Raw genomic sequence first — 144,179 nt, 5'->3', positions numbered from 1 at the left:
TTTTTTTTTAAAGGCATTAAAAAGGGAACATGTTTCCCAAATGTACAATAAAATACTAGCAACCTCCATTTCTTTCTCATGGATTTCTGAGTCATGCAACCAGCTTCCAAGTCTGGGAGAGAGGTAGTGTATTTCACATATTAGTAAGAGCCAATGCTCTTGAAGCAATCTAGAAGCAAAGAACTTGTTTTCTTAGCCAGAGATGAATGGAAAACAAAGAAATACTTAGCACAATCTATTGAACTTCCTTGACTGGGCCAAAATATTCTGGTCTTCAGTTTCCAAGCAACTTATTATGATAGAAATGGTTGAAGAATATGGTAGAAGACAAAGGAATTGACTACCCATTTAATTCATGTAACTTTATTCAGGTATTTACAGAAAAAAAAATACAAGTTAAAAGGGCAGCTGAAGTTGTACATCAGGTTCCTGATTCACAAGCAATAACAATTGGAGATACAGGGCACATCTTCCTCAAATTGTAAGCATTATTCAATATGGTTTAGTTTTACCATCAACTTTTTTAAAATGATTATAGGTTAGAAATATACAACTTTTAACTGCACTAGATATGAAAAATATGGATGAAATTTCATCTGCAAGGAGACATATTACAAAAAAGTAAGAAAAAATAGAGAAAAAAATAACACAAATGAGCTTATTCTTGTGTTTTTGAGGTTACTCAAAATATTCTGAAGATACCTGAATAAAAACCTGAGTTTATTACCAATTTCTTGCAAGCAGGAAAGGAGGGGAAAAAATAGAAATTGAATGCACTATGTCTTGGCACACTGAGATCACTCAAGTCATTCCCTGATGAAAACAGAGATGTGGGCCTGCACAGAATATACTGATAAAGGAATTTTACAAAGTAGTAAAAATTCTACTGTGGCAGTCCAGTTAAAAACCACCCTTTTGGGTAAAGAAATCCTTATCAGTGAACATGAGACAAGCTTTCAGCCTTACTCAGGTAAGATTTTGACTGGCAGCTTATTTACAACCTGGAAGAAAGGGCGGTAGTATCTTTCCCCGTTCATGGGATGAATTAGAGTGTTTCCACCCAACTTGAAGATATGCACTGAGCACTAAAAAGTAAACTCTGCCTTTTATCTCTGCAATCCTTTTTCCTTTATATCACTCGTACTTTGAGTGTCAGGGAATCAGTTGTTTATTTAATGAAAATAACTTGCTTCTAACATGGGCAACAGAGCCAAGCCATTTCTCACATATCTGATTAACTCTTATTTACAGTTGAGAGGAAGGAAGCCCAGGTGATGCTATTTTAAGACTCATAGCAAAGCCCAGATAAATCATCAGTGGGGCCCTACTAATGAAAGCGACTGTAGTTGGAAAATTAAATTAATATTACAGCTGCTAACAAAGCAGACTCACAAAATTTATCTTATTAAGTCTCTCTATAGGACTGAAGACCTAATACATTAACAATTTTCATTTAAGGAATTAGCTACCTGCAAAAAACAAGAGATAAATCTCACTAGCCACAGCTGAAAGGCCAGAAAATTCTGTTATTTCCTCTCATACTCCCTTAGAAAGTAAAGGCCTTAAGTATTTATGTTCACCTATTCCCAGTTGTGAAACAATTATAGAATACATTTCAGCATGAAAGTGTTCCTGCTAGGCTTGCTGAGCCTCAGACACACTATTATTTGATGTGTCCTACACGTACAGTTTTAGTATTACAGGCCTGGTAAGTCTGTGCATCTGGAAGATGGCAAAACGTTGCCAGTTGACTTAGAAAACACATCTTGACTCCATTGCACGCATGTAGTCCGGACTTCCAAAGCTAGATGAAAGCTCCTGCAGTAAGAAAACTCTGTTTAGACATTCACCACCCTCACCCTCCCCACCTCCCCCCCCAAAAAAACAAAGTCAAATTTTTACAGATATACTTCTCTGTTTTATCCCTGTATTGCCAAGTGTAACCTTGAGGAGAGTTCTGGACATATTCCTTTTAAGAATGGGCCAACCAGGAAAAAAAAAAAAAAAAAAAAAAACAAAAACGTTTAGATAGCAATATATTTTCCTAAACTGCTACATGCGTTGCGGGGGGGGAAAAAAAAAAAAGGCAACAGAAAAGTATCAAGTTATCGGCACACAAAGTCTTCCTTCCTTTTCTCAAGTGGTGCCATTTTTAATTAGTTTACTACACGGTGTCAAGAGCAGAAAAATCTCTCATGCTGTTTAGGATGAGCCATAAAGGAATCACTACAACAAGAAGCTTTATAGATTCCAGTCTTCATATAGGTGCCACGTACAATATACATGAAGTAGCAGAAAGAAAAGGGTCTTGAGTATATGCAGAACTGTGAGAGCAGCCTGCCTTTCTCCACAGTTCAGTTCCCAGCCCCTCGGCAGAGCCAGGCAGAGGGCACCCCACAGAACCCCCACACAAGACTCTGCTCCCTCGAGGCCATGGAGGGAGGGCTTTAAGGCAAGGCTACAAGGTACAGTCACCACAGTTACACCTACCTCACGCTGGGCCACATGCAGCCTGCTTCCCCCCTGCAGAATTACCTTGTGGAGAAGAGCCTTCACTCAAGGAATCTCACTTAGCTTGAAAGTTAGTTAGTGTCTTAATTCAAAACTAATATAAGCTTAGATTTCTGAGTCGGGTGTTAATCAACAAAGCAGGCAAAGTCTAGGTGTCCCTGCTTGACTGGAGGAGTTGGACTAGATGATCTAGGATCTTAGACTAGATGATAGATCTCTAGAGGTCCCTTTCCACCTCAACCTTTCTACGAAGCCATGAGACACGTCCTGAAGCACCTTTCTTTTCCTCTCCCACAGGCTTAGTTTTGGCTGTGTATTGCCCCTCCTCTCCACACATCTTCCACATTCACCAAGCCCTCCAATCTCCTGTGTTGCTTACTAATTTTTCCTACTACACTAGGTTCTTTATTTACTTCCTCTGCTCCAGCACCTATGTCCTATAGGCCAAAAACCTCATTGCTACATAAATACTTCCTGTACACTTTCACACCTCGCCTCTGCTTTATTTCCCCCCAGAGCATCTCCTCCCCACCAGCTGTGCTGGGCATGATTAGCTGCCCACTGCTAAAAAGGCCAGGTACGCGATTGTTAGAGTGATACTAGTGCTCTGAGGCTGGAGGTGCCTGAGTGAGTTGCTGCAGGCAGGGTGCAGTATGCACTGAGTTGTCACAGCAGTGTTGCTGCTCCAGCAATGAAATGGTTTGGGTGCAGGCTTGTCATGTGTCCAGCGGGCATGTGGTCATGGTGACTAGAATGCAGTCAGGTGGGTATAACTCCCCACACTCAGTTCAGGAGCTTGGGAAGCTGTTCTGACACGGGGATTAGCAGACAAAAGGCATGGCTGCAGTCAAAAGTTCAGATGTGTTTCTGCATAGCTCTGCATCATGACAGTTTGTGCTTTTAACTTGGTTCTCTTTATTCGCCCAGCTTTTCTGAAAGACATTATGACTTAAATGCAAAAGCTACAGAAGGTATTTTGATATAAAATATTTTTGGATTTCCTTCTGTTATATAAAGACTACTATTTTTGTTTTCTTATTCACACACAGGTGAAAAGAGTTGTATGCTGTTTTTATATTAGCTGGACAGATTTTCAGTGTTATTAAAGAGAAAAATAATTTGGACAGTAGTTGACCTTTAATTTTTATCACTGCTATGGTAAAAATGGTATCTATGTTGTTCATTTTCAAAGCATTTCAGCACAGAAAACCATCTACTTAGAACATTGCTTTTCCTGCATACATGAGTTTACACACTGGTTTAATTTCATAACTTAAAAAAAATATTTTTTATTTATGGGGATTTATTTAACTCCACTCTTAAAATATTTGAATGAGCTGCTAGATGTTGTGCTGGTTGCCTCTTTTTTCCTTACCCCAGGGCAAATGCTGCCACTGGAGAAAATTAACAAAAGCTATAAGTAGCAGTAAATATGGGCAAGCAGAAATAGAAATTGATTTTAAAGAGATTTTCATTAAAAATTTAAGCTAATTCAAGCCTGCTTACAGTCCTCTAAAAGGATAGACAGAATTGCTGTCAACGGTTTCTTAGTTCTCTGTCCATTCACTTGGTATAGAAATATTTATATGTTGCAGTTCACTACCTGAAACTTCTTTTTCAATCTTTAGATGTACTTTACTTGATTACTTCCTGCACTCTATGGGTCCATTTAATAGCTATACATTTTTAAATGAAAGCTCTTGTAATCCCTGTTATAAAGTTTATCATTGTATTTGGTGAGCACAGTAGAAGGACCGTTCATATTTTCACAGACTTCTGGACATAGTCTGGATCAAGAGGAAATTCTGTGCTATCGTCTTCTCTTTTTCTATATAAATATTTGCCAGTGCAGTATTTCTTTGGACAGCAGGTGCTGCCAGTAGTACTAGCACAGCTGAACTTGATCTTTCTTATATGAAGACTATTCAGGCTTTTCCAAACCCAGTCCGGTTGATTTGGATTGCATAACGAGACGGATTTAAGCCTTCTGTAGTGAACAAAAAGTAAGCTGTGTGTGTTTATTCAACAACATGGACATAAAGTGAAAGCAGATGGAGCGTTTTTCAGACATGTCCAGGATCCTGAGTACTTTCAGTTGCTAAAGGGAGTTTTATGAAAGCCCAGTGTGGCTAAGAACAATCATGGAAGGGCTGCCTAGGCTAAAAGTACAAGTGGCCCAGTTTCCATGCCTGCAATGCTAAACCATAGTTTCCTGGGCTTTATTTCTATCAGCAATCAACAATTTGTTAAACAAATGCTTCATTTTGTATGATCCACTGTGCTTTCTATGAAAAGTGCAGATTATGGGCCTAGTTTAAGCTGTTAAGCTTTTAATTGCCCATAAACAAATCTTGGCTAATTTCATTTTTTTGCCACATGAGCAGTCTTTGCTTTACATTAGCCTTTTTTCCTTCCAAGTTTTACTGAAGTTTATAAATGATTCACAACTATTGTTCACAGGATCATTTTTGGTATGGTGGTTCCACAGAAATAACCTTGAGATTTTAAATTCCTATAAAGGACTGCATGAAGAAAATTATCTGAAAGAGTTATAAAGTCACTGAGGTTTGAACATGAGAATAGCTTGAGGAACCTTCAAATGCATAGGCAATGGGACACCAGGCAAAGAAGCCTGGTGACATCACCAAAATTCAGGAACAATCTTTTTTTTTTTTTTTTTTTGGTATAATTTTCATATTGCAGAAAAATAGCTATGGAAAAATACTGGCATCTAGCAGGCCAGCAAGCAGATAAAATGTCAAAAAATGATTCATTTGCTCACCAGACTCAAGGACAAGCTTCAGGTGATGATTTTCTTCATGCTAACAGAAGGACAGTATTTTCTAATCTGTGTAATCAAGAATCTAATCCTTTTTCTTTGCTAGAATAAAATCTGTGGGTTTCACTGTAAACTTGTATAAATGTATAAAACAGCCTAAAATAAAACTGACAGGCAGGAAGTAATCTCCATTTTCCTAGCACTCCAGAATGCAAATATCCATGATCTGGCAACTCAAAACAAATTAGAGGATCTCCAAGGTTGATCTGTCTTTCCAAAAGGGAACACGGGTAATTTTGAAATAAGAGTTCGTAACTAACTTTTATCTCCAACTCACTCATCACTTGGGCAGCATCTTGAAGGGTAAAAACTAGAACTCCTTCAGGATAACAGCTGTTCTTTAAACTGTTTAATTTTCTTTAATTTTTAATTTCAAAACATTTAAATTATGCAGCTTATCAAAGCTTCACCTAAAGGACTGTTCATAGGTGCTAACACTGAACATGCTTGCTTTGTAACTGGGAGCGTGGTTAAAAAACACATGGTGGTTCTTTTCTTGGGTGTCAAAGACTGTTTATGCAACTTGTTTGCTGTAGCTGCAAACTTCAAAACCTGTTCAAAAGGGTGACATTTTAGGATTCAGATTCTTCCATTTTTTAGGATTCAGATTCTTTCATTTTTTTAATGCCATTAGTTTATCTTGTTTGGTTAGTTTTCCACTGAAAGTATTGGGTCCCTATTGAATGAATAGGATGGTTGCTGAGGACTGTGAGCATGCATGAAGGCACAGTTTTATCCAAAATTTGCAGGCAGGGGTTCAGATGTGTTGGGATGGGATGTGTTCTTATTATGTGCTACATATTCAAGGACCATTTATTTAGTGGCTCCATGTTATAGTGTCAAAAACTATTTCCAGTAACTTACTTTCAGCTCTATGGCAATAAGCCTTCCTAGTTCAAGTGTGTTTTTGCTTGGGCTAGTGTATGGGAATTTCTGCTGACACAACAGAAGCTTAAATCTACTGAGAGTGAGAAACAATCTTCCCAACTCTTAACTAATGCCCCACAGGAGAGTGCCTGGAGTCACACAGGGAGCAGCCCAACCACCTAGGTCCACAAAACACTTCACCTTTTTCTACTCCCTAATCTAACAGATTAGTCGGGAGCTTAAATACTTATACACAGATATCACCAAGTAGTGGGTATAACAGGAAAATCCAAAGATGCTCTTCCTCTTGCTGCCACTGAATGCAGAAGAATCAAAGATCTGCTACTGACAGATCTGCCGCTGTCCCCCAGCAGCCTGTTTCACAAGAGCTGCAAAGTAGATGGTTGGAGTAATATCGTACAGTGATTGGAAGGAAACTTGGATATATTCTTAATGTGAAGGCAATAAATGGCATCCATTTTGCTGACTTCATTGGTTATATATTTACAGTAAAACTCCTAAACAGTTCTCACAAGTTAGATTTCAACAATAAGCACAGATTTTTCTTCAGCTCAACGTGGTCTTGAGGAGTCATTCCTGGGAACTTTAACAAGTGGCTTGCAGTCTTAACTGGAAAGTGCTTGCAGTGGGAGCCTTCAAAATAAAAAATAAAGGAGGCGGTTCCTGTGTCTTTAAGAGGAGCTGTAACTTCTGTGTCCTGTTACGTCCTGCTTTTTTCAGCGCAGCAATCATGAGTCTGGTCTATCTTCTGGATTTCCCATTAGGTTTTGCAGCATTTATTTGTGCAACCTTCAAGTTTCCAGCAGAGTTCTACTCAGAGACTCAAGTATCAGCTGTGTTAAGAAAGCTGGAACTGATGCTCTGGTTCTACTGAAGTGTATATTACCTGAGATGGGAGAAAACTTGTATCGTTTGCATACTTTTAAAGTAGGTACATTTTCTTTCCTGTCTATTTTTCAATCACAGAAAGAAAATAATAGCAACATTTCTTTTCCCTGGGACAAATGTTAGTCAATGACATCAACTTACTTTTAAGCCAGAGAGTCAGATGGCAGCACCCTTGGAGATCTCTATAGAATCTCTTCACTATTACATTTCTTGAAGTCATTTTTTTAAAAATACAGACTTTCTAATGGGAAACAGCATGTAGCATTGTTCAGCTTGATTAGACAAATTTAATTGACTATAGTTAATGTATCTGTGTAAAAGAAAAATACCCAGCTTAAGGGTGGTCCTTAATCTTTCAGTAATATAGAGTAATCTGACTAACCATGAAGTCTTTAACTTTTAATGGGCTGTATTGCAAGTCATTTCATCTTTTGTATCTTCATCTGTCTCTTAAATGTCTTACACTTCCATTTCTGACAGTGTGAACCCTGATTTTCATAACTCGGGTAGATATATCACCCATACCTTGGTGATTTAGGCTCCTTTCCTGTGCACTCCAGTATACAGCATATCATTTCTGACTATCAAGCATTCTCTACTTTTGAGTTTTACTATTCTGGATTTCCACTCCCCACTTCTTATTTCCCCCCATGTTGTAATTAGTTTTTCAGCAAACCAGTAGTGCTTCTTTTCCTGTTCATTAAGCAACTACTCGCATAACTGCATCCACAATAAGGGACTGTAGGAGCAGGGCATGTAAAAGAATAAAACCCCTATACCATAGAGCTACATTAGTATAACAGATTTGCTTGAGGAGTAATTTAACCCTTCTAGTCATGCCCTTCCCTCCAGAAGCTTTCCTTTTTCCCAAATTCCCTCTGCTTTTTTTCTAGTTTGGCAATCCTCAGACAGAAATTCAGTGGGACTTTCAACACATAAATAGCGAGCTGCAAGCACCTACCGAATAATAGTGCGAGTAGTGTTTCTTAAAGAAAAAAAAATGCTTCTTGCTTGTTATTTCATACTTCTATCCTAGCTGTTATAGTCACGTCTCAATACATGCTTATTCCAGCTACTTGATTCTAGTTATCATTGCCTTTCAACAAACATCAGTTATACTTTTTCTGTTTGTGGTTCTCCTCTTTTTATCTTACAGGTTTAACTTCTTTCTCATGCAAGAAATGAATTTATCTAAATGCCTTATGATGCCTGTAACTTTGTTTTTCATCTTATTTTATCAAATGAACACTTCAATCAAATCAGCATAAGCTTCATATTGTTTAAAGTATGCTATGTGGATGCCAGAGACCCAACAGCTATTTGAAAAATAGCTTATTCTGTATTTTGGCCCTAATAACATCTTAATTGAATCCAAATATAAACCTTCAGAATTCTTTCTTATTACTATTGAACACTTAGATCTATGCAAATAGCAAGGTGCAACTAACTGTTCTTATATGTAGCTGAAGAAATCAGAGATGTACCTCACCCCCAACTGAGCACAAGCATAACTTAGCCCACTGTGGTAAAAGTCCTCTACATTTCTACTGTTAAAACCAATGCAGTTTTAGCACTGGCCATGGATATTTCTTTTGTGATAAAATACGGCACGAACAGTACCCATATTAGATTTACAGACTGGAGTGGCTCCCAAGATACTAGATCATCTATCAGAAAGAGGCATGAGCCCCATGTCATTATACCACAGAGCATTAAATGGTACAACTCCTTTTTTATTTTATAGTTTTTCACCTAGTAAGTCCTCAGTTATTTCTTCCTAAACAGTGAGCTTAAAGTTTATGAGATTTAAGACAATCTGTTGGGTTATATCTAACTTTAGGACTCTGTATGGCAAAGGTATGTTCACACTGATGATATAGCTCCATTGGCTTTTTCAATGTTGTTCAATTGTTAATCTATAATTAGTTTTAATGTCCTTAAAGTTCTTAAAAGTGCCATTTAATCCCCTAAATTTAGCTGGCTGTGTTCATTTACTGTAAGGTTTATGAACAGGTTATTTTCATGAAGTATAAATTTGCAAATAAATTCAACCAACTGCATGAAAAAGAACTCTTTAGTCTGATGATTATCTGAGCTGAGCAATTAGCATTTAAAATCCTTTCTCTCCCTCGGACTTCTCCAAATGCCCAGTTGGGTGTAGCTTGACACCACCAGCCTGCTTCACTCACAGCCCTCTCCAACTCTATCCCAGGCCTCAAGCTGAGTTCAACGCTTTGCCTCGCAAAAGTTGTTCCAGTTACACAGAAACTTTACAGAGGTTTCGTTCTGGATGACAAGTTGGAGGTTACTTCTTATCACATGGGAATTTTGTCATTGGAATTTTTATCATTATTCCATGAAGTGCATAATATGAAAAGCAAAATACAATACTTAAACTCTCTGACACCTCTTATAGTAAAATGCTACATGTTAAGATATCAGTGTAGTATCATAGATGAAAAGATTGGAAGGTAGAGCCAGGATCTTACAAACAGTTTTCAGTTTTGCTGATGTTATTAACAACTAGTGCAAATGATGCATTCAGACTTGCTATAGTGCTAATTGCAAACGTGCATGCTCAGTTCTTTTAACCGTAACAGTTGTTTTTACAGTTTTTCATACTGTTAGACTCTTTATTCCAATCACAACCTGTGTTTGAGCTAAACTACAGTTCCTCAAGCTACAGTTCACTTACGGAGATGTTTGCAACACCTGTAGGTAAGAAAAAGCTACCAGTCCTTCTCTGTCTTCTATGTCTATGTGTTTTATGTGGTAGATAATGTAACTATAATTATAAAGCTTGTGTTAATAACTAACTGGTTGCAACATTAACTAGTGATATGTTTTGTATGCATCCACTGTTTGCAGTGTTTGCACTGCAACTTGTGTTTTGCAAACGATTGGAAGAGTTTTGCTGTACACTGTGTTCATAAGAGAAACTACAGGCATCAGATTCAGCTTGTGGTGTCACAGACCTCACCAAAAAAAAAAGTTTCTTTAGTCATCTTCAATGCCTGTGAAAATCTCCGTCACTGCAGATCAGCAATATCAAAATCCTTTAAGTGATTTAACATGTTTCCCAAGAGAAATGATGAGCATCCAACAATCTATTTTCAAACAGAGCAAGAAACTCTTTTGTATCCTGTATAGAGAGTTAATAGAAACTTAATAGGTCAATTTAAAACTTCTGATGAGGGTCACTGTTTCAGTCTTCACAGAAGAGTATCCGGAGAAAAAGTCTTACTTTGTATTCCTGTGTGGTGTCATTATGTGACCTGCTGTCTGACACACTTTAATGTTTTCCATCGTCCAAGGCTGTATGAAGGTTACTGCCATAGTATTCTCCACTGTCCTTTTGCTTTGTAATTTTAGTTAAGCAGTAACCCTTGATTTAAGCTATAAAACTAATTCAAATCTTGAGGCCATTTTTAAAGAACTGTTTGTTCTATCAATCATTATGCTTGCTTCACTCCTTGTAAAAAATAAGCTATACTTATAGAATGAAAGTATGTAAGAGAGTACTTTAGTGTATAGTTTCGAAGTTTGCATTTTCTTAAAGAACTGGTATCGGTTGCTTTCTTGTACCAAATACCAGGTATGCATTTCTTCCATACTTTAATTTCCTGTTTAATCCCAAACTGCAGGGTTAAATTAGTCTCTACTAACTGTAATGAAGGCTTATGTATAATTGGTGCATAATAAAGACCTATTCTAGATCTCCCCTATACAAATAGACCTCATTTATATCCTGCGGTAGTCCTTTTTTTAAGCAAAATAGTATTCTGAAAAAATTACCTATTGAAATGTGGCATAATAATCATCCATATGGATAATTACCATTAAGCAAGAGCTGCCACATTTTGCCTTCCTGTAAAAGATTTTAAGTTCATTGTGATTCCATAAATTCAGTTACCATTTTATAAACTCATGCCCACTGAATTGTGACCACCTCTTCAACATTTCCCTTCCTCTCCTCTTATGGTCTCTAAAGGTAATGGAAAATAGCCTACCTTTGAGCAACAAGGTTCTTGTATTTTTCAGGAAACTCACCAACCATGGTTATGTATGAACTCAAAAAAAAAAAAAAAAGTATATTTTCCACAAATCTGCCTGGACTATATATTCAGCATTTTGTATAAAGGATGAATGTGGAGCCACATTTTTCCCAAGAGAAAGCAGGAATCAAAATAAGCAGTTTCCTCCTTGCCCATTTTTACTGAATCCCCAAACACCATTTTGCAGAACTGACTAAACAGCCTTCATCCACTGCCTGCTGCTGTCTTGCCATCTCCTTGGTAGGCTTCAATCCCTACATCATGAGATGAAGGTGGGCTTTGCACCCTGAAAGATTTATAGGTCTTTCTTTACTCTTTGAGGCCACTGGAATTGAGGCTCTGACATCAGCTGCCTTGTGCCTTGGATCAATGCATGACAGTATAGGAACTACCTTTTCACACCTCCTGATGCACTTTGCAGGTGGGACTCCCCTCTTGCAACCCTAGATATCATGCCAGAAAAATAAAACTCACATCCTTTGCCAGGTTCCTTCCTCCTGCCTGGCATGCCATGTTGCTCCATGTACTTTAGAGACAAATACTAAAATTTGAGGTAGATATCTGACTGACTATCATACAGTGATAAAAACACTGAAGTTTTACATTTCAGGATTTTTTGTCCTGCCTGCTCCCAAGATGGTCCTTCTACTCTTTCTCACTTTTCTAAGCTTACAGTGTGCCCTGGAAAACCAGTTTAGCTGGTTTCTCTCTTTCCTGCTTTCATTGATTAGCTTTTTTGCTACTAAACCAGGTTCAAACCTGCTTTCCAGCAGCACTGTTTCTTCATCTTGCTCACTAAACTTTGCGATAGGATAAATCACACTTGAATAATCTGGAGAATAATGCTGGAATAGGCATTATTTTATGATCTGACACGTCATCAAAAGTTCTTTTTTTGTCAAACTCCCTTTACTTTGCCATTAGGATAAATGGCTATAACTCGCTGTAAAACATGGATCTCTAGTTTTTAGTGGAGATCTGAGTGTTTCTTCTTGGAACTTGCCAAGTTAGTAACTTGCCCCCACCCACCACTTTCTGTCCCAGGGAGAACCTGGAGCAATACCTGACAATTGTCACATTCCTACATCCTAAATGGTATAGGATTGTTCCACAGACTCCTCTGTTCCTGTCCACAGAAAGCTTCTATCAACAAGAAACACTGAAAACTAGATGAAGTTAGGATGCTGATGCTCCACAGAAGTGTTCCCATCATCCATACCATGAAACCATAGGATGTGGTAAACTCCATGAACTCTTTTGCCTCTGGATCCCTGGTAGTCATGTCTTCCAGGTGCTCAGATGTCTGAGCTAGTGCTCACACTGGGAGATGTTGGATTTCAATTCTCTCATTTTTTCCATGTTTCCAAAGCTGGTCAGTTGCCTATGTCCATGAAGAGTCAGTCCTCAATCTATTTTCCTCCTTCGTCAAGGTTTATTATCACCTTCTGAATCATGTAAGAGAAAATATTATTCATATGCAACAGTGTTTACTGATAGATTTAATTTTAGTTTAGCTAAATGTCATAAAGGTTAGATTTTTTTTTCCCCTGTAGTGCCTTTTAAGACAGTCACAGTTAGCAACTTCTAAGCATGTATTATTCCAGGGATGTCAATTCTTGGGAGTTAAAATTTGAGAAAAATTCCTCTGTGACCTTCAGTTTAAAATGTTTGTCCTCATCTATTTTTTTCAGTTCTTCACCCTGCTGTTTAATATATGGTCAATTTGTTTCTCTCATATAGTAGTTACATGTACAAAGCTTTTTACGCTTTCCCAGAATTTGCACATACACACAAAAACCCAAGAAGATACATTTAAGATGGAAGACTCCATGGGATGGGAGAGCAGAATATGTTAGTCTTTCAGTTAAAACTATTTTATCGCATTAGGCTGCATTTTTCAAGACATCTTGCTGAGCATTAAAGCATAAGATGTCTTTCTCCTGCTGTAGCAATAGCAATCATCTTTTTGCTCTTGTCAAGTATTAGGGAAGCTAAATGACATGGCTGTTCTGTCACTTCTAGAGATTCAAGAACAGAGGAAAAAAAAAAACATTTTTCCATGTCATACTGTGGGGGAGGGACAGACTAATTTTGCTGAAAATCATTTTGTGGTGGAATTGTGAGTTGTAACTCTCAAAGAAGATTGAATTGCAAAGATCTGCAGGTCAAGGTATGAAAATCATCATGAATGTGCTAATTTGAAGATTTAGATTTTTTTCAGATATCTGATTGGGGAAGTTAACAACAAAACACCAGAATATATGCTAGCATTACTAAAACAGGAATCGCAAGTTTCAACATTTTGTATATTTACTTATTTACAAAAAATCTATTATTTCTACTAATCATTCATTACAGCACAACACTGGGATTTTTAATATATTTTGAATATATACCAACACATCTAGTTAATCTTTAATAGAATACAGTATTAACAAGAAGAAGAAATCCTTCTTGAACAAGGCTGATGTGCAAGAAGATCATAGTATTTCTGAAATTGCGGTGGTTATGTCCTGTAGCATCTCATTTCACATGGAATTACAAAATATTTGAAATGCTAGCCATTTACAAGAACAAAATTTTCCACAGTACAGCTACTGCAAAGCATTTCTGTATCCTTTTTAATATTATAGGCTTTGGACATAGTGTTAAAACATATTAGAGGATTAAACATCCTCGCTGTAATTCTCTTATTTTCTAAAGCAAATGTATTAATTTCACCACAAGGTGACAAAAAAAACAAGAGACAATGTCTCTTGGGCTTCACCGAAGACAAGTAAGTTGAAATGACTGTCTCTAAGGCCACCCACTTATGAAGATGAAATATTGGGCTTATTAGCAGTTGCTTTTCCTCACAGTGGTATCATCTACTTACAATCAGACACTTTTTTTTCAGAATCACTGCTGTTTTAGTTATTAAAATGAAAAGAGCAACTCATCTCTTAAAGCTATCGTTAGGGGTTTTATTGGCTCAGGTGTTTTGCCACATGACGCGTTCCTCATTTTTAACTTGCTTTGCTAACAGATGGTAGTGCTCCAAGATGCCAGCTTCAAGGACAAGATGGCATTTACGGACTGGTGACTCCTTTGCTTCTTTGTGCCAACCCTAGAAAGGTCTATAAGCAATGGAGAGCTGACCGATGATCCTTCAACTTATAGCAAAATTAGATTTCATCAGATCCAGGAGGAGACCTGTAACTGGTCGTAGTTCGTCAGGGCTTGCATTTTAGCCTGAATACATGTTTGAAGGGTCTGCTTTATGCTAAGATGCAATGTAATGTGCTATTTTCTATGCTTGTTTTATTTCATGACTTTGAAGAGATCTTAGCCAACCACTATCTCTTTCCCTTTTGAGCCTCAGGGTTTGTTATCTGTGAACAATGAGCCTCTGTCTCTGAGAATGAAGAGAAGCTAATGCTTCCTAAGTACATTATTGCCTATTCATTTGCCCCTAAAATCATTTGGCTGCATTTCATCTGTTCTTCCATCTGTGAAATCATTATTTAACTGGCTGCTGATTATGCAGAGTTGCTTTTCAGTTCTTCCTTACAGTTTAATATCTGTATTATCTTTAAAAGATTATCCTATTTATATTGTAGTGCAAGTACTTGAGTCAACTTTGGCAACATTTATGATGAACAATCTTCTTTTCCCATCGTTGAGTTGCGCTGATGGGAGATCTAATATAGTTCTAGTACTGGAAAATACTGATGGCTTTTTTTGTCTCCTTAGATTCAGACCTGGAACACGCACATTGAAGTTACCTTGTGTAAACCAAAGCCACCACCAGGTGACTGCTGAACTAGAAATGAATCTGAGCCTGAGCTGTAATATATCTGACAGTTATTAAACCTGGCATTATTTCCATGTAATTTGATCATCATTTCAACTCTTCCTGGTCACAGTGACCTTGTCTGGCCACAGAAAGCCTTAGATAAAATGAAATAAACGTGAGTTTATATACAGTGCTATGTTTTAATTCTTGTAGAATTATCTAAGCCACACTGTAAAGTATGTTTCTTTAACTGCTTGTATTAAAAAATTATCTGCACCAAATATTTTGCTGTGGCCAAACTTGGGATGTATGATATTACCAGACTTCTGTATTCTGCCAATGGTACCCTTAACTGGTAGTATTTTTTTTTCTAAAATTAGCTTTTTGGCAAGGAATTGCATTCTTCTATTAATAGAACTAAGCTGTCTTGCAGCTGATTTCAAAGCAAGACTAAAACTAAAAAAGCAGGTGAGAACTGTACTGCCCTAGTAGTCCTAGAATGGACAATATCAGATTATTAGCTGTTAACCATTACCAGCTTTCAGTAGGTACATGGCACCCCTAAGCCACAACCCAACCGGAGCCAACAATAATCCCTTTTATTTGATAACCACTTTGTCTCATGGCTCATTTCCATCAGTAGCTTCAGGATATTCATTCTGCATGGATGGAGATGAATACCATCTTCCAAAGCTTTTTTGGCCACTAAGGATTTAAATTGACTGGCAGTGTTTTTTCCCACGTGTATGCTATCAATAATTAAGAAAGAAAAAAGTCAGTAAAGAGTTAGGTAAAGATGCATATCATTTATGCTTCATCTCCCCACAATTTACACTCACATTTGGGAAGCATGATATGAAATCAACCACTTGCCATCTCATTCAAACAAATGAGCCACTGTTCTCAGCTGGGAGGGTAAAGGGAATCTCTGTTCCAGGAGGAAGAAATCGTCACTTCTTCCCTGCTACAAACTCTCCTACCTAAATTGGTTTTAGGTTGATTCACTAAAAATAAGCAAAATGTAACTGCAGAAAAGTTAAGCCCAGCACTGCTAGATGTGGCGTTTCAGGCTTATTATTCAGCTTGGATTCCATGTCCTCTATGGGAACAGGCGCAGGCCTCTGGCTGTTTCTGCTGTAACCACAGTGAAATCACCATAAGGCTGTCATAGTGAGATGTATCCATATGACCATAATCTTTCATTCTGCTGTTCAGGATACCATTAGGTCTTTTCTTTGAAAAGCTATAAATACAGACATTAACTCTAAGTTCTCTTTAAACCTCATAGTTAGAAGATTATTAAGTTTTTGGTAGAGAATGAGGAGACCTTTGCCCTTAGGTCACTGGCAGGTTATCCCAGAATAATCTTGTAATGTTAATATAACATGGATATTCATAAAACAATCCCGAGTTATGCCATGTTTGGAAAGTTGTCCTTGAATTTCGGACAGTCATGTCATTGGTCAACTATAATTCATCTAATCATATTTACATATGTTTTATATTACAGGTCTGAGAAAATGAAAGATTTGCTTTCTTTTTCCACAGTCCATAGCAGGCCTATGCAAGGTTGTTTCTTTTTTAAACACAAGCCATACTGGTCGCAACAATTCGTGACTACTGAGATATGAGACAAAATTAGGATGATGATTTTAAGGGGAAATACTAAGGTACTTTACAGGCTTTCTGACAGAAGCTCTTCTCTACTGCCTCCTGATAATACTCCTAGGATGTGTACAGATGCTAGCAAGCCCTGTAGCTTACAGTGGTATGAGGTTATATTTTCACATGTATAGCCATTTTGTGCTGACCTCCATTTGGCCAGGTTTCTTAGACACTTGTTGTGCTATCTCAGCAACATGAGACCAAACAGGTAACGTATACATTTTATCTTTATCACATGCTAGGAGAATTGCCACCCCATTCTACTTTACTTCTGCCCAGAAAGGGAATACGAAAAATTGAATGTGGTAAAACTGCATGTCTACTAATCACTCACAGGAAGATCACTCAGCGCCAGTGGGACCACAAGGCTCATCTTTGTATTCCTGGTGCCAACTTGGTGAGATCAAACTGTAATTTTAACTCCACAACATACTTTTCCCTTCCCTTATCTCCATTAAAAAGCATGATAAAGCTTCTCTTGAGTATATAACCCTGCTTTTCTCTACATAGAGAAGTGTGGTTACTTAAGTCAGCAGGCAGAAGTCCCTGTCTTTTATTAAAGTGTGCTTCCGATAAAAACAGTGGTACTATCCATAGATCTGCAAGTTCAGTTCTGTTTTTCCTGTCTCCCTTTACTACTTCTGATGAACATCCAGCTGTCCCTGCTAACTATCCCTTTAATCACATAGCTATCAACATTATGTATGCTCCAGATGAACAGTGAAAGCTAAAAGTGAGCACTGAAAACATCCATTTACATTTAATTAATCAACTGTATCTGGGCCAATTGATGGCAATGCTTAAAACACGTGTCACCATTCACACGAAAAGAACGTAACTAATAAAAATTTCGCTCCCATCACTGAAAAGCATCTTAAATAGATGTAATATCTTGTTTTGTCTTTCTGGCATCTTGGTTAAGCCCTCAGCAGGAGGGCTAGTGGGAAGCCAATTAGCTACCTGTGTTGGTTCAGAAAGTGTTTGCTGCATTGTTACCTTCTAGCTGCAGATGCTCTTTAACAATTCCAATAGTGTATCTGTAGTACCAGCATTTGTTATCCCAGGACTCAATTCAGTAGCACAGCTACTTCCAGTCCAGTCAACAGTCTTCCAAGTGAGCTTTGTAACTTAGGATATCCTAATGACTAGTTGCTGCGTGACCCCTTTACCTTTTCATTTCTTTTTTTTTTTTTCCTTTTTTTGCGGTGGGGGTGTATTCATATTTAGGACCCTTATCGCACTCACTAGTGAGAGCCTGAAAAAATCTAACCTTCAGGATTTGGACAAAGCCTCTCTTCACCTTTTAAGATTTTTTCTTTTAAGAAGGGAATTATATTTAATTTCAGAATTACTAAGGTAATTATGGATTGGAAAAATACCTGGATTTATAAGAGTCATGTGTATAATGTATCACACTGTGGAGCATTGTGGTGCAGATTAGTATTTTTTTAAGAGTTAGTATTACAAGCAGAGGAAAGAGATCTATTGCTAAGAACTTTCTTCCTCTAGGATTTGTTAACCTAATAATTTGCTGAAGCCTTATTGTGGTTATTAGCTTTAGCTCACACTCTTCATCAGTAAGTAAAAAAAACAATTTATTACCGGATGATTATGCATTATCATATATCTGTGATGTGCTTTTGCAAGTAGGAAGCCTAAGAAATCCTGGGAGTTTCAACCCAAAATCTCTGGTATTCAGTTAAATGTAATCTGTTGTATAAAGTAAGATAAGCAACATTCAGTTTTATCAAGAATAGGATTTGCAGTGTTTATTTACAGTCATTAATGGATGAAAGTATTAAAGTTTCTGGTATTACATCATTGCTTGTAAAACAACTAGCAATTAAATGACAACACACAATACCCTTTAAAACATAGGGGAAAAAAAAGGGGGAGAGGGACAAAAATTCACCTCTGTCTTTCTTTTTTCCTTCTTTGTCTTAGAGATCTACTTTTTATTTTTATCCCCTTGCCTCTGCATAGATAATACAACTAACTGTAAGTCTAGCTCAGTAACTCCCTAGCATTTTAATGGGCTGCTTGGGTGACAAAACCTCCTGATGAGTATCCTAATATACTGGATATATTAGGAGCTGGATTTTAAGACGAAAATAAGCATCATTTTCCCTTTAGCCAGATGCAGCTGTATTACTACCAGGGTATTCATACAGCCAGTGTCAGCACATTTAAGTTCTCAGAAGAACTTCATCTGTAAGCTTAAACATGAGGAACTGCTTGAAGACTTTAGGAAACTTCTAGAACTAGAACTAGGGAACTAATGGCAATATTCTTCCTGGTATCTCAACAGGGTTCTGAGGAATGCATATAATACGTCTAACCTCTCATTCCAAAGTAGCAGAAACACTTTTTTTTTATTTAATTAACACTTGCTTACATGCTACAATAAAAATTAACAGATAATTTATTTCTTCTTTTCCTAGTACAACTATTTCCAGTTCATTGAACATTATAAGAAGAAAGAAGTTCTAAGAAGTTTTGGATTGCCTGCCACTCCAGAAAAAAAGAGAAAATAAGAGAAAAGTGTATGCCCTAACAGGAGAAGAAACCAATACTATTTAATTAGAGAAGTCTGCAAGCATGTTTTCTGCACTTTGTGCAGTATTCAAAGTCAAAAATTAAGATTTGAGGAGTGGGTTACCAAACTTAATGCATGTTAATTTACAGTAAAAAGAATGATAACAAAAATAAATTTAAAAATAAATTTAAAAAGTCTTAAAACTTAATCTTTAGGAAAAGGAAAGAAAAATTCTCCCCAACCTCAAAGTCTACAAGAAACAAAATAAGATTATCCTCTGTTATCCCAAATCTTCTCAGCACAGCTTTCTTTTCAACATGGAGTTTGACAGGGGAAAATAAAAGAACACTTTTAGTTTGAATACATATACTCTTTTGAAGAAAAGGAACAAGAAGTTGTCAGTGTGTTTCTGCTCTGCTAATATGCAATTAACACTTTCTGCACCTGACCTGACTGAAAAACAGGTGATTTTTGCACAAGATTTTTAGTGATGTAGATGCATCTTCCCCAGGAGCATTCTGGGATCTACTTTGTGACTCTAATGTCAACTGACTTCTAATGAACACAGCACAGTATTTTCAGAACAAAGTATAGATATCCACTTTTGCCTTCCAATTTCAGCTGAGAAAAAAACTTTTTGTTTGAAGGATGCATTTCCCAACCTTGCGTGTATCTCCCAAGCAGATATGGGCGATCTGCTAACAGAAAAACACAAGATTTAAAAATATTTACTTCTTAGAAGTCAAACTACGGAGCCAATTAATTAACCTGCAGTTTATGTTATACAACTGAACAACTGATGAAGTTGCAAACTGATTGAACTAATTGAACTGATTGAAGTTGCAAAACTGAGTTCCATTCCTGATTAAAGCACTTGAAAATGTTTGCAAAATAAGTTTTGTTAACATGTAACATTTGATATACAAGTAGTTAAAAGTGGCTCACAGGAGCAGATAAACTTCTTTACGTCCAAATTCAGGTGGGAAAATAACATTTAAATAGCATGAGAATCTACAGTTCCTGTGGTAAACCAGTCACACACGGCAACTAACACTCAGATATGACAGGAGGGGGCTGCGTAGGAAGATTACCCTTCAAAAGATTAGTATATCAGAAGTTCACTGGTGTAATTCTTTATCTGTTAAGTGCCCAGTTCCTTTAAATTTGTTGGATTACACATACAGCAAGAGTGGAAAGCCACGTGAGCACCAGTGTGCAGGGGCATCGGTCCTTTAATGAAGATACAAATACAGGCAGAAACACAGATTCTCTTAAGTATGCACATGCTACACTTATTGATAAGAGTCAGAGGAAAATAGGAAAATAAGAAATTAAGAGAGGAATACGCTGTCACAAAACAAATCAGAATGGAAGGAGGATACCTCCTTCCAGCAAAAACATTAGATTTCTTCGGGAACAAGGAAATGGGATAATTTTTAAAAATCTAGAAAAAATCCAGAAAAATGGACACAAAACTTAGTATGTAGAAATCCAGCTGCCATGTTGAACATTATTCTCAAGCAAGAAAAGTCCTCTGGCACTCCTTTGCAGCGCCTGGGAGCTTAGCAATGTTGTCCTTTGCTGGCAGAAAAAGGCTCGCTCAGCCCTCGTGCAGAGCGGGGACGAGTTTGCTTTGCCTGTGCTGAGACAAAGCGAGTCATGTAGTCGAGCTGCACCACTCGGGCCTTTTAGCAGGACATAGCTCAAACCACTGGAGAGATTAAGACAGGGTTCATGCCCAGCAGCCTCGACTGAGCAGAAAAAGGCTGACGCTGTGCACATAGCAGAAATGCTCATGTAGTACTGGTGTGCACATTTAGGGACGTACATATGTAGAAAAATCCCCCGTGTTACAGCTGTGGAAAACTTTGCAGATGCTTCATAGTGAAATTACCCCGCACATCTAGAAAGCTGTCTTTATCAAAATGCGGACTGTTTTCCTTTGTTTTTACACTCTTTTCTTTGCCCGCATGATCCAAAAATATATTTGCCCAAAATATTTTCATCAGTAGCTTTTTTCCATCAAATTCCTGGGGCAAACATTAGAAAAGTTACTGGTAAATTCCTAGTGGCTATTACCTGAATCTAAGGGAGTTTCCAGTATGAAGAGACAAAATAGCCTTTTCTGTCTGCATTCAGCAGCAACTATCCCTTTCAGGCTGCATCACTGGTGCTATTTATTCTCACATGTTTGTTTATAGTTATCCTCTGGGAATAAGTGTGTTCTTGAGAAGGAAAAGCTTAAAAGTGCAAGAGAGAGGAAAGCTGGACTCACAAGCTCATCTTTTCAGATTTCTGGTGGAATTATGGTGAAAGAGGAAAAACAATATTCAGCTCCGCCCTGAAACAAGCAGCCATCCATGCCTTGATCTTATCACATTCCTCATCTGAATATATACCACGCACAAATCTCCCAGGCAGATTAACACCATTTTAATCTCACATATTAAGTAAAGAGGGCACATATGTTCTCCACAGAATAGCACAAGAAGAAACCCCCAAATCTGCAATATATATATATATAGAGAGAGAGCACAAATCTTAAAAAAAAAGAAAAAGAAAAAGAAAAAAGAAACACTTTTAGTGTCATTTATGCTGTTAGTAATATCATAATTTCTTTTTGAAAACATATTGACATAGGAAATGGATCTGTCACGATGTACTAACAAATGAAAGTCTCTTGTAACTGAATATCTCCATTTGGACCGGAGCGCTGTTCTCCTCAGGACTGATTTATCAGTTCACATTGGAAAAGTCTCCTATACACTTGGAAAAAATGTGTTGTCTTTTATTGCTGCATGATCACATATGGTGTTTTACAAAAATGCAAGATAAAAAAGTGTTTTACTACAGTGCATCACCAATAACCCATCTGTTTGTAGAAAAAAAAACGTGGCAAAGCGATTACTCAGCTAAAGCAGCTATTCCGAGTTGACTGTGTTTGAAGTCTCTGTTAATTGAGGAAAAACAAAACAAAACAAAACAAAAGCAGCAAGAACAAAAATACTTGTAGAAGAGGAAAAAGCCAAACATAGTGGTCAGCCCCTTTTACTGTCACTCAGTGGTGAGGTGTATGACAGAGCATGATTTTTTTCTCTGAATAAGAGAAAAATAAAAATTGCTTGTGGGATTGCTTCCAAACTCTCTCAAGAGTATTTGTTTGTTTGTTTGTTTGTTTGTTTGTTTGTTTGTTGTTTCCTAGGGGAATGTGAGAAGGAAATCTCAGTGCTGACAGAACCTCCGGTATTCTTTGTTTCCGTCCTTAGGTGTCCTCAAGGTGAGAGATCTGCAGAGCTGATGTGCATCTAGGTTCTTTTGTACTTTCTCTGTGTTTCCTCCTAAGAATATCTGCAGCCTGATGGCTGCTAGTGTTTTGGAAAGTCCAACATCATCAGCTTGAGAGCCCTTCAAATATTTGCAGGTTGAAATCTTTTTACCTACTGGCGATTCTAACAAATTTGACAAATGTATACATATTTTACATATAAGCAATGAAATGGTAGTGAGAGCTTATGAATAGAGTGATGAATTTATAATCTAAAGCCAAGCTATGCTGTGCTAATTTAACGAGAGTTCGTAATTCTTTCTGCAGACTAAGGAATGTCAATGGGCTACTTCATAAAAAAATGAATGTTTGTAGTAATAATTTCATGGGTTGACTGCAATTTAATAGCCTTTATTTCCAATATAAGTTCGTGAAGGATATCAGTAGTAAACAGGCTCCTATATGAAATACGTGCTGTCAGAATTACCATTAAGCTGTAGGTGGTATGTTCATTGTGGCTTTTTACATGCTGTTACTGTTTATGTGGGGATCTATTTCATAAATCTTTATGCACCAATTGAAAGCTGGACAACTGAGATGCTTTACTGAATCTTCTCCTTGATCATCTAGAAACTGCCATGATTCTGGGTTGCGTCAGTTTTATGCCTGATCAACACAAATTTCTTCAGAGTAACGTCTGATTAACACAGTGTGAATCTATAGGTATTCAGTTTGCATTCTTTCCCTCTATTTGTCCTTGTGAATTTGTGGTGCTGGAAGGTGTCACATTCACTACCCAAAGGATTAATTTTCTATTCATTCAACAGGGAGAAGCAAGCAACAGCATCCTGCACACAGACCTGCCAATGTGCTCAGTCTTGACCTGCCTCTAGGGCAGAGTGGATAATCCTTATGCTGTTGCTTCCTCAATAAAACTACTAATAAGAGTGAAAATTAGAGCTGTAAGATCCCTTCTATTAAGAAATAGACTACAAATATTTAACTTGTGTTGTGAACTAATGACCTAAAGATAAAAGTTTTGTATGCTATTATTGAAGCTTTGGGATATCCAAGTCATATTCTAATTTTATGTTCAGTATGTATAGCACAGAGAGAATTAGGTTGTATATTCAGGGTTTTGGGGGTTTATTTTCAGCAGCAAAAGTGGCCAGAGCAGTAGTCACTGCCCCTTGACACTCCTTCTCTTCACCCCTCTCCATCCATCGTGTATCAACAACTGTTCGTGCCATGATCCAAATCAAAAAAAGAATTGCTATCAAAAGTTACGGGCCAGAGCAAAGTGGGAGAGCTACTTAAGGTAGTGCTGATACCCAAAGAAAAGTACATGTAACCATGCTCTGCGTTCGTCCTCTGCAAGTTCAGATGACTGTGGTCCGAAATGTTTATAAATAAACTATACCGGACAGTAAAATAATTATTCTTACATTCCAAAACTTGGAAGCAGCATAAATCTATATATTGAAATAAGAAATCATTCTGCAACTTTTTTTTTTTTTGTATAGAAAAAACATTATCAAATTATAAACTGTTAAATGTGAGGAGGAGGCAGCAATGTATAATAGTGAGAGATGGAGACTGACCTGAGTTCTGACTCAACTCTTTGTGCAAATCATTTGCAAGCTTTTCATTTTTTTCTTTAAAGATATAAGTAAAGAAAAAAATGACCCTTCACTGTTAAGAAACTCTGAGCTCCACAGAAGATGAAGGGATTTATATAAGTGCAAATGACTGTGCTTACTCATTTATATTAAGAAAATGTCAGTTTTTCATTAAATATTTTGCTTTGTTCAGAAGAATGAGATCCATATCCTCATGTAAAAAACCTTATTCAGCCCAGTTAAATGACCACGATATGTGATTCATTCGCTGTGTGCAGCAGCTCTAAGCTGTGTGCAGCAGCTCTAAGCTTTGCAGTGGTTTTATCCATACCCTGTGGTGAGCTGGGCTATGATCTCAAAGCCTGGAGGCCTAGGCCGTGATTCGTGCTTGGATGGGAGACCTTTATAAATGCAAGCTATATAGTCTTTTTTGTTTCAGCAGGTGTCACATATCCCTGAGTCAGTATTGAATTAAGACCTTAAATTTGGCGTTAGAAAGCAGTGTGCCTTTGGAGGTGTTCTCTACCCGATAATGAAGTAATGCCGGGAACCCAGCCACAGAAGGGTATTTCATTTTCTGTGGCGTTGCTTTATCAGAGACACATTCAGGGCTCATAACACATATTAGCTGCACAACCCTACCTGGTAGTTGCTTTCTTTTAGGAAAACTGCGCACATTACAAGTTCTTATCTTAATTATATTGCCTTGTCTTAATCTCTTTGGAAGAATGTATTGGGTTTCTGCCTGTCCTGGCTGCACAACTAGCCCGCCTGCACAGCGTGCCTGGCCTGCCTGCTTCAGCAGATCGCATCCATTCTCCTGCTCTATTCTGTTTTTATTGATAGTTCTCATTCCTGTTCCTAGCACCAAGTCCTCCTTACTCCTCTCTAATCCACTTTGATGTAACACCTCCCACTAACTGATCTATGAGTTGGCAGCCACTGTCAGGTAAGGTCTTGTTTTCAGGGCAACTGTTGCCAGTGTCTGAAGTGGATTATCTATAGCGCTAGTCCAGAAACATTTATGGCTGGTCCATTTCAGGTAGGCACATATTGCCTACTATATATAAATATGTATGTATACATATTGTTTATTATTGAGTGTCTTTCTCTAAAGCAGTGGCTAGTAATAAATATTAACAGCTACTACTGAGTTGCACTTAATAGCATGGGGATAAGATGGAGAAAAAAATTGCAATTAGGAAGGGGAAAATGAACTTACTTTGCCTCATCCAGACCCTGCCTCAAACCTAGCATATCAGGATAGCCTCAGTATTGCTAATATTGGCTGGTAACAGTTTCCCCTGCGAGTAACATCCCATTGACTTAGGATATGTTCGCCAGCTAGTGAGAAAAAAACAATTTAGAAGCAAAGCTAAAAGCTCGGGATCACCTGGAAATCTGTCAGTGGAGGGAGATGCTCTGTGAGGACAGACACTCAACACTGGAGTGCTGTAAGCAGAGGGATATAAAGCAGCATGTGTCTGTCTTATAAATCTCTAACACAACATGTTTCAGAAAAAGGATTATATAAATGTGCTATCAGCTTTCATCTAGTGTTATTTAATATCTCATTTTTTAGTTATTTATATTGCAAAATGTGTTAGATGTGCTCAGTATGCTAACAAGAATAAGTGGTGCTTGCTTCTCATTTCCAGCGACTTAGTTTCAGCATCCAAAAGTTTATCTGTTCTGTGAGTTCTAGTAAGTATATACTTTATCAACATTTTCCCTCTATAAGCTTGCTGCTAAGCAGAACAACATTTCTGCTTAATGCTTGCTGTGCAAGCTGTTGAACTTGCCAATTCTTTCATAGTAAGCCTAAAAGAGTTTAAAAATCCAATCTAACTAAGGTCAAACACATGCAGAATGTTCAGTGTTTGTCAAACTAGTAACATGGTCTTGTTTGGATCTACTGGTAAGGATTTTGTAAAAACATCAAGAAGATGATGTTCCTCGCTCTACCTTCTGCAGTCTTGGGAAGCATATTTGTGTTATAAATCTAGGTAGAAACAAGAGCCATTGGCAATCTTAAATGAAGATGAACAAAACATCAATGGCAGCATTTTCTGGATTTTGCATGACTGTGCCTACCACTTTTGAGGTTGAGGAGGAGATTTAGGTTTGAGCTCAGAACCCAGGTATAGGAAATTGCATATGATTCTGTTAGTATAACAGAGGGTTTGGACATGAATTGAATCAATTGCAAGTATAAAGAAGTCTTTAAAAAAACAATAGAGATACTTTCACAAAGCAACTGTGCATCTTAATTTCTAGGTATTCTAGATAGTCTGGAGTTATAAATGAAGCTCTATATGAGTCACCATCTAAAATGGATTATGAATTGAATCCACATCTCAGAGAAGGATTCATTTTGTCCTCCCCCATGTCTGTATTCATGTCTGAAATTTTGTGAAGTCAGTTAGTGGGTGTCAGTGTCACTGAGCCCAAGGCTATGCTCTGAATAGGCTTCAAACTTCAACTCCTCGCCCCAAAACAGCAGAGCTATTAACGTTGACTCCATGTGCCAAAAAATAGGCTTTAGTGTTGGGAGAGAAGTGGGATTGCATCTGTCAGCTGCAGGGCTCATTTATGGTGGTTTAAACATATAATGAAGTTATGGCATTTTTCTCAAATTTAGTCTTAAGTAGTAGTGTGGAGTAATTGTATTGCATGAGTCAGGTAAATGGTTCAGTAATGATCTACATAATAAAGTTTTGGATAGAGATTGTGAGTTTTATTAAGAAAAAGAGTTAAGGAATTTCTGTTCAGGGGAATACAGGAGTGAGAAAATTGAAGCGAATCCAAGGAGGAGCTCTGTCCCAGGGGGTCCAGGAGGTCTTCACAGGCCAAATGATGCACTGTGCAAGAACGTGAAGATCTTTGAAATTGCTGAAGAGTTGTTAAGCACAGTAGTAACTTGTGAAGCTATTAAGTTGATCACTTTTGCCAAACCTTTCAGACCCATTTGGGGCTAAAAAATAATCCACCTCAGAAGAGAAGAGCAGGAGACCATCTGTCAAAGTTAAAAAATATTTTGTAAGCTCATGCCCATGCTACTTTCCTAACTTCTCTTCCAGTCTTATTGGCAGCAGGAGCATATCAAATCAATACAACTGGAATATTTCAGCCCACAGATTTGGGGGATTTATACTTTTATTAGGCATACATATGTGTGCTCCTTTGTTCTTTCCATAACTCGTTTTTTTCAAAGTTGGGCATCTCTCAGTGCATTTGGCATGGAGGCACACCAGCACGGTGCCACCTCCAGCGAGCATCAGGAGGCTCTCCCACACGGAGCTGATGGATCTGCACGCCTGGAAAAAAGCACATACGCGAGGGGTTCTGTTTCATCACACCGCTTGCTTTGGAGACCATTTCCAAGAGGGTGATGGCCCCATCTCGCACACACCAGAGAGCCGAGTGGGCTCGGTAGCTCCCGCAGTACCTACCTGCCCAGTCCCTGTCGTGGCAGAGCCCGGAGCAGTTGGGAGGGAAGGGGCATCGCTCCTTAGCAGTTAGGTAAATGTGCACTTTGTAGCGATCCTTCTCTTGCGGGAGTCCTTGGGGGTCGCTGCGCTGGAGGCCTAATTTATTGCTGCCCTTAGGATAAGCATTGCTGCCACCAGAAAGCTGTTTGCTCCCCGCAGCTCCCAAGAGAGCACAGAGGCACTGGCTTCTTCTCTTGTCGGTTTGGTTACGTGTTGGAACACTTAATGTGCATTTCGCTGCTGAAGCAGTCCACAAGCACTCCCGAAATTTTCAGTCATTTCTTTAGGCTTTACTCTTCCATTTGCATTCTCATGTCGCTGTGTTTTCTCATATTTTCTTTTATTTTTTCTTTTTTGTAATGAGTGGAAGAAGTGTGTTATCTTGCACTCTAAAGTAGGAGCAGGCAGTTCTCAAATGCATAACTTCGACATCATCTAGGTAGGTTTCCTTACTTGCTTGGGGTTGCAGCGAGCTTTCCTAGTTTTGCTGCTGCTAAATATTCAGCTATCTGAAATGGATGTCTGCCTTTAGAAGCGTTTTTTTCCAAAGAGGGAACTGGCATTTGGCATTCATTCCAGCACAGACTTTAAAGAAAAAGGTGCTTTTTATTCTCACTTGCACATACAGCTTTCTGCTCTTTCTCCCAACATAGAGAAAAGGTTATCTTCAGACAACTGCAAGACAAATGTGCCACTTCACTTGAATGATTTCTATATTATGCTGCCATCACTTAAAAGAGACTTTTTTTTTCTGATGACCACTTCACATGAATATCTACTTGAAAATCTTTTTGACTAGTCTTTTTTTTTCTTTTCTTTTCTTTTAATAGGGAAAGGAGAATAGAAAGCATGAATAAAAAACTGGACGGAAAATGATAAACAACATTTAAATGAGTTGCATCTGAGAAAGTCAGAAAGATGCAAGCCTAAGAGTACTGAATTAGGATCACGTGTTAAGAAGAAAGCATAATACAACGAAAGCAGGATGTAGACTGAACTTCACATTTCTGGGATATAACACAAAGGCAATGATAAGTGAAACAAAGAATTGAGGTAGCAATATAAGTTGAAGTTAATATTGGTTAAAGAGAGAGCAAATGCTAAGCTACATCTGTTTGGACTGAGGTAAAGAAAGAAAGTGGTTTCTGCCTGTGGTGTGTCTTCCGCAGGAATGCAGACAAATGAAGATCTGAGAAAAGCTGCTGTGCTGATCACAAGGCAGGAGGGTTTTTAAGGCGCTCCGTTCTACTCGCTGCCTTTGCCCCTGAGTGCGTAAGCCCTGGCTGATCCCGTGACAGCACAGGTCCAATGCAGGTGTGAAGGCTGCAGGAGGAAAACAAGCCTGGCCTGGGAAAACACGTGAACTGTTTGGGGTGAGGGTGAGGGGCCTACACAAAGCAATGAGTCAGATCTTTTGTATGAAACAAAAAGCAACACCCGCCAGGGAAAGGAATGGTTTCATCTACTCTGTGGCTGGCTGATGGCTCTGTTTAATCTATGGTTAATGTAAAACCTGTGGACAATATTTTCAGTCTTATGTGCTTAAATGAAGGCATTTTAGGCACAGAAATAAAGAAGGCCTGATTTTGAAAGGCAATGACCTCAGTGAGGTTTATTGGTGCTCTGTCAGTTCCCAGCTATCTGCCAAAGTTTGGATTTAGGAGCCCGGCCTTCATCAGCCAAGTATGGAAAGTTTGGCCACAAAATCTGCTCTTGTAGTCTGGGTGCCTTAAGAGTTTAGAATAAAGTTTTGGCAAAAAACACAATACAGGAATGAACTAGCTGAGCCCATCGCCCGGGTAATTTTATAAGTGTATTACACCACTATATCAGTATGCGGGTACCTGATGCAACTCTGATGATAATTCATAGCCATTCAGTATGCTCGCCGTTCACTGAAGTCACTACCATGTAGAGGTCCCAGCCAGCAGTTAGTCTCAAGTCAGGCAAACCTAGGCAATTCCTATGTTTGCTATGTTGCTTCTCTTTCATGTATTTTCTCAAATGTTCTTTTATTTGCATATATGTAGTCAAGGTATTAAAAAGGGTAAATTAAATCGTTGTTTCACTCCCTGAATTTCATTTTATTTTCACTGTCCTCTGGAAAGTCAAAGTTCCTGTAGCTTTTCCTCCTAATTAGGAGGCAAAAGGCTTTTGGCTGCTGTCTTTTGACATTACTGAATCACTAACAAAGTAAGTGAAAAGATTGAGAAAAAAAAAAAAAAAGAAGAGGTTGTATCATTTAATTATTGTGAGGCTATACCATTAATTTATTTTACTCCATTAAACTTTCGTGTTAAAAACTTAGAATGCATCTATTTGTGAAAAAAGATTATAACTCCTTGTTGACTCATGCAGTTTTTCACACCATCCATACAAAATCTAAGTTTATGGAGCATTTTAATAGGTATTTCTAAGTTTTATATGCAAGTAGAGTCCAGTTCAAAGCTTCTTAATATTTAACAGCCTGAAAAACATCCAAGAATGCTCAGCCAATTATAAGTCAGCAATAGGTGTGCTAGTGACCTAAGCAAAACAAGAATTTGGTCCTGGGTTGAGGACAATGAGCTATCTGCACACTGTAATTCTCTGAAGTTGTTTCTTGCTATAGATTTCTATGTATCCTGAAAAGACCTCATGGGAGTGATAAAGCCAGGTACAGAATCGCATTATGATATACTTGATCAATGAAAACTTGCAGTCATCATGCTGTTACGGTGGTGATGCTCTTTCTGGGCATATTTTCCTTGATTCTTTAGATGTCCAGATTAACGCAGTACACTTAGGTATCAGCAGTTGAACATCTTTCTGAGAAAGGGGCTGGAGAAAATGGAGAACACAAGAAAAGGAGACAAAAGAATTCTGATAAGCAGATATGGTTGCCTTGTAAATATCTGACAGAGGCCTCGGATGGATCCATCCACCCAAGTTCATTAACAGATACACTGAGCGTTCTTCAGAGTAACTGGCCGCAGGGTGTATTTAAGTATCTGTTGAGCAGACAGTTAGCTAGGATGTCCTATCTGTGGATGAATCCCCACGTTAGTCCTGTGATATACAAGAGACAATCCCAGGGGGCCCATTTTGTAACTGTTCTCATCAGCTACGGATTTCCTTTGGATTATGTAAAAGATTAATCTATGGAAAATCCTTTGGATTTTCTTTCAGCAGCAGAAGGAAACAGTGAAACTATTTGTCTAATTAAAAATCTCTGTTTGACATTCCACCTTTGCTTTTAAAGTGGTGTTTTGGCAATGCAAATACATGAATACTAATGAGAGCTGTTATTCCTTCCCATTCTCATCTGTGTTTCGTCCTCAGATGCTGCTGTTATGATTGGGGTTGTATATAAGGTTATATAAATGCAGGTGCAAATTTGGTACAGTGATACAGGCCCTCACACATACAAAAATCTCATTCTTGAGAAGTTTCTTGTTAAACACACATGTATGAACAGCTCTCTTTGCAAAGTCTTTCCTAGAAAGTGAACTACTGCCCTCCTTCACAAATTCCTATCCGAGGACCTTTCAAACAGCTGACCACTTTAAAATCCTGCTATTGTTCCTACCTGCTACAAACTGTTTAGCTAACTTTGAACCAAAACCAGAGTCTTTCACTGGATTATGCATTGCAACAGGCTTTGGATTATTTTGTATGACTAGACTCCTTATTTATAACAAAGAAGATTATGGTATTAAGCAATAAAGAATTTTTGGATTTCTGGGGGAGTTCAAATCTTTTAATTAATTTGCTAAAAACTTCACCCTCTTGATAATATTCTAGTGCAATTGATACCACAGTAGTTGGTACTGAACACTTCCAAAAATAACATGCTCAGCCTCTCTGGTACTCTAGGTGGCAAAACAAGTTCCACTTACCTTCAAATTGTACTGTGTAGATCCTGACTGCAGCACTGAGCCTTGTTAACCCTTGGCTGGTACCTTAAAGAAGGCTTGAAGAAGATACATTTCAATGCCAGTCATTATTCTGACGTTATTAATATTTACATATGTCTCTCGTTCTTACAGTCTTTCCATTTATTTGTGGTTATTTATACACAGGATGTCAGCTGAAATTTACAGTGGTTGAAGAAGTTCCCTAGTGACAAACTTCATCCCATGGGAAGTTCCACAAGCACCAGAATAATGTAGTTTAGTTTTCTGTGAAGCTTTGGCTCATGGATGACTATTTTTTAATTTTCTATCATGAGCTTAAGGTTAAACTTATGCCAGGGAGGGGCTTTTATCACTCCCTCGTGTGTGTATGCTTATGTACATAGTGGCATTTACCATGTATGCTCATGTACATAGTGGCATTTACCATGTTATTAAAAAAAAAGGTGCAAGAAGGGTTTTGTTCACTTTTGTGGCCCCTTACTTTCTTTGAATTTGCAGGAACTATCTTTTAAACCTTCATCTCTCTGTTAAACATTATTGAAATTGGTTGACAGGCTCAAATTTACTCAGGGGAAGGTGCAATGTAATTACATTGCCCTGTTTCCTGTTTCTGGTTGAAACGGACCAAAATGCAAGTGGCCTGTTTCGTATCGTTCGTGCAGATTAAGCATGTTCCAGTAAAACCCTGAAGAGGGTTTTATAGGCGGCACCAGAATCAGGCTTATTGTGAATGGGAGAAGAGAAGGTTATTTCCACCAAAGGGAAAGGGGTAAGCGTTGATGATGGCTTGTGTGGTTAGGCTCATATACATTCACAAGGCTAACAGAAAGCGTACAGATCTCTGAAGCTCAGGAGGCCTTTGCAAGCCAAAGTTTGCTTCTGTCTTTTCTGCAGCACATACTGTCAGAAGAGATGTTGGAGGCAGAATTAATGGTTATCAAGCAGGTAAATAAGGAACTGTTGGGGAATGAATGCAGCCAAGGACTGCTTAAACAAGATGTGATTAAATGGATATCCAGAAGAGATAAGTGCTCGAGTATTCAGTGGCAGCAAAGGACTTTTTCAGTACGGATGGAATGGAATAAGTGCAGATGCCCTCAAGAAAAGCTATTACTTTGTTTATACCACCATCAAATTCAGCTCATGACCTTTTTCCCCACAGGAATTTTCATCTAGCCTTCACTTTAATGAATTTGGCCCACACAGGACAGTAACCTGGAGAAATTTCTATTTACTTGTAGTAACTTGCAGCTAAGCCTTGTAATCTGCATTGCCTCACAGTGTGTTCCTTCCTGTAATAACCAGAGACCTTGGAATGATTTGGACTGTAAATAACTTCTGGGACTTATCAGATGAGAAATAGTGTAGAGAATAATAAAACCGTTACTGTACTTGATACTCTGAGAACTCAAAATTAGTCTCACCTACTGTGAGGCAGCTACCTTTTCATGAAAAGTAGCAGCAGCTCTCTTCCCTGAGATGAGGATCCATGCTTTGAGAACAGATGGTGCTACATTTTATGCCAAAAAAAATCTGTAGTTCACTATTTATTAAATTGGCCAAAGACTGTAGGACCAGCAGAGCTCTTGGATAATTCATATGAACCATGATGTATGGCTTCACACTGAGCTCCCATTTACTATGAGGACCTTTTACACTGTTAGGGAGAGGGATATGCATATGACTGAAAATCAGGCCCTCTGAGATTTTCTCTCCAGCTGTTTTTTTAAACTCTGTTTCTATTTTCTCTCTTGTTCCCTTTTCATTTAGGTCTGTTCTAATATCATGACAGTTGCTTTATTACGTTCCCAGTACAGATGGTGTTGATGTATAAAACTGGTCAAGTAGAAGCATTACCGTTTCACCTTCAGATCTCTCTGGCCTCGCCCTTAAGTCCCTTCTGTGACTTCGGTATATAGTTCACGATTGCTTTCCCACCTCTTAAAGTAAATGCCAAAACTCCCATGTCTTCAGTACTAACATGCTCATAGTTTCCAGCAGAGCAGAAAGCAGGTCTTCTATTTCTCTCTCATCTCCCCATAGTGACCCAAATATACTGAAGGCCTGTCTGAAATGTGATATATGATATGTGATATAAATGTGTGATGATAAAAAAAATTCTAGGGCAACCCACACAGGTTATAAAGCATTGCTCTTCCAGAGGAGTATTTGAGATGTTTAGATATTTGTTATTTCTTAGGACTCAGCCTAGATATTAATCTTCTCAATTTCAGTCATCCTTTCAGTGCTGTAATATACCACAGTATTATGATCCACACAAAAAGAGACCAAACTGAGCTAATCCCTGTGAAGCTGCAGCTTATGGAAAGAACTATTCCTGTTATTGATTGTGGCTATTTGATATTTCTATATTTGAGAGACTGCTCTGAAAGGAAGGTATGACCCTCAAGTAGAAGTTTAAAGCACTTCATAACAGCCTAAAGTACTTGACAAATGCAGTTATGCATAACCCATAATCACTGTCTGCAAGGGGGAGCTACTTACTCTGCTCTCAGTTGTGAAAAATCACAAACAGTGTTTCCTTACAAACGACTGTAATTGCAGTAGTCAGGTTCTTGAGAGGGGCAATATACGCCACAGAGTTTAGCCGTATGTATGTTGACTGTCAAAAGGTGAAATGTGTTAAACAGAGTCTAGGCCTTAGATCTCTTTTGCATTCAAAGCCTAAGTTTCTCTTCCTTTTTTTTTTTAAACAAAAGAAAAACTTTCTGCCTTGTGTCATATTAAAAAACTTGTTTGTGCTTTAGGTTAAAGTCTGTAGATTGTTTTTTATTACAAATAGACATGCATTTCTAGACAACCTAACCCTTTGAGCAAAAGGCTTCCAAGCCTATAAAGATCAAAGGCGCTAAGAACATGTTAAGTTGGGGAAGTTGTTCAGTGGTTGAAGTCCTCGATTTACAACACAGAGATTCCTGAATTATCAGGGCAAGATTCTTTATTGTTCATTTCAAAGTCAGTGTGGTTTGAGGACCTGTAGAACAGGTTTATTGAACTTCCATTTTCTCCAGAAATGACATGCAGAAGTGGGAGAGAAGGGAGAAAGAAGACAACTGAGCTAAAAGTAAAGGGGCAGACGGGCTCTGACGTAAGCTCTGCAGCTGGTAACCATGTTTATCTCAAGCTCACTAGCCCACACTATCCAGAAGACTTCAGAAAATCAGCTCTTTTGTTCTTAATTTAGATTTTCACCTGTATTGTGCAAACATCAGGCCAGAATGGTTGTTAAAAGGAAAAGAAAAAATGATTGATTGGGATCTTGCCATAGGGCAAGGTTCATGTGGAGAATGAAGTCTTCCAAGCAGAACAATTGGTTGCTGTCCAGTGTTCCTTGCAAGGTTCATTGCGTTGCAGAGGCATCTTCAGCTGGATCAGGAGAGACTCCTCAAAGCATTGTTTTCCTCCATTCTTGTAATCAAGTTGACTGTGGTCCTACATGACCACTCCAAATATGCATAATTCATCACCACTGATAGACCTTAAATACATTAAAAAATCTCTCCTAAACATCGTAGGTTCTTACAACGGATTGTTCTACATGGTCCTTTCTGGAGGAAGTTTCCACTGACTGTCTATAAATACCTTATCTCTGTATAGTCTGATCACTTTTGTAACAGGGACACTTTGATTGATTCCACCCAGGATGTTAATCAACAACCTATCATCAAAACTAGATCGGACACAGCAGGAGTTGACTTGTAGGGTATTTCTGTCCAAAATTCCCACCATGAGGACATCTGTAACAGTCAGGCAGATACTTCATTATGAAGGTCCGGTCAGTCACCTAGTTTCAAGGTGGTTGCTTGTTTCAAGCCAGTCCATTATCTCATCTTTGTTGAGCTGACTGGGGAAATTCTTTCACCACCCAAAGAATTAATGATTTGAATGCACTTAGTGTGCATCCTAGCAGAGCCCTGCTACCCAGAGGCACCACAACTATAAATAAAGAGTAACCTTGATTTTCATATTTGTAACCCATACCTAAAATCTCATAGCTCTTGCCCCACCTACCTGTCTTAGATGCAGGGGGAAGACGAGGAATACTTTTCCTGTATTTTATAAATCTTGTTCTTAATTAGAAAGCCTTTTCAACAAGGATATTAGTTTTCTTTTACCAAACATTCCTGAGGGCTGTCATTAGATATTTATTTGACCTTCTCCTAGATACTCATGGAAACTAGACTCTTCTGTTAAAAGGAGGAGTAAGGTTTTTGACATCTCTACTTTGATAGCATACTTATTGGCTCTTCCACTTTGAAAAGCGAAGAATTGAGAGTATAATCTAGACTTCCATTTGGCTGCTTTTAATTAAAAACATATTGAATCTTTCATTCCTCAGAGAACCTCAGAAAAACACCCTCAAATTCAGCCTGCTCATTTTTCTACTGGAGATATAATTTATTAGATTGAAGTTAGCTTCTTCATCTTTGGGAATTACAGTATCCAATAAAGTGTGTTATTCTTGACACTCATATTCCAGCATGAATGCTTTTCTAAAATGAATCATCCAGAAAATGGTCACTCAGAGAAGAGAAGAGGACAGGGAATTTGTTGGTATTTGTCAGTGTAGTATCACTTATTCCAGCAAAATTACACTGTTCTCTGCTGAATAAAAATTTAGATTGAAGTGGCTATAATCGAGAATCTAAGTCTTCATTTATCACCTGAATGAGTATCTAAAAACTTAAAAAGCTGCGCACTGGTCCAAGCACTTTCTCTTTTTATATGCATGTATATGAAACAATCATTAAAGGTTTTTATGGCAAAACATTTACTTTTCCATCTCTAAATAATGACATTTCCATGGTAGTCTTGTTATCTTCAAAACTTTTACCCCAGCTTTGCAGGATTTCTTCCATACCACAACAATGCTGACCTAAAACTATTAAAATAAACTGTTGAACTCAAAATCAAAGCAAAAATCATTCTCTAGGGGAACATGCTGCTTTGAGAAGCACAGCATCAGAATGGATAAAAAAAATTCCTGATGCAACTCTTAGGGAGTGACTCGGTTCTTTCATCCTATAGCAATAGCCTGCAGACAGTAAGCCATGTGTGATTGCACAAGTCATGGTACTAACTTCATATTTTATTGCCTATTGCCAACACCGTATGACAGGATCCATGCATTCCCTGACAGTACAGCCTAATGGAAGTGGTTCTTACCTCAACTTAGTGGTTGGCAATAGGCAAAAGAAACTGGTGTTTCTTATGCTGATGCAAGTTAAAATAAGGTAACTAATTTTCTAATCATGTCTGGCTTTTTCCAGATACAGAGAAAGTATATTCAATAATTTATTAAAATGCTTCAGGTAAAAAGATCAAGTTTAGTAGAATTGACAAATATGGCATCAAACACCGTGTCAGTAAAACTCAACAGATTTTAAGTGTTTCTCTGAAAAGACACTCTTTTGTCACTTTTATGTTTATATTCTATAAACAAACTGTTTCTCTTACATGGTTTATACACAAAACTGATAGAAATGAAGAATATCTGAGTCCTGGCTAGTTATCTTAACTAACTAATGTTCCTTCACCAAGTTTTAAGCTACTGCTTTTCTATCCTTATTATAACAAACATCTTCACATTTGAAATAATAAAATGCCATGCATTCCAAAAGACAAAACCAGAGCTTAAAAAAAGCTCAAAAAAGATTTTGCACAGTTCATGTGTCAGACAAACTTGTACAGGCTCAAATTGCAACAGGAGACAAAGTTCAGAAATTCCTAGAGCTCTGTACATATGCATTCACTGAAGCCCTCTGTAATTCTTGAGTAATATAGGTACAGGGTTGTACAGACACAGAAGCAACAATAGGCATTTTATAAAAATTGTCTTTACTAGCAGTTTGAGAACACACAAGCAAGCAAAGTTAGTACGAATTCTGCATGCAAATTCCAAAGCTATTTCAGTCATGGGAACAAAAACATGGGTCGGTCATGTTTTTGAGTACGATGTAATGAAGTGACTCATAACAGAGACCAACTACAAATTAGCATGGCATTGCAATGACATGAGTACTAAAAATGTGAGAATTATACACAAATGTTGCTATGTCAAAGAGAAACTCCAAGTTCAGTTAGCATTCTCTGCACAAATAGATGTGTGTATGTATACATGTGTGAACATCGCATATGCAGCACCCCTCGCCCCTAGAAAAACATTTGAACATCATTTGTTTTTTATTATAATGGACTGCCCTGTGCCTCTCAAAAATGCACATGACTCCCAAAACTCTGGCTTCTAGGAGGGCTGCAAAATGATGGAGACTGAAGTCGTGCCTCTGTTCCAGCCTTAGGATGTTGATCCTCCCTCCATCCCCAGCCAGACCACTGTGTGAGGTGACGTGCCGCGAATGCCTGTGCTTCTTTGCTGAAGGAAATATCGTAAATATTATTGCTGTTGCACACTGAACAAGCTGTTTTGTACACGTCCTGGGTCTCACGGAATGGCAAGGTAACAAAGTGTTTTTCCATAAAGTGCTTGAATGAGCACTTATATTTCTTACATTTGTTTTGAAGTTCTAGACAGAACTGTGATATAATTCATAGTGATAGCAATGCCAATTACAGTCTTGATATAACTCAAAATATGTAAGATCGAGATTATATTTATAATTTTGCTTCAAAATTGCATCAATATGCTTCCAGAGGTACTATAAACATCAAGAATAACTCTAATACTTTGACACGTGGAATGGTTTTTTAGGTCTGTTTTTTTAGCAGAGGGATTCCAAAGAAACATAAACTGAATTCCTGAACTGCTTTTCTTTTTCTTGCACATATGGGCATTAAGCAATGCTAGACACTGAATTTAACTGTAAACTGGTAATTTTTTAATTTACCCACAAACTATTTCATTGAGGCACATTAGACTCATGTTTTTTATACAGACAGACACCAAAATACTTAAGAACAAAACACTTCTATTTTCACTTACTATCATTGTGTAGAAGTCTGCAGTTCTGTATAGTCAGTACTTTGAATGGTAAGAAGCATATTTGAAATGCTTTTTCTAAACTGAGCTGAAACAATAAAATTTTAGCTACTATCCATGAGAAGAAAGGGCCCAGCTTTTAGTAACAAAAATAAGCATCTTAGATGATCATTATAACAAATGACTTTAATATATTTCATTGAGACACTGTTTTAACATGAATTCTGAGGAGATTATTGCAGTTAAACATCAGTATTTTCTGTGTATTTTTGTCTAGGTTCTTGAGAAAGGCCTTATGCAGTACTGGGATAACAGACTTCAGAACACAATCAAGTGACTATAAGATATTCACTGAGATATCTTTCTGAGACAATATTTAATTGATTCTTAAGCATGGCAACAGGAGATCTTTTTTATTTAAGCTGCTGTGTTTTCCAGAGAAGTTTGGTCAAGTAACTCAATTTTCTTACCACCTGTGGGAATAGACATATAAATGCATCTTGTAAGTTCTTGACAAGTGTTAAATCTTTATATTCTCATCAAATCCTGCTTTAGAAAAAAAAAAAAAAAAAGTGTTTCTCTGAAGTCCCCTTGGATTTTCATTAAGTTCTTATTTTTCAATTCCTCTTTTAAAATAGGTCAGCCATGCTAGGCCTTTCAAATGACCTTGTCTTAGTTGAGCTAAGAGGACTGCTAAGGATCTAGACACCTGTGAAATACCACCATGTTTGAATATAGTTTGATAAGATCATAGAATCATAGAATCAATATGGTTGGAAAAGACCTTTAAGATCATCAAGTCTGTAAACCCTTCGGCACCATGCCTGCTAAACCATGTCCCAAAGTGTCTCATCTACAAGTTTCTTGAACCATGCAGGGATGGTGACTCAAACACTTCTCTGGGCAGCCTGTTCCCGTGCTTCACCACTCTTTCTCTGTAGAAATTCTTCCTAATGTCTAATCTGAACCGCCCCTGCTGTGACTTGAGGCCATTTCCTCTTGTTCTATCTGTAGTCATTCTGCAGAAGAGATTGATACCTGACTCACTACAACCTCCTTTCAGATAATTATGGAGAGCAACAAGGTCTCCCCTGAGCCTCCTCTTCTCCAGACTAAATTCATTATTATTGTAATTATTATTATTATTATATTTTGTTTGCTCTTGGTTTCTTTGATAGGTAGATTTTTCTCTTCAGCAGAAAATGGATGCTTCATATCAAAATATCAAGGCAATACGTTGTTCATCTCAATAAGAATCTTCATTGTACTGAGATGACGCAAAAGTTCCCACTTGGTAAACTGAGAAAATACATTAAAAAGATCGGTTAAGTAAGTCAGTTGATACTGAATTGCTATTACGTGATATTAATAAGAGATTATCATAAAAACATGACAAGTGTTACCTGGCTGTGGTTCAGGAAGTACAGGTCAGTGTCACATTAGAAGTCTTTGTGGCACAACCATGTTGTTTTAAGTTGGGAAAGAACTTCTGCAGGAGTTTAGTAAAAGTTTTTGTCATTATATGTCAGCCTGCACAGGTCTCCAAAACTTTAATGTCTCCTGAACCTCATCCTCTGGTTGAACTAAGGAGTTTGTCATGTGGATGTTTTTAAGTTACTTCGCTAAAAGAGTGCCGGGAAACAGGAAAAAAAATCACATTTGAGATGGATACTTCTGAAAGGAGAAATCTGGGAGTGTAAAATAGTTTTGTAGTGCCATTAGAATGATGTCCAAACAAGCTTCTGTGTGCTTTAAAGCCTGAAGCCCATGATGGTGAATCATTTCAAGAGACAGAGCTGTAGAGGGGTAGTTATGTTTGGGATTCATATCAGAGAAAGCTTCAGCATGACAAGATGATGGATCAGAGCCTCCAGTGTTTTACCATCAGGCAGTGATCACTTGTATGCTCCATGAAACTGTTGGCCTCCATAGTCTCCCCTGTTGCTAAAGGAATAAGTGTTCTAGGGGGACCGCAAAACAAGAAAAAAAATGACAGGAATGTAACTGCAGCTAAGTGAAAGTCAGTTAGACAATTCAGAGCCTCCAGAAAGATGGAGTTACTGCACTGCTTTTGGACCTGAGAAAACTGTAGTCATTGGTGGCCATTTAGTGGAGTTAGCCCTTCACCGCCCAATAACTCAGAAATTCAGTGCTGGGAATCATATTGACCAACTCCTGACCTTCCCATTCTGGAGCTGTCCTGACTTCTGAATGGTTAATACACATGGTTCTTACTGACACCTGGGCTTATAACATAGACAGCAATACTTGCTTGTGGCCAAATGAGGTTGTAAGATAGCTTGGTCAGTGAGGGCGTAGTATCTCTTGTCTTTGTCCTGTGAGTCATTGTGGTACAAGTGTCTCTAGTTAGGCACGAACCTTACCTGCAGTCACATAAAATCTGCCCAAATGCATTTATTTGCAAGAAAAATGCCATATATAAATGACCTGGATAAATCATAACAAATCTTAGTCCAAAATATACTTACCAGTACTGTTCCCCTCACCTAATTTACGTGTTTCTAGTGCAGATTTGTGCCTGAACAAGCCAGCACCAGCATTCTAATTGTTCAGTGTGAGAAGCAGACATTGCTACTGGCATGATCATCTGCTCTATTTAGATGTCCATGTTAGATGAGATGAATTGCATCACAGAAATGACTTATTCCCCTCAGCATCCAAAGAAAACCTAAGTTTACTTTTCATCAGAGGAATCCCCCTATGCTTTTGAAGTCCAAGAATATCTTGAGTACTACAGTACTTGCCCTAGACATCCATAGTGTCACCCTACGCTTGGTTTCTTTATGTAAAATCTGTGTGATAATTTAATGGCCTTAGTTGGGTTTTTCTTTGTGTGACATTTGTTTGCTACAGAGTTATGTTTTGTGGGACATTCCTTGTTAAACTACTAATTATATATATATATATGTATGTATGTAAATATATACATCATTTGTTACATCACTTCCATGAAACCGTATAATAACCTGCAAAGGCAGGTTGTCATAACCTTCCAAATGGAGGCTACCCATAAGCTGTGTCAGCATCCCTGAGCACCACTGCAATATTTCCTAATGACAGCTGGATACTGTGCTTGCCTGCTGTGCCATAAGCTGCGTTCCACGGGTGGGAGAATGCAGTTTCCCTGGCTCTGTGATCTCCTTAACCCTGCTAGGAAGTAGCTGCCTCTGCCACTCAAAGGTTGAAACCTGATCTGTCATGTAGCTGAGGCTTGATCCATTAATTACCTCGAGGATTATATCTAAGGCCTTCAGCTGGCTTTTGAAATGGTCTGGAGCCAAAAAAAGGAGAGAGGCATGAACCTCCTTAATCTACAAAAGTCTGAAGTTAGACAGAGTAAGGTGCTACGTTTTAGGTCATGTGAATTTTGTTTGTTGTCCTCACATACAACTGCAGTTTCATTGAATTATAGTAAGCCCAAGTGGAGCTCAACAGCACATAGATCATTGCTCTATGGCTTTTGGAAAAGCTAAGTGAATTTGAGTCATATAAAATATCAGAAAGTTATATGTCTACATTGACATTGCTCTTTTAATATCATCTGTATCTACTCTGAGTGACAATCTGTTTAACTACCACCTGATTTTTGGTTAATGAACAGGTAAAACGTTCTTTTTGCTAACAGAAAAGTTGGTTATTATATGGTTGAATTCTTGATGGAGTGGTCTGTGGTTAATCTGGAATCCTAGAGCAGAAAAGATTTTGAAGAAGGTAATAGCTGGCTGTCTGATACAGTCAAAAATTAGTTGTTGTAACTGTAAATCTCTGCTACAGGAGAGCTGACATCAGACTAGCCCAGGTAAGATATAGTCTACCTTTAATTCCCTCCTTTTAGTGCCCTCACTCTAAACTTCCAATTATGTGTATTATAGCATGAGACAATTTTATATGCCCTTCTAATCTTGGCCAGGTAATATTACCTATCTGTATATAGCATACACAGATGACCAAGCAGCCCCTAAGCTTTTATTCCCACAAACCTGAAAAGATCTTAGAAGATACACGGACAGTGGCTATGCAACTGTACATAAAATTAGGCTATCATTTTCTGTAAAAAGTTTACATTTCTTCTCATGCTGACACCTGACAAGATAACACTGTCATGAGGTAATTGTAGAAAAAGTTTCTCAGGGAATTAAACTAACTCTCTGAGATCATACTGTGGGACAACTCAAACTGATCACTAATTAGAAGTGGGTGCAAGGGTATCTTCAAAAGCATGGAAAGGCTCAAGGAGAACTTGATCACTTCTCAGTGAAGATCAGATTCAAACAGGATTTGGAGAACCTCAGCCTTGAAGTTTTTATACTTATACCAACTTTTGGGTTAGTACCTCCTTCGTGTTTACTCTCTAACTGTTTCTTTATTTATTCTGCCATACACTCTAGACAATGTTTATTTTTTCCTCTTTGATTCATGCAAAGAGGCAAACTCAGAACTCATAGAGGAGGGTAAGATTTTTTTCAGCTAATCATGATAGTTTTGAATTATTGAAGCAAAAAAAAAGGTTAAAATCCTTGCATTAAATTAGATGTTAAGATACTACTTTTTTTCCTCAGAAACTGAATAGATTGATTTAAATTTCAGGTTTTGCATAGATATATATCTAAATGGTGAAAGTGGGCATTATATTTTGGAAACACATATGAGAAATGAAGATATCACAACTGACAAAGTTTTATTTCACCCAGGAAGGGATAGCTATAAAAACAAAGCCTACCATAAAAGTGGATGCTGTGGTGCACTTGAAAATCGAGATGAATTCAGCAGATTAGCATTGCCTATCTCTAGTAGTCTTGCAGTCACCTTGAATTTAGCGCTGGCCATGAAACAGTGGTAGAGTCAAACCCCGTAAATATTTATTTAACTCCAAGGTATTAAGACTAATCTCCTCAGTTTTCCCCTCACACAGATGTGAAATAGTTGGCACATGCAAACTCTGTGTCGCTACTGACAACCCAAGAGACTATAGAGATATGTTTATAAAGGAATTTGCATAAGCAGTTACAAAATAATTATATTTCTGTTTTGATATAAGAGAAAAAGTTTAAACATCACAATGTGATGACTCTTTGTTGAATGCTGCTATACATACTGCACAAAGGCTGAGCGTCGTGTGCCTCACCGTGTCATTTCATGGGGAGAATTTTGTGCTGAGGATTCCTGTGCGGTGCTCAGCAGCAAACACATGCTTGGTGGAGTTTCACTGGATCAGTTTTACATCAGCTCAGAAAAAAAATAAGTGAAAGAACATGGTCCAAATCATTATTTATTTTTCCCTACACCAGCACAGCTTCTTTAATGTTTAACAGTTATATACCCTGGAGTTGTGCCACTCATCTTAACTCTTCTTTGCCCGTTTCCTGCAGTGCTTCCACGCCAAAGCTCCGAGCTGGGACTCTTGTGCGATTCAGATAAGTCCTCCAGGTACTCGGATCTGCACATAATAAGCTCTCTGCTCCCATACCTGTCTTGTTCTGCTCCTTCAGCACATTCCCAAGACTCAAGGAGAGAAAAAGGCCACCGTGTCTCCCCTTCCAAGTTTATATGCAGTGTGGCCATAAGCCAGTTGTCCCGTAAACTCTGTAGGCTTTTGATGAGGTCCTTACCATGAGCACGACCCCTGCAAAGGTGCCTCATGCTCTGTACATCTTACAGAAGGTGGAGGGAACTGAAACAGGCTTCTCCAGAGCTCTGACCTTATTTGATGTGTCAGTGTGCTACAGTTTACGATATGTAGTAAGGTTAGCCATGTATTCACGCATGGGGTGGCCACTTTTATTTCATTGTGTTGTCAGTGGATGTTGAAAAAACATAGTGATTGCAAGGACACACAGCATGTGGGGGTTCCTTTCAAAATGTAGCCTCATCTAAAGCGATATGCCTACTTTGGGTCATTGACAACTATAGTCATTACTAATGTATCAAGTAAAATTACATATATATATGCATATATATATATATATAGTTAAATGATGACACTAAAAAATAAGTGGAAACATCATCTGCTCTCTTGAAATCAAAACCGACATTTTTGCATTTTTCACTGAAATGCAGCATTTTTTCACAGATTATGTACCTCTAATTATTTCTTCTTTAAAAATCACAGACCATTCTCTTATTATTTAAAATGAAAAGCCAAAATGATTCATTAAAAAAAAATCAAAATAAGCCGTTGATGTTACTGAAATGAAACATTTCAGGTCTCTTTATATTGCTTCCATATTTTTTTCAGTTGTAGCTATTTGCCAAATTGCACCCATAACAGTTCTGGTTGCTTTAGAATCGTACTTTCAGTCACTTTTCCAATAATTGAAAAAATGTATTTATCTACTCCTGCTGTTATAACAATAAGGGACAAAAAAATGCAGCAGAATAATAGACAGCTTTCACAAGTAACAGTACTTCTGTTTCACGAAAGTAATGCAGTAGACATTTTTCCAGGCTGTCTGCTAAGTGTCTACACTTAATCACGAGTGCTACATCTAAACGCAAGTCCTTCACACCTTATTTAAAGCATTCCTTCGGGACTTCAGTTCAAGTTCCTTCTTACTTGAGATAGATTCTGCATTTGGATCTCAAAAACTGCATCCCCATATGAATACTTCAGTGATTTCTTTCTTTATCAGAACTCATGCAGCTTCCTCTTGAAACATCTACTGCTGCTGTCCCATATTGTAAGCATAGTTCAGTAAATAGGGCCTAGGGGTTTGGGCAGTGGTTTTATGTGTATGAGCTAACTTTTAATCCAGGAGGTGCCTTGCTCTCCCCAGAAACTTCATCCTTCTTGAAACCAGCACCTACATTTTCTCATGAAAGGCAGATTAAAGCTTCTATCTTGTTAATATTGACACACAGACTGAACCCTGCAGGTGTGAGTGACGCTGTTCTGGTTATGCTAGTCATCTAAAGAATATGCATAAATCTTTGCAGGATTGGGTCATTTGTTACACATAATATACCCATTCAGATAAATACACCCATATAGATGTAGATAAATGCCACATTGTTAGAATGATGGCCAGATTACTGTTGTAATTCTTAAAAAATATACTTACGTGATAATGGAAGGGGACAGATGAACATTTAAACCTTTGGTATGAATTTCTGCTTATAATATGACAAAATTAAAGACGATATCAATTCTCCTTCTGGAAAAGAGTTGCAGAGTACATAATTTATACTATTTTCCACACATTTCTTATGTGAGAGAAAGCAATGTCTTCTGTTTATCCACAGAACAGGCAGACAGCACGAAAGCCATCTTCTCATACAATTTGCCAGAATGGCAATACCCCAGTTCTCACACAGGTTTTATCTTTAAAAGTGAAATGCCGTTTTATTGCCTCAGTCAAGTCAATTTCCTTCTTCATTCTAAACATTATTAACAAAAATATTATCAGGAAAGATACTAGTCATCCTCATTTTGGAGATTTTTTTTTGTGGGCTGTCTCTCACAGAGCTTGCAAGTGTGACTTGGTCTGCAGGTTTTTAAGGACGGGCACCTCCATTCATGGGAAATTGAACGGACAACACATGGTATCACGCCAAAAATGACTATTAGGTCTTGGAGTAAGTATTGTAGATCAGTTCCGTTCAAGGATCTGTGGAAAAATTGATTACAATTGATTACACATTTTTGTGATCTCCAATGCTGAACGTTTGTAGCATTTTTAATTATTATTTTGCTGATGAAAACTGTCTGTGCTTGGTATCTTCAAGTTGTTTTTTAAATCTCACTGAAATTATATACGTTTGCTTGGGCTAATGTTTATGTCAGCATTTATTCTCAAACCCACCCCCTCACAGAGAACATCTGTGAGAATGACCATGTTACTCATGTAAATACAAGTGAATTAGCTTAGACATGCTAGTAAAGCCTTTCAGAAGCACGTTTCTACTATACAACTCAGCGGAAGTGCTCAGCTTCTGAAATGCCTGAAAGAGCTAGAACTTTGGGGAATTCTTTTTGTTCCTTTAAGTATGTTTGGGACTATTTATTTTCTGTATTTCCTATCTTACTTACTCCAAGTTTCATTATACTCATTCTCAGGAAAACTGCTCTCTCATTTTTTTCTTAAAAATTAACATAAAACAGGCATTTCATTATAAAATGATTAAATTAAACATCCAGCCCACTCAAATCTAAAGGCAAATGATATAGTCTCTAGTGGGAACATGGAGCTTTCCCCAAAAACACAGCTCATGGTCTGGATACTGCCCTTCCTGAACCATGTGCAGCCACTTACATAATCAAAGTGTACTACCAACATTTTAGCATTCATACAAACTGGAAATGCCTACAAACCAAGAGAGCAACAGACAATCACTGAAATCCCCAAATTTTCCAGCCTTGCAGAATCACAGGATGATGGGAGGTAAAATTTTCACTAATGCAAAAGCGATTCCTTAGGCTGCCATGGTGCTTTGTGACCGGGCGATTCTGGAAAAAAAAATCCCCCCAAACAGGATTTGTCAGTTCCCTGTTGGCACGGCTCCTTTTGTTCATCAAAATGTTTAGCAAGATTATCTGAAGAAAAAGTGAAACAGGAGAGCAGCTAGCACAAAAAGATCCTTAAGTAACATTTGATAGGCTTTATTCATGAGAGAAAGGTACCATTTTGTCTGAGACTGGAAAAAAAAATCAATAAAGATCTTAATTTTTGTCATTTATTTTTGCCATTTTACCTATTACCCCTACAGAAAGCCTCAGAAAACAAACCAAAAAATATTACTATTTTCCTTTCAAGTGCAAAGTGTGAATGATTCTGTTTCATTACGAATTATTCCTTCCACGGATTAAAGTCCAAGAGCTGTAATAATGTTTTTGCACTGAAATATGTATACATGAACAAATCAGCAAATAAAAATGATCATTGGCTGCAGAGCAGATGTTAACAAAGTTCTTATGGTACAGAAGTGAAAATGATATCAGAAACATTTGCAAAAACCCTACGATTGGCAACCATCAAAAGCCAAGAGATTCGTATTTAATGCTGGTATTTTGCTCCGATTCAAATATATAAAAAGAGAGACACCATATGCTCAGGGGTGGGAATGGGGTGGATATACCAAAGTAAATTATAAAGATGGTTATAATAACTATTGCAGAATTGATCCCAGATGAGATGCTGCTGAATGTACTTTGATGTAAATGAGGTGACAGAAAATATGTAATTAAATATATAATTAGATCTTGGAAAGTGCCATTGAAAGATATTATTGTGCATGCTACTAATTTTCTGAGAAATATTAGCAGGTGTGAGCGTGTTGCATTTTGTTTAGCAAGGTATTTACATGTACATACAGCTTAGAGCATGTGAGGTTTTTTTGCTTTTAACTCAGTTTTTCTACTTGAATTTGCACATGTATTTAAGTCTTTTACCAGTTCGACTTGTATTTTTTCTTGATTGCATTTGTATTCTTTCTTTATTGTGTCTATTAAAAGATGACATAGAAGAGAAGAGTCAGACCCTTTGGTATTTTGTACCTCGCATTAAATGTTTCTTGAACTGTTTTTTTTTTTTTTTTTTTTAGCACAAGCTTAAAATAAAACCTTTGTATTTCAGTTGCAGGGTGGTCTGTTTTAGATTATTTAATCCTTCTTGAGTGGATTATGATAGATGAAAGGAAAAAAAATCTCAGGCGTTGTGAACTCTCAAAGAAGGTATAGGTGTTTTACTTCCGCCCCCCACACACAAATATAAATTACTCCAAAGCTCATTTCTGTACTATCTGAAAATATTTGTGAATTTGAGACAGTTTCCAGCAAATGGTGGAATGTCTCATTTTGGACAACTAGAGCAAAGACACAATAAATACTTCCAAAGTGAAACAAAGACTGGTACTTCACATCTAAATGGTGCTTTTGATTAGAAACTGATTAAAGGGGTTAGAAATTTTGATTAAAAAAAATAGTAAACATTTTTCAGCACAACTGAAATTACTTTTCTTGCATATTTTGGCTGGGCCGCCAATTAAAAATCCAGTATTCGTGCATCAACACAGATTTTTTTGTTGTTATTTCCCAGTTTTCATCATGAGTTGATTTCTAGGTGAAACTGTTACATAACTGCAATTTGGATATCTTTATTATCAATAAAGGATAAGCATTCTTTTTCCTTTTAGAAATGATATTCTTATCCGTAAAAAAAAGCATCTTTTCTGTATGAGAATAGTTAAATATTTTAATTTGCTTATGTAGATGAACTCTTCAACTTCATAATATTTTCTACACGAAAATTAGTACTAGTGTACAAATGTACTTGGTTTAAAGGCATATCTTGAGATAAACCAGTGAATGCTCATGTTTAAGCAGAGCCTTAGAAATTTTGTGTATGCCTGTTAGAGCATCTATCTATTGAAAAACTGTGTAAAAGCAAAATGATTCTTTGTGCACACAAACTGTTTTTAAAGTTCAATAAGGTTTCTTTAGGTTAATTTTTTTTTCAAAAGATCCACAGCATGGAGGTACATTCTAGTGGAAGGGAAAATTCTGAATTCAGTTATACAAATGTAAAATTAGCTGTATACAATTAATACGCATTTAGTTGCGCTACTCATAAAGTTTTAAAAGACACGATCTTTAAGTGATTCAAAATACGATCAAAAATCATTCAGAGGGTGAAGCTTTTATTTAGTTCTAGGCCAACAGTAATTTTACAAGTCATACAGAAATGTCATACTATAAGCTGCACTGTTCACTGACTTCATGCACCAGAATCTTATAGACATAATAAATGTGAGGTTTTCTTATCCAGTTTTATCATGCTTTGATCTTACGCAGCTTTTTGAGTTCTGCAATGTTAATGTGTTAATGTTTCAAGCACAAAACATGGATAGTAGCAGCAGATACAGGGTGTTACTGTGTCACCTTGCGACCGTACGTGGATGCATCTTTCCCACGTTACAGATCCGAGGTCTGCGCTGGAGACACACGCAGATGCAGACACAACTTTTGTGGATGGCACTCATCAGACTGTGCAATACTGTGGCATTTAACTATCGATGCACACAGGAAGGAGCAGAGGAAAAGTGAGAGAAGCAAAGCAAGAAGATGACACCATTTCAGCAGCTTAAAAATCTCTCCAAAATGTGTTTGCTTTCAAAGAGTAAGCACTTTAAGGGAGATACAAAGACTTAGGGAAGAGCAGATGAGAAGGTGCAGAGAGCACCTCCAAGAAGAGAAAACTGCAACGGGAAGTTTCTGCTGAGAATACTGAGCCTGCTCCTCCTCTCGCAGTTAAGCAAAGCTGGTGTAACAGCACTGACACTAACTATGAATAAGGGGTCCTCCTTTAGGAAAAGGAAACTCCCTTTTCCCGGCATCAAGATCCAACCTCTTGAGGGATATGAGATAATATTAGTGAATCAAGACAATGAAAAGAACATGGTGGAATGTATGTATACACTCTGAAACTGTGTCTCCAAACATACATGTTTAGACATATATATCATTTTTTTCCAGGCATCCACCCATCTTTGCTCTTTTTGACCCTGTGGAGAAGGAGACTAATTTCAGTTTTCTTTAGTCGTGAAAGAAATATCTATGGGACAGGAAGAATCCCCTCACATGGGGTCAAAAAAAGCAAAGATGAATCCCTGCAAAAAATACTGAGGTATCAGGGCTACCTTACTTAGTAACCCAGCCATTACAACTGTTCCAACATATGTGTCTTTCTGAGATGCCTCGTGGCAATGGAGCCTCTCTTTCCCCACCTCACTCACGCTCTTTCCCTCTCTTGTCCACCTGTTGCTTTCATTTTTCTTTCCCTCCTTCCTAGGGTGTCTTTTTGATCAACCTAAGTTGTGTCTAGAATGAATTGTGGTGCGCGTACGTTGGGAGTTTGTCCATGCAGACACCAAGGGTATTTTGTACTTATTAAAGTATCACAAATGTATACGTGTACACAAGTAGTTAAAGAGAAACAGGCAAGAAAACAGGCAGCCATACGGAAAGAGCAAGAGAGGACAGCACGGGGAAGCAGGGCAGCAGGGAAACAGAGGAAGCATTGTCTGATTTGTAAATGTTATTCCAGGAGGAATCCTCATGTTTTCTGTCCTCCTCCTCAATGATGTAAGTGGTAATCATATCTATGTGGAAAGCGTTTTACTTCTCTTTTACTTGCATTTCTCAGAAATGCAGGAATTTCTTCCTTTGGCTGGGAGTCTAAAGCCTCTTGACCGAAACAAGGAGAAGCTCAGTTTAATTGGAGGCTAGATGATACATTCTTGTGACCATGGCCATGAAACTTAATGCTGGGGGTGGCTATCATCACTAACAGCGTTTTGTACACAAACATGAGCTTTGGGACTCTGTGGCTCTGCTGAGACACACAGATTTCTTGTATAAACCTATGACAGCAAGGCTGGTCTGTGTGCAAGAGAACCAAAGTTTTCCAATTGTAACATGCAGTAAAGAGGGAGTCGGTTACCCAGATTTCTCCTTACAGGGATAGTATTGATTCAAACAGGATTTGTATATGTCATCCTTAATAAGTAAAGTATTGGGCAAATGGAATTCAAAAATTTCATATACCAGGCAACCGTATGTTATTCTTGGCTAAGCTTGCTTATGATATAAACCAAAATATTGTGATAGATTTTTTCCATGAGACGGCAGCCCAGATCATTTTACATCACACTGCAAGCAAAGCGCTTGGAACATAAGAATAATTCAACCTGTGCAATACATTCTTAATTTTATTCACTTCTTAACAACAAGTCATGATTCTAGAGCATCCTGGAACCAAAGATTGCTGAGCATATCCAACACTATTAAAAATGTAATTAAGCAGAGATAAACTGAACTTTGTCATCGTGGGGAGCGGTCTAGTCCTGCCCAAAGAAGTTCGTGGGTGAGCAGGGCACTGAATCGACTGCTGGGTCAGGAGATGTATGTGCATAAATACACAGCCCTCGCTCCCTGAATCCTTGGACCTGCTGGAATTGTTGTCAATCATGCCTGTGACACAGCCTGCAGCTTTTCCGTGGCTTTTTTTTCACCAGGATCTGGGAGGGCACCTTTCTCCATACAGCACAGAAAACACTGGTTCGCTACGACTAGCTTGCAGTTTTGCTGGGGCGTGTGCAGGGACACGACGAGTCTGACTTCAGCTGTAGGAGCGATGCAGGATTGAGCTTGGTCAGTGCGCAAGTGAAAACACCTGTTAACAAATCACAGAAACTAAATCGTAAATATCACTCACCCAGATGAAAGTGTTTGGGAGAAAAGGAAGCAAGTTTTGTGCTATTTTGTTGTGTGTTTTTGGGGGGGTTGGGTTTTTTTCTTTTTTTTTTTTTTGAAAAGGTCATACTGGGTGGTAGCACACAAGCATTGCTAGGGAGGTGCCATCACATCCATCCGAATGGAAGTGAGAGTGTTCAGAAAAGCACATTGTTCTCCTAGGAATCTATTTACAAATTCCCACTGACGTGAATAGCCCTTCATTCCGATGGGAATTTGTGCCGTCACTTCAGATGTTATGCACATAAGTTAATTTCACACTGCTTCAGAGCTTTGTTTTCAAGTGACCAGAAGGGTTAAGGACTGAGAAGTAAACGCTTGCCAACCACCTCAACCCAAATTAAGGGTACGGGCTTCTTTTATGGCAGGGAGGGCAGGTGGGTGGACGATGACTAGGGAGAGAAAACCACGCGGCCTGGAAATAAAGTAGGCTCTTGTGTTTCTAGAGTCTAAAGACGCTTTCTAACGGGACCGCTGCCAACTTTGGAAGAACATCTTTTTATGGAAAAAATATGCCAGTAACAATGGATATAAAAAACAGAGCCAGTGTACCCTCTATACATCCACTTGATATAACGCACGATTAATTGTTGGGAGCACTGGACCTTCAGGAATGTGCTAAACATTGGAGATCCAAATTTAGCCTTGGTGGCACGAAGCGAGATTTCCTTTTGTATCGCGTGGTCCCCAGGACGCCTGATTACAACAGCGCTCAACCTGGCACTAGAAGATGCTACCTACAGACTGGGCACAGTTTTGTTTACATGTGACAAACCGCATTTGGGTCTGCGACCATCATGAATAGCTGTACAGATTTTGGTGCCAGGCCTTCAAAACATTTTATTTTAATAGATTTAATGCCTTTTGTTGCTTTGGAAAGAGAAAAAATGAAATTTTTATAGCAGATGACAATTTGATTATAGTTGTCACAAACATAATTTTAAGGGTTGCATTCTCAATTACACTATGGCCTCATTACATTTCCTGGCCAGATTAAGAGTGCCTTAACTTGGTGTAAATGTAATTATGAAATGTAATTTGCTTCTCCCGTTATATATAATAATATAAAGAGGGCCTTATCTGTGTAGTACTCATCCAAACAGGGAAATGGAATAATTAACGCACAATTAAAACATCTATCTGGAATGCTACACTAGCAAAGCTGTCACTATAGGTATATGGATCATTTTTTCCCACATAAAAAGACTCTTAGTCTAAATAGAAGTGGAACTCTAATGATTACATTGGTAATACGTTTACCGAGATTTATTGGCGTGCTGGAATGCATTCGTTTCCATGGTATCTAAACGGCAAAGATTCTAGGAACAGAGTAAAGGGATCAGACTTCAGAAGTTTCAACAGAGTGGAAAAACACTGAAAGTATTCTCCGGCAAGCAGGGCTTTGCTTTGTTTTGTTTTGCTGTCCAACAAGCTGCCCCTCTATTCGTTTGCGCCCTTCGGGACGGCATCTCGTGCACCGGGAGCGCTCCCGATCCCTCGCCGCGGCATTCGCGGACACCAGCACGGTTACACGTTAGCCAAGGAGGGGACGTGGTGGACGGAAGGGATTTCGCGCAGCTTCCCGGGCGCCGCCGCTCGCTCGCTCGCTCGCTCGCATGCCGAAGCGCTGATGCACGTCGCCTGCCCGCCCGCTGCTGCTCCAGTAACTCTTCCCCTGAGTTCCCTGTTTCATTCCGTAGTTACACATTAATGAGGCCGGCTAATTAGTAGCGGGGCCGCGGTGGCGGGGCAGCCGTGCGCGGCTCTGCGGGACGCGCCGGCGGCTCGCGCGGAGCCTCATCCCGGCTCAGCACCACTTCCCTCCACGCCGCCCCTCAGCCTTGGGGCACCCCGCTCCAAGGAGCAGCACGCCTGCGTGCCTGGAAACTTGCACTCCGCGCTCTGCCCGGACACTGCGCTTCGACCCGAGAGCCCCGAGAGCGGGGCCGCGGCCCTGCGTCCGCCCACGGGCCGCTCTGCCGGAGGCGGCGGAGGGCGCCTCGGACGCCAGCGGCCGTTGGGGCCGTTGGGGCCGTTGCGGCGGGCGCGGGTCCCCGCGGGGCGGGGCGGCTGCTGGGAAGGGGCCGCGCGGGGCGGGGCGGGGCGGGGGTGGGAGGTGGGAGGGGAGCCCCCGGCCCGCCGCGGGGCGGGGCGGGACGTACCAACACCGCCTCCCCCGGGGGGGGCTCGGCGCCCCCTCCCCGCGGCTCCTCGGCGGGGCCGGCCGCGTTGCCAAGGGGACCCCCCCGGCGCGGCGCGAGTCGGCGGCGCGGGCCGAGACGATTCTCCGCCGGGAGGGGGGCGCGGGCGGGGAGCGCGGACGGGGGGTCGAGGCGGGCGCCCCAGCCCCGCGGCGCGGCGCACGCGGCCCTCCCCCCCGCCCCGCGGCGGGGTGGTGCGGCCCGCTCCGAGGGCGGGGAGTCTCGCGCGGCGCCTCCCTGCTCGGCGACACACGCAGCCGGCGCGGGGAGGAGGCGGCGGCGGGAGCCGGGGCGGCCGCTGGGAGCCGAGCCCGGAGCATGGCCGGGGCTGCCGAGGCCGCCGCCGCTCCCCCGCCGTTGGCGGTCGCTCCTGCCCGCCGGGAACTTTCGGCGGCGGCGCCCGCTGGTGCCTCCCCGCGGCGCTGGGGATGGTGGTGGCAGCGGCAGCAGCAGCGGCGGCGGATCCGCTCGGCGCTGCCCCCCGGGCCGGGAATGGGGCTGCTGGGGCTGCTCTTCTCCCGCCTCTGCTGCAGTAAGTGAAACTTTCCCGCTCGCCGAGGGAGGGGCGGCGGAGGGAGGGCAGCGAGCGGCCGCGGGGCCGCGGCGGGGAGACGCGGCGGAGTTGGGGGAAACTTTGTGTGCGCGCCCGGCGGGGCGGGCGGCCGGTCGGTGGCGCGGTGGCCGCAGCGGCGCTGGGGAAGGAGCAGCAGCAGGAGGAGGAGGGCGGGCCGCGGCGGGGATCGCGCAGGGCTTTCCCGGCAGCGGGAGGATGAGCAGGGAGCGCAGCCGGCGGCCCCGGCCCCTGTTCCTCCTGCGGGGGCAGCCGGGCGGGCCGGGCCGGCCGCCGTGTTGTGGCGCCGTTGCCCGGCGCCGCCGCGCGGGCCGTTAGGCGGCCGTTAGGCGGCCGTTGGGCGCGGGGGGCAGCCGCCCGCCGAGGCGAGTTTGTGCGGCGCGTTGCCGGCGGCGGGGGGAGGCTCCTGCCCCGCGACCCGCGGCCGCTTCCCCCGCTGCTGCCTGCGGGAACGGGACGTTTTGTTTGCCCGGTTTTTGCTGGTTTCCTCCCTCCTGTGGGAAAGGCCGAAGAGAGAGTCTTCATGGGCACAGGGTTTCTCTCCCCTCCAATCACACCCGCTTAGCTCCTCTTTAAAAAAAAAAAAAAAATCTTTATTCCGCTCCGCCCGCCTTCCCTCAGTAGAAAACAAGCAGAGGAGGCAGAAGTTGTAGACTTGACCCAGGGAGGGTTTCGCTGTTTGGGGAGTGGAGTGTAACGTCGCTCTTGGCGGCAGCGGGAGACAAAAAGCAAGCGGAGAGGCGGCTTAAAGGGCAGCTGGAAAACCACCATCCCGCCGCGTGCGCGCCTGAGGAGTAGCTGGTAGGGACTTTGCATCGCAGGATACGCCGTGCCCTCCCCGAACAGGGGGAGGAACGTGCTAAAAGTCTCCGGAGGTTGCTGTGGTGTAAATACTCGGGTGAGGCCACGCACCGTGCCCCGTGGAGCAGCCGTGTTGTGCCCGAGCAGTGCTTTTGCAGGGAGGGAGCTGAGGTGCCGCGGCTGCTGTGAAACTGTCCTCTTCTTGCATGTAATAGTCTCCCCCCTCTGGCAATGATGTGGCGCTCGGAACAGATGATTGTTGCTAATTTAAGTTCAAAACATGCATTTACTGAAATGGAACCCTCTAAAATAGCATCTGCTGTGTCTCTGCTTTCAAAAAGGCTTAGTATGATTCCTTGTTTTGGTGGCAAAACTGGAATTATTTTAACTTGCAGCTAGGGTACTGTCTGGTAAGTAAAACATGCTGGCGAGAAGACAGCCTGGTCCCAGTTGGTCTGAATAACTGCAGTACTACTTATAGCACAAGAGTTCTGCGGGATCAGCTGACTGTCATGTTAGTCAGAGATTTGGAGGTGTGCTTCGTCACTGAAGATGAACATCTTCAATATATGTTAGGGAAGGGGTCTACAAGCTGAATTGCTTATACATAACTTGTTTTTGCCCACAAGTCATGACTGCATACAGTGAGTCGTATTTGATCAAAATAGCATGATTAAATGCATGTATTGAGGGCTTGCTTAGCTTGGTAGCTGGTGATATTGGCAAGGGGATGAGGGTACAACGTAACTATTCATTAAAAATAAGCTGAATTTAATATTAATCCGTGTGAAGTAGACCCTACGTTTAATTTCTTGCAGAATCCAAAGTAGTTGAGTTAATAAAAACAAAACTACTGAGCCCCTATGAGTTAATGTTGATGCAAGGTTATTTTCAGTGAAAAATAACGTGCTAAAATCTATACAATAAATGTAGTATTGTTTAAAAAAGTCATCGAATAGGATGAAGGCTTAAGTAGAACTTGATTTTTTTCAAGCAGCAGTGTATACTCGAGCAGAGATGTCTGCCCTGAAGCTAAGCAATTCAGAGTTCCCCATACTGAGTTTTCTGGTGTCCTGGCAGAAATACAAGGTGACGGAAATTGAGAGTTCGTTTGCACTTGAAATAAACAAAACAGAGGGTTTTGTCTTCTTGCATGTTCCCTGGAGTTACTTGGCTGCATGTCTTTAAGAAGTGTTAAAGACCAATGGTTAATTTTCCCATAAATCAAGTTTGGAGCTATTAGCAAGCACTTATTAGGTGGTATTCAGCTTGATTTGTGGCCAGTTGACTCTCTCAATATTAAGCTGTTGCATTTCAACAGTTTCAGGTTTAAAGGCTGTGTGTTTGTAGTGTTGGCGAAAGTATTTCAGTAGCCTCTTTTTTCCTTCCCTTTGTGCAGGGTGATCTTTGCTCTTTTGAGCTGAAAAAGCTGTAGTTGTGAACCTGGTGTGTCTTTGCTAAGTGTTTTGTTTTCTCATGCGAATGTGAAGATAATAGTAACAATGAAGTTAAGATCATCCATATGCTGTGTCATGTAGCAGGTTACTATTTTAACCTTGATGAGCACGATTCAGATGTCCCTCCTCTTGGGTCCTTTTTGGCATATATGAACTTGTCTGATAGGGCTTCAGAGAATCTGCCAGATATGTTATTATAGGGGCGTTTTTCCAAGTGTAAAACTTCGAAGTCTACTCTGTAGGTGAAAGAGGAAGTCTAAGGAGTTATTGGTGACTCTTGGACTGTGAGGTAAGAGGAAAATAGTTATTCATAAACATCTCAGTGTTTAGATGATGTTTTGCAGGAATTTTCCCACAGCTTTTTCCTTGTCTCCATAATTGCCATTGAGCTTAAAGGGAGAGGGAAGAGAGATGTAGTTACTTTAGACTTTTTTTTCTTTTTTTTTTTTAATGTTGTGCCATATCAGAAATACATTTTGAGGATGTTTAGATCTTGACGGGACCCAAAATTGATGACTGCTTTTGGTTGCCATTATTCCTGCCAGTAGGTTAATGCTTAACCCTGCAAAAGCAAGAATTGAAAACATAACCAAAAATACAATCAGGAAAGCTTCAGTATGAAAATCAGACTTTTACTCAATGATTTTGAATGACAGCTAGAGACAATGATGGGGAAGAGAGAGATTTTGGGTAAATACTGATTTTCATCAAAAATGTCTACGAAGTTCAGCTTAATTTATGGCATGTACAAATATTTCTTCCTGCTATTTCTCTGGCAATGAAGTATGGACAAAGTTTATGAAAGTAAAAGCATTGTCATTTTGAACTAGTGTATATGTATGGCATACATAATAAATTATAACAATCCATGAAATGACTGAATTGACTGTGGCAAGCATTTTCAGCTGTGTATGTGGACATGTGTGGTACTGAATAACAAGATTCTTGTACTTCCAGTGCCTAAAATGCAGAGTTTGCGTACAGTGTTTTTTTTCTAGACTGTTGAAATGTGTGAATTAAAAGTGATTTGAAAAGTAAAAGGAGAAGAAAACAAAAATCTTCAAGAGGTATTTTCAGGGACTTTGAGGAAATACCTTTTTTTCCCCAACTGAATTGTTAGCTCTATTTGGCTGCTTAATGAGGCTGGAAGAGCAATTATTTGTGGGTTGTATGTTTTTAAATTCATGTAGAAAAGACTTCTCTTAAAAGCAGTGTGGAATATAGAACATGGGAGACATGGAGTGGAGTGGAAGGATTACTAAGGAGATTGGATCATAAGTGTGAGCTGGATAAATGCAAATTTGCTTTTTTGCAAAAGAAAGAGATGTAGGTAAAGTGGAAGAGGAGAAAAAAAAAACTCTTAAGTGACTTTTGCCCAGACCTGTTTCTATGTGACTGAGGGCTCAAGCCATGATAAAAATATATGGAAGCTTAGCAGACAAGGTTACTACCTTGGAAATGGGAAATTATGATGGTGTGTTAAAAACACTATAGAAAAACATTTTTCCCTGTATCTAAAACCAACAATAATGGTTATGGAATTCTGGTCTAGATAGAGTTTTAGAATATGTTATGGTGAGATGAAGAGGCTTGGGATGAACCAAGACAATGTTAAGAGAAAGCACAGGAATACCATTGAAGATAGTTGAAAATTTGGAGAGAAGAGGATGTTGGTGAATTAGGCAGGAACTAGGGCAGTGTATGAAACCCTAGTGTGAGGAAATAAATAGAGCAGCTGCACTGGAAGAAATAAGGATGACCTCAAATAGAGGGGAGAGCAAGATCTAAATTGCTTGATAATTAAATAAAAAGAAACCTACAGCTTGCTGAGCTCATGCATCCGAAGAACTCTATGTAGTGCAGTTTTAGTACAAATCTTAAGCTCTGTTTCATTGTGCTTGGTGTCATGTTAGAGAGCTGACTATTGGGCTGTGATGCTTGTGTAAGTTAAATATAGGAAAGTGTGGATGCTGATGTTCTAGTTTTTGCTTAAGTTTATAATTTTTGACTTTTTTTAAGAGTTTTTTCATGCATCTGTAGCATTACATGGAAATAGTATGTTGGAGATGCTCTAACTGTAAGAAGTGTTGTAGAACTTGTAAGAAAAGGTAAAAGCAAATGGCAGGTTGCATACCAATGTCATAATAGTCATGAATTTTAGGATGAATGGAGGAGCGAGGATGCCACTGTTTTTGTTTCACCAATGTGTAAGCTGTATACATATAAAAATGAAATGTACTGTTACTCTTGCTTTTTTGGGGGGACATTCTAAAGGATTATGGTGGTTGTTTAGCCCTTTTTTTGCAGAAAGATTGGGAACAGTGTCTTGCTTTAAAAAGTGCACTTCACTGCCTCCTTAAGTAATAAATACTCTTATATGAAGTATGAAGATTGATTGATACTGGACCAGAGAGGACTCTGTCATGGTTTATTTCTTGTAAAATACCCTTGAAATTTAATTAAATGTCCTTTCTTCTGCCACACTTATCTAATGCTTTTTGCTAGAAGAAACTAGGAAACATACAGGACTCTTATTTAGCAAGAGAAGCAAAAATACATTCTCTATATAGAGCCTGCATGCTAACTGATTGTGTGTTAGATGCTGGTGGTATACGTGATATATGCATCTACAGTACGCAATGTCACAGGTGTAAATAGATCAGTGAAAAGCAGCTAAGGAATGGATGATGGGGTTGTTTCAGTAAATGGTGTGTGGGATTGCATTTGTGCAACGTGGATAAAAGGTTGGGTTGAACCTCAAGAATCTGAAAGTCCCAAGTTTCAGTTCTGAAAAACAAACCCACTGGTGAACACAGGTAGGGTAATAGAAATATGAAGGTTGGTATAAAAAATGGTGTAAGTTAATCTTGATAAGTGCCTGCTGCGCTGTAAGCACATGTGGTCTTTCTCTTTTTTTCTTTTGTGTCAATGCAGCCATCTATTAAAGGGCGATGAAGAAAACTATGCATGCATTGAATGTTGCACCAGGCTGTTGCTCCTGGAAGTCGTCCTGATTTATACTGTTTTCTTGTTGAGTGTAACTTAGGGTTTTCCTGTGTCCAAGCCATGTTTTGTAGTGGAATATATGGCAAGAGACTTGTCAGACAAGACTGCAGTTCAACAAGAGTGCTGATATATGTTGCTTTACACAGTTACTCTGTAGTTGTTTTGTCTTTTGAAGGTCATCTGTGTGGTAACAGATCATTCTGTGCTAGCACCGTTTGTGTTTTTGCTTGGACTTCTTGTTTCCACCTTAGAGTGACAGTGTTGTATTGGATCAGGACTACTGGAACTTTTTTTTTTTTTGGTCGTCTTTGACCACTGTGAGGAGTTTTGTTATGGATTTGGTAATTGGATGCTTAACTAAATGGCCCGATTTTATTATCTGTACTCAAAGGATGATTATAGATGTAAATATCTAATTACTGTTCTCTTTTGTGTATTGTTGAGGGCTTTGCTTGTTGGTTGTGGGGAGGAGTTGTGTATGAGTGACTTCTAGGTACTTTTTGCATATATAGAAATCAGACTCGGAGTACGGATTCTTACTTGGACAGTTGCTTTTAATACCCCAGGCTGTAAAAATTTCAAATAGAATAGCGTGTTTTCATTGATACGGTATTTCTCTCTAATGTAAAGAGAGCTGGCCAAAATTCAGGCTTTACCCCGTTACACTTGTGAGCTAACAGTGTCCGGAGTGTGCTGATTGTATGAGAAGAGAACCTGGAGCCAGGAGTAGAGGCATATTAGAAGCTATGTGAGTAGCTGATCAGAGCTATGTTTGTGTTATGTGAATATGCTGTTATTAATCTCCCAGCTGTATAGGTATTAAAGCTACTTTTAAGAGAAGCTGTAAGGTATTTATGTTTCTATTATGTGCTGTCTGGCCTTGATGGCCTACCTTTGGATAAGCTTACAAGAATAACAGGTGTCTGTTACACAAACTAGATAATGGTGCGCATTTATCATGCTTGTGCTTGTACTTCAGGTATGAGGTGCCAAAATGCTAAATAGTCATACAGAAGGTATGATTTCTTACGCACCTGAGGATTTTTGGCATTGTGAGTAGATTTAATAGGAGATTTCAAAGAATGATAGAAACTAGCAATTTGTTTATTTTGAATTCTACTTCCACTAGCTTCTAATTCGTTCTCGCCTATTGAATTGTGATTCTAGTTGTACAGCAGGGAGCCTGAGGGAGTTGAGGAAAATGAGCAAAAACTTAGAGAACTTCCAAGAAAATGAACTTGTCTCAAGTATGGAGCTCTGTAAGTTGCATTAAGTTTTATATATATCTGAAGATGTAACTAGTCATCTTGCAGTCAGTATATTCGGATTGTATTTTTCTTCAGGATCACTGAGAATAAGACAAGCCTGTGGATTGTTAGTGAATTGCCAGTGCTGGCTGCTAAATTAAATGTTTAAACACAGGCTCATGGTGAGAAACTTCAAGATATAACACAACAAACTTCCAGTCATAATAAAATTGCCTGTGTGAGATCTGATAAATCAGTGTCTCAAGTTATTTTCCTCTTGCTTCAGCTAATTACCTTTAAGATATGGGGCTGTTTCAAATATTAATTCACAAGTAGAACATTCAGTAAGAATTACTAATTGTATGAAGATAGAAGCAAGGATAAAAACCTTCAGAGTCTTTAAACTTCAGTCTCCATTCTGTCTTTTGTTTACCTACATTCTCCAAGTGTGAGAAATGAAATAGGCAAAGCTTTATGGCTTTTTTCAGGGCTTTATGGCTTTTTTCAGGAATAAATTTCTTGAGTTAAGATAGTAAGAAGGTCACTCTTAATTCAGGTAGTGAAAACTAATATGCTACAAAATAATTTCTGATAATACCTGTTCAATATTTTGTGTTGTTTCAGCTGATTTTAATGTCATGTAGGGGAGTAGGAGCAGTTTAAGTTTAATACCCTAAGATGGTATGTGTTCACCTTTTCGGTGTGACGGCTTACCCAAGAGTTGGTTTGTCTCGAGTTGGTTGGAGTACTAGGATTATATTCTAATCCTAGATTATATTCTATGCCTAAGTTGGCATTAAATAGTTTACCTTTGGCAATGCAGTGTACCAGCAAGTACAGCACACCAATTTGCTCAGGATGTTCTATGTGGGAAGAAGTCTATTATTCATAGAGGTCCTTCTGTCGCTTTGTTGCAGGAGTTTTTGGTATTGGAGGTAGTTCAAGTTTCTGTAGATTTGTTCATGTCTAAGGTCACTCTTAAGTTCATGGTTGTCAAAGAGTAAGACTTTGTACTACAAGTCGGTCTCGCTGATAGGTCAAAGTCTTCATGTAAGCATTTTAATAAATTACCTACTAACAAATCAGAATATTCTGTGGAAGTTTTATGCAAGGCCATTGTAGGACCTTCTAAAGTTTTGCTGCGGATCTTTTGCTGCCCTGAAAGAGGCAGCAAAAGACAGACTGTGGAACAACATGGGACTGTTGGCAAGAGTTCACTCAGTGGCAGATTTTGAGGGCGCTACTCTCCAGCAGTGTTCTCCAAGCTGGTCCTTTTGATGCTTAGGTATATTAAATTCATGTGGCTGCAAATAAGGTGAAAACTGAGGTAGGGAGGAAAAGGAGTTAAGGTGTGCTCTTGATTTGAGAGGCTGCCCTGAAAACAGGTCCTGTGTTGATTGCTGTGATTACCTAAGGCATGCCTCTACACAAAGGAAAAGAGTAAGTATCGGTTACTGTGACCTTAGTAAGTTTTTCAAGGAGGACAAAGTCCAGCTGGAGGCCTGTTACTGGTGACATGCCTTGGGGGTAAGTACTAGGACAGTTTGTCTTCCAACTTGTTGTTCAGGCTAGTAAGGCACTTGTAGATTCCAGACTGGGATGGGTGGTTAATATGTGGGAGACTAGGGCTAGTTGAGGAGGGTGTCTGCAAGCTGGAGAAATGACTGGAAGGAACCTCAGGAAGTTCAAAAAAAGGCAAAAACCAAGGCTGGATGGAATAACCCCATGCAGCAGAAAAGGTGTGGTACCAGCTTGGGAAAAGGAGTCCCCAGAGGAAGGGGTCTGGGTGTGATTGTGGGTCAGCCTGTGTGATGTCAAAGGTGAAGGGCATATTGGGTGGTGGTAGAAGAAGCCAAAGGAAACAAATTTCTTCTATTCAGAGCTTATTCAGAGGTGTCACCTGGATAGCTGTGTCTGCTTTTGTGCTCACAAGCATAAGATGTGCTGATGCCTCTGTAGTGAGCCACTGAGATGAAGAAACTGGAGCACATGATATATGAAGAGAAGCCGATAAGTGTGTGTGCTTATCCTTGAGAAATGAAAAGTCTAAGGGGAGGACTTTAATTGCTGGCTACAACTGCTTAATGGGAGGTGGTGGAGCCAGACTCCTCTCAGATGTTTCTATTGCCTCTCATCCTTTCCCTATACACAAGCTGTGACAAGGGAAATGCTAATAAAATATTAGTTATATGTATAAATACCAGGAAAAAAATAAAGCCCTGAAACAATTTGTAGAATCTCCCTCCTTGGAGATTCTCTGAACTTGACTGTCTTATGATCCTGAGCAACCTGATCTGACTTCAAAGATGATCCTGCTCTGAGCTGGGGGTTGTAGTGGGTGACATCCAGAAATCTGTTCCAATCTGAGTCTTGATTTTGTGGATGGGTAGGCAGGAGCTAATGCTATAGGAAGAAAATAGAGAAAGACTCCCATATAACATCTACATTAAGCTTAAAATGTCTGAAGAAAGCTTGAAACAATATTTTCCTATTGAGCAGTTTGTTTGGATCCCATTGTTTTGTGTAAGTAATAACTTTTAGAGAGTGTCTTAAAGATGTGCTTGTTTTTCTGCATTTCTTCTATTAGTTCAGTAAGTAGCCAGTAACACTACTGTTCACAACACAAAGCTCAGAGCAATGCTGGCAGTGCGACAAATACTGAAAATATGGTTTGCCGATAATACAGCAGCTACTATACAGCATTATGTGCTTAGCTATCACCTAGTTAGGTGCAAGTCTCAGGGAAAAGAAGAGCTTTTTGGAATAATTTACGGTGAAGAAGCCTTAAGAGCAAAAACAAAGTAAGTGGTGACAGAAAGGCAGTGACTGACTGGCATCCTCCTAACTTTATAATGTAATGTATCACTCTTATCGGATCTTGTCATGAACAGCTGACACTTAGACATCATGTTTTATGGTTTGCTGCTCCTCACAAAATTTGTCCATTTTGCATTTCATGGTACAGCTGCAGCTGTTAAGTATTGGCAGGTAATCAAACTTTACAAACTCATGAACATGGGAAGATTATGCTTTAGCAGTCACGGGCAAGCCCTTTAAATAATATGGAGTTTACCTTTCCTTCTCTTCCCTCGGTTCTCAGTTACTGCTAGGCTAGGTGTTCTATGTTCTAGAATGAGGGTCCGAAAATGGGCGAGACTATTGAAGAGGTGTAACTTCCTACTTAAGGGTGTAAGTACTTCTGTAGGAATCGAAGGTCTAGTCCCCTTCCTGTAGGAGAGCATTGCACACTAGTGTACTGACACTTGATCCCTAAGGTGTCAGCAGTTACAGCCCAGCCCCCAAATTTTATTACCACTTTACTGACTCTAAATTATTTGCTATAGTATTCACCAAATTGCCATTTGAAGTTATAATGTCATTTGAGGATGGGGCTGAATTAAACCAACATTTGCTGATTTAAACTGTGTGAGAAAGAGAGGGGGAAAAAAAAAAACTCATTTGGGGACCTTTACTTTCCTCTACTGGAGGAACTGTTAGTGTCAAAATCAGTGCTACTAGTAGAACTCTCCGGGAGTTTTCTGTGGTTTTGATATGGTGAAGCAGCATGAGAAGGTTGTGACTGAGATTAGTAGCAACTTGCTGCGTAAGTGGTGGGCTATGCTTAATGCCAGATGCTATAACGTGTACATTTTCATCCAGAACACTTTTTGCTCATCAGATATTACTGTCCAAAAAGATAACCATAGCTACCATAGTATGATGGAGGTAGGGAAAAGATTGTTTGCATGTATACAAGTCATGTCCTAATTATATCAGAAGGTTCCTTAGAATGGAAAGGAACTAAGAGCAGGAAGCCCTAGTTGTGGCAACGCTTCAGTCAGCTACTACTTCCTATAGCATGCAAGGTGAAGCTTTTACTAACTCCATGAGTCATTTCTTCATCAGGGTTTGCTAGGCCCATCAGCACAGTGCTGAGCTGACTGTCCTTCACAAAAGCATTAACTCAAAGGTGTTATGGAAGCTTTTTTTTTTCTGTTTTAAAAAAGCTTATTACCTTAGGATTATTGGCTGCTAGCTGGATTTTGCAATGATGAGAGTGTATCTGAAACTGTAGTCTTAGTCTGAAACTTTTATTTATCAGATGGAAAAAATGAAAATTGCTTAGTGCTTTTTTCCACATGTTTGCACCTAATTTTATACTCATGTGAGTTAATGGATCTTAATAGCATGGTGTGCTGTATAATGGACTTAGTGACCTCATGGAAAAGCAAAGGAGGTTGGTAATTATCAGAGACAGTCTCCTGAGGCAGGGGAACAGCAACAGCCTTCTGCCAATCTGACTTGATGTCATAAGAGGACTCTTTATCTCTGGACATTTGATTTTGGCACGTTCCAGAGACTGCAGGGTCCAACCTTCTGACTACTCTCCTTCACTGATATCCGTGTGATCACCAATGCTCCTGCTGGGGTTCAGAATATTGTTGTGAGTCTGAGGACCCAGGTTGTGATCCCAGCAATAACCTCAAGTAAAGGAGAAAGATGTGATTCAAAGTGGATGCGCCTACTTGGATGAATGCCTAGCAGCATGGCTGATGTTGTAAGCAAGGCTGTGACTTTTCTGACTAATAGACCCTTTAGGAGAAAGCAAGAGGGGGGGCAAGTAATGTGGGGTTTTCTTTTCCAAAAGCCTTGCTAACCTGTGCGAGGGCTTTAAACTAGGTGGTGTAACTGTTTTCAGATGATTTCTATTTTGAAGATAAGTGAAGGTATAAGAAGCAATGAAGGGTTGGGGATCAAGATTGAGAAGACTATGCTGCGGAGGACCCCTGCTGTGAAGGCAGCAAAACAGGATCCCGTCGTGGTGCCTTTGCACAGATGCACCCCATATGGGAAATAAACAGGATGAATTGCAGATCTGTGCACAACTCTGCAGCTGTAGCCTTGTGTGGATTCCAGAGATGAGGTGGGTTAGTACTGCAATTAGCCGTAGTCATGCTTTTCAATAAAGGCAGGTAGGAAGGAGCTACTGTACTGTATAGAAAAACAGCTGAAGGGAGTGGAGACTGCCTGGCAATCGGCAACAAGCTGGTTGAAAGATTATAGGTGAGGTTAAGAGAACAGACCAAAACAGATGTTAAGGCTCTGCAACTAGTGGCCTGATCAAAAAGAAGTCTACTTTAGACAGCTTGAAGCCTCTTGATCACAGGCTTTGCTGCTTTTGAGAGACTTGAAGCAACCTGACATCTCTGGAAAGAGCAGCAGGGCTGGGCACAAATCACCTGGGAGATTCCTGGAGTGTATTGAAGACAATTTTTTGAGGCGGGTTGTCATGAACTGCTGGAGGAAATGCCCTGCTTATGGATCTGCTAAGCACAAGTAAGAAAGAAGTGGCTGAAGATTTGAAAGTCAAGGGCAGTCTGGTCTGCAGTGATTTTTTTTTTTTTTTTTTTTTTTTTTGAATCTGGAGCTTGAAATAGTGAGAAAAGACTGATAGAATCATAACACTGAACTTAACACTGAAACAACATTGAACTAGAATCATAACACTGAACTGAAAAAATGAAGATTTTGCTGTATTCAGGGATCTGTTTGTCTTAAGCTTGTTTGCCCAAGGCAGTCTGCCATGAGATGACAACCGACTGATCTTCAAGGGAAACCTCTTCAGATTACAAGCAGATTGCTGTAGTATGCAGGAAGTTCAGCAGACATGGCAGAAAGGGTCAGCGTGGATGAACGGGAAGCTCTTCACTGAGCTCAGATGCACAAAAAATTAATAGAAAGATGAAGAAGGGATTTGGCCTTTCTCTTCCCTGAGCCTATTAACGAAGTCTGTGGAAACATGATGCTACCATAGAGGAAAGTACAGCAGCTAATAGACTTAGGCAAGACCATGGAAAGGTGTGTCTGAGTGCTGAGAGAGCTAGCTGATACAATGACCTTTCAAAGATAAGTGAATAGTAGTAACTGGGGGAGGTTTCTTATGACTGGAAAAAGACGAATGTCACTATCTTTTCCTAAGGATTCAGGGTCAGTTTTGTTTGAGTCCCAGGGAAGATTAGGAAGCAAATCACGCCCCTAGCCATTTCTAAGTGCATGAAGGTCATGAAAGGTGGTTGGGAATGGCCTGTGCAGATTTTATCTAGTCATGACTGATGTGATTACCTCCTCCAATGACATGAATGGCTGAATGAACAAGGAGAGAACAGATGCTGCTGCTTACTTGCCTCTGACACTGACTCTTAGAGTATTCTTGTAATGAGACCGAGATACGTGTTGGTAAGGGGGAGAGAGGGTGGATAATAATTTGACTGAGTTGTCAGACTGACAGGGTGGTGGTAGCTGTATGAAGTTCAACTCGTAGCTGATGACTATTGTTATTCCTGAGTAGTTGATAATGAGGCCAGTACTATTTCACATCTACACTAATGACTGGGAAGATAAGATCATGTGGTCTTCACAAGTTCATGGATGATGCCAAACTAGGGGAGCAGGTGATGCACTAGAGAGAAGGGTTGCTACTCGCACCTCAACAGGTTGACAAATGGAAGTGGCAGGAACCTCATGTAATTCAGTAGTGGAAAGCACCAGGTCTTGCATTTGAACTGGCACAGCCCCATGCAACAGTGGAGGCTCAGATCTAGCTGTCCAGAAGGCAGCTTGTGAGACAGAGACCTGGTAGGTAACAGATAGAGCCTGGGTCAGTACTATGCCCTTGCATACTGTTGTTCTAGCAGGAGCGCAATCAAGCAGGTCACGGGAAGTGCTCCTTCCCCTCTGTCTGGCATGGGAGAGACCACCCCTGGAGCACTATCTAACTTGCGGGCCCACCAGTACAAGGGAGACCTGCTGCCCTGCAGCAAGTCCAGGGGCAGGTCATCCCAGCTGGCTGGAGACAAGAGCCTAGGACATGGGAGGAGACATTGAGAGAGCAGAGCAAGAAATGCTAAACTTGTTTGTAAGCATAGGGTTTTAGCTTAACTTTTTGATTAACATGTTTGGAATGAGTTATTCTTCCAAGTTGAAGGCTGCTAATTCTCCAAGTCTTAGTTGTGGTTGAGGAAGAGAAAACTTGTCTCCAAAGAAGTGATCTGAGTATGTCAGAATCACTAAGTTAGGGACAGACTGGTGCCAGCAGTTTTCCTGTGGTCTCTGTTGTAGAGCTTTGAAGAATTTAAAGCTTTAAAAATACACAACAAAAGCTGAATTCCTACTTTGGATCGGAAAACAAGGGAAATAAAATAGGTTACCTGCTGTGTGCTAGCTTGTCCCTCTGAAAAAGTCTTTCTTGATAAGACTAGCTTGATGGAGATAAATAAAAGCAGCAAATATTGGGAAATGCATGGTGACTGAGCAACTACATAATTTAATAGGTTGAACATAAGATTCAAGTTAAATGTCAAATGCAGACGACTCGAAAGTGAAAAAGTAATGGAAAGTGATTTATCTTCACAAGTAAATACATGTCACCTGACAACACTAGGGCTCTCGCACACAGAATTTTAGCTTTTAATTAATAAGCATTTTTTTGAAGTGTACTCACTATGCATTAAAATAAGTGGTTAGATGTTTCAAGTTCACTTTTTGTTGTTGCCTTCACGTGCAACTGTTAGTTTTTTGATTTGCAAAGCAAACTGTGATAATCTCAAAACACATGTGGATTTTAAAGGAAGTATATCAGCTGGTCACTAATCAGAGGAGTGAGAAAAGAAAACTTAAGGCAATGTCATCTGCAGCCCTCAAACAGACTTGGTGAAGTCCAGGAAGTTAGGGGCTTGAGTGCAAACATTGTAAGTGTAAATTGTTGGACTAAACTCCTGAGAAAATAATGCAAAATGGAAAAAGTCACCATGTGTGTCCTATCAGTTGACAAGAATTTGAAAGAGGACCAGGTGATTACTTAATATGGTTATTAGTAATTTCATAGGAATTAAGCCAGTAAGATCCTTAAGTGCAGATCAGGCCTCTGCTGCAATGCAGGAACAACTTCAGTCTGATAGCAGAACACCTAACTTGTTCTGGAGGTGGGGGATGTTTACCAACTTGACCAGGCTGTTTATTTGTCTTTGTTACCTAAAAAGCTTCCTTAAACTGAAACACTGAGAAAACATGAAATTATTTTGTCCGGTCCTTCAGGCATACTCAGTAATCCTTCTGTTTTTACATCAGTGTCAGAATTGCAGAATCTTTATTGGACTCAACAGCATGAGAAGACAGGTCGTTTCTTCCAGCCCTTGTGTGTAGGTCATGTTCCCTAGATTGTAAGAGTAAGATTTTTGCTTTCAGACTGTCTAGATGAGTGATACCAGAAGTAAGATGTTCAACAACTCCACATGGAGCCTTGCCACTGCTGGTTAGAGTAGAAAGTTTATTTCTATATTTCCATGTTTGAGTGACATTTTCAATTCTTCAAAACACAATCATGTACAGACATGCTGCAATTTTCAGAATACTTTCTGCTTGCTCTCTAACAAGTTCCTTAGCATTTGGTAATTAACTTAGGCCCACTGCTTTTGTAATTAAAACTTGAAGCTTTCCCTCTGTGTTTTTAGTGTTTCCACTGGCTGACTTTGTAACAAGTAACTATACTTTTTTTTTTTTATCTTCTAATGTGCTTGGCTTGCAGCCCCACAGAGCAGAAACACAGTGCCCCTTTTGACTTCCCAGCACATCCCTACAGTGCTGATAATTTTGGTTGTATGTTTAAAGTGGGTGCCAGATAAGAGGACTCTTGCTTTTCTCTAGGTCAGTTTGTCAGAACTATTGACTCTGTGTTTCAAATGATTTTTTTGAAGTTCTCTTTCAAGGCGCTGGGAGGTTTGTTTAAACTGAGGATGAAATCTTCATTGCAGAAAAACTTGCAACTGTCTTCTGTCTTGCTTCACTTATAAATTCAATGTGCTTTGTAAACATCTGAATGCTTAGAATCAGTGTAAACATGAGCATCTTGATTTGCTTTATATTAACATGGATAGAGAATTATAATGTGATACTATGTGAAACGGACAATGATGGTTTAAGCAGAAATCTAGAGGATGCTTTAAAGTTACTGATGTTTTGTCAGTGTTTTTGGTGAGTAGTTGGATGCAAAGCTTGAACTTTATAAATTTAGCTAAGTATCCTTGGCAACTCAGTTTGAGTCATGACTTTAGATTTCCTCTAGTGTCTTAAATTTTTTGATGCTCAGTAGTAATTTATAAAGGTCTGTAGAGCATCCTGAGAAGCTGAGTCTGTAGGGACATTGTTTCTGCTGAATGTGGAGGTAGTGAAACTAGAACAGAAGCTCAAGTTAGTGTGAAGAAAGCATGTTTCAAGTAGAATAGGGATTTTTTTTTTTTTTTTTTAGCCATTCCTGATTAAGTGCAGAGGTGTGGATTTTTTTTTTTTTTAAGCATGGTTGTGTGAGTCGGGCTCAAACTATGTTAGTGTAGGTCTCAGATTTTCCAGATCTCCTTTGGCTTCCCCTTGGCATTGGAATAAAATACTGCTTAAACTGTTTCCTTGCTTATGGTGAAAATGTCAGGAGTCTTGCTGATAACCAGTGTTTATTATGGCTCCACAGAGGTTTATATAGCATGTATTAACCTGTTTGTATTGAGATGAAAGTATTTTATTCAGTGCTGGGATGTCTGTCTGGCAAGTTGCTGATCCTTTTGTGGTGTACAAGTGTAATTAAATATCTAAATGTTGATGCAGAAGTTTAAGTGAAATAATGGACTGTTCTTTCTATCAGCTCTGAAGCTTGAGGAGGTCGTTCTAACAGCAGCCTCTGGGTAGATGGCAGGTGATGTGTTGGCAACACTACCTTGAGGATGAGAGAGTGGAGCCTCAGAGGATGCTTTCTGGAATTTGCAAGTACTCTGACACTGCTTCACTGAAAAGCTATCTGTCTTAAGCTTAATATTTTGAATAAATCCCCTGCTTCAGGATACTGCAGAAGTTAATTTTTGATTGACAGTTCTAAAGAGGCTGAACTGTTGCAATCTCAAAACCAACCAATTCTTGTGGCTAGTGTCTTCAAATTATAGGTGTCATGAAATCTTTTACCTTTATGCAATTTTTAGTGTTCTGCTAGAGAGATGGTGTTCCTCTAATCTTATTAATAATAAGTGTAGCTGTGGCTTTTGCTTTCTAGTCTCAGATTCAGCATTTAAAACCTAACAAAACAATTAAAAATCCAATAAAAGATCAATTCAAAATGGCAGGCATTTCAGTGCATTTTTCTTGTAGGCCTCATATCTGCTGCATTCATATAGTATTAATTACTAAATATTTTCTTCAAATTCTGTGAGCCTCTTAATCATGAGTTTTCAGATCATTTTGAGCCTGTTTGTTTCAGATCATTGTGAGCCTGTTTGATGCTCTGATAATCAGTATGCTGAGTGGTCGAAATAGGAAGTGTTTCCAGAACAAACTTAAAATGTAGTCACTTAATTTTAAGGTGTATAAATGAGAATGAGCCTCTGAAGCCCCAGTAAAATATTATGTGTGAAAATGTGCACAGATGTATTCCAAAAGCTTTGTTGTTATGCTGCCCTAGAGTGTTGTATTGCAAAAAAAAAAAAAAGAAAAAAGGATTTAGTGTATAAAATCTTGTGCATGAAGTGTCTAGTGGAATTCTAACCATTGACATTTTAACTTGACTGGAAAGATCCTTGGTGTCCTAAGCAACCTGTTGAAATTGGCCTTGCTTTGAGCAGGGTTTGGACCAGATGATTTTTGGTTTTTTTGGAGGGGGGAGTCATGTCTACCCTAAACTATTCTATGAAGAAAACCTGTCTTCCCTGTTTCCCTGAAGATGGTATTTTGACCTTCTGAAGTAAAATATATGCTGGGGAGGAGAGGGGGAATGGGAGTTAAGGAGATGGATTCATGGGCATAAACCTCAAATTAGTGGTGAAAAATTAAAATCCTGTGGAGAATTGGTAGCCTTGTAAATAGGTTAGATAACAGTTGGTGGAAAACTAACTCTCCAGTATCTAACTTATAGTTTTGGAAAAGCATCCAGAGCAAGTATGCTGTTCAGATGGAACCTACTCAGTTGTGAATGTTAGTGGTTACAATAAGTTTCATTACTTAAAAGTGAAGCGCTTAAAAGCCTTTCATAGGACGTTTTAGCAGTAGTAGTGTATGTTTCTAATGATATTAGTGATTAAGTTTTATCAAAGGAAGCTTTGTATTAGTGTGTGTCTCAGGCACGCAGAGTCCTTGATATGCGTAGGTAAGCTGTCCATTTTTTATTTAGAGTTGAAAGATGAAGCAGCAGGAAAATTTGACTAGTGAGGAAAATGTTATTGAATCTATGAAATATCGGGCATAAGTTTTTAGTTTTATAAGGCTTGCTGGCTTTTATCGGCAAACTTTCTGTAACATTCCACATGCGTATGAGTTAAAGATGAGTGCATACTTAAATCTGTTTATTTTTCTTCTTTTTATGCATAGAAACTGTCAAGCTTGATTTCCTTTCTTGGTCTAAGCCTGCAGTTGACTTTTCTTTTAACTTTTAGAAACCTTGTTGACAGCTGGGTCTTGGGTTTGATTTTTTTTTTTTTTTTTTTTTTTCCCCCCTACATAAGTATCAGTTTCTCAGTGTTAAAGGACTTCCTCTAAAATAGTGTGTGTAGTTGGTTGGTTTGTTTTTGTTAGGGGCACTACTACCTTTCACCCCACTCTTATCAAGCCTTGCCATATAGTTTATGGAGGTTCTTTAGAGTCTGTGTTAAACTCAGCCAATTGCATGCATCTACTTGGCATGCCCCGAAATCTACTATAGTGTAGTCTTAGAGTGGCAATGATCAACTTGTACTTTCTTTTTTCCTCTCAGCCATATTCATTACTGGATATGTAATTTCGAGTTTAATATAGAGGAGTACATCTTATCCTGGGAGTCTCTTCATGTTCATCTTGTTTTCTAATGTGTGTTTAATTTGGTGTAAAGATCTGTTGTCTCTAGTTCTGTTACTGCAAAAGCAGAATGAACAGTAAGATGCAGCTTGGTAATGTTATAGAGCCACAGGTATGCTTGAGGTTGGGTTGCTCAAATAAGTAATCTTGAGACAGTAGCAACAAAAACTACTGAAAACATCATTGAAGTAATACAGTGTTCTTAGCGCACAAACAAGCTGCTAGAAGGCATTTTTTGGTGAAAATGTTTTATTTTCTACAGGCATTTTTTGGTGAAAATACATATCCAAAAAAGGAATAGTTGAGTTGATTCAAATATTAGATTTCTGAGTGTTTTCTGATCATCTTGGTGTACCTAAGGCCTCTTAATTATTAAAGGTAGTCCATTAATAAACTAATTATACTTAAAATGTTTCATTTCCTTTTATATGCTTCTAATGAGAATGACTTTTCTGTTCAACTGTGTACCTTTCTAGAAGTATAAGAAGCTTTTAGCTAAGTTTCCTTACAGTATTTTTCTATCCTAATAAGCCTTTTACAGTTAAAAATCTGATCATTTTGGGAAGGCTTAGTACAAGTTAGTATTAAATACTTATAATGGCTTCTTTCTGAACAAGTGTGTGTTTTTTGTTCTTTTTTTTGTTTGTTTGTTTTGTTTTTTCCTTACTGGATACCACAAAGATGTAATTTGTAAGTCTTTCTGATTTTTGTGTAATAGGAAGTAGTAGCTAACTGCTTCTTAAAAGTACATCTCCATATGCTTAAATCAAGTGTGGGGGTGGGAGAGATGCGAGGTTGTGCAGAATTCCTGTTCAGGTAGTTGTTCTATGTCCAGGGTCTGTCCCTGCAGTGTGGATCTGATGAAGAGGGATGAAAAGACTGCAGGAAATGCTCCTTCTTCACTTAGGGTTTGCTAACATTGGATTTTCTTTGTCTGAAACTCAAACTCTTTCTGGAATTTAACATAACTGTTTTCCCTTTACCAGACACTTTTAATGACTAGTGTATCATTCTGGAGATAAAGGTTCTGGCTGTGTTTGATTTATTTGTGCAACTCAGTGTTTTCATTCTGTTGGCATTAGTCAGGAGTCTAATACTGCAGAAATCCATAGTTAAATCTCTAAATATATCACTCGCTTAGGTGACTTCATTGACTTACAGTTTGAACACTGAAAAATCAATGGGTGGGAAGTGGAAAGCTTTCAACAATGAACCCTTTTATAAGACTAGGTACAACTTTTTTTTTTTTTTTTCCTTGAATGCTATTTATCTTTTGCTAGATTTTTTAATGAAAAGAGATCGGTAATGTCTGAAAATGAATGACCTCTTGCATATGACTTGGAAGACTAAAATTTAGTCTGAGATCTAGTTCCTTGGATTAGCTTACTAGGTAACAGCTTGAATAGCAGTTTACCAACTCAAGAGAATCGGACAAGATGAAATAGGTTCTCTAAAACTTACATTTGGTAGAAACAAATGCAGTCTGGTTTAAGACCATGATTATTATCCAGCCATCATATTAATTTACACTTCTCTAATAAAATGGATGTTTGAATGTGCTGGAGCATCAGTTTTAGTCGAAATGAGACATACCTGCAGTTTAGTGAACTTGGTGTAGGAATAGAACTGCTTTCTCCAGTGGATTTCTTCTCTTGAAAGAGGGTGGTCTAAAATGCTGAGTTCAGAACATAGTTACGACTAAGTTTGTAGGTCTGCAACAGATGTGCATTAAGTCTTAAGTAGGCAGTGACCATGTGTAGTCCTGTATTTTAATACAGAAGGAAGAACAGTGTGGAGACTTTGCACTGTAGTGTAGCACAGACTTCATTGTGTGATGGTACTCTCATCCTGGAGATGAGAAGACAAAAGCTAAAATGGAATTGAGATTGAATGTCACTGCTAAGATGGAGTGGTGGTAGCTACTTTTCAAATTATGTTTAATGGTATGGGTAGGTGATAGTTTGATTTATGCAGATCTTGTTAGATATTTTTATTAGCAATCTTAGCTCTTGGAAGTAGAAACAAACTGTTATAATCTATCTAGTTTTTTTTTTTTTTAACTGATGCTCTGCATTTGTAGTCTAAATGCAGCTCTTGTGTGTTGTGTTTTTGGGGTTGTTTGTTTTTCTTCCCTCTCCTGTAATGTATGTTAAGTTTTACAAAAGATTGATGCACCAGTTAGACAACTGTCACGTCATTTTGGTAGAAAGTTGCATTGTAATGGCAGTCTTCAGTGAAAAATGGTTGATCTGCCACTACCTTAGTGGATCCAGATACAAGTTCAGATCTCTGAGTGTAATTTTATGTTGCTGCTTAGGGTGTACCTTTAAGGGTGATGTATTTCCACACTACTGTGAGTCACATGAATAATATGATTCTTCACAAGGAAGTGGGAGCTAGCTTTGAAAAACATAAGTTAATTGCTGAAGAAGACTTCTTGAGAGGACTTGAGACTTAACGTGCTTGTGAATGAACTAACGATTGCTTTGTTTTCAGGTGCCTTAGCTGGACCAATTGTTGATCCACATGTGATGGCAGTTTGGGGCAAGAAAGTTGCACTGAAATGCATAATTGATGTAAATGAAACGATTACACAAGTTTCTTGGGAGAAGATGTATGGTAAAAGTGCACGGACTATTGCTGTTCATCATCCTGAATATGGAATTTCTATTCAAGGAGAATACCAAGGAAGAGCAGCATTTAAAAATTACTCGCTTACTGATGCAACACTCATCGTAAAAAATGTAAGCTTTTCGGATGCAGGAGAATATATTTGCAAGGCAGCTACCTTTCCCCTTGGAAATGCACAGTCATCAACAATTGTAACAGTACTAGGTAAGTCAACTTTTTCACAAAAAGATTAGATGAATAGCACAAACTTATTAATGAAATTCTGCAAATTTATTAATGCATTTTACTCTAACCTTTACTTTTTACTACTTTAGTGTGAAGATGAATTTACCAGTCTTTGATAGCAGCCTTATTGATGCCCTTTCTTCAGTGAGGAAACTTGTTTAGTGTCTTCTTTCTTTGGAACTTGCTCCTTGATTATCCTGCACTTAAAAAAAACCACACACTTTAGGCATTATACTCATCTAAGTATTTTGGACACAGTTTTAAAATTCGGACCTGGCAATGCAGATACTAGAGATGCATGTGTGTGTGCAGAGAAGCTGCTAAAGATATCATTGGTCACCACCTTGTCAATGTTTCCTGATAATTATATTGTTAATACAATAACTTTAGTTGCTTCAGGCTAGCTATATGAATTGCTATCCGCACAGTATGAGTGTAAAATAAGGCTATGCAGTGCACTAGTGAGAACTTGAGAAGAAAAAGGAGGGAATTTAAGCCCTCTGGTTATGAATAGTCCAAATAGGAAGTTTACATAAATTAAGCTTCTTATTTGAAGATAGGCAAAACCTTAAACTGGTTGAGTTATGCTTTGTTATGGTGAAATGCTGCTGTAAAGGACTAATGACTCACAAATAGACTTAGTAGTGCAGTCTGAAGTAAAATGATTATTTTCTTGAAACTTTAAAACCTGTTGAGTTGTCCATTCTTTAAGAATAATTATAGCTCAACATAAATAAGTTACTTCTATCCTCTATGAGTGGTCAGGTAGCATTTTATTCAGCTGAGGTGGCCTTAGTCACTCTGTTTTTGTTAATAAATGTGTGTTTTAGGTTTTGGGTTTTTGCTCTCTTCTCTTTCCTGAATAATAGAATACCATTAAGCTTAAATCATATGGCTGGGCATGATACCATGTAAACCAAATTTCACCACAAGGTGGGGCAAAATAAACACCTCAGAGCAAGTTACTCCAATTTGAAGCAAGCTCTCCCCAAGAAGTTCCATGTGATACATAGAAAAGGAAGGGTCATAAGGCTTCATACTACCTACACTGCAAATGGTGTTATATCTGTAACACTCTGCTGAATTCAGATCTCAGCTGCTGTGATTTACTGAGATTAACATGAAATGAGAGGCTTGGTTTTACTGCCTTTTTTCGGATCCTAATAGTAGTTGCATCTGTCATACTCCTGGTTTTAGAGTTTTGCAGAACCTGAGAAAGCCACACACAATGTGAAAAAGTATGGCTTGTGTTTCGTCGGTCACACAGGAAAATATGGAGGGGCTACAGCTTGTTTAGGGACTTGCATGTGATCAGAAACTACAGTTGTAATAGAGAAGTATTTGTTGGTTATACACTAGTCTTGAGTTTTTTTGGAGTAGATGATGGTTGTCAGTGATCAGCAGTCAGCTTCTGAATTGCAACACCTAGTTAATACTTACAAATGCATGGCTGTGTCCCCAACCCCCAAAATAGAAACCAACTTTTATATTTGAGGGGAATATTTCTGGTCCAAAAGATTAGCTGTAGTTCTGATGAGGGGATGAGGAGTAGGGAGAAAGGTGCTGTTTAAACTTCTCTTCTTCCAAGTCATTCATCCTGTTACATCATTCTGTTCCTTAGGTTTGTTTTCCAAGTACTGTTTGCCTTCCACTCCTAGTTAGCCATTTCTTGACTTGCATGTAGGAGGGAGTAGGTCCTAACCCACTGGGATAGGACTGTGTCTGACTTAGCTGCTTTCTGTGGCCTCAGAGTATTTTCCTTTTTTTTTTTTTTTTTTAAAAAAAAAGGTCCTGTATACTTTTCTGCTCAAGTATAGATGTCAGTAAGTCAGCTTTTCAAAACAGGTATATTAGTGAATAAATTGTGAGCTTTACAGGTCTAAGCTCAGCAAACCACAAGCTAAGCTCCATCTTAAGCATGGAGTGTTTTCTTTCAAAATGTAAAACCTGTTGTAACTTCAAATCAACTTTATTCTGTTTGTGTTCTCCTACTGTTCTAAAAATCTCTCCTGTCAGTGAGGAGAAATTCATGTCCAGGAGCTGGAACTGATGGTTTCTAGTTCCAGCAGTGCTGCATTTGTGCCCCACTCCTGTTAGTGAGGGTGTGGTTTGCTCTCTGGCTGTACTAGGCATACTTCATCCTGAAGGTGCTTTTGCACTGTGAGGCAGAGACCCTGAAGACAAGCACTGGGAGAACACAACTGCAGGATAAAATATTTCATCTGATGCAGCATCTTAATTGCTTAAGGGCCTGTTTAGAAAGTCTCCCTTAAGTTATTTAAGCTTTGTAGACCTACTGCATTGGTTGCCTGTCCTTACTCCCAGTTTGTTTGACTTGCTGCTTTATGATATCTTAAGGAAAAAGGAATTTCTTTGTAGAAGAGGTTATATCATGTAAAAACTGGAAATCCTTTTAGGGACAAACTGGTGTATTGGCTTTATCTAACACTACGGTTCTTTAGGCTTTTCTAGTATGTGTAGGGGGTGGAAATGTCAAGACTTGTATGCCAAGCTTCTTTGCTTGGGGCTCTTTGTCTTTCTGAAGACAGCAACATAAACCAGCCAAAGGTATTTGAAGGTAGAAGAAATGATGTATGGTGGAGTAGCTTGCCGAAATTACATACTTGGCCTAACTACCCTCTCAAATGCTTGTAGTATTTCCAAATGTCATTCAGTTTAACTGCTGCTGTCTTACCAAGCTGATGTGTTAGCATGCATGCTGATAAAGTAGGTCTTGTTCCTGTTTATGACAACTCTTACCAGTATCATGTGGTATTTAGCCTGTTGGTGGCAGGGGAAGCTTCACAAAAAGTTGACAGATAAAGATCTGCTCAGCCTGAATAGATCCCGGAGATGCTAATATAGAAATTCTTAAAGTAAGAAGTTAAGGGAAGGCGCATGTTCAACAGCATAGAAAATAGATCCTGTCAGTCAATTTAGATGAAGTACTTGCATTTGAAAAATACTAGTTGGTGTAATGTGCATGTGCTTCTGAAGTAATGTGATAGTAATGAGTTACATAAGTGAAATGACTAGTGTGTGGTGAGGAAGCCAGTAATAGAGGATTCATTTAGTGGCCTGGAAAAGTTGTTTGTTTGTTTCTTTGTTGTGTGTGTGTGTTTTTTTTTTTTTTTTTTTTTTTCCCCAGAAGTGTGAGGTCATGGCTTTGAGGGGGAGGGACAAACTAAAAAAGTAGAAAATTCTGTTTTGGGGGAAGGTTATTCAAGGATATGTCAGTTAAGATGAAGAAAGGGCTGACAAGTCCCAGTGTCATGCTGTGGTGGGTTATCTAGTGGATTTAATGGTGAATAGAAATTAGCACTGTTTATGTTGTAATCATGCCAGATCCCTCCAGCCTTCCTGTGCACAGTGGTAGAAGAAAATGTAAGCTAACTAGTTCTGTGGGGTGTTGTTGTTTGTTTGTTTGCTTGTTTTAATGATGAAAGCTGGAGATAGAAGCTTTTTGAGACCGAGGAACTTAAGACTGTTCCTGGATAGTTTGTTTTCCTTCTCTAAAGGACAATAAGAGGTCTCAGACAGTCAGAGAATCACAGAATGGTTTGTGCTGGAAGGGACCTCTGGAGATCATCTAGTCCATCCTTCTACTCAAGCAGGGTCACGTAGAGCAGACTGCCCAGAACCATGTCCAGATGGCTTTGGAAATCTCCAAGGAAAGAGACTCTACCACCTTCCCTGGGCAACCTATCGTGGTGTCATCTTCCCAGTAAAGAAGTTTTCCTTGTAAATATAATGTAAAGCAGGAGTCAAAAGGCTTACATTAAGCAGTGAAATAGTGGTCATGAATCAGTAAATGAAGTAGTGTGGATGTATAAGATAGGGTGTTTTATTCGCACATTTCAGAGGAGTTGAGCAAGCCTGAAGCAACTTCATAGCACGAATTACCTTCAAGTTATACGAAGAAGTGACAATTCAAGTATGAGAGCTGAACTCGTAGCTAACTATTCTGGGAAAGTCTCACCTATGTCCACTAATCTTTAAATAGCCTATACCCATTCCTATCTACTGTGTTGATTTAGAAAAAAAATGCCACTGACCTTTAACTCATGCATTGTGGAAGCAAGTCCCCTGTATGTCTGCATCTTTGTAGGATTTACTTTCCCCACCCCCCCACCCCAGGCTAGGGACTTGCCCCCAGTATGTGATATGTTGTGTGGTGGTGTGTGTGTGTTTGGTTTTGTTTGTTTGTTTTTCCCCTCTTTCACCTTACCTGCATAGAGTATAATGTTTCTACTGAATGGCTGAAGCAGCTTTTCTAGCACTTGGAAGTTACACAGCCACCCTCCTGCCTTTTTTTTTTTTTTTTTTTTTTTTTCTTTTAAAGTAGGGTAATTTGTTCCGAATAGAAAAAGTAACTGTTTTCTGATAGGAGAGGTGAGATTAGGAGGTGCCATTATACACTTGAATCTGAAGAGTCATTCAAGTGGTGCTTGAGTCAGATTAAGATAATAAATGACTATAAAACCTGTAGAATGAGTAGCTGGATTTCAGTTCAGCTGCTGGAATAAAGTGACCGTGAAGGAAAGACAATAGATATGATGGAGGACATTCCAACAGAACTTGCTTTGTGTCTTCATTAGCTATTTGGCCTTCCTATTAGGTGGTTTATAGTTCAGGAATCATGGCTTACAAGAGCATGCAATAGTGAAGGCCTAGCCATTTGTGAAGTAGAGCTTCAATTGAACTCCAGAAACACTTTGGACCTGGAATAAGGACACTTTAACAAGTAGGCTTTGAATAGCTGAACTCTTGTCTTTCTGAATTGCTCAATCACACCAATTTCAGATGGAACTTGAGAAAATGCACATTTTTTCCTCATGCTTATAATTTTCAGAGAAGCCGAGCTTGTTTTTTAAATGAGCCTACATCCTGTTTTCTGGCTAGTGTAATTTAATGATAGTTGAAGGAAATTGTTATAACAAGTGAAGTAAATGAAGGAGCACGTTGAGTAGTCTGCTGTGGATCTGGAGATCTCTGCTCATCCTGACTTGTATATGCTCCCAAGAATAGATTGAGCAGCAGATATGGAGATATATATTCAATTTCATGTTGAGGAAATTTCAGGGATATGAGTCTCAGTTTTGATTTGGAGAAGCTAGTGCTAGCTGCTGGGTAATTGATCTCTCTGTGCTGGAGGTCCTGTGGAAAAGGCATTTATTTCTTCAGGAATAAATATTGCGCCCACCAATTTCCTATACCTCTGCTTCAAAAAGCAGCTGTTAAAGGATGCTTGGATTTGTGATTATTGAGAGCTGGTCCACTGAAGAAGGCTCTAAAATGCTATGCAATCAGAGGACTATGATTGTCTAATTGGATCAGAAGATAAGGATTTTTGTGAGTCTAGTATGTTTCTGGGGAAACCTCTGCTCTAGTATTGAGGACAAAAGCGGGACATCCTAGAAAGGAAAGTCTTAGTATCAGAACCAGCAAATGGTTTCCTCTGACGTAAGCTGCAAAACTGGTGAAGGGACTACTACATTCTGAAAACTGACTTAAATAGTGTTTTTCTGTTTGTTTTTTAAAGTTTTTCTGAGTACTACTCTGAATGGTAGAGTTACACATCAGGAACTCTTACTTGTTTGTCTGCTTGCCAGTCCTCTGAACTTTTGGGTGAGGAATGGGCTTATAAGGAAGTTGGGTCCTTCTAGTTGAGGTCTTACTTGAGTCTTTAGAATGGTGTTGGGTTGAATTTTTTTTCACTTTTGTAGATGATAGCAGAGAGCGCTTATGTTCTTGAAATCGTCATAGCTGTCATGACTAATGCTGTGGAACATGCCTCTCTGACTTAAAAATGTTCGTGCTTAATTTTTGACTTGTATCCAGGCTTGACCTTAGACAATAAATGCCCTGGTGCCTTTTTTCCCAGTTAAAACTTAACATTAGGAAAAAAAAATAGTAATAGGACATACTGGAATTCAAGTTTTTCTTCAAAATATGGTATTGTGATTATTCTGGTCTGGTGCTTGGAATTAAGTACCTTGAAGAAATGGTTTTATTGCTCTTTTTTGACACTAGTTAACACTGCTGTAGTTAAGGCTGTGACTCATGTCTGTTGAATATTGATGGCAAATTCTAATATTCACAAAATACAGTAGTCTTGGTGCATAAACTGTTGAAGAGCCTGCTTTGCTAGATTGCTGTCTACTACAGATGCATCTTATAGTAGCAGTTAGCGTAAAGAAAGCTTTTTCGGAGATATGCTGGTTTTTTGTTTACTGTGTGACTTTATTTAAAAATATTCTTTAGTCTGGTTTCTGGTGTCATTTTTTTCCCTTGCTGCCTTTGTGTGCCTACTCAGCCCTTGTCCCCCATCAGTTGTGGAGGGTACTTGGTATAATAGTGGTACTTGGTATAACAGGAGGCTACTTCGTAAGTACGAGAGGATACATGAAATTTCTTTGGACTATACAATACCTCAAAGCTGGAAGGAGAAAGGAAAGCCTATTTACTATCCTTTTGACAGAAAAAGCTGTACAGACTTCAGTGTTTTTGTTTGTTTTCTAGCTGCTGCATCAGTTGTGTAATGCCCTACTTCTCCAGATAGTAAATAGTCTGAGTAATGAAAGTATGAGGATTAGAAAACTTAATTGAAAGGAATGGCTTAAAAAAAAAAAAGTTTCAGATAGGTATTAGCAAAATTAACAGAAAGCTGGTTTGCTAACTGGTATGGTGGAGACAATGAGGGGCAGTGTTCTTTGAAGGGAAGGTGTCACTTTGCTGGTCAAATATCTTAAAGATGTCTAGTAGCAAACTGAATTCAAAATATGTATCAATTTGATAAAGGACTTTTCCCTAAAGGCTGTGACCACTTCAGCACCGAAAAGACTTTTGTAAAAATAAGGTTGACTGAATATTTTCAGTTCTTCCTTAGATATACTACATGAACACAATGTCATTGACTATGTAACAGGTAGTTATCTCAAAGCATTTGTATTTTACTTTGACCTAAAACATGTCATATGTTTTAAGGCTAATGTTCACTTGAGTCATGTCAAGAGTTTCACATGAGTTGTCATGAAGTGCATAGTGACTTGGGAAGCTGCAAACATGCATTGAACCCACACTTGAATGTGAAATGCAATACAAGCAAAAATGTTGAGAATGTGTTCGCATGTATACATGTATATATATGTGCATGATGTTTTTGTGCAGGTTAATAAGCAATTCCTGATTGGGGTGCTTTCAGCTTGGCATCAGTTGGCATTGCTGCATTGCTCAACTGAAGCTTAAACTTAGCATCTGCTGCTAGCTTTGAAATGTTACAAACTAAATATTTTAAATATAACACTTAGTGGAATCCAAGCCCTTTTTTAAAAACAGTATCATTTCAACTTAGTATCTTAAGCTACCTGTTTTGTCAGACACTGCAACTGGAACAGTGTAGTTGGTATTTTGAACCTAACTGTCTGGGGATTCCTTGTTGGTGTGTTAAATGTGAACAACATTAGGCTTTAATTAGTGGACAGAAGTGAACAGTGTTATCAGGTGAAAGCACTTTTGTTATCACCCTTGATATAAGCTTGATCTTTTGCAAATTATTTTTTTCATTGTTTTAAATAGTAATAGTTTGGAGGATATGGATTTTTTGGTTAAAATCTACATTTCTTCTTCCTTTCCTCCTCTCCAATAGTTGAACCTGTTGTGAGCTTAACAAAAGGATCAAATCCTCTGATAGATGGTGCAAATCAGACAGTAGCAGCAATTTGTACAGCAGCCGTTGGAAAACCTGCTGCAGAGATTGACTGGGAAGGAGGTCTTGGTGAAATGGAATCCAGCTCTACTTTGTTTCCCAATGAAACAGTGACAGTTGTAAGTCAGTACATCATTGTCCCGACAAGGTTTGCAAGAGGAAGACGTATAACATGTGTTGTGAGGCACCCGGCTTTGGAAAAGGAGATAAGATATTCTCAAGTGTTGGACATACAGTGTAAGTATTCTGTAAGGTAGCTTCTACCCATTACATATTTGAACCACACTGTTTACTGGATATAGCCTTCATGGAATGAGATGGCCACATACTGTTTCTGGGGAATGGAAGGAAAATAAAACTGTATAAAAAGCATGTAAGAGGCTATTCAGAAAGAGAAACAAGGGACTGTGCATTTAATGTTAAATACAATCATCTAATCACCAAGTTAGAATACTGTTAACATTGCTTTTTATTTTAGGAATTGTCTCTGGGTAAACTTACTTATGTTTGTGTTTAGTTTTGTGAGTTTACAGGCAAAATAACACACTCAATTGATATGTAAACTGTTTACAGTGCCTTAAATTGTCAGCTGATGTTCCTTTGAAACAATTTCAGCAGTATTAAAGAAGAATTCTAATTAAGATTCATGTTTATGAAAACTATCCCTCAGATATTTTCAAGTTGTTCTTCAAATTACTTTTTCACACTGTAATTTCCATAAGGTAATGGAAGTACAATATATACATACACACAATGGTAATCTGATCCTAAGTACCCTGATTCTAATGTAGTTGAAACCTGTACAGTTACTCCAGGCTTGTCTAACAAGTTTGTGGCTTTACAGTGCATCAGTTAGATGGCTTGTAAGTATGCTTATCTAAAATGACTTAATACAAATAAGCATTAGGCATGTGATCATTTTAGTTAATGGGTATGCAACCAAAATGAGTGGTTGTCAAGTGTTTCCTTTGATACCTATCTTAGCTGTGTGCAGCTTTAAAGTGCCCTGAATCTTGGAAGTCTATGAATCTTTTTGCTCAGGCAAGGTTGTCTTGGAATTTGCTGCACAACTGTGTAGTCAGCAGCAGAACGGCAAATGAGAAGCAGAGGTTTTATGTCCAAATCTTTGATTCTCAAGTCATCTCTCATGTTTCCCTTAAGCTTAGAACTTGTATGGCAACTCTCATTGCTCCTCTGCAGTAAGAGGTTATACAGAATCATAGTGGTTTTTGTGTGTTATGTTTGTTTCTGAAAATTTGGTTAAATTTCTCCCACATACCTGAAGTAGGTGTCTTTTTAGGTCTGTGACAACAAAGTCTCACTTGGATAGCAATTTATAGTTCTTCTTAATTATTATAAATTTGCAACCTGCATTGATGACCGCTTAATTATTTGGCTTCTCTGAAACACTATTTCTGATCCTCTGCTGTACCTGGTTAGTGAGAAATAGCTCTACCTTACCTTCTCTATTTCGAAAGGGCATTAAACCAATCTTCTGAAGGCTTTCTTTTTTTCCAAGTGAAGTATGTGTGCTGTTGAAAATAACTTATGTAATCTACTGCTGTATGTTTTGCTATAGCTTAGAACTCTGTTTTGATTTGTGGGTCATTTTAAGAAATGAGACAAATGCAGTCTGCTGCAATGTTAAGCTGACTGTTAAACAGTTGGTTTAAAGAAAATATTGTGATTATTGATAGATGAAATCTTTTCTTGGTAGATGCCCCAGAAGTTTCTGTAACTGGCTATGATGGAAACTGGTTCATTGGAAGAGAAAATGTTCAACTCAGATGTAATGCTGATGCAAATCCTTTACCTATGGAACTTACGTGGACCAGGTAAATATTTATAAAAAGGGGCTTGGCACTTGATTCCAGTGCTGTGAATGGTATCTCTTTGTTTACAGAATACCTACACAAGGAGTGCATGACTTGTGTTGGCTGGTAGTGATGCAATTCAGGCTTTTACACAAAGGAGGAAACAAGCGTGTGTGTGTGAATGTGGGTGGGTGGAAAAACTTGAAATGTGCAAGTCCGAACACTTTGCCATTATTTTTAGAATAAAATCATTTTAGTTATTAATCTTGTTCAGCTTAAATGTTACAATAGATTATGCAAAGCTCAATTCATCTAGTAGGGATCCAACAGTTCTTCAGTTCCGTTTTATTATTATTTGAAAGTTGGCTGTGAAGACTATTTGATATCTACTTTCTCAGATTTGGAATCTAAAGTTGAGGTGGCAAATACTATGAAGTGATTAAGGACGTTAAGTTTCCTTAAGATTGAGTCTTTTTTTCCCCCAAGAGCCCTCAAGTAGTTACCAAGACAGATAAATGCTGTGTTTTGCTTGCCTGATGGAAACGTTAGTTTGACTATATGTGAGGGGGAAACAGGCAGTATTTCTTGCGTAACAGCTGTGTGTTATGAAGAGATGGACTGGATGGTTCTACTTTGTGATTTATTGCTTTGCTTTTGCAATGTATTTTTGGAGAGGGAGACAAAAGTGAACATAGATCCAAAGTCTATTTCATGAAAGGGAAAAGAGTGAAATAAGCAGCTGCTTTAAATAGATTTAGTGCCCGTTGAAAGCAAGAAAATAATTTTCAGAAGGATAACTTAAATGTAGTTCTGTTAGAATGCTTCTGTGAATAAAGTCATGGGAATATTTACTGTTCTGAGTCTGCATTGTATTCCTTTCCTTTCCAATGGCAGATGTAACTTAGTGTATAGGGACATTAGTCATAATGTGCTTTGAAGCTGCCATAATATTGGAGTTGCCTGATTGCGGTTATGCTAGCATTTTGTTTTTCTGTTAATCTACCTTGGTCCTAAAAGTAACCCTTCAAACCTTGAGCCAGTATTGCAGCTAGCTGTAGTCAGAATGGTATGACTTTGTACAATGGATTTATTAGCCGTGGGGCATGGTAGGCTGCCATCCCCACGTCATGCTTAATTTAAACTTAGTGTGGCAAGAGGGCAACACAGAGCATTCTATACTGAAAAGGGCATGCCAGGCTCTCAAGAGTAATACAGTTTGTTGCTTTAGATTAACTAAGTTCTCAGTTGTCAGACTTGAACTTGAGATGCATATAAGAACTAATCAATAAAACATATTTCTCATTTTATCAGAAATAGCTCATTTAAATGTGAAGGACTTGTATGTGGTACAAAGGCTGCTACCAGGCTTCCTGGCATTGAAATTGAAACGGGTTTGAAGAAAAACTTAATTTTGTACAGTAAAATTACCTTTTGCTTTCCTAAACAGTCTAAACAGCTGTAGAGCTACTGAGAGAAGACCCTTTGGAGGCTGGGAAATATCGATGTGCAATAAAACTTAACACGCTTAAGCAACCTGTATCAAACTTGCTTGGTATCTTTTAAACTATAATAGAATCTTGGAACTGTCAACCCAAAACTTTATTCCTTAGAAGCAAGGATAACTATTGCTAGGATTAGGAAAAAAAAGCTTTCCTAATAAATATGTGTAATATTATGCGAAAAATTTAGTATTGGAGTGCTCAAAATTTTGCAGTATTTTGTACTTACTAGATATACCTAATATGAGAGTCTTTGATTTCAATTATTATTAAGTTTGTTCAGCAGAAGCAACTCTGGGCAGCAATTATTAGCAAAGTAATTGAAGTTTTTAAACGCAGGTGGATTGCTGGCTTTAGCATGAGGATTTATGGAAAAGTGTTTGTTAGAAGCTTTATATGTTATAGACGAGTACTCATCTGCAACCCATGTCAACAGCATAGATTGTTCATAACACTTGTACCTACTTCAAGTAGGAACATCTTTCTGAGCCTACACTGTTCAGAGTTTATATATTCAATTTTACTTTTTTTTTTTTTTTCTATTTAAGAATATGATTGAAAGTGTCTCAGGAGGCTCTTGTTTAATTATTACTTAAAAAATCTTGGATTATTCCAGGATACTGAAATCAGGTTATCAAGTGTTTGAGTTAATACCTAACAGCTGTTTGCCTAGCAGCCAAATAAGATGCAGCAGAGCAGTATAATTATGTAACTTGGTAAGTGCCCAAGGGGGAGTAAGGTGCCTAAGAATCTGAGATAAAATGGTTTATCAAATGGTCAAATTTAGGATTGAAGAGTGATTTAGCAGAAGTAGAAGCTGAAGTTGCATGAGTGAGTGAAACTGGAGTCTGCCGTGATGCAATGATAGTACCCGTGCAGGCGTCCTGATGGGTATTTTGCATTTGGCAGCTCTGTTAAAGCAGTCCTGACACCTCTGTCCCTTCCCTTTTCTCTATTTTGCTTGCACAGTTGTTCTGCAGTCACGTGCAGCATGCTTCAGGGGAATGAGATGCTGGGACCATTCGCTTTATTCTAAGCAACAAATTCAGTTATGTTTCTACATTTTGGAAGTGAAAGTGGTCCAGGGTGAAGAGGCGGACTGGGAGGGAAGAATCTGTTTGAACACTTACAGAGGAAATGCTAGTGGAAATGCTAGTCCAGTTGGCCTGTAAATAAAGTCCATAATGGTGAAAATGTTATCACGATAACTCAACCGGCTAGATAATACCAATGGTGGTAGAAAGATTTTGTACCGTTACTGTTGATTTCTACAGTTCAAGCTGGGTAGTTATTTTGAACTCTTCAATATTTTCAAATATTTATTTTCTATTTACCTCCCTAGTGCCAGTAAATTTTGTGCTGCAGATCAGAGCCAAATCCCTTAAGTTAAAGAACTAAATGTTCAGGTAGATATTGAAAATACTCCATCAGAGTTTTTTTGAGAATATTAATAAAAAGCTTGTCAAAAGTTCATCTCTAGATTGCTGCAAATATTACTTTCTATAAGATACATTTATGTTTTAGTCTTGAAGATGCCTACTTAAAATATATTCGTTTTATTGTAGACTGGATGGGCAATGGCCTGAAGGATTGCTCTCTGTCAACAACACTCTGCAGTTCACCAGCCCATTGACTTACAACTACACTGGAACTTACATCTGTAAGGTGACCAATTCCCTTGGTCAGAGAAGTGATCAGAAGACTATTTACATATTGGGTAAGTTTACTGCTTGGCAAAGACAATATGTTACCTCAAACTGTTTTGTCAACAATTGAACAAGCAAACAGAGCTGCTTGATATATTAAATACTTTAGTTTAATACTGAAGTAGGAAGTTCAGAGCTACAGTAAAAGTTGGAATTAAACTGACTCTTCAATAACAGCAATGTATAATGGAAATTGTTAAGCCTGAAGTTTTTCCCTAGTGCTACTCATTACTCTTGGTAGGTTAACTTGAACTTCCTGTTTGTTTGTTGTGTTTGTGTCTGTGTGCTGTCCAAAAATATCGTTATGTCACTTTAGCCTAATGCACTTAATGTTTTACTATGGCAACTTCTTTGCAAGGACTTTTAAAAGTTCACTCAGAGCACTGTGACTTAGAGTGTATGTGGGTAGGCATTCTGCTTAGAAAATGCATGAGTAGAACCATAGGTAATTTCTTAGTACAAATATAGAAATTAAATATGAATGCTTAAAAGAATGGGAGCTTAAGACTTAAACTATGGATAGAGAGTGTTTGAAGCCACATGTATCTTGGTTATCATGCTTCTTAGTTAACAGCAGTTCTAGAGCAGGACGTGGTGTTTCAAACTGTCGGTCTAACTACACTATGAGCCGTTGTGAAAATGAATAGGCTTCAATTAACTGGCTAGCTCATTGGCTAGTTCAATGGAAACTTAAAATTACTTCAAGATAGTGGAACTATTTGTAAATAAGACTAATACTTAATTTTATCTATTAGGTAGACTAGACTTAAGTTCTGTGGTTGATAGTGAGAGTCGCATCTGAGAAATTAAATATTTGGTTTCAGTGATTCCTGTATGTGTAAACTCATGACTGTTTATGAAAATTAAAACAATTTAAGACTATCGCTTTTTAAGAAGTCTTAAGTAATACAAGGATGAAAAAGACATCACTAAATATGATTAAATAACCTTCTGGAATGTAATGTTCAAAATCACTTAAACTATTGCTAGTTTCTTTGAGTACGTCTCTGTCCTTAGCCCCCTTATTCAACCTATAAGTGGAGGATCACCATCAAAGTCCATTTCACAAGTTTTTGATTCTGTAAATATGATCAGCAATCAAAACTTGTACTTTTTCCCATGCATGAAAATGAATATACCTGTCTGTACATACTCATCCCTAAAATTACAATTGCAAGAAAGTCAGGTCATGTTATTTATGCAGAACCAGTCGATCTTGGAATTATAGTTATGGTGACTTCTTGTCTTACAGACTATGGGAAAGTTGTGTTGGAGCTAAAGTGTCATTTTTATTTACAGGAAAAATTCTTGAGATGATCATAAAGGTATTTCACATAGTTATCAGGCTGACAGGTTCTCATTGTCATGGCTGTGGCTTTCTGGCTGTTATCTGCTAGTGCTCAATAAAACAGGAATTTGTCTGAAGCTGTACACAGTAATTGGAGCTTTTGAAAGCTGTCAGTCTTGTAAATGAATTCCTATAGTCACTACTGCTGCATGTGGAAGGCTGATCACTAATTTCAGTCTACCCACAGTGTGGGAGAGTGGGAGGATAGGGGATCTCCTGTTGATCCAAGAGACGACTGCCTTGCTGACAGCAACAATCCCCAAAAGAGACCTACTGTGGTTGTTTTTCTTGGGCCTTGCTCTTCTTTGAATACATGATTGTTGACACTCTTCACTGAATCTCATCCATATGCCAGAATAAGATACTAACCGAAATGTAGACTATTTGCCAAGGAGGAACTCATTCAAAATCTGAAGCAGAACAACTTTTTTTCCCCAAAAAATTGTTTTCCAAGTTCTCTCAATCTTTGCCTGAAGAAATGTTATGATGCATCCCATTTCAGATTAAATGGCCTTTGTATTTGAAAGTTTAGGTAGATTTGGAATCCTTTAAGACTCAGAAAACACAGCTGAAGCATCTTCAATCTGCTTGTAATGAATTTCAACTTAACCAGTACAGATGTGTGGCATTCAGGCAGCATTTTTATTTATTCTAGCAAAATATGCAGTGAGGCACATTGGCCAAATAATTAGGGAGGACAGGGAGTGAAGAGTCAACCAATAGCTAAGCTGGACTGTCCTTTTCTTCTATTTCTATAGGCCTCACCACTTGAGGGGAAAAGTACAAGTGCTGAACTGTTGTTTCTGCCTGTTGCTTGTGTGTGTATGTTATTTGTATTTTGTTTTTTCTTAAGTTGGGCGTAACTCTTTTCAGACCACCATGTTTTCATCTAAGGCTCATGACTAGCTTCCTACAAAGCATTAACCAATGGTCAGAGAAGACACTACTGTATGTGGTGATATTTTCATCTTGCAATACGTAGATTAGTGAGCAGTAGAGAACTGTGGATATCTGAGGCTCAAAACTTGATTTAGGATTAATTCCATATGACTGGAGAAGAGCTCCGAACTCTTATGTCTGGAACATAGAAAAGGGTCCATAGTTTATCCTTGCTGTGGAAAGATGCTAAATCCCCATTAATAACAGTTGGTATAGCTGAAGAAGATTGGTTAAAGACTCAGCATTGGATAGAAAGTGGTGATGGCATATAGCAAGTTTCTAGCTCCATTGCCAAAGAGATTGTATTTAGTATTTTTTTGACTTGCTCCAGTTGCTCCTGAAATAAGGTTTTCTGAAGGGTCTTCAGTATTTTAGCTAAGAACGTATAGTTTGATGAAACTTGGTATGGTTTTTCTGATCACAACAGAGACAACCTTATTTTTGAAGTCCTGTTAAGTCTCATGGTCTGTAAAGATGATCCTTTTAATCCAGAAAGGGTACTTTACTCTTCACTTAACTTTCATTTATGTCTGACAAACTTAGGTATGTCAAAATACCTTTCCCTCCAAGACTTAAATTTCCATAATCCTTAAGTGACAACCTTATTTGTGAGAGATGTATGACAGTATTCAGGTTTTTCCTCACTATGGAGTTGGTTACTTCACTTCTCAAAAGAATTCGTATTGAACTAAATTAGGAATGGTTTGTAAGCGAAATTTATTTCATTCTCTAGACTTACGTGGTCGCTTATGTAAAATAATGTGCTGCTTCATTTCAAGGTAAGGCTTAACAGAAGTTGTTGGATATGTTGAAGATACTGGTCTGGTACTAAGGAGTGACCATCCATCTCTGACTCTTCAACTTCTGTTGGCTTTGAATTGCAGGAGGAGAGATGATGGGCTCTGGGTGCTTGAACAAGGGTGAACTGCAAGTGGATTCAGAGGGAGAGATGCAGTATTTGGGGGGTATGAGAAGAGTCAATGCACATAACTAGAATATATAACAAATATATCTAAGCTTACCTTATGGAGGTAAGCTTTTAGAATTAAGTTGTTTGCATTGCAAGAGCTGTGAAAATTGGATGAAGAGGAGTCATTTAAGGGAAGCTTAAAAATACCAGACCCAAGTAGGGCAAAGCCATTTTTGTAAGCTGATACCAGCTTTCATGGAAACGTCTGGGAAATATATAATACTGGGGAAGCTAAGCATGCTGTACAGTGGCCATGGTGCTCTTTGAGAAGATGTTAGTGCATAACTTAAAGCAAAGAACAAATCTTGCTTTTATTGGTAGAAGACTAATAAGGAAGATAGGTTTTTAAACAAACTGGGAAAGCTGAATGGGGCTTTAGTTTTTGGGTATGGAGGGAACTGGTGTGTTTATTTTACTGACGGAATAGGCTTTTGCCATTTCTGGTTTCTTGGGTTATAAGTCCATTTTACTTTATTGAGGTTGGTAACTATGTAACATTACAAGAACCTTTTTATGGGTCTTGACTCACCCCTTCCCCCCCCCCCCAGTAGTAAAAATAAGGGCATATGTCAAGGATTGGACTGGAGCCCAGAAAATGGTAAGCAAAATAAAAATCAAGGCACACGATTACTAAAATCAGAAAATTTTCAGAAATTTTGCAACTCTGTGGCCTGTATGGATTCCTGAATACATTGTAAACCTGACGTACTACATAAGCTGCCACATCAGCACCATAGTTTCTGAAATTCCACTTGCACTCCTGATCTTAATTTCTTCCACTATTTTCTATTTGGGAAGCTTGATGTGATTTTTTTTTTTTTTTTTTTTTCCTTTTGAAAAGCTCTGGGTAGCTTAACAGGTTTCTAGGTGTCACTGATCTCTTCTGCTTTGTAAACAAAGAAAACTGGTTTTAATATTGTCATTCTGCAACAATAAAAAGTATTGACATATCTTCACAGTAGAAGTATTTTGCTGAAGAATGAACCTCCTGAGTTCGTTAGAGTTGTGGTGAAATTACTATGTCACTTCGTGCTTGAAGATAATTCAGATAGACAATCTGGCGACAGGTGGACGCAATTTAAAATGCCAAGATGTTACCACTACAGTATAGTTGCCATTATCTTCATTTCTGTATGGATGATGGCTAAGCTTTCCCAAAAGCAAGTGTTACGTACTTAGGCTTTTTTATAGAGGTATAGAGGGTGATACCTAATCACTGAGTATTAGAGGAGAATATATGTTTTCCATGCCAGTGACTTTAAAGAAGAAGACTGGAAGTAAATATTTGTGGTCCTTTCTGAAACTTGTACACAAAACCAGCAAATCTTATATCCTGACTCAAATATATTTTCAAGGAAGAGAAATTGGAGTTTAACTTTACCTATGGATTTGTAGGATGTGGGAACCCTTGTAAATTCAGACTCCTAAATCTCTACATCTCTGTTAAAGTACGAAACTCTAAACCTGTTTTTACTAAAATCATAATCCGAACTCCTTTTATTCATTTTGATTATGCCTCCTGTTTAGTTTCTTGTCCGCTGTCAAATTAATACCATTTACGTATAGACACCTAACAAGTCACCACTACTTTTAGATCAGGTCATAATTGTGCTTTGAAAAATCTGTACAGAACTTTTCTTGGGTTTAACTGTTACATTCAGCAATCTATTTAATACTTTATGAATTTTAAAATGTAAGATTTGTCAAATAGCTAGAAGTTTGACCAATCTTAAGTTCTACTTTACTCAGGTAAATTTATGTGCCTCCATAGCATAATAGTTCCATGGAACTTGCTTATATTCATTTAACTCTATAACATGATGTAGTGAACTAGTGACCACGTGATATTCTCTCTAAAAGATTCAAGATGCAATAATATGCTTGGAGCTGGTCTCTTTGCTGTTTTTAAAACTATCTTGCCTTAGGCAAGGCAAAGTAAACCTTTTTATTCAACACTATGCTAATGTAGAAACTGTTGTTGCGTATAACATTGCAATCCAAAGTAATTTTTAGAAGCTTTCTCGTGATCATCTGCCCATTGCTTGCAACTCTCTTAAATGCACAAAACTCCAGCTGATAAAAAGAACAAAGGGACACGTCTGACCAGTGAAGAAGCCCAGTAACTGGCAGTTCCTTGTTTACTTGTATAGCCCGACATGAAATTGGTTGATGTAGCACCTTGAGAGAGAACACAGAAAGACTTTTGCACAGAAGGAATCAATATATTTTGTGGAGGAATGCAGGATGGCATTTTTACTTCAAGTGTTTCAGGCTTTTTGTTACTTGAAATCCTGGAAACGGATTGTTCAAGTACAAATAGTGTTATTTTGAGATTAAATTTATACATGCCATTTTTAGCTATGCTTCCTTCACTATTCAAAACCTGAAGTTGTGTAAGTTGTATTAATGCAACAAGTATTTTTGGAGAGAATAGCTGGAAATTGGTAGTTCATGTGCTGTTGACTTAGCACACATTTTATGGTTTTTCATTCTTATATTTGTTCTAAACAATTTCTGGAGAGAATTTGATGTATACTTATTTTGCGTCCTAGTCAATTTGATCCACTATTTCTAAGTATTGTCTGGAAAGGCATGAGACTTTTTGTGTTTCTTTTTTGTAATACTGTGATCTCCCATGGTTGAGATAAATATTGAGCAGGGACCTCCTGATGAGGAAAGCTGCCCCTCCTAACTGTGAGGAGGGCAAGATGTTGTCTTAACTTTGACCCATCCTGTGCTATGAAGGATGCTCCCTATCTTGCTGCAGCATAGCTCAGAATAAAATGCACTAAAGCTGGAAAATGCAAGAGGCTCGTTTTGTAGTACCACAGACTTAAGAATGAAAAACTATTCTTGTAGATCGTATCCATCAACTTGGCTTTCTTATAAACCCTTAACTGATTAGCTTGCATTGACATTGTGTGCCTTTTCTGTGTCTTGTCTACTTCTTTGCTCTTTCCATTAGATCCTCCTACTACTACCACTCGACTGCCCACGGTTCCCTGGCATCCTTCGACTGATGGCATCACAGGTTTAGCAACAGAACCTAGAATAATAAATATCCCAACATCAACCTTGCCAGCAATGCAGGAAGACACTTGGGGTACCGTCATCGGTAGTGCGGTGGGGGGGGCCCTCTTCCTCATACTTGTCAGTGTTTTGGTTGGAATTATCTGCTATAGGAGAAGACGGACGTTCCGTGGTGACTACTTTGCTAAGAACTACATTCCACCATCAGATATGCAAAAAGAGTCTCAAATAGATGTTCTTCAGTCAGATGATGTGGATTCTTACCCTGACAGTCTAAAAAAAGAAATAAAACATCCAATGAACAGCCTAATATCTAAAGATTATTTACAAGACCCTGAAAAGCCAGAATGGAACAATATAGACAATATTAACAGGTACCAGGAACGCTATGAAAGACCAATGGATTATTATGAAGGTGGAACACTGGGAATGAAATATATGGGTGGTGAATGTTATGATGACAATGAAGAAGACTTTGTTTCTCACATAGATGGCTCGGTAATATCCCGGAGGGAGTGGTATGTGTAGTAACCACTGAAAAGTAAACTTGTACCTACAGTTGACTTCATTGGCTGGTCACTTTTTGATTGTTTATACTTAACACGTAAGGAGGAATAAACTTTTTGAAGTTTTCTTTTTTTTTTTCTTTTTTTTTCCTCCCCCAAGCTTTTTATATTGTGACTTGACAAATTGAAATGTTGAATCTGGGAAAATGTATTTGAGCTGCTTCAAACTTTTTTATTATTTTTTCTCCCAATGCTATACTACTGTTAAAAGATTTGAATTTTAATGCAGAGTGCTTATTTTGATCTATGTCAGAGGTAACAAAGGCTAAATTAAAGTTACCATCCAGACTTGATTAAGAATAAAAAGTGACTTTCTTGGCTTTCTGATTGAAAAAGTTTACCTAAGACAGTGGTCAAGTATATCTTTTGAGGCATTTAATTTGCAGATCTAGTAATGCAGTACAATGCGTGAATGCAGAACACTAACTGAATTACTTAAATGTAGACACCATCCATGACAAATCTAATGCTTCTGTATAGCAACTTCTTTACCAGTTAAAATGAGTTTGAGCAGAATTAAAGCTTTATTTCTAGGTTTTCTGCACAAAAATGAATACCTCTTACCATTTTAATGAGCCTTCATGTAACCGTGTACTTAAGTCATTGCACTGAAAATAACTTATCTATAAACAAGACTTTGACGAGTAACTGTGTAAACAGGTCAAAGGCTTGTCTTTTGAGGCATATGAAAAAATATTTTTATAGCTGATTTTTAAAAGCTTCTGCTAGAGTGTGTGTGTGTATATATGCATTATAAGTGAGGTATTTTGTTAGGCCTGTATTTAACAGGATGTCCAATCGCATTACTGAATACAAGACTCTTTTGTGCAAGTACACATAATAGTTTTAAGGCCCATTTATAAGGCTTTGTGGAAATCCTGCCTTTGAGACTGAAAGCTGGAAAACTGAACACATCTAGGGGGAAAAAAAATGGATTTCTAAGTTGGAGAAGCAAGCAAGCTTGCATATTTTCCAGGATGCCAATAACACATGAAGCCTGTGAAGAGGTGTTAAGTTTGCTAGAGACTTTCTGACCTGTAGTTAAAATGGCAATTTTACACTACTACTGTATGACAGGTTTTAAAAGTTACATTGAGAATTAAAGGTAAATGTTTATAAGTTACACTGTGGATGAAAGGACTTCAGGTAACCAGAAGTTGGAACCTCAGGTTAGTAGGAGGGAAGCAGACAGTGCATTGGCACTTCATGCAATAAAAACCTGCTCTGCAACTGCAGAATACAGGGAACAGAAGTTTAGGTACACTCTGCACTCTGTGCCACAGTTGAATTTTTCCCTGTAACTAGCTGCTCCTTTAACAGTAAGTGCTTGTTCTTTAAAAGGGCATCGTATGTAGGACATCTACTATGGGACCTGAAGTAGTTCTACTGTCCTGGGCAGGTTCACCAAACTAATGCTGCTGATTACAGGGAGGCAAATTGAAATGAAGTAACTCTAGATGAATTACAGAACAATGATAAATTCAAAATTAGAAAGATGACTTTTTTTGAAGTGCCATTTTTAAATGTCTAGCTGGGAAAATGAAGATTATAAGGTTATTAGCTTTAGAAACCTGCAAATGGAAAACTGCCTGTTATATTAAATGTAATGGCCTCCATAATTATGGCTACTTCATGAGCTTTCATGATGGAAGTTCTTTTCTGTTCTCATAGTATTTAGAAGCTTACAGTATTTAAGAGCTTGACAAAGATAGCTGTATTGAGTGTCGTAGACAATACACTGTGATCACACACAGCTGCATATCTTAAAGAAAAAGAGTAAGACAACTGCTTTATTTGGGAGTCAAGTAGGATGGCTTCCCTCAACAGCTAAAATTCATATTTTTATTAACTGAGCACTGTTATGTGGTGGACAGAAGTCTCAAGTACAATAGCAAATACTATTCTGTGTATTAGTAGTTTGAGTGCAAATTCAAAGAAAGGAGTTGAGGTCCTAGTAGGAAGTTCTGATCCAAATTATTTCTGAAGTAAAGGGATCATACCTCTTAAACAAAATAAAAAACCTTGATATATCATCTTTAAAAGATGGTTTTACTTCAAAATAAACATAACCATAAACCTGTTCTCCACATGGGATATCTTGCTTGTGTCTCTGTGGATTTTGAGGTTTTTTTTTCTTTTGTTAAGATATTTAACTATTGATTGAAAAGTTGAAATGTTTCGGAGTTGAAGTTGGTAATAGGATAGGTCTTACAGTATTGCAATGTTTTGTACATTATATCTGCTGTAAAAAAAAAAAAATTGATTGTAAGTACAAATGGCTGTTGTGTGAATAAACTTTTGTTATGTTCTTCAGCCTAGGTAGTGTTCAAAACTGTTTGAAAGATATATTTGCAAAAGTCAAGGGGAGCAGCTGTAATCAAACCAAGTTGGAACCAAGTTGGATAAGAGGGTAGAAGAAATGAAAACTTTATTTTAGTATTTCTTCATAGACCGTAGGCTTACAAAACAGCTGGCTTTAGGAACAGTTTTTAAAAGTGTAAACAACTGAGAATGCTGACTAGGGATAGGTGCTGTCTAAATAATTATACCTTAAGCACAGCTAATAAATATTTAGGATTCAGATGCTTGGGGAAAAATAAGGTTTTTTTTTTTTTTTTTTTTTTTTTTTTTTTTTTTTTAAGATTGGGTAGCTTTGTTTTAACCCTATTTGTTGGAGTAAAACCATTCCCATTTATTTATGACCAACTGATCACAAATGGTGGTGATATCATATCTCTGGTGTTTTCTGTCTTGTTCAGCTTGGCAAGATGGTCCGAGTTTCTGATCACTTCTCTAGTGTTAGACTAGCTTATTTTTTGTACCTACTTTTGCTAAGGCAATTCAAAGGCAAAGCAAGTCAGCACTGTGATAATTGCAGGCAGCAGTTCCTGGGTGTTGCTACTCTTGGTGCAAGAGCATCTGTGTTTCCTGATGAGGGAAGTGAGTGGCCATTGCCATATCAGGCAAAGCCATGTTCAATGGCAAGACTTTTATTGAACTTGCACTTGAAGGTGTTTTAGCCTTTACTGTAAGGCTTACTAGACAAGACACACTAAGGTCTATGAAACCATAGTATGCTATAAAACCTACAGGCAAGCAACTCTTCTAGTGAAGCTGCACTCACAAGACTGGTGTCTTTATGAATTCTGGACCTAACACTTCTCCGTTTCCTGCAACAAACTGACTTTTAACAAGATAGGGTCCAGCGTAAGCTAAGCTTAAGCCAATTCATGTGCCCGAACTTATGAGTGAAGGCGAACTTTGGTGGGTAGTGTCATAACAGCAAATGAAGACTGTGTCAGGAAAGCTGCTTCCATCAAATATCCTAAAATAGAACATTGATTGCTTAAGATGATGGGTTACATCAATCTTGCACAGTAACTTAGCTTGCTACCCTTTTGCTTGTTTTGTTAACCTGTGGCTTTATACTTTAATATTAATAGAAGTTAGGGAGAAAAACAAAAACACACTTGTGATTGATATTAGTTCTATGTTTTGTTATAGTAATAGAGGGTATAGCTGAAAAAGCTCCTGAAATTTCTTCTGGTAAGAGCCTGAATGGAAGGAGCTTGTGTGGTGTTTGGAGGAACACACATATAGCTTTTCCTGAAGTAAAAAGAGAAAAATACACTGCATTAAAAATCTATTACCACATATAGAGCTGTGTTAACTTTGAGCTCCTTTTGCTATTACTTTCCTGATTGAAGTAGTTCCATGTTTTTGCATACTTGCAGGTAACAGTTTCATTAAAGCCGGTGTGAACTGGTTCAGTGGTGTGATTTTTTGATAAGCCTGGTGATGCGTGGATAGCTCTAAAGTGAATATAACACTCAGACTGATGATATTGAATTAGAGCTTGCTAGCAAGTTGCCAACTTAGTCTTCTGAAAGATTTAAAATGATTACTTAATTTCTAGCTTAGTAGATGGGTGACCTTTAAAGATTGACAAATGTTTTAATTCAGTATGAGAGTTGTTAAACATAGGGATTGACAATAATGAGGTTAAGCAAAAATAATAATAATCTCTTCTTTCCCCCTAAAGTGGAAGTAAATTGCTAGATGGAGGGCTGTAATTGTAAAAGTTTATTTGTAAAAATGACTGTTTCTAATAACAACTTTAAGTCCTGGAGATGACAGATGGTCTTAGGGGCTGCTTTGGTAAGTTTAAACCGAGCATTAGTGGGTTTGCATGTTTGTTGCTTGTAGCAGTATAACGTTTTCTTTAATTCTGAGTTTCAGTTTTCCTTTTCTGGCAGACTTTGGTGGCTTTAAAGACTGCAAATAGAGCTTAGTCGTTTATGTTTTTGAGTTAACAGCTAGCTCGCTTGTGTAAGTGCAAAGCATGTGTTATCATATCTTGCTTTGAAATTGAAAATAAAAGCATGCAGCTTTTTTTTTTTTTTTTTTTTTTTTTTTTTTTGTAATAGTCAAGGAGATTCTTTAAATGGCATTAATTATTCCTAAACCTTTTCTTTTAGTTCAATCAAATTTTGAGTTGGGCGGCTGAAATCAAGACCGCAAAAGCAATAGTGCAGAAAGAGGGCTCCTACCTGGAGATACAAGGAAGAAACATTTCTCAGAGAACCACTGAAATAGCTTCTATAAGTGTAGCTTATAAAGCTTCTAAAAGTGTAAACTTTTTAAAAAAGGTGTAATCTATGCTATCACATTACAGATGTGCCATATAAGCAGACATCCTCTGTTGCTGTAGCAGGGGCTGTGATTGGAGCAGTCCTTGCTCTTTTTATCATTACCATCTTTGTGACAGTGCTGCTGACTCCACGGAAGAAAAGGCCATCGTATCTTGACAAAGTGTAAGTATATGTTGGATTTCTTAATTGGAAGCCGTACGCAAAAGAATGCGTTCGTACTTTCCCCTTAAGTGTATTAAGTGATTGAGGTTTCTGTAGAAACTGTTCAGCTGCCATGGTTTCAGGGCAGCATTTTCAGGGCAGACAAATGTCAAATCACATGTTGCTGAAAAGAAATGAGGAAGCCAAACATGACTTGAAGCATATATGTCTTAGTTCTTTCAAAGAAGGCTTAGGAAAAAAAAAAAAAACACTTGCACTTTCAACTGGAGAGTGGGAGGATAGGTCAGTCTTAACTGTTGCCACAAATAGTAAAGACTGCTAATATAACTGGAGGCCTAATGTAAATTAAACTTACTAGTTAATGTTAGAGTATTTATTTCATGTTCTATTGCTAACTGAAAAGCATTTGGTCCTGATTGTGAGCTTTGAAAGATCTGGCTTCCTTTTTTTTTTTTTTTTGAAAGAAGAAGAACTATCTATCCAATTGATTTTGTAAACGTGGCATGTTATACTTTGTTCTTTTTTTGATACAGGATTGATCTTCCACCCACTCACAAACCATCCTCTTCATGTGAGGATAGAGTGTTCTCTGTACCACAGAAAGAAGCTATGCTGCAGGTGAGTGAGTAGTTAAACTTTGAAGAAATGTTAAATACTCTCATCTGTCTTTTTTAACATTAATTCAGTCTATTATTATTATTATTATTTTCTGGTAATGTACAGAGCTGTTCTGTTGTTTATTCACGGCCAAAAGGTTTCCTTACCTTTGGGGTATCTGAATCTTATGTTTTTAATGTGTTGTTAACATGTTTCTGAGAGATAGGGAACTGGCAGATAAATCCTTTTTGGGTCTCTAATAGTGTGTAACAGACTCTGCTGATCTTGAACTGAAGAAGCTACAGGTGTATATTCTCTAATCACCTTAGGATTTAATGATTCTCTGAAAGGCTTTTAATATTTGAAGCAAATAAATTTGATAAACTGCATCACTGACTTTGGCAGCATGATCTTAGCTAATGAGCTTCTGTGACCAAGAATAACACTGCCTTTTTTTAAGTAACTGAGGTCTGGGTGATGGGGATATATCTGAATTTTGGCTTTTTTTGTTTTTGTTGCTTTTATGTGGATAACACATGGAACTATTTTGACTGAGCGAAGATCACTAAATCTCTCTTAAATGCCCATAGTTACGTGACTTTCAATTTGTATCTCTTTTCTTGAGTTAAAATTCATCAACTCTGTACCAGTTCTGTGACAAGTACTCACAGGCCAGCGGTGCTTTTGTTTCAATTCAACAAATAGCTTGATGTGACCTGAGTTAGGTGGTATAAACAAGGGATTGGCTTGTGCTTTATTCTGTGTGCTGAAATTGCCCACCAGCATGTAGTGTTTGTGTGGTTGTCATCCAAACCTGCTAGATCAGAGAGCTGACACACAGAGAAACTTACTTTTGCTTTTTCATTTTCCAAAATAAGTGGAGAGCAAGGGGCAGGAGAACTGATTTTTCTTATCTGGAATGTGGGTTTGCAGTGGATTGGGCTGCTTGTGGAAGTACAGATGAGTTACGTGATAGAGTTAATTCAAAATGATTCTTTGTAGTAGGCGACACAAAAGTGCCTATTACAAGAGACGACTTGAGTTAACTGTTGTTTATTACATTTCTTATAACAAACCAGGCTGTTTATAAAGACTATATAGATTCTGACTGTTTCCCTTCTGTGGAGCCTTGTAAATCTGAGAAGTGGAGCTGGAGGATGATGGGTCTGCTAATGGTATTAAAATAAATGAGGGAAACTGTACATGTGTCATAATACTGGATAGCAAATGCTTTTTATGTACACTGCATTTATGTGCTAATGTTAAATAATGTGCATGTACATAAAGTATGCTGTAAGGAGTATTCATCACCATAATATCTCTGTGTTGAATTTGTGGAAACCAATTTGGGTTTTTTTGATCACTTCATAACTGCGAAGAACCGGTTCACTTATGGCCTCAGAGTGGTGCAGAAGTCCAAAACAAAGGAATATTAAACAAAGAAAAGAGTGTCACTGTGAATAGTTCTGCCACTTTCAGTTTTATTTGCGAGGAAGACTAAGTTCCTTTTTATTTGCTTTTTTCCTTTTTAACTAAAGACCTTTTTTTTTTTTTTTCCCTCCTACTGGTCATGTAAATACTGTCTCAAAGCTACTTTTTGCGTCAAAAGTAGTTAAGAGCAGTGTTTTTTCTGAGCAGCCAGAAAGCTGTATCCTTGGTGACAGAGGGATGTCAACTTGGCAGTTCAGTTTTGAGGTAAATCAGCAAGAATTGCAATGGAAAAATTTCAGTAGCCTGAGAAAGAATTAATCTTGTTCTATAGTATTAATTAATAGACTAGGAGAGAAGGCACTAATTCAGGCAATCTCATGAATCATTTAGAGTTAGACCCACTTTATTCAAAGTGATGACTTCTGTGCTTGCTGGAAAATATGACTGAGTACTATTTTGCATTGTGAAGGAATGGAGTTACTCATAGCTTGACTGATGCTACCACAGGAAGGGGAGTGGGGAGCGGACAGCAAAGTGGGGTGTGTGGTTATTTTGTTTTTTAAGGATGCAGTGCGCATTGCGAGCTCACAAAACATTGAGAAATCAATTGGGTTTTTCATAGCAATGGAAAAAAAATGGAGATGGAAAACAGTTCAGTATTTCTAGCCTTGGAAAGAGTGGCTTTAGACTTGCCTCTTGTAAAAATACTTGATGTTCTTAGCAAAACCAGCCTCTCAAATACTGCAGCTCTTCAATGATGTTTGTATTAGTGCTCAAACCAGAAAAGATGGTGAAATTGTAATAGCTTGGTTAAAAGCATAAAGCTAAAAAAAACACCCATATTGAACGGTGATCAGATTTGAAAAGATGGCCAGCGGTGCTTTTAAAACTGCTGCAATAGGGATTCATTATAGATGATAGCCATCTTGGACTCTACTGGATGTTTTCCTAATGGTTTTAATGCAGGTGAGACTGTCTATTTTGAAATGAAAGAGAAAGCATTATTATTATAATTTATGTTAGACTGAGGAGCTGTTTAGGTAAACAAGATTGTATAGAGGGAAGCACAAAATGCATGTAGATAAACTCATCTGTATTAATGAAAGCTTACAGTGGAAGAAATCATTAACCTGATAGGGACCAGAATGAGGCACAAAAGTCATTTTGTTAATGGATTTTGGCTCTATGTTGACAATGTCCTACTGTCTGGAATGGAAGCTTGTAAATGAGGTGTGATAGACATTATGAGTAGACTCTATTGTTGTAGTTGGATTTCTGTATTGGAAGGGGTAAGAAAATGCAAGATGAAGTGTTGGTGAGATATTGATTTAGAGTTTTAAAGGACTGTTTGAGAAGGAGTGTGGACACAATGCTTTATGTAATTCCTGTTGTAAAACTCCGTGAAATACAAACTATCATAAGCATCAAAGCCCAAACAGACAGGTATGCTATGTCCTTTTGCATCTGAACTCTGCTGGGCAGCCCAGTACTTGTTTTCTGTGACAAAGCCTAATAATGTTGAGTTCTATCACATGTTCCTTGGCAGTAAAAACTGCAACTCCTTTCTCTAAAAAAGAGTTCTTGTGTTTTAATGTTGTACAGGAAGTTTTCCCTCATTTCCCATTTTAGTGTAATGGACCCACCAGAATTTCCTGTTCTTGTTCCTGATGCATGTCTATGTCACGTGGCTGGTACCAACAGTTGGCACTGTTGGGTGAAGTTTTGGAGCAGGCAGATTTCCTGCCCCGCTTCGGTACATGCCCAGAGAACATTTCCCTTTAGTGATTATGTGATGGATTTTGTACCTCACCTGCTTGTGGGATGAATTCCTCTTCAGCACCTCTTGGTGATAAGTGGTAAGCAGTGTGCTATTGGAATAAATCTACAGATTCTGTTCTAATACTTGAGGAGTAAAAGTGGTGCGAGTTTAGAAAAATATCGTATTTTCATGAATTATAAGGCAGCAAGTTTGATGAGTAAGAGTAGGAAAAACAGTTTTGTGAAGACAGTGAAAAGAGCTGTTGGAATGGGGAAAGGAGGTTCATGGAAATCAGTAGATTTTTCAACTTGTGTTTCACAGTGAGTATGCAGGTCAGGTTAACAACTAAGCCCAATATTATTTTAAAATTTGAACTTAACTTTTCTTTTTCCACATTTTTTATTTAAGGAGAAGGAGAAAAAAGCTGGAGCGGATAAGAAATATCCTATTAAACATGAAGTGAACAAAAATCACAGTGTTGTTTCTGGAATGAATATGAGAGTTTTACTGGCTCTTGATGTTTTCGTAATGACATCAAGTAATAGACTACTGCGGTATTAGTTTAATATATACAAATTTGTTTGCCTCTCCAATAACTTAAACTGTTGATTGGGCCTGTCAACTTCCAGTTTTGTAGCTTCTATTGCTAGACCAAATGTCTCTTTTAATCTTCTTCAAAGAAATGGAGGGAAGCAGCTGGGAGAGAAGAGAGAAGCAGCGCTTGTAACACGTGTAATTCATGTGTTTGGAATATGGTAAAACAAGACATTACATCTATAAAGACTGATGGCATTGGACTTGGTTGAGATTTGAATTATAGAGCTTTAATGGGATGAATAATACTTCTATGCACTTTGGCTGTGAAATTTAAGGCATGTCTATGTTTCAAGAGTTTCAAGAGCCAGTGATAGTTAGGACCATTATATTTCATGTTGATTCAGTGTTAGTCATAGGAACTCGATTGTAGCTGATGTCAGTAAATTGTTAAACCTACTCCGTGTTTATAATGCTATGTTTGTCTTAAAAGGCCCCTATTGCATGTAATTTGCACGTGATCTATCATGCTTGCATGCCTTGGTTTCCTGAAGTCTTTGACGTAGCTCTCCTTTAAAATGTAAATGTCCAGTGAGTTTTGAGATCATCTTGAATGATCTCAAACTCTTCCTCTGCTATATCCTACCCCATGTTTATAGTGCGTTGCATTAGACTTTCCAGATGACTGGTGTCATCTCCTTGCATAACAGGAACAATGTTTGAGTCTCTGCGGTATCGATTAAAACGATTCTTTGAATGTGAAAATAACTTCTGGCTTAGTTTTTTTTTTATTTAGAGTACAGGCGAGTTGATGTTAGATTTTTTTTTAATGCACATTTTTGAGAACTTCAAAATTCAAGGGAAGGCCTTGGTTTACTTGGAAGATTTAACCTATATGTGGGTTATGTGTGGGGAGAAGTGGTGGGGGGGGTTCAGATATTGCATTTGCTATTTAGGAAAATCTTTATTTGTGTTTCTTTTGAGCCAGATTTTAAAGAATACAGAATCTTTGTAGGATATTATTTTCTCTCTGTTAAATATAATGAGCCTCTAGCCTGCCACTTCTCTTTACTGAATATTCAGCAAAAAAAAATAGCATCTGTGAATACCCTGCATATGCACGTGTATTGATAATGCTTTCTTCTCTTAGATTTGGGGCTAATGAAACACTTTGGTCAGACCAAGACAGTCATGCTATTGATAACATTAATGTTTATGTGTTGAGGCTAAATGTCTTGGCTTGCGAAGCTGTTACAGAGCCCCAGTAGTTCACAGTGACAGTTTCAGAGGGTGGAATATGAGAGGTACAGGTAAAGGCACAGAACAGTGCATATCTGCTGCCTGCAAACCCCTGCTTTCCTTAGACAGTTTCTGATAGAGCTCTCTGAACAGGTAATTGATAAAGACCTTCGAGATAGGGGATAGTGCTTTTCAAACTTTCTGCGGGTGATCGTTGTTGGCTTTATTTATTTTTTATCCATACCAGGCATGTGGAGCTAATGAGTTTGAAAACTTGAGTGTTAAGTAATTTTAAAACCATATTGATCACAGGTGTGACCACTTTTTGGGAGCCAAGAACTGGCAATTAATGCCAAAATAAAATGACCTTTAAAAAAAACAAACAAACAAAAAAAAAAAGCTCGTATAAATAGGAGAGAGGATAAAAGGATAAAGTAAACTTCTAAACACACTTTTATAAATAGGAAATGAAATAACATGACCCAGCCATATGCCCTGTGTTTTTCTTGTGGGTCTCTTCCCTTCCTACCCTGTTTCAACAAAACCAGTGTCCCAGAGACATGATCTTAATGAATCAAGTGAAGGAATCCTGTTTGAGTTGCAAGAAGTTACTGCTGCATAAAGCCATTTCTTTATTAGCAAGCAGTGCGTGGCAGTACGAGTAAGCCTACAGGTTTACTGAGACTGTTTGAGGTGCATGAGGTGGGTGGTTTTGCTTGTGATTAGCCCTTATCCTGTGTTGTGAATTGAATGCTAGTTAGCTCTGGGTTACATCTATCTGCCAAGCCTTGCTGGAGAGCTCTGAGATGCTGTATCAGAGAAGTGTGCTTTGAGGAACAAGCAAGATAAGTTTTAGGTTCCATAGATGTTCATAGCAAAACATCTAGGGAGTATGGTCTGTCAGCAGGAAAACAAAATAAAGTTGAGTAGATAAGTTGTAAATATGTCTTTACTGCTATTATCAAGGAAAAAAATCTATGCAAATGTGCTGAAAAGCACCTTTTAATTTTACTGTTGCAGAGTAATTTATCTTAATTTTCGTCAAATGTTTTGAATAGTCTCATTATGGGCATTTTCATTTGGAAGCACTTTGTTTAGCTTTCGTCAAATTGGGCAGCAAACATGTAATCCTTTCTCTCCCAGTAATGTACAGTTAAATTCCCTTTCAGACGAAGATGTGTCTAATATCAGACTGAGCATTTATCTACTTGATTGATTGTGAAAGCTTGATAATAGATATCTGGTTTGAGGGCTTGACTTGGTTTTTAACCTATGTTGACTTGTTTGAAATAAATTGCATGTTAAAATTTAAAAATGTATTTCTGAAAGTAATACTTGTTAGATTAACAATAACTCCTGTCTTTTTCCAGCAAACAGAGATCAACTTGTAAAAGGCATTCAGAAAGGTGCTCAGTTAAGACACTTTATAAGGCATAATGTATTTTGTGATGATAGTGCTTTTGTTTAAATTGAACCTGTTCTATACTGCTGAATTCTGACTTGCTTCCACTATAACTCTTCTTTCAGAGAGAAAATTTTGCTTCGCAAAGCCAGTACAGAGAGAGAGATACTGGAAGTTTGCAGTATATGGTAAATAATAAGATAGATTAAATTCCTGGCAAGAGCTTTGCTTTTTATCTTGTTTCTTGAAATAAGTTTGCAAGGATATTTTCCATGAAGAGCAGAGAATATGTCCATCATAGACAAGTAACTGTTGGATGTGAAAGTTTGCTATCCCTGAAATGAAACAAGTCAATATTGTTTTAGTATCTTAGTATTTCCTATGTAGTTTTGCTGACTAGCTTCAATGCAGAAACACTCGACCTCTAAAGTTACTGCTGAATATAATAACAAAGCACAGGAGTGCTGAGAGACTTTATTTATAGTTTGCTTTGCTTTTTAGATTCCATGAGCTTTAATCTAACTTCCTTTTAGATTTAGCCTCAGTGTTTTTATGTTGAGTATTTGCTAACGGTTTTGTTTAAGTTTGCTGCTTAGCTATCAGAATTTTTAAGGTCATGCTTCTTGATTCAAAGGTCTGTTTTGGAATTAGTGCACCTCTTATTTTTCTTAGAGCTGTAATAACAGGAGTAGTAGGACTGTGAACCTGACTAATCTTTGTGTGTGTGTGTTTAGAAAGCTGTGAATGGAAGACAACTTAACTACGAGCCTGAAGAACCCCAGGAACATGAGAGCCTTCAGCACCCGTACCCTGTTTATGAGCAAACATACTACAAAAATTGGAATAGTAGACACCTTCAGAGCTCAGGGTCTGGAAGTGTCTACATCAATCCCAGGGAGCATTATGTATGATTGTCTGCAGATGCTAACTCTAAGATCCACAGTGTTTAACGCTTGTTGACTGTATGACCAATATGTTTTAGTGGCTTTTGTCTCTAAAAGAATTGGTCTGTTTTTCCTGTGGGAAGAACTTGCATGGAGAATTTTGTGTAGATAAACTCTATGAAATTTATGACTTCACTGGCTTCTAGCATGTGGTAGGTATTTGTTTTAGTTGTTATAGTACAGTATCAGTCTGCCAGAAAGGGAACCGCCCCATCTGATTTTTTTTACCCTTTATCTTAAAATTTACGAATTGCAGATGAACTGACTGACACATCTGACACCTAGAATGTAGTTACTGTTTTCTTCTGTTTATTTCTATGACAATTCTCTTCCTACTTCTTACTCCCTGAATAGATATTTTGAATGGAAATTACTGTTTTTTAAAATGAGTAAATAAGAGCAAGTGAACTGAATCCCTGGTTAAATAAGCAGTCAGAGGCTGTGAATCAGTTTGTTGCATCTTTTTGGAGAACATGGGATAACTGTAATTTTGACTGGCCACAGCTGTTTGTTTTCTCCACTGCTTCTACCTCTCCCAGTCAAATGAACAACTAGACTACCTCTCTACTTCTATTTTGTTTCATAAAATACATGTGTGTCTTCCCACCTTGTAAAAACCTGAAGCAATTTCCTTACACTGACCTTTTTTTTCCTTTCATTTTGATCTTGGCTATCAACTGATGTGCTTACTAGTTATAGTTAAGATTTAGTTTCAGGAAGCAGGTTATTAGGCAGACAAAGCTCTTCCTAAAAGTGTCTCATGTAACTGCACCTTACCTTGAAATTGCTCTTAGCCATTTTTCCAAGGATTACTCTCATTAAAGCATTGTGGAGTTTGCTGTTGCTTGATAATAAATACTTTTTGTGTTCTTTGGTTTCTTCTCAGTTTGCTGGTAAAACTCCTGCCTGGCATACATTCTTGCATCTTAGCAAGAGAAGGAAGACTTTTTAGGCTTTCAGCACTAGTTTTTCTTAGCACTAACCTGTAATCTTAAATTAGATGGTAATACTATCATCTACCATACCCTTTGGGAGTGGAAAAAAAGGAATATTTCATGTATTGATGCAGAAATGAGCCCATGTGACAATCAGTGTAATTTTTGACAGGAAAAATTTAAATATAAGTATTGGAAAAGTTCATTTCAATCAGATGATCTTGAAATGAAATATGGAGAGGAATAGCTGTTTTTCATACTAAACTAACCCAGGTTTTAATAATGACTTGTGCAACACCGGGATGTTTTATCTACAGCCTTTTTTTTTTTTTCAAGCAAAGGGGAAGAATCATGGTTGTAGAAGCAATAGAATTGAAAAATAGTGTGCGCTGCAGACACAGTGCTATTTTAAAACCTGTCTTCATCTCCAACATTGTGAAGTTAATGAGGTTATTTCTGGTGCATAAAAGTAGATTCCACAATAGGAGAGCTGCAACAGGGCTAGGTAAGTATTTCTACTTTGTCACAGATAGTGGTTAGAAGCTCATGGCTTAGGTCCCCATGTTCTGGACACTGTACAAAAGATATTGACTGTTCTCTTACTTAATATTTTATGGTGGTGTTGAAGTTCACAACCGAGCTGGCAAGGAAAAGGACTGAGAAGAAAGATTGTTTCTGGGGGAGCTTTCTTTGGACCGCCTCTTTCAACTTGCCCTTCTCTGGACAGATAAGCACATAGATTTAAATGCTGAGCTACTCTCAGTGTCAAAGCTTGCTGCAGTGTTGGAGATCTGAAGAAGGATTTGTGTGCCCCAAATTTGTTTTTTTCTATAATGTCAATTTAAGTTGCTACCTCTTTCCACAATTGTTGCCTCATTTATCCAGATGTTACGGCAACTCCAAAAAAGTTATTGGGAGAACATGAAAAGAAAAAACAATGCCTTGGCCCCAAATTAAAGGAAATAGAATGACAAAGCACAGAGATGAATTATAGTGCTTCAAGTAACCCAACCAATATTACTGAGCAAAACTTCATTTTAAAAAATGTGCGTTACACTAAATTCTTTAGTTCAGCATGCTCATTTTAACAGCTGTCATTTTGGCAGGTGATCCTAAATCATCTGCCAGATCAGATGAACCCAAATCAGTTCTTAATCTTTGAGTCATTCTTCTACTGATGTTTATTCTTATTGTCAGATATATTTTAGTTGAAAAAGTTGAATCTTAGGGGACCTGAAGGAGGGAGAAAGGAAGAAGGTTATCAAAAAGATCTGTCAGCCTATAGTTTAGTTTGCCCTAAAATAATCAGAGAAATATATTACTGTGCTTATTACCTGTAAGAAACTTAAAGGGGTTTTGGTAATATATTCAGGGAGATCTAGACTATTAGATATTTTTGAAATGTTTTCTACTGTCTTAAGTGTGGGTGGGTATTGGCGGGAGGGGACTTAATGTAGAATTCTCTGAAGAGAACAGAAAACTATCTGCTAATTAGGGTTTCTCACAGAAAGGATTGCTTGTAGAAGTTAAGTGCTCTTTAAGGTGTAGAAAATGGCTTTTTATTTTTTTACATGTTCAAATGTTTGTATGTGGATTTCATTTTGAATAAAAGTACTTAAAATATAAGTTTCTCATATGTTGTTTACACTCTTTAAGATTCTTGAAGGTATGATAAATGCATCTACTTTCTTCGGGATATTCTCTTCATTTCTGGTTCTATCTCCGGGCCATGTTGTTATTTTTCTAACAGTGCAACTTCTGAATAGCTATCGTGGTGGATGCTGAATTGAGTTAAGATGCACTTCCAACATTTGTTTTATTTAACAGGTAGCGTATAGTACTTCTTGAAGACCCAGCCCTTGTAGTCTTTAAAGTGACCCTCCAAAAATGAATGCTGAGGTAAGTGGGAAGGAGAGGAATGGAGAAGATTAATTCATGCTTAAAATGTTGATCAAGTATCTTAAAAAAAAAAAATGCAAGCTAGTAGTAAATTACATATATATAATATATTTTTGGATACAGTAGGAAAAGCAAGAAAATTTTTAAACGAGGGAAACAGTGCACAAGAGATCACTAGAAGCCTGTTGCTGTTTCATCAAAATATTAAGATATTGGAGGTATGAATAGGCCTGGCTGGCCAAGAGCAGAGGGTGTGATAGTCCATGAGGAGTGGAGAGAAGGCTTTCATTTCTAGAATTCTAAACTTCAGTTGCTTTTTGACAGCCTTGTTGCTATTTCCTGCATTTGAGTGGTCTGGATTTGAGTGCAAAGTACTGTTACATTTTATAGACAAGTGCTTAAAGGATAGCACAATCGTGTTTTTGATGCCACAAACCTTATGTGACTTTGACAGCATCACTGTGGTGTTAGATGGCTCTGCATGTGGGTGTTGTCTATGTAGTAACGGCAAAGATGAAATTGTTGCCTTAGATCACTTCAGAGATTACTGACAAGGAGAGGGGATAAAGCTGTAGATGTGCACACAGTAAATGCACAGACAAACAAAATGACCTTAGTAGTTGTTTACTGCTCAGCCAGCCCAGGTTGTAGGAGATTGCTGATGTGGCTCAGTAAAGGCAAGGTCCCGTAGCCCTGTGGTAGTTGTTCTGGCTCTTTTGCATTTCAGATAAAACACTCCAAGCAAAGACCTAAAATCAGTTTATTTGTTGAGTCCTTCAGTGGGGAGGGTTTGGTTACTTAGCACTCTTTCTCATTTTTTATCATATATCAGTATTAATCCTTACATAATAAAAATTGAATAGTTTGGGGGGAAAAAATCTCTTTAAAACTTGGTCTTGCTGTAAGTTGCTTTTGAAGATGAGGCTGGTTAAGGGAGAATGCAAGGGAGAAACGTAACAGGCTTGAAACAGGAGACCGAGCGCCGAGTGACAATAGTATTCATGAGCCTTCAGTTCTGTCTGCAGTGGTAGGTGTCTGGAGGATAGGAAGACTGGGTTTGACTTTCGGAAACAAGATTTTTTTTCCAGTGGTAAAGTTAATGCTTTGTTGCTACTTCACATATAACACGTCCTACCAATGTCATCAAAGCACTGAGTTTGAGACTATTCAGGTTAGGCAGTGTTTTTAATGCTGTTTCGTAGCAATGTTGTTCCTTTTTCTTGTGATTGGTGGAGTAGAGCTCTGGGTTGGAGGGAGAAGTACAAGAACCAGCCTGGTGTAGGAAGACCTGCAGCATCTGGACAGTCGCTATGAAAGCTTATAGATCATTATGTTCTTACGAAGTACTAAAAGTCCTGTAAGGGTTATGTGGTAAGCTGGTAAGGAGATAAAAGCTGTGGAAAGCTAAAGACCAATGGAATCTCAACGGGATAGAACATACTTGAATGGTGGGACATTCCCTCCGCCTGCAGAAAATGGCTTAGGAAAGTTGGTGACAGTGAAACATGCTGACCTTTATTCTTAAGGTGTTTTCTGGTTTTGTTTGTTTTACTTTCCTCCCATGTGGATGCTTTTGTTTTTTTGGTTTGTTTGTTTGTTTGTTGGGGGAAAATAACTGTTAGCATTGAACAAACTGTCGGTGACTAGAGACTCACTAAGATGTTTTTGAAATTATCTACCGGGAGTGTCCTTTCTCTATAAGGACTTTGGCTTTGGAAAATTGGGCAACTTAAGGTTATGCTGTGCTGTTCTCTGCTTCTAGTATCACCTAGTGCTTTGAACAGCGGAGGCTGGTACTTATGGGTTAAAATACTGACTCAAAATTCTCGTGAACGTTTGAGTTCCTTTCTGATTGAAAGTAAAGATTTTGTATCTTTGCCATTGTAAAGAAGTATAGCGCTGGTTTCAGTCATTGAGTTTACACCTTAGCTGAATAATACTGAAGGGAAATTTAAAAAATCTGAATTTTAGTAGTAATTACTGAAATGTTGAGAAACTCAGGTAGAGATGTGTGAGGCACTCAATTCTGCACTGAAACCCCCTTGGCACAGCTGCGAGTTCTGTTTTTTGATCTTACTTGACATAAATTTTATTCTTTACCTAAATATAGAAATTTCATTTGCTAGTAGAGAACAAACTGTGTGTAGGAGCCTGGAAGTCAAGCTGTGATCCTTCTATCTCCTGTGTGTGACTGGTAACCAAGACTGTATAATTGGAGTTTAGTGTGATGCTTTAAGTCTGAGCAGACAAAGTAGATTCCAGCTTGCTTACCCAATTTCAGTTTACTGTGCAGGGCTACACATGGAGAATATATAGTGTGTTAAGTATACAAAAACGTTAGTTTAACTTGACTGAGTATAGCCTCTGACTAATTTCTGTTTTTTATTCCACCCTTAAGAACACTGCTTAACTAGGATAAATTAGAATTATAATTTAACAACAGGTATAAAGGAAATCCCATTTTAATGTTGATTTGCCACAGGAGGAAGTTTAAAGAAAATACTTGCTATTTCACTGCATCTGAATTTGCTCCTGTTTTAGTGAAAGCTTACTTTAATGTTAGTATTTAAAAATAATAATGAATTTGTATGATGCCTGTGATATCAGAAACTCTTACTACTCTTAATGTAGCATGATAGATTAGATGTCTTGGGCCAGATCTTTCTCTGCCACTTCTGCCTCTGCTTCTGAGAACATCTACAGATCTACAGCGCTCTTCAGGGCTTCTGTAGTGAACTTGGAGTGATTACTTGTACTGCTGTTGTCTATGCTGAGAGCTGAATTCCTAGTTACAGAGGGTAGATGAAATCCTCCAGCAGATGGATTTCAGTTTTCTATTTGAACTAGATCAGTTCTTTCACGACCAAACTTTAGTTACTGACGTGACTGCTACTATTAGGCATGAAGGCACACTGGAGTTGCCTGACTTAAATGCCCTTGATAACAAAGTTCCCTTCTGCTTTGCTGTGAATTGATACGGAAGACAAATTGTGGTGGGTGCCTAGAATGCTTTTGCTTTGGGCTGGGTAGTTTTAAATCCTGCTTGGCTAGACAGGCTCCAGTGTAGGATCAGTTGGTTCAGGTAAGCAAAATAAATGGGCCAAAGGTTTGGGGTGCTGTTTGAAGATGATTTCTACTCTTTGGAGTTACAACATTTTGTGACTAGTACTTGTGACTAGTGCTTGCATATCGATTGCTGGATCAGCTTGCAGGTGCCCAAAAAATCGCTGGAGGCACTGTACGGAACTGTGTTTTTTTTCTGTAAAATAACAAATATTGGGTAAGGTGAACAGTCTCACATACTTGGATATATTTTGTGTTGCCTATTTGAGCACTTTAAAAACTGGCCGATAATAAATTGGGCCCCATGAGTTTCACTACCTTTGCATAAAATATCAAGGTTGCTGGTGCATCTGATGCTGTGAGCCTGAGCCCTAACTGCAGCAGCCTAAGCTGATCTTCAGAGCCTCTGCCAGGTTTGACTGCATGCCTTAAGCAATATTGCACAGGTATAACCTATGCATACAACAAAGTTGGCAACCTCTAGTTTTCCAGAGCTGTGTGGCCATTACCAAGGATCTGTATGGAGAAAAACAGATTTTCCAGAGTCTCTCATTGCAGCATGGTTCGAGTAGCCAGTGAGCAGCAGGTATCCGTAGTGATTTGGTAAACTGAATGGACTAGCCTTTGCATAAACCATAAGCTGCTCAACCACACTGCCCGCTCGAAAAGGCGGTAGCATTTAAAGCACTTGCATGCCGTTTTCAAGAGTTAGGACAGTGATGTAGGATGTTTAGTAGTGAAATTTCATTATCTAGTTTCATGGTAGTGGAATTAAATGGTATTGTTACCGCTCAGTCAAAAAGCATTATTCTCTACCAAAGCATTGACTTAATTTTTCAGTTTTCTGAAATCATCTTAAACCAAATGTGTGAAGTTTGACTAGAAAAAGGTACTCTGTTCCTGATGCATCCTCATAGAAAGAGGAATGGCTGATTTGGATGTTGATGCCACTTACCTGAGTGTCACAGTGTGTAGTATCCAAAAGCTGCTATCTTAAGACAGTGAGACTTAGTTGTCATGTTCAGATGTGTTACTATGAAATAACATCAGAGTTCCACCATATGTTTAAGATTGCATCACTATACACATTTAATAGCTGCATAACTATCTCCTAGCACATAAAAAGATTTCCCTAGAAAGCTAAAGATGATCAAGTTTCTAGCATCACTAGCTTCAGTGCTTAATTGTCACAGCAAGTATAATTGACCCTGTAGACTATCTATATGAAATATCTAATGGATACTAGTAGTTAAAAGTGTTAATTATACAATAAGTAATTGAGTTCCTGTATTGGAAAATATCTCAGTCATTTAAAATTAACTAAGGAAATTATTTTTTTTTCATGAAAAGACTTGGGGGCAGTGGGAGAAGAAATGACTGTTAAGATATGGAAACAGAGTGGCAGTTTAAAGTAGAAAACTTGTTTTTTTAACAGCAGCTGAATAACCATAACGAATAGTGAGGTTAGTCTGTCTTGTGATGATAGCTTTAAATCTCAGATTTTTTTTTCTTTTGAAATAATAAATTATTTTATAATCTGAAGAAAGCTCAGGACTTTGCCTATCTTTGTTATAAAAGCTTGTCAACCTTTATATCTAAAGACAAAAGCGTAAGAGGTAAAGATACTCAAATGGAGATGAACGGATCCTGTTGTTGCTCACTGCATCCGCAAGTGCTTAGGGCTGCTTAGGGCCTGTTTCAGTACCACCAGGCAAGTACCCTCTGAATTACACAAGTGCCAAAAGCTCGTTCGAATGGCTGTCAGTGAAGTGCCACTACACTTTACTGGAGCACTAAACAAGTGAGACTAAAGAGAGCAGTGATTGAGGACTCCTGTGCATCTCGCAGTCCTGAGACAGAGTCTGGTATCTTCAGTTCTATCGGAGTGTGTTTCTCACTCTGCTATTAGTAAGTAATTACAATCTAATCTGGTTCTCTTCACTGCGGGTGTTTCTGGAACCCTCAAAAACTGTCAAATAATTGTCTTAAATGTAAGACATTCCCATAGATATATTAACAAAATAATAGAACTTTTCAGACGTTCATGCATGTTTTTGGACTCTTTAAAAAAAAAAAAAAAAAAAAAGAGCGCATGCTTTCTCTGCTTCATAAATGCAGATGGATGAAAATTTCGGAATATGTGCGCAGTCTCACAAAGCAAGGCCAACACTTCAGTAAGGCTGGGGCTCCTCTCCCTTAGCTCTGTACACTGCCGTTCTTGCAGAACTTTGTGACACCTGAGTAAGCTGCTTTTTGAAGTCCCTTGGTCAACGGGTGAAAAATGGAATTCAAGTGTAATCGGTTGCCCAACCCTGAGTAGTTGGTTCAGTAATAACAGTGAACTGTTTGCCCTGCTGTTTGGATTTCCCTACCAAGGATTATATTTCCTAGCTAGTCCCTGCAATTAAACTTATTTTTAGGCAAAATGTATGAGGTGTAGCTTTTTGAATGTTTGTGACTTGCTTTGCTGTTACTAAAGCATTTTTCTATTCACAAGACATGTAACTAAACACATTAGGCTAATCAGTATAACTATAAAAACCTTTTATTTATCTTCAGGTAAAACATTAAACATCAGGGCGCAATTGCAGTATTTTTTCCAGTATAAGTCCATATTTAGTTGCAGGTTAATGCAACTAGTTAATGCAAAGTTAATGTTTACTGCTGGGTACATGGTCAATGTTGCGGTGTTCACCGGGTCTGTGGTTACTGTCTGGCCTAGCTACCAGGTAGTCTGCAATTGCATGTGTGGTCAATTACCTGGTGCACTGAATAATAGAAAACAACGTGGCCAGTTTTTACCAAGCTTTAGTAACTTCCCCCCCTTTCAAGGATGTTGTGTCTCTTGGATCTGTGGTTGGACAATAACTTTTCCCAGCTTTTTTTTCCCTGTTAGCTGATGGGGAGAAAATTGCATGCACTATGAAGCTGGCTTGCACCAAAAAAACAATCCTTTCTTTCCCAACTCTGGCCTTTGTTCAAACTTTGCATATCAGGCTACAAAAAGAAAATAAAGATTAAATTGTCTGGGACAGTGTCAGTTTAGTTCTATAGTGTTTCAAGCTTGCATTCTTTCAGTATCCTCCCTCACTTACTCTTCTGTCTTTGATAGCTCTGTCTCAGCGCTGCTGCTGTGGCAGTTCCTAATATCTCAGATATTTCTTCGTACTGTGTTTTGATGTGTCTTGGTGGTAAATAAAACAGTCCATCTGGAGAATAGATTAGTGTTTTAATTATATATCTTTATGTTTGCATCCTTTTGTGTAAGATGCACTTTAGGATGAAAGGAAGAAATAAGCAAACAAGACAAATCTGTTGCATTCAAATGTGGCACCTTAGGCAGCGGAAAGCAGTACTGTGCCTGACTGTTTGCACTTTGAAACGTTCAATAGCATGACGGCTCTGTCACAGGTAGGGTGGCCATGAGTCTGCCTAGTGGATATCTCTGAAGTTCACAGGACAGCAGGTTTTTTTGTTGGTCTGACAGCAGTGTGTACCATGTTGATTGCACATGGTTTGTCTCACAAGTTCCTACTAAATGCTGAGATGGGCTGCCTCCTGGAGTCCTGAATCTACTTAGTGGCTGTTGAAGCTAGCTGTATGCGATGTGAAGGCAACGAAAGGACTATTTCCTTCGCAGCTGCTGGCAGACACAAATGACTAAAAGTGTACTGCATGTTTATGGACCGGCTTGTAGAAGAATGAAGATGACTTTGGTGAGCACAGAAACTGACAGGACAGTGCGGCCATGGAGGTGCTATAGGGTGGGGAAGAAGCCTTTGGAGCCCAGACTGCTTTGGAGTTTTCTGAGAGATGTGTGCTGCTTCTGCTCTGGCTGCATCTGTGTACTTGCTTCACTTGAAAAGGCTTTTGTTTTGTTTGTCCCGAGTTGCTACAAGAAGTGGATCCATCCGCTCCTGAGATCTTCTAATAGTGTGCATTACTGATGACCCATCATGCTCAGACCATCCACTTCATCTTCCACTGGGCCTAGGTTTATGTGCTGGATATGTGAGATGGATGGGTCAGCTTATTTACTTGTTTCTGTCCAGGTTTCTGGTGTAGGAATGGCAGAACACGACCTCACAGCTACTTCTGCAGGAAGGCCTTCACAGTCTTTCTGAAGAGACATATGAAGATCTGAAGATCTCATAGTGATCTTGTTGGAGACAACCAAATCACTACTTGTTGAAGTTGTTTCAAGCACAGACATATGCTCTTTCCTAGAGACAGATGATCCTTCAGAAGAAGGAGAAAAGATACTTGCACCATTTTCCTCAGATCTCTACTGTGCTGCAGCTGCTTTCATGATTTATTAGATTTCCTAACCCTCTTTTCTTCTATTAATGAATTTATATCCATCCAAATAATTAATTTATATCGATATTTTCCAAACATGAAAAGAGACAAAAGCGACAAAGTGTATAGATTGAGTCTCTAGAGCTGCTTTACTTACATTCAATGGAAGTTTGAAATCTTCTTTGTATGTATAAAGTAGTGTTAGAAAAACTAATTTTAAAACCAGTCTTCTAGCTTAAAAGAGCATGAGCAGATGAGGAAATCTCTATCTTCATGACCCTACCTTGGTATCACTCTGGTTGATCAACCTCTCTCCTCTATTGGTATGGCCAAAAATGGACCCTGTGTTCCAGAGAAGGCTTTAAAATACCAGATAGAGGGAAGTAATCCTTTTCCTTGACCTGCTGGCTTCCCTTTGACTAGTCTAGCCCAGCAGCCAGTTAGCCTTGCTTACTCCAAGCACTGCTGCTGACTCATGTTGAGCTTGTTGCTTGTTAGGATCCCCAGATCCTTTTCTGCAGAGGCCAGAACTTGCTCTCTTCTTTGTCTTGGTTCCTGCAAGTTCTTTAGATGAGGATCCAATTAGTTTTTGTAGCTGACTAAATGAATCCTGCTATATACTTTAAGGTGTGTACTATGCACATGGCTGTGATAGGTAGTGGAAACTAGACTTTGATCTTTATAAAAATGTTGATCCTTTCATAAAGGGAAAAAATTATGTGTTTTGGCTACACCGTGGTATTCTTGTCACACTGACATTGCTGTTGTTCTTTCTTTGCTGCCATGGCAGTGACTCAAAGGTGGTCTGCAAAACAAGCAGTTATTGTAGGTGCAGCTTGAGATGAGCTCACTCAGTTACTGGTGCCTTTAACACTCTTTAATCATCTCCAGAGACCTGCTCTGGCTAAAACACTTTACTTGGAGAAGGGAAAAAAAAAAAAAAAAAAAAAAAAAAGGAGCAGCAGCATATATTTGTAGGTAGGAAAATTATTGCACTCGGACTTTGCTCCTGTTTCTCCATAAATTCTGTATAAAGACAGAATCCCTTCAGTGAGTCACTACATAGTGTCGTTCTTAACATGCAGTTTCTTAACAGCATAACTTCTAGTAATGGCATTGATGTATAAATCTAACTAGTGATCTGCATCTCAGGATTTTTGTTGGATAACTGATTTGTAACTCAGGCTTCTTATGGAACTGGTATCTCAAGTTTCCAGGAAGTCCTCCCTAAGTTGGTTGGTATATAAAACTCCTTGTAAGCATACCCATTCAGTCTGTTATCCTGAACTTGCTTGATTGCTAATGTGTTCAGAATGGGGGAAAGATGACTCTTTCCAGAATCTGATAAGGCTGCCTAAAACTGATGATGCACACAGGCTTGTAAATGATGTAGTGAGATTCTCATCCCTGGAATAACAAAGATTAGTTTTATAATTCTAGCTAAAAATCCTAATATTCAGACTTCTGCCAGAAATGCACTTGCATATCACTTATGAAATCATATGTCTGAATTGACAGCAGCAAATTAGAGCATGTCTGCGCAATTACCTGTGCTGCAAGTGGAAACAGAGAGAACTTGTGCCTCTTTGCTTTAGGTTCCTTTGGTCTTGAGAAGTTTTCCTCCTCCTTGGCATTGCTGTTGCCTTTTCTCAGTGCGTCAGTAGACAGCAGCTCTAGTACTCTTACCCTCCCTGGTTTGGGTTAATCAAATTGAACTCATGGGTGCCAGTAATGCTGAACTATTGAAAATAACTACCTAAAGGAAATAGTTTCTGAGCCTTCCGCTGTCAGTTTATCCTGAATACCTGTTACTTGCGCTTTTAAATCTCATATGAAATATCCTGTCAAATCTCACACCCATCCTTTGTATTTCAGCTAGCAGTGCTTTTTATTAAAATGTAGATGAGTTTTCCTTTCAGGCCCATGGGAAACAGTATGGCTCTTTGGCCACATGTGGTGGTATTGTACATATTCCCAGTGGCTGGCACAGTAATTAACCTGGCTTTAATTACTTGAAATGCTATTTTTGTAGAAGGAGGTTGAGTAATATGAACACTGAAGCATTAGGATGAAACGAATTCCATCAGATTGGCCAGGAAGTCCTGCCGAGAAAACTTCTATTGCACTCAAAATCTTACCAATTAATACCGTGAACTCTCTGGGCATTACAAGTGTTGCTGCTGGAGTATGTTGCTGCTTGAACAGAGCACCTAACATAACCCGGGTAGTGCTGGGACGTAATTGCCTAGTTGCTTCCACTCAACATGCTTTTGAGGTCTACATGGGGGACCTGCTGTCTGGCCAGTAGTTACTAATCTGTGCAGGTTTAAAGCCTGAAGATTTTTCCATCTGAAATAGATTCTTTCTGTGTTTGACAACAACAGGAGCCTGAAGTTGGTAGTCTTAAGAGGGATGGTGCTCTTACATGAGAAACAGAGAAGAGCAGAAACTGAAACACATTTTTTTACTTTAATACATTTAAACTATTCCCCTGTTAATGGTGCCCAGGGGGATCTAGTGGGCTCTCCACCAGCAGCATAAACACTGTAAAGGTAGACAGTGAAGAATGAGAGTTATCCTGCAGCACACAGAGCTGCATGTTTCCTGTCTCACATGTTTGAGACAGGAGGGCTGGAGATAGATAACTCTGATTTGAGTTCCCACTGACATAAGAGTGCAGGAGTTGGAGGCCACCAAATCTTCCTCTTGTCTACTAAATGGGCACCTGCACAATCTCAAATGTGAAAGACTTGTAGGATCTAGGCTGGAAGGGTTGGAGAGGAGCTGCAAGACCAAGGCCTATGCTGAAATGGAAGGTTATCTCCCAGTGGAGATGTGTGTGTTTTTTGGGGGGTTTTTTGGTTTTTTTTTTCTTTTTTTTTTCTTTTTTTTTTTTTTTGGTATCATTATTTTATCTATTAGCTGATTTGGGAGGTTTTGTCCCCTAACAAAATAGAAGTAAGTCCATGATGTATTGCAAATTAAATCTCTTCCAGCCTGGGAAAACCGTTTCCAGCCTCGATACACAGTGATTCCATCTGGTTTTGCCATGACAGTTTTCTGTAGGGTTTTGTGGTTGCTCTGCTGTCTGCTGCTAGGCATGTGGCACTCTAGCTCAGAGGTGTCAGCACTTCGCTGCTGAGTGAGTTTTTAGATGGCCCGAGTGCACGTCACAAAATATAGAGAATGTCTTGTTGTCTTCCAAGGTAGGAAAGAGTCTACACGGTTAGGTGCTGTTCCTTATTACCACAGAACAGTGTCAGGCATGAATGAGCCAGGTATCAGGCAAAAATTAAAAACAAGCAAATCCTGCTACAGTGTGATGAAAAAGAAATGGTACCTCTGCTGTAGTTCAGGTCTGTTTAGATGAGAACAGACCTTGAATTTTTATAAAGCCTCTGCCGTTTATTTGTGCCTGCTGTTTCAAGTGTGCTAGGAAAATGAGTCAACACATGACTAAGCAGTGACAAGCCAAGTGGAGGGCCAGCTAATCACTGGTAAATGTTCAATCTCCTGACAGGTGAATCACCTCCAAAGTCAGGCAGAAGCTACTTTCTCTTGAGACTTTTCAGCCTGAGCTCCCAGCCAGTACTGGTAGATATTTTGAAATCTTAGGGTGTGTGTGTTCTTTATGAATCTGGGCTCCGGAAGTCAATGTTGCCATGGAGAAGCGCTGTGTAACCATCAAGGGCAGACAATGAGCTGATTAAGGGCAGAGATCTCCCTGTAACAGTGATGAGACCCTCAGGATATACAGCAATTGCCGTTAAAATCAAATGTCTGCTTTCAGGGCACCAATATTTCCCTGAATGTAATGTAATGTAATGCTGGCTGATCGGCTATAACAAATGGGAGTTTAGGTAGACATGGATGTGTAAAGGAGGGTGTGTGGATGCTTGGCTAGTTATCAGTGAAGAGACGAATCTGACTTCTCCCATCTTCCTGTATAGGGATAAGGAATTGGTGGGAGAAATACTGTTGTTAAGCCCAGAAATGTTCTTGGGTCATAAACTGGTCCGCTGAAGATAGTAAGAAAAAGCTTTTCTTCATTTTATGTTTGGTGTTTCAATGCTAATCTATACATGACATCTTATAGAAAGGAACTTGCTGATTGCCATGTGATTTTTACCTGATCGTTCTCCTTTTTTTTGTTTTCTTGTGTTTATCCACTATTCTTTTTTATCTAGGAAAAGCCTATTATTCACAGGAAGAATATATAGGAAACACATATAGGAAAAACATATTCTTTTCCTGTCTCAATCTGTTCACTGAGAGCAGCACATAGCATGTTTAGTTATTACCTTGCCAGATGAGATGTAAAATGCATAGCTCACAAAATACATAGGGAAGTCCTACGCAGTTCCCCAAACTAATCTCAAGTGTGATATCTAAGGATTTAAAATCCTGCCGGCGCAAGGGCATTGTGATCAGTCTCATATCAAGGGCACGGCAGAAATCTCAAAAGGCTGGAGGCAAAGGATGAAAACTCATTTTGAAAAGCAGCTCGTAGCTGTTAGCAGGAAGCAGCTAGGCAGGGGAGCCCAGCTCTGTGCCGGTGAGGACGGGGCTGCCGGGAGGCGCTGCGCGGGGAACACGCCAAGCGAGCGGGAAGGACGATACCGGGGATGCTTGGCCGCTCAGAGCGTGAAAGCTCATCGGGCAGCACAAAGAAGGACAGAGCGCAGCATTGCTTACCACACGCTTGGAAGTGCCTTTGAAACTAATGGCTTTGGGCTTTTTTTTTTTTTTTTTAAAAAAGTGCAAGCATGTGTTCTTCCAGGATATACATCGAAAATGGTACATAATATTTTTAAGTCTGGCGTAAATACTCTGCATATAAATTCCAGCATCTCAGTAGGCAATGTCAATCTGTGATGAAGCCTGGACTAGAAGCAGGGGAAAATCGGGGAAAACAACATCCGGACCTGTCCCTGTGTGATGAGCAATCTGCACTAATTGCAAGTCCTGTGAGAAATGCCTCGCAGTGCCCAGCATGTTGAGCAGGACACTCATGCGGCTTTCCCAGGTGCCGGATAAACAGAGTTTACCCAGACTCACCCAAGGTAATTCTGCAGCCGCAGTAATGTTTGAGCTTCATTTTCAATTCTAAAGGCGGATTTGTAAATGCCTAATGAGATCTGTCTGGTCTCCAGCTGCGTGTGCTGCTGCAAACACGGCTGACCCGTCTCCGCTTTCCGGCTCCGGAGAGGGGAAAGGGGCTGTAATGAGGGGCCGGGCTGTCCTCCGTGCCCTCCCTTGGCGTGGGGAGGGAGGCCGGGTCAGGCCATGCGGTGCACAGGGAGCAGGTGGGAGGGGATGCAGCACACGCTTGGCAGTGAGCATGTGGAGGCGGGTGGTGTGAGCAGGACTTGAGTTTCTGGGCAGCGGAATTAGCGTCTGTAGCAGGTGCCTTGATTAGATACTATTGAGAGAGGAAGTAGATTCAACAGGGAGGGCAAATTTGATGTGCATGGCACTTAAGTGGGTGGAATGAGCCAGGGTGGAATGCACGCAGGCCGTGGTTTACTGCAGGTGACAAAACTGCTGTGCTCTCCCCATCTCCACAGCGGGAAGACCTGGCTGCTGTGGCAGCCAAGTTACCAGGCTGGATTTACTAGCAGTTTGAGCTGAAGAGGAAAAGGCCGTGTTCTCCAGACTGCTGATCAGACTTGGAAAAACTAGTGGATTTGTAGTAAGGTAGAGTTAAAGGGACATGTAAAGAGGGCTGGCAATTGCAGAGCAGCAGATATTTCTACTTGTAGGTCATCCTAACTCTAATAGCTTGCTTTGCAGAAAAGGGTGCCTCTTTTTACTTTTTGCCCAGTAGTTGCAGTAGTGCCTAAGGGAACCTGCCAAGGGAGGTTCATTTACCCAAAACTTCTGTTCCTTATGTTGCATGGCAGTGAGCTTGGATATTAGGGAGCCGTTGCTGGTACGGCACTGGGAAGATGATGCTCAGGAATGAGAAAAAAATCTCATCTGGTCACTGCCACCCCGTGAGGGTGTTTCAGTCACAGGCACAACGCTTGAGTGCATGAACAGGATGAGAAGCCTGCAAGAGAAGAGTAGGGAGAGGCAGCACCTTGCACTAAAAAAACAGAGACAGAAGTCGAATCGTGGATAGACATAGAAATGGAAATGCCCTCCTATAAGAAAGGAGGAGAAGCATCCTAGCATTGCAGCTGCACTAAACAAGGGGATTGGTGGGGCAGAGTGGTTCTGTTGACTTTCAAGTAAGTTAAAATCAGAGGATTCCAGCTAAGGTGGAAGTGTTGGGAAGTATGTGCCTGAAGGCTGATATAGCCTCTCTTCCGACAGAAGAGCTCTGATCGATTTAAAGCTAGGAATCAGCTGCCCTCAGGGAGCTCCTTACAGAGAATAGGAATGAAAATGCAAAACACAGCTTTGCCCCCAAAAGTCACAATAATATGGCAGTAAAGGGAGACTGCAGTCACTGCTGTTGTCTTCTTGGACAAGGTTCTGAGAGAGGTTTTTACAGTTGTGATTTCCTGGGTCAAAACACATTCCTTTCTGTCTCACCATGTGCCAGGGAGACCTAGAGGTTGCCACACACCCTTCCTTCCTCTCCCGTGTCACAGCAGTGCGATACCTGTGGCCTGAAGGCTGGCAGCACTCATCCACATGTGACCTGAAAGTGCCCAAGTGCTGATGGTCTGGCCTTACGCCATAAATGCTCTGCAAACGTTGTTCTCCATAAGAACTAGATTTCCACCAACAGGTAAGAAACTTGACCAGAATCCTGGGATGCTTTGTATTAGCACACAATCCCCACTGAGGAGTCAAATGGAGTCATTAAGATATTAAAGTGAAAATATTTTGGAGTATATATCTCTTTTGTTTTGTTTTTCAGTACTGGATGCTTTATTTGTGTTTTTTTTTTTTTTTTGCATACTTTTAATAACATCTTAAGTAGCATCTTAAATGGAGTGTGTTCACGTTTTCCTAAATGATTCTTCCTGAAGAGCAAAGAAGCCTTGTTCAAAAGAGAGAAGAAAGCTATGTAAGTGGTATGTGAATAGGCTTGGATCTAAAACCCTGCAATCTGTCCCTCTCTGCTGAAGGGACTTCTGAGTTCTGAGGATCATCTGTTAATAAATATGTGGAATTTGGGAAAAGGATAAACTATGACAAGATACCCTATTCTCGGTTTTCCGTGCGTTAAAATAATTTTAAAAAGTTACTTTCCCCCCCCCCTTTTAAAGATGCCCTTATGTGTCTTTGAATTGCAATTGTGATCAGCTGTCTGGGAATACACAGTACTTAAGCATATTCTTCAATTTTAGTTTTAGTCTAAGCTACACAAGGCAAAAATACTAACAGATTTATCTTTCCCTGCAGCTAACAAGCATTTTGTAGATTTTTAAAAATCCTGATGTTCTACCTTCTCTTCCACTTCTTTCCATGTCCTATCAAAACACAAGAATAACTGAGTCATCATCGGTTTTTGTTGCTTTTCCAGGCAAGGTGTCATTCCTAGTGCCTCTTTGGCCAAACCTTAATCTTTTCCCATAACAAGTTGTAGACCTCTTTTACCTCCTTGTCATTTTGTGACTTCACAGAGTATGAAAAGTAACTTTAATGCCACTGCTGCTTGTGAAAAGGGCTGTGCGAGTTGTCCCTTGCGCTGCTGCTTGTGTCTGCCATGCACCAAGTCCAACTGTTCATCCTATCTTGCTGTCACAACTGACAGATGATTCAAATCCTAACTGATCAGGCATATTTTTGAGGGGATTATTTTTTGCTTGAATCAAAGGCTGAACTGATTTGCACTGCAGCCACCTGGCTGCTCAATCTGGTTGATGGGAAACAGCAGGAATGTCAAGGTAGGAATAGAAATAACAGGAGGGACAGACCACCCCTTTGGCAGCAGTCTCCTGCTTGCCTGAATTAGGCATGTTCAGTCTGAAACTTGCAACAATTAAACTTATGTCTTAAAATTAACTGATGCACTTAGTAAAACTACCTCAATAAGGTAAGTGCACAGATTTGTTCTTGGCAAAGACCTGCCATGAATTAACTAACCCTTGTTGGAATGACTGTCCCTCAGTCTTTCTTCCTAGGAGACCAGTAACTACTGAAAATAGTGCATAGAGCTGAGCAGTAAATGCCTACAGAGTTGAGCCCATCTAGTTAAGCTAGCAGGAATAAAGTGAGGAAGGAGTAGGATCAAGTAAAAGGCCATTTAGATGTCCAGACAATAGCAATGACTTGTGTAAAATCTTTAGTTCTGTCTGAATTTGAAAATGCTTGCTCCTTTGGTACACTTCAAATGCCCTTAAAAAGGGCTGTCAGTATCAACGGTTCACATGGATTTATGCTGCTGTGAGAATCTGCAGGGGATAATCTGACCAGAAGATATTAGGGTGGGCATTGGGCTAAGCGGAGTGAAGAGGATGAGTTATGCTGTGCGCAGGCAGGTGAAGATACGGCAATGAAATGGGAGAGAAGACGGGTTTGCATAAGCAGCACTGACTCCTTTCCTCATGGAGGTTCAACAGCAGAAAAGTTAAGAGCACACCAGCGTCCGAGATTTATCTTCTTGTGAAGAAGCTGTCTGAAGCTCATTGGAAATTACAAAAAAGCTCTTTAGAGAGCAACGGTGTCACAAAACGATGTACTGCCCTTCCTGCACTGGGTCTGAGCAGCAGCCTGCTGCCTGTGTGGCTGTGAACTGTCCTCCCCTCCAAAAGAAACAAGTCTACTGCCTTTGCTGTGCTTGGACTTGAACCTGCAGCGGTTTTGCTGTCCCCGAAGCTCAGCGGAATGACCCCGGTGCACGCGGGGGCCGCAGTTGGTGATTGCGATTGTGGTGGATGCAGGGGACCCCGTGGGTGGAGCTCGTGGCAGCGCTTCAGAAATGTGACCGTGCAGCTGTGCATGTAAACAGCTGCTTTTTGTCAACAGCCCTGAAATATAAGCTCACCAGCAAAAATCCCTGGCTGGTAGCGTAGCTGTCCTCCAGAAAGTTTTCCTGTAATCTCTAACGAGGTTTTTCCTTGGCGGTGAAATAAATCTTAACTGAACGGCTCACTTGCCATCTCTGCTGCTGAATTATTTATTCACCTCTTGTGATTATTTGTCCACCTGAAGTCCTGTGTTAGCATGTAGTCATCTAGGGAGCTGCCTTTGTTTAGTCTGACGAGCGCTGCGGTGTCAATGACCAGGCAGTGCACTCTTTCCTTGGGAAGAGCGTGGTGTGGACAAGACTGTGTTATATTTGTGTCTATCTCCTATTCCCTCTTCCCCTGCTTTGGCTGAAATATTCATAAGGTTCAGAAACTAGCAGCAATGCAAGCAGAAAATATGGCACAGAGAAGGGATGGAGTTGGATCCAGACTGCAGGTAGCAGTTGGGGTTTAATAAACATTGGATCCCACAAAAGGCTGTGGAACTAGTAGATATATGGGCATCAATGTTCTTATAAATTATGGTGGTTACAGAGAAATGCCAGGAAAGGAATATTGGTCAATAACTGAGCCTGACATGTGAAAACTTCCCCCATTGTCACACTGCAGTGAAAGCCTGAGATTTGGCTGCTATTGATTGTAACTGAGTAACAGGAAAGTCCTTCAGTCTGAAACAGTGGCTGTTGTGGTGAACCCAGCTAGGTTGTGCTGGCTGCTTTATTACCATGAGGTTGTCCGAAAAATTTTTGGTCTCAATTCTAAACTTGTGTTCTAGTTTTATGCTGGTTTATGATGTGATACAGGTCCACTTGCCTACTGCCTTTTGGGCATTGTTTTTCTTAATATTTCAGTAGCCTTAACAGTATTTTAGTAGCGTAAGTGGTTGCCCCAGACTCTGGCATTTGTTAATCCTAACATGATCCCCAAAATGTGAGTTGAAGAGCTGAAATGATGTAGATTGGAGGAAGGATAGGGGGAAAGCAAACAAGCAAGCAGTAAGCTCCACATTGGTGTTGCTCATGTGCCATCACTTGAGCATGACCACACTGGCTCGTGTGGTCTCTGGACACCAGTCAGAGGCTGTAAATGGCAAAGGATGTCTCTGCACTGAAGAGCTCTTAGAGCTGGGTCTCTTTATAGATTAGGTTAGCTTTTTATGTAGGCTGGCTACCTGCAAACCCTGTTACGTAGTAGCTAAGAGGAGGGAGTGGATAATAGATAGTGAATGTGAACTGTCAAGGTAAGATATTTCAGACTCCCTACAGGTTTTTGGAGGTTAGGGTTTTTGTTTCTTTTTCGGGTTTCCTGCTCGTTTTGGGAAAGGTGATGCCATCAATTAAACTACACTGGCACTGTGAAGGTGTACTGCTCCTGTAAGGCTTGCAAATAAGGTATTTTTTATACAGATATTACTTTAAATCCCTTCTGAATACTCCTGTTCTATGAAGACAGCCGTATGATGTTTTTCTCTTTATTTGAGCTGAGAATGCTTCCCTAGTACAACTGGAAATAGGGGAAAATTATACTGCCATGGAAATATCTTAAAATAGCTTCTACCCGGGGCTATCAACCTTTCTGGTGAGCCAGGTAATATTTTTGCCTTCCCAAATTAGCCAAAGCGTGCCAGGAAGCCAGCAGGGCAGGTGGCAGGTTGCTTCTCGCAGAGGGCACTCGGAAGAGGTGCCGCAGGGCTCCCCAGTGGCCCAAGCTCCAGACGGGCACAAGGTCAGAGCAGCCGCTTCTCCCAAAACACCCGCGCTTCCCACGCGCGCTCTGCTCCTGGCAGGCCGTGCTGGCCGTGCGTGTTGGCCGCAACGAACTCCAGAGCCTGCTCGTCTTGGTTCCTGGGTTTTATCAAGGGCAAATCGGAGCACAGGAAAACTTGATGAAAAGGCGGATTTTGGAGCTCATTTGTGTGGCTGCCTGTGTTGTCGCGAAGTCAGGCGTGGGCATCCAAAGAAACTACTCAGAGAAGGTCGCTCAGGCCAGAATGCTTTTTTTCTGGATTACCCTTAGAATTCATTTTTTTGAGGAGAAAGGTAGATTTTTCATTTATTGTGAATAATAAGAAACATGTACCAAGTAATTGAGAAGTTCAGGCACATGTAAAAAGAGGTGAATCACTGTGTCTGGGTTACTTTTAAAAATTATTTTGTTAATACTCCAGTGCATCTTGTCATAATCTCTAGGAAGTTTTGCAGCAGTACCTAATCAGTCATATTTTCAGATCAATAACCTAAAATTAGAAATTCTAAAGCTTGTTTCTAATGGCTATCGCTGACTGACTCTGAAAGAATGCTAGCGAAGTAGTTTTATTCCAAGGCCATTGTCCACAAATGTAAGATGCTGATTAGTTATAATGTTATGCTGATGACAATTGATGAGTCATGTCAATAACCAAATTAGGAGGTCTGAGCAGATCCCAGTACAGTACATATATATACATATAAGAAACTGGAGAAACTGAAGTCTATTACCAAGGCATTGGTGGCACAGCTGGTGAATACAAGGGGGAGTATAACAAAAAAAAATCATTTGAGAATGTTATGTCAGGAAAAGCTTATTTTTGGTCCTTAAAATGATAGATCTGGCAAATAATTCAGTAAACTTCTTATTCGAGCATGTGTTTATCTGTGTAATACGCACTGGTGCCAAGGCTTGTCTGCTTATTGTATGACAAGTGTTGTTCTGCTGCAAAAAGTCAGATTGCATGTAGATTGCGAGTTTAAGGGTTATTTTAACAAATTTTGTCTTACCCTTATTCTTTCCCCCTTTTATCATCGGTAGAAGGGGACACAAATGCCCCTTTCTGAGACTTTTCAATCTTGGAGTACTGCTCGAAGTGCCTGGTGTACATCTAGGGGGACAGAGACTGCTGATGGACCTGCCCTACAACACCTGATAGCTTTTAGTTAAAGCAAAAAAATTAAGTGTTGGTTGCAAAAGAAATCCAAATGTAAGTCAGTAAAGACAAAAGGAGCTGGGGGACCAGCTGGTAAGTACCGTGGTGGGGGTGGGTAAGACTGTAACTACTATTAACATGGTATTGCAGGGTTAAAAAAAAAAAAAAAAGATGTCCTTGAAAAATGTCCTTGTACAAACAATGAGGAAAAAGCCTAAAGATCAGAATATCAGAATGAGTTTTTGCCAGCCTGACCTAACATTAGGTGAATGAATACCTGTAAAAAAACACCAAGTCTATTTACTTGGTTCTATCTATTGATATCTTAAGTGAGAGGTGCTGTGTGGCTCCCTATGATGCCTCTAGTTCAAGTTCTTTAACTAACATGTCTTACAGAAAGGCTAAAGAGTTCATATTGAAACCTTTTCTTGAAAATCGTAGCCAGCATGACTAAATAACTTTGAAGTTAATTGCATGGTTCCCTTAGGTGTTGTGACTGTCTGACAACCCTTGGCACCACTGCAATAGAGGGAATGTGCTAGATGCTATATAAACAGAAAAGAGAAATCTCATTCTCGGAGATTCCTATTTCTTTGAGAGAACATCTGCTCTTGATCTGCATGTTTATTTAGCAGTACTCAATGTGTGAGTATATTGTTTAGGCTTTATTGTGTGTTTTTCTATATGTCTTAAAAAGTGTAACTAATGCTCAAATGGTAAAGTATTCATTATTGCCTTTATCTGAGTTTATATTGCATTGGCTTGGTGCTTTAGGAGTCCCCTTTACATCTTAATCTACAAAAGATTTAAGCTGGTTTACAGTTCTGTTCTGGAGTTCATGCCCTCCTCTCTCGAGTTCACTACTTTATTCCTTGTGCAAGTCACTCTGCTGATAAATGTGCGAGTGCTGTAACAGGGGAAAAATGAAACAGGTTCACCCTGGGTAGAACTTTTGGACTCAATGTAGGTAGTTAAAACTGTATTGAAAAATGCTCTGTGGGACTGTGAGTAGCACACTCAGCAGTGCTCTAGAGATGAAGCAATGGAAGGCTTCCCGGCTCAGCCCACTGGTTGTATATCAGGTGGACAAAGACTTATAGTTATTTTGTGGCATTTCGTTCAAACCACTGGATTGTATAAGGGAGAAGAGGAACGGGCATAACATTTAGCAGATAGTTTTAGAACATGCAGAAGTTGCTTCAGATTTCACGTGAGGTTAGAAGGTTCAAAGGACTTCTAAATGAAAAGTGTCATCATTCCCAAGGTGGAGACTTCCTGAACAGAGAGAAACAATGTGCTTATTGGACAGCCTCATGTCTCAGTAGGTCAGAAACATTTCTGATGATGTTTGGTTTGGTAGATACAGGGAATAAAAATCACTATTAATCTTTATTGATCTTTGAAGATCATAGAATCATAGAATGCTTAAGGTTGGAAGGTACTTCTAAAGGTCATCTAGTCCAACCCCCCTGCACACGCAGGGTCACCTAGAGCACGTGGCACAGGGTGGTGGGTTTTGAAGATCTCCAGAGAAGGAGACTCCACAACCTCTCTGGGCAGCCTGTTCCAGTGCTCTGTCACCCTCACTGTTAAGAGAAGATTACTTAAAGCACACATCTTGAAGACGAAGAAAGATGCTATAAGACAAATGTGAATCATCATTTTCATTCTTGGGTCACTATTAAGCAGCTGTCTTATTCATTGCTTCATTTCCACTAGGGGCCAATGAATTGGAATTACCGTGCTTTTATAGCTGCATCTGTCTTAGCTCACTTTGGAAATGTTGTCTCTTTAGCAGGAAGCCACTCTAAAATGCTCCATTTTACTTGTCACTGGCTCAAAACAACCAGTACGCAGAGACATCCTGGATTTTCCTCTGTAATAAACAGCCTAAGTGGGGGTGGCTGTTGAGCTGTGTGCGGTTGGGTCACACAGCGAGGGATTTGCATCATGGGGCACATGGTGGGTTGCAGCTTAGATAGGAGCAGTTCTGTAGGGATGAATATTATCTGTGTGTGGGAGGGCAGCTGAACTAGAAATTTCATAAGATCGAGCTGTCCCATAAGGTTTCTGTTGTTTGTTTTCTTCCAGCTGGGCTATTTGCACTGTGACCTCTTCTTTCTTTAGTACTACAGCATATGCATTTCCCCCGTTATTTTCTCCCCTCATCCTCCCTGTGAATCAGCAAAGACCCATATAAAAATGAAAAGTGCATTTTTAAGTTGGCAAGCCTTCAGAGTCACTTGCAATTGAAACAGCATGGAAGTGTATCTTCAAATGAATACTTATGCTTTTTGTCCCTTCTCAGAAAAGGATGCTGTCAGTCTGGTGCTGCATCAGAAGCTGAAGAACAGGAACTAAACATATTATAAACATAAAACCATACCAGCTGGGTAACTTATTGGCTGAAAATTGGGTCCTCGGGGGTTCCCACATGCAGACTCAGGACAATGTAGTTAAAAATCTCAAGACGGCTCACCTCTTCTGGATAAAGATGTTAGCCCTGTGTTCAAACTAGGCATGCAGGCAGTCCGACTCACCAAAAATACTGAGTAACTGAAGCAGAAGGCTATAGAAATAATGCATCAAGTTTAAGGGAGCCTCCATCAGTTGTTACTCAATCACACTGAAGAGTTTTCTAACTACTTCCTGCCTTTCTTTTGAGGAAAGTAAACTATGCAGAATGTCCCAGGGATGACCAACAAATATCAGTTTACAAGACAGTGAACTTGCTAATTTGTTCAAGGTGGTATTGGCTAGACACAGCAACTATGTTTCTTCTAGACATCCATGATCACGGAGAGTGCTCACAGAAATGGAGAATAACTTTCTTCTGCTAATATGCTTGTTTAGTCTAAAATTGCAGACCATGAAAATGCAGATTTGGGTTGTCTTTGGCACAGACAACCTTAAAGGAAGACCAACCCATTTAAGTAAAACTTGTATTAAGGTTTATTTCTGTATGGATGCTCAAGAGAGCACCTATTTTCATTATGTGAATTATGCCGGTCATAAGCCACTTGTGCAAGAGTATGGTGTTTCCTTTTGATCCTTCATCTTCTACAAGATGGCTCTGTGGTGCTTGATATGGTGAGCTTGTAGTCCTGCTGGGGGATGAAAAGGCATGTTTTTCAGTGCCTTTTTTTTTTCCCTTGGAGATCTTAATAGATATAGGCAATTATTTATTTTCTGATTTTGGTTTGCCTTCAGTATTCTACCGTGTAGTCTCTTCAGCATGTATAAAGTGGATGTGTTGCCTGAACATGCAGGTTTCTTTGTCAGAAGGTAGTAATGTTTGCTTTGCTAAACTACACTATGCTTGGAAGAAAGCTATTGTATTTTGTTTACACTGTTAGGACTTGACTGAGTTTTTTCACAGCCTGATCAATTTAGATCCACTCTTCAGTTTCTGTGAAAGCCAATTATTCTAAACTAAGAAGAGAAAAAGCTGCAAGACTTGGACTCAGAAAAATATCCAAGAAGCACTATGGCCTTCAGGAAAGGAAGGTGCCTTAGCACCTTCCCTCCTATCTCCTGCCTGGAAATGTGCACTGAGGGGAAGCTCATAGAGGCTCAGAAACGCAGGTTTATTTTGTCCTCTGCTAAACTAAAAATCATTTTTTATGGCATACTTCAACAGAAGCAGTGAACATAATTTTGATTAGATTTTGTGTGTGTGTGATTGTGTAAAATGAGGCCTCAACACAGTGATTCTGGTTCTCTTCCTAAGCTATGCCAACTGTAAGTCTTATGTGCATGAAACTTTGTCATAATGAGGAGTACAAATGGTAAATTTCCCACATATTCAGCCCAAACATCCACAGAATACATGGTAGTGGTCTGACTAACAATCACAGTAGGTATGCATCCAGGAATGTCATGTATTGACTGACTTTTACTGGATGTTTCTACAGCACCCAACTGCAAAGAAGTTGCACATTTTCCACAGTTGGAGAGTTAACTAGTGCTTTCCATCTGATCTGCATTTGTAGAAACAAACACAATAATTCTCTGAAGAAAATGATGCTAATTAAAGAACCTGGTACATTCACTTCCATGCTAGATCTGTGGGTTTTTTTTCTTAATGGTCTTTTAATTAGCTCTCAAACATTTACTTTGCCTATGAAGAGATGTAATTGGCCTTATGGGATTGGAAGCAATACTACAAATTACATGCTACTTTTGGATAGCTACAACTGTGCACAGTAGTTCAGCACACTGAAACTTGATGCTTTGTAAAGCAGAGTGGGGTCCATTGGTCACTATAGGCCTGTAGCCCAGTAAAATACAGTTCTGCCATAGTTAGAGGCTATTCATTTCACTTTACAAGGCATCAGAGCTGAAGCCTGTCAGGCTATGTCTGAACTGAACCTGGGCATCCTGGAGCTTTGCCTTAGTTTATTTAACTGCAACAACAACAAAAAATTCTAATGACCAGGTAGCTACTACAGAATTATTTTACTTTTGCTTAGCTTTGTTTCATAATCCAAAAATACTATAGTTTTTCATATAGATATTTGTAATAAGCAGGTATTAGAATGATATATTCTGATCATAGACTATGTTGTAGTGTAGAGAAACATAGTCTTGATATGATAGCAGAGACCTCCAGAGTAGAGGGAGACAATATGTGGTGTAGGAAGGAAGGTGCATGGGATGATGATAACGGGAAAGGCAGAGGAGGGCCCAGAGCTATTGGTAACACAGCCATGGTCAACTAAAGGGTAATGGAAACAGGCAAAAATAGAGAGAAGAACAAGTGTCCAACGTGTATAGAAACTCTGTATATAAAAATTTGGATATCAAATGGTGCTGTAAATTAATGAAGATAATATATAAAACAAGTGTTGGAAAATATGTGAAAATAGCCAAATGTGGACCTGAGAGAGAGCAGGACATAACTAGCAACATCATATTTCTCCCACTAAAGGAGAACGAGAAATGTGAGCTCTGTACTCTTCCCAGCTAAGGACTTTGGGACACTACGGACTGCAATTTCATCCCTACCTAAGTGCTCCTGCTGCTGTCAGTGTGGACACTGGCAGAGAAAGGTGAGCAAAACACATGAGGTCATTGTTGGATAACAATCCTTAACTGTAGTACTGTTAGTACCGTTATATTAATTAGGCAGCTTGGACTCTGAATGTTAGTATCACTGTAACTGAGCCGTAGTATCTGCTTGTTGTGTTTTAGTTAGGCTGCTAAGACTTTAATTAGGCTCAAATTCTTGGCTTCCCAAATGGCTTGGCTTCTCTTTTGGCCTATAATGAGTTCCTGAGCATAATAACACGTCATAAAGCTACTCTAAAGATAGAAGAATGACGGAGGTGTTCATAGAGAACAAAGGACTATACTGATGCACCAAGAGAAATCACGGAGAAAAACAGAGAAAGCCAGAGTAATCTTTATCCCAGTGAATAATGATGAGTACTTGCCCTGTATTACTTATGTTATTTTAGTAATTTCCTGAGAAAGTTGATGGGAGGTGTTTCTGGCAATGTAAGAAAGAAGCCAAAAGAAGTAACAACTGCCCAAAGGAATTTTCCTGCATTAGATAAAATGGGAATATGGAAAGAGGAGGAAAAAAAAAAAAGTTCAGTGGAGATAGTTTACATTGGCTTGCATACAAATTTCTGTTCTTAGCTTAGTTCATAGCTGATTTACTTCATAACATTTCCAGGGAGGAGAAACGCATTCTTTAAAGTTCCCAGTATATTTTGGGTAAACTTTCCAGCTGGGTGATTGGAGTGATGTGATGGAATTAGGATGTGGCCATAAAGCTGGTGTCAACTGATGCCAGCTATCAATATAATCAAAGCTAGCTGGCAGATCGAGTACAACCTGGTAATAAGGCAGTGAAGAGCTCTGAGGGAGGCTCAGTCCAGCATGGTCCACATTGCTGCCAATCTCTTTGAGAAGCGCTCCAGACCACATAACTCTCTCTTGAAAGCACTGTGGTATAAGTAACTTCCTGTGATAGCACTATTTTAGGGCAATTTAAATCATACATATATGTCTTTACCTAGTGCTCTCAGCTGAAATTATTGAGGGTTTGAATGCAACAATTTTTAGCTACGTATTGTGATTATTTCTAAGCAACGACCAAAGCCTGTTGTGTTATTTTGCTTGGATGTTACACAATAGTGTAAGCTTTTTGGAGTGTAAGCTTTTTTATTCTTTTACTGGCTTTCACCAAGTCACTTAACTGAATGTGATGGTGATTGCTGCTAAGGCTGTAGGGTTAAAAGGTTGCTTCTTTATCTTGCAAGTATTAGAAACAAATTACTGCTTATATCCATAATATCTGAAATTGCATTTGCGTGGTGTTTTATCCATAGGTCATAAATAAAAGTCTCAAAATAAAAAATGGGCAACTTATTGGCAAGGGCATTTTCAGTAGTCTCTAGGTAGTTTATGTAAATGTTAAGGTAAATATGGAGAACAACTTGTAAAAATACCTGGATATTCTCTTGCTGGTAGCAGTAAAATAATATTTAACTCTGGCTTGCTAAAAATTTTAGTATCTTTAAAAAATGTTAGATTAAATTAAGATTTTTAATCACTGAAAACTCTAATATTTTTGAAGTGATTTAGTTTATTTCAAAGCAGATTTTTGGGGAAACTATTTATGAAATGGTTTGGTTTGCTCAAATCCGTTCGCTATCTTCCTCCCCTCCTCCAGAAAGTATCAACAATGGTAACAGTGGTAGGAACTCACCCGTAGCTTGGTAGTGCCTGCAGCTTCAAGTTTCAGTGAAGGTTAACAGTGCTAGAGGTGCAGCAGCAGGCCGTGACCTAGCTGGAATAAAAGAAGAGACATGAGGTCAGGAATGCCGAGGAAACCTCCTGCAGATCTTTCACAGTGTGCCAGCACAGAGGTAGGAAGTTTAAATCCTCGTGGCCATGAGCGTTGTTCCAGCTCTGCGCCAACCAGCAAGGCTCATGCCTGAGACCCTTGCGCTGTTACTTGGTGCCTGCAAGGCTGGTGCCTAGGAGATAGGCTTTGGTTTGGGATATTTGGGAAGAGGAGCTGGCATAGCAGAGCTGAGCATGGGTCTCCTCCCCCACGGAGAGGTTTGGTTGGTGGCAGCAGGGCTGGAGCCCTCCTGTCCTGTGGCACCTTCCAGACCTTTGGGTCTTTGTGGCTCATAAGTAGAAGGGACACCCCACTCCGGGATTTGGGAGGCATGGCCTGTGCTTCAGAGTGCTGAGCTTGCAGCTGGAGCCATTCTGGGTTCACAGCATGTGTATGGCACTCAGGCAAAGAGGCGAGATGGTGGCGCTCGTGGCAAAAACCCACCGGAGACCATTTTTAATCCAGGAAGGAATTCTTGCTGCCTGGTAATGGGTCTGCTTCCCTTTCCAAAGTTGACAGCCGCTTTGATTGAATGCCTGCTTCTGGTGTTGCATGAAAGCAATTTAGGGGAAAATGGAGCTCACAAATGGTTATCAATCCTTTGGAATACACACATGCGGGTAGGAGGGGAGGTAATCGGGTTGCCTGCATTGCATGAATTATTCATGGTTTTGTAAAAATTTATAGTTGGACATTTGAATGACTCTTTTGTACTGAGACAAGGTACACCGCTTAAACAGGAAATATAAGAAACAAAAAATCCACCTCCACTTAAAGTGCAAGTGAAATGTCGGGACAGAACTCTCCTAATAGCTCTTGTAATGATTTAATGGTTCAGATCTTAAAGCTCTAGGCCTTGGTAATTAGTCTAGTGAATTTTAGCAAGAAGAATGCATTTAACATGACAAAGAAACACTTATGAAAAATAGGAAAATGTAACAGGAATAAATGAACTCAGTGCTCCCTGGAGACCAGTGTGATATAGATGTATCTTTCTGCTACAGATAGTTTTGTGAAGAAGGTGAGTCTATCACAGTGACAGTAGTGCATCCTGCTGTAAGGATGACTCTTGACTTTAAATTCTAGCATGGAATGATTCCTGGCACATCAGTGAGAGGATCAAGGGAAACTGGCTGATTGCATAATCTCCGGTGAAGCAGTGCTGTTTGTTTGAGCTCAGTAACAAATCCTGCAAGGAGCCAGAGGAAGTGACCAAGAAATGGGGATAGATTAACAGAAATGCCTTTGTCATTTGTTAAAGAAACAGTTTTAGTATTTTCAAGTCTAGTCTTTTGCTGAGAAGCTGGATTGTGCAAGGTGCCTGTTCTCCATCTGATTTTTGTGAGTCATCCCTTCTGTTCTTTGACACATGAGCACTTCAGTGATCTACAGTTCAATTTCTGCTCCTCCTGCTATTTCGTTTATGCTGTTCTAATAGAATCCACTTTGCTTAGAGACTCTGTGACTGCTCCTCTGTTCCACCTCATCTTCTGAAAACAAAATGCCAAATAAGCAACAGTCGTGGTTCTTGGAGGCATGTGGGAATATGTCGAATCAGAGATCCTTGATGACATGAACTTCCTTAGAAAATCAGTGCTGTATGTAGCATTCAAAAATGTAAAATAGAATTCTATCCTCATTGTGCAACACAACTGGGAACACAATTTGGGAAGTCTTCGCTGATGGAAGTCAGCCTCTCCAAAAGCAAGAAATGCTCAAACAGCACTAAGGAATCAGTATACTGAAAGACTGATTTTTTCTTTTGAAGTGTGATAAGAGCATTTTCTCTCTCTCTTTATGGCATAAGATCCTATTTCCAGGTGGACAGATGTGTTATATCTACTCCTCCAGTAATCACACCAAAGATTAGTGCAGCATTGAATAGTGTAGCTACAAGTATTGCCTATGAAGATGGCAGCCTCTGTCTCTGTGCTTGTTTATGTCTATGTGCTTGCTGCTTATTTTTCAACAAGGGCATCATATACAGACTTGAACATTGTACCTTCAGGAGAAGGACCAGTGGGAGGGAGACTTCAGAAAAATGAAATGACAAGGTCTAGAAAAATTCATCCATGAGGACATCAGAGAAGAGTAGACTGAGATAAAAATGTAGTAATATCCTTCAAATATAGCAATATCTTTTTGGTTATAAAGAAATGTTTATATATTTTTTTCTTCTATGTCTGTAGTGGACTTGAGTAAAGCTTGCTGATAGTCTATATAGTAAAGCCTTATAGAAAATAGCAGGTGAAGCTGGGGAGTCTACACTGATGACAGCTAAAAAGACTTAAAGAATCTGTCTGGGCTGCCTATGTTTAATATTGGGCTACCTATTGTTAACTCTGCCTTGTTGCCTTCAGTCCCTTCTTAAAAATGTAATATGATATATTTCTGTATATTTATGTTATATACTGTATTTTTCTGTTACAACATGATTAGCAGGTTGTGTGTACAACTGTAGTCACTGTCAGTAAATTACCTTTTAATGTTCTGTTATGGTATTACGTAGCTGTAGTATGTGAAGGCCATAATGAATACCGGGAATTTATTGCTTAGAAAAGTACATGGAGGAAGTCCTCATGCTACCAAGCCTACAGTCTGAATAGACAGAAGAAAAATATGAGACAAAATATAATCAGCATTTTAGTAGCTGGTGACATTTTTGTTAAAAAGATGTGACCTGAAAAGGCACGTTTTGAGTCCAGGTATCAATTTACTGTTTATGAGTGGAAAAAATTTCCAGTAAGGCTGGAGATGACAGGTTTTCACAAGGTTTCTATCTGCTTAGTGATGGATTGTAGCTGAAAAGCTTAGCCAACTTGATTTCAGAGAAATTATCTGTCAAGAGGGATAAGAGAAAGGAGGCTTTCCTTGTAGTGAGTGAAAAAAGGAACTGTACAACTCGATTGTATGGGCTCTGTACTTACTAGTGGTTTGTCTCTGCGGAGGACATCAACCTGTCCAGGCTCAGTGTGTAGCAAAAAGGATGTAACTTATGTTGTCATTATTAACAGTCAGTTTGTCTGGAGCCTGATCCTTTTAAGACTGGCTGACAGAAAAATTCTTTAAAGTCCAAGTGGCTGACAAAAAACACTGGATTTTTAGATAATTCTGATAACTCTGAAGGGTTTGGAGTTCCTTGATAACACCTTAATTATAAAAGTGATGTTTTGAGGATTGCTCTTAATGAAATACACTTGTTTATTTGCTTCCTAATGTGGGGTTTTCCCAACTCCAGCCATGACCGGTTATCCAGAAAAGGTCCATGTAGACCAAAGATGCTCCTGAAAAATATTTAGCTTCAAACTTAGGATCCGATACATGTATTGGTATACAATGAATTAAACATCTATGAAAATAAAATATGTTCTGTATAGAAAGGTCATCAGCAAGGGTGACACTCAAAATCTAGATGTCTACTCTTGTTTTGTAATGAGCTTCACTGCTTGTGGTGTCATCTTAGAAAGATGGTGATAAAAAGTAAGACATCCTTGAAGAGAAAGGTTTTGCCTAACATGCAAGCCTGTATTACGCAATTGAAACAGCACTTACTGGTAAAGACACAGCTTGTGCTTGAGATATACACTGCAACTGAGGTAACTTGCTCATGGTATCTTCCTTTGACAGAGCTTCCCATGAGCTAGCACAAAACAGCTGATGAATAAATGTCCCAGGGGAGGGAGAACCTCCCATTTCTTCTGGTGCAGCTCCAGCACCTTCTCCACCCGAGAAACATGGAAGGATGCATCTCTGCTGAATAGCTTTCCCAATGGTCTCTCCTGTTTTTCAGTCAAGGTCTTGCTTGCCACAGGCAATCAATTACTTGTGAAATGGTGAGTCCTATGTGCTACATCTTTTGGCTCTTGTTCCCAGCTGGATTAGGGCTTTTATATAGTTGTGATGAAAGTATTGCCCTAAATCCATCTTAACAATAAAATTTTGGTGATACTTTTGTTTACTTCTCAGTATGTGACTGAAGAAAGAAATATTTGTTTCTCATGGATAGGTGGACATGCTGAAGCCTTGGCCACAAGCCTTTTCTTGCTGTTTTAAATATGTGGAAAGGAACAGAAGGTTGAGAAAAATCAAGTAAATTTGATTGCAGCAGAGCTGCACGATTTGATTGTTTTGGGATTTTCCACAAATTGACCAAAATGGAAATAAAATCTGACTGTATTATTTTTAATGTGGTCAGTAAACCTGTGAAAAATTTAAGTTTCAGGATTGAAATAATCACACGGAAGCCTTGGAGCCAGTCTTTCTCATATGAGGTTTTCTCCTTCCAATTCTCAATAAAATAAAATAAAAACCTAGAACTCAGTGCTGCTTTAGAAGCATTTCCTTTAGCTCTGAATAGGGTACTAATTACAGACTTTGACAGCTCTTAGGTAGTCATCACTTCCACTTGCTCTCACTTTAGTTGTTTAATTTAGTAGCAAAAAAAAATTCTGATTTTCTGTTATTGTAATAGTTGTCATCAATTACCCAGCAAGGCAGCAGCCTTACTCTATTACATCTGGAGGAATAAATGATAATAAGCTCTCTTCTGCAAACAACAGCAATTTAGATGATATCATAGGGGGGTGATAATGCAGGAGGTGATTCTATAAAGAAGAGGTCACTCGTGAAAAAGACACTTTGGGGTTTTCACTGGGGAGTTTTGCACCTGTCTTAGAAAATTTAGCTGTACTTCTTTTCTGAAGGAAGTGAAGAAGCTAAGGTGTCAGAATGAAAGAAAAATAATAGGGCTGATGAGGAAGATGAAGGCAAATGAGTATGAAATGGCAGGGGCTGGTGGGAATGTTTTGGAAGCAGAAAAAAGTCATTTGTTAATAACCACCATTATTGATGGTGGTTGATGTGATAATGGAAGAAAAATGTTTTTCCATTGGCTGTTCATTTCAGCTAGGTAAGTTGTATATATTAAGGTTTGTTTCTCTAGATAATGCAATAGGCTTCCTGAAGTGATGAGTCTAACTGTAGCCGTCTAGCTAACTAGTAGCCAAGGATGACTCCCGCACATGAGAGGACCCTTTGAGCCAGGCAGAGGGCAGCGATGTTCCTCAGTGGCCTCACATGGTGAGTAGATGCTCAGGGAGCCCCATCAGGGCAGTGTGATTCCGGGCTGGCATGGACATTGCCGTGGTACTGTTCAGGGTAGGCCTTTGAGTGAGGAGGGTCCAGCTGGCTAAATTAAGCTCTGTCAATGTCCCTGGGGCCCAGGTAAGACTGGCTCTATCTTACATTAGGAAGGGTAAAAGGGGATGTGATTTCAGGGGGGAAAATGTCATCCACAGTTACACAGGATGTCACTGTATATTCTTTTTAGGATATCTCTTCCTCTGCTTCCTCCTCATGCTGCTTCAGCTGAAAATGAAGAAGTCAGGTCCAGGATGTGGCAAGGTAGAGGAGTCAGCGACAGCTGTGCCAAACTACTGTATGGGAGCCTGTAACTACCACTGGGAAGGAATTTAGCTAAGTAATAGAGGATGGTGTTGTAGATCAGGGAGTCACTTGGCCATGGAGCTGTCTGTAGCTCTTTACTCCCACTTGTTTCTCAACTGATTTTCAGTTTTCTCTGATGTGGATTGGTGGTGTATTTTTTTACAAGAACCAAGACTGTTTTCCACTCCTGCCCTTCGTTCTTCTCCTGTGTGGTTGTTAACAGAGCAGATTGAACAAAGAGATTAATAGAAAGCAGGGTGCATGAGAATCCAATAAATGGCTTATTTTCCATTAAAAACATTAAAATAAGAATGCCTGTTATGTGTTGGATAAATAGAGAACAGTCTTGTGGAGGGTCTTGTAATGTGCTATCGTGGAGAGAGGAGAGGGGACAGGGAATTTCTTAAACTTAGGACTGTCCAGCAGCCATTCACACTTCCTTCCATATCTGCAATTAAGCCTTTCCTTATCTGTACGTGGCAGCGGTGCAGAACAAATCGCCATGTCTGGCAGTACCTCGGACAGCACCACATTTGTGTGCGCTGTCAGCCACCAAAACACTGCCTTGTTCTCTCTTGTAGGAGCTCCTGGAGTCCCGCTAATGTTTATTTCTAATTTCACAAAGTCAGGGATTAGAAATCCCTGTTCTGGTCAGTGAACTGCTCGGGCATCTTTTGATTGGAACTAGGAAGCATCTTTTTCTGCTATTCTGATGTATCAGAAAGGTGCTGTAAGGAATCATCTATTATTTTTTATTTCCTAGATTTATTTCCTATTTCCTAGCTCCTTTCGTTAAAATTAGTGTTTGCATTTCAGTCATGGCAATAAAGCCTTTTCTTTTTCATCCAATGATGAGGAAAAAAATCAACTTTGCATGTCAAGTTGTCAAAGCATGCAGGGTCAGTAGATGGAGACCACCTCTACCATTAGAAAGTACTTGCATCTAATTGTTTCAACATGGACTTCAAGAGAAGGCTTAAGTGATCTATTTCTTGTGCTGTCATTTCCTTATCCACAAGAAGTGGCTTTGGTACTTTGTCTGTGAAGGAGTGGGATTGATTAAGCACATCTGCTTTGTGGAAACTTCCAGAATATTGGAATAATTTTGGAATATTTGTTCGAATAATTTCATCCTTGAGAATCTTGGGGATCTTTGTTTCTTATTGGTAAGAGTGGAAAAAAAGAAAACATCTGGGCTGCTAAACCCTCCATGTATCTCCATCCAATGAAGCACAGTCCATTGGATCTGTGAACTCCAGGAAATCATGAAAGTTGTTATAGCTTACAAGTAATCATAATGATTGAGTAGTAAGTTTACCAGAACATGCACAGAACAAGTTGGTGATTACAATTTACTGGCTTTTAAGTACAAACTGATGGCCACTAGTACTTTTCTTTGGCTGTCAAGTATGTGAAGTTATTGGCTTTGCTTTGAAAGAAATGCATTGTCTTGCATTGTGACAAAAGATTGTAATGTATGGCTCCCTGGTGTTCACAACATGCATACAAGGCACTAGACACTTGTTGTCTTTAGTGTGTTTTTCCACCTGAACAAATACTGGCAATTTGCTCTCAGACATACGTCATTTGCTTCTACATAATTTTTTGCTCTTCCCTTCTCCCCCACTCTATGGCATGTTAAGCATCCCTTGATGAAAAAAAGAATTTACTGGAACAAAAATCTGGTCAACACCATAACTCCTCAAAGAATGAGCCCTTCTACTATGGGAGAAAGTTGGTAATTACACAGGCCATTGCTTTGATTTTCTACCAAGTCAGTCAAGCCAAAGGCATTGGTTTCTTCAGCTCCCATTCACAGTGGGATACAGCCACTGTGCTGGCAATGTTTCAGCACTTATTCTGAAAAACACTTAAGTTTACTTTCCACGAGTGTTTCAC

The 144,179-nt window shown here is 39.1% G+C and overlaps 1 protein-coding gene across 1 annotated transcript; it reads left to right on the top strand.

Annotated features, from left to right (window-relative positions):
* The first annotated feature begins 54,172 nt into the window (after positions 1-54,172).
* On the top strand, positions 54,173-108,063 carry NECTIN3 (nectin cell adhesion molecule 3). Its single transcript, XM_088534307.1, has 9 exons — positions 54,173-54,386; positions 75,295-75,633; positions 83,303-83,599; positions 85,080-85,197; positions 88,241-88,392; positions 99,910-100,048; positions 100,582-100,666; positions 107,136-107,198; positions 107,745-108,063. The coding sequence occupies exons 1-9, from the start codon at positions 54,173-54,175 to the stop codon at positions 107,919-107,921; spliced, it is 1,584 nt and encodes a 527-aa protein (XP_088390433.1). The 3' UTR covers positions 107,922-108,063.
* The last annotated feature ends 36,116 nt before the right edge of the window (positions 108,064-144,179 follow it).

Source organism: Tinamus guttatus, unplaced genomic scaffold (genome assembly GCF_059628265.1).
Source record: "Tinamus guttatus ecotype Peru unplaced genomic scaffold, ASM5962826v1 Tinamus_guttatus_pri_ptg000035l, whole genome shotgun sequence".
Lineage (NCBI taxonomy): Eukaryota > Metazoa > Chordata > Aves > Tinamiformes > Tinamidae > Tinamus > Tinamus guttatus.
Note: the sequence above shows the minus strand (reverse complement) of the source record. Positions and strands in the feature narration are given on the sequence as shown.

Bases quoted from the DNA above. Each gene is read 5' to 3' on its own strand.
- NECTIN3 (XM_088534307.1), top strand. From the start codon at position 54,173: ATGGCCGGGGCTGCCGAGGCCGCCGCCGCTCCCCCGCCGTTGGCGGTC. The intron at 83,600-85,079 runs GTAAGTATTCTG...TTTTCTTGGTAG, and splicing joins TCAAGTGTTGGACATACAGT to ATGCCCCAGAAGTTTCTGTA. The intron at 107,199-107,744 runs GTAAATAATAAG...GTGTGTGTTTAG, and splicing joins CTGGAAGTTTGCAGTATATG to AAAGCTGTGAATGGAAGACA.